We start from the raw sequence: 121896 nt of genomic DNA on the forward strand, positions 1-121896 counted from the left end.
AGTTTTTTTTTCCTAGTTGTGAGCTGCGCATTCTAGTGGAGATGCCCGTGGGCCAGGCCTTTGACGGAACCAGGAGCAGCGGAGGGGGTGACACTGACACACCAGAACTTCAGAGGTCTGTCAGTGTCTCAGGAAGTCGTGGAACCACCATCACCGCCATCACTGGAAGCGGAGGATCCTCTGAATGAGCTGATCAGCAGCATTCAAACCACTGGCAGATAAATCAGCTCCTTACAATAAAGGCATCATGTTCTGCTTCTGCTGCTCTGATGCTTTTTCTATTCGTTGTGGAGGCTTGTGCCAGCGTTACACAAAAAATCTCATCCTAATCCATATTTTAATGGAAGCCCAGAAAGAACTCCCATGCAAACATAATAATGATGTAAGAGCAACTGGATGTGTTCTAAATTATTTCAAAACCAAGAGATTGAAACAAATTGAGTATGGCTGAAGAATTTCAACTCTTTTCAAAAGTTCTAAAGGAAACAGGAGGAGAAAAGTGCTTTGACCTGCTCTGCCCACGACAGACCAAGGAGGACCAGGCCGGTCAGCCGCTGCTCCACCACACGGAGCCGAGCAGCAGCCGTCGCAGTGGGCAGGATGAAAAATGAGCCATTTAAATCTGAGCGTTACCTCTAATGGTGACAGTATATGAACTGCCCTCATTATACATGTAACATTAATGAAGGTGAACCTAAATGACGCCGTCTGCCACATCCATCAGCATCAGCGCTCGGCCTACACCTGCTCCGCTCCAAACTACGGTGCCGCTGATGCACACGTGCAGTCGCAGCAAGAACCGGTCCCCTTCATCCAGAGGTTAGTTAAAAGGTTAGGCTAAACCGAGTTAGCATCAAACGTGCTAATCTGTAGCTAAACTGTAGCAGAGCAATCGCCGCCATGTTCTCGTCCTCGTCTCCAACTGTCAGACTCGAAGCAGGCGGCGGACCCACATGCACAGCACAGAGGCGCGATGATAGTAGAACACGGGTTTATTTGATAAGGCAGAGTCAGGCGGTCCAGGTCATACACAAAAGGGCTCGGCAAAAGTACAGGCAGGGATAAGGCAAACTCACGGTCAGATAGTTAGTCCAGGTCCTTTTACAGGCGGCGGTACAAACGAGGATCAGGCAGGATACACGGTCAAGACAATACAGGAACAAAACATGAGGATCACGGAACACGGAACACGAAAAACGGGAATTCGGGAACTCGGGAACTCAGGAACTCAGGAAACTCGGAGACACAAGAAACTCGAAACTCATGAAACTTGACAATCTGGCAAGGGACTATGGGAACAGGAGCTGACTAAATACACAGGTGAGTGATTAACTGATTACAGACAGGTGTGGGTAATGAGCTAGGGAGAACAACAGAACTGATAACAGGAAGTCAACAAAATAAAACAGGACATGGCGTGACGACAGGAAACAACTAGAAACAAAACCCAAATCATGACACCAACAGCTTCAGCAGCAGGAGTCAAATTCATGTGAAACACTTCAAGAAAGTGAAAGACAATCCAGATGTTGACATGACAATATTATTTTAAGTCCAACTTCAAAATTGCCCAACCTGTGAAAAGGCTCAGCGTAACCCAGATGTTCGACATCATGAGGACTGGATAATATAATGCACGTATTTCCCTTTCAGGTCAGGTTCCAGCAAGCGCACCTTTGGCAGCAATCACAACACGGAGCCCGTGTGGATGGGTCTCAATCAGCTTCGCACATCTGGACACCTCATATTTTTCCATTCTTCTTTGTGAAACCGCCCGAGCTCTGTCAGACGGCATATGGATCATGAGCCACCAGCCGCTTTCAAGTCCGGCCACAAATTATGCATTAGACTGAGGACTTTTTTCTTTATGATGATGAGACTTTAGCCAGAATACTGATTTGTCCGTAACTGTATATGTTTCAGATATAGGTTTGATCATACAAGAACCCTGAACACACGGTCGTTGTTCACCCAGATGTTTGACCTCTAAAACCAGCTGCCTTTACTTTAGTTTAGACGTACTGGATAGATCAATTGATGCTAATTCAATGATGAAAATGTGTGTTGCATTTCTGCACATTTAATTATAGACAAAGATCACAGGTTGGATTTAAACAGTGTCTTTTCAACATACGGTGATTTTCTATGTCGATTGCACAGTAGTTCAATGTGTTTTACGCCAGTCATCACATGTCGTCTGTCACTAATACAGTCTGAGCCTCGGTATGTGATTCAAAGACACATCTCCTGTTATATTGTGTTATTACTCCTGATCGTGGAGCGACTGCGGTTCAGCGACGTGTCTGTGATAGTTTGACTTTTTTGTACTCTTGAGGTAAAAGCAATTAGACTCAAGATGACGTGTGACTGTGCTGTTATTCAGGATTGGGGTTTGTGACAGCCGATAAGGAAGGCGACAGACAACGGCGGCGACGAATCATAATCCGCCAAACATTTTTGGGCACAAGTGGAAAAAAAGGGGTCTGAGGTTCTGTAACAGTTCATCTGATGCGTTTGGAAAATCTCTCGGAGCACTCAGAGCTGACACCGTGAACTCCTAACATCACAGCCATTGTCTCATTTCACAGTACAAAGAGAATCAGGAGTGTGTGTGTGTGTGTGTGTGTGTGTGTGTGTGTGTGTGTGTGTGTGTGTGTGTGTGTGTGTGTGTGTGTGTGTGTGTGTGTGTGTGTGTGTGTGTGTGTCGGCTTTTCAACCTCAAGTGTAGAACAGAAAACAGGGCCGCGCTCGTGTCAAACAGTCGCCTCCCGTCAATAAGATCTGCGTCGCTTGTTCCTTTTTTCGAGTTGCGCTCAAGGACAGAACGCGACGCCGCGTTTGTTAGCGGGGCTCTACGCGTGATTGGACCTATTGTTGCTCTGCCCGCGAGCGCGAGGCGGCGTGGGGGCTTCTGTCGCAGGCGAGCTGCAGAGCTCCAGGTGCCAGCAGGAATTAATACAGGCGCAGAGATGAACTCTGCTGTTTACACAACATTTGCTACTTAATGTGCAGCCTTGTCTGCTCATGCATCTTCCCAGGAATGGGACCAGGAGCATCATATACTACACCTAACTATATTATGCAGAGGTGCTTCTTAGATTTGGTTGAGAGCGGATGTAGTCGTGTAGTGGCTTTGTGGTAATTGATTATTTCATTATGAATTTGATTTGGCTGTTCATTCATTTTGATATAAAACACACTAAGTGCTACACTACTTTCAGCAGTACATCATCTCCTCATCCACATAATTAGTGTCATCTGAGGATTAGACTGTATATCAGCTCTCACAGACAGAGGAGAGTGCGATTGATCTTGGACGACGGCCAGCCGACGTGTATAATCTATGGATCATTCCTCTTTATCCCGCGCCATCACGAGCGCCCGCTTCCTGCCGGCGCCGCTCTCGGCCGCCCGCCCCCCGGGGGGTGGGGGTGGGGGGGATTTGAGCAGAGAACAGCGCCGCCCTCTGAATCGCCGCGTGTAAACTGCTCGGCGGACGCTCGCGGCTGCGGCCGCGTCGAGTGGCGGCGTCTGGCCCTCAGTCACGCGGATGACGGCGCTCTCCTCCGAGAGCTGTGCGCTGGAGACGCCTACGTTTTTCCTCTTTGCCGACACAGACAAAACAGCCACGCAGTGGAAACGTTAGGAAGATGAAATAAAGTGACATCTTGACGCAATAAGGCCTGACCTGCAACCTGCTCTAATCCATTACCTCACCAATAACGTGGACAGAAACTCCTGTTGCTGCTTTCAGTCTACGCATTTCGCTCCGCGGTCGCACTAATCTCCCCACGAGCGATCGCAAGAACTAACACGGACCTCGGCTTCATCCTTTCCCGCCCGCGATCCTCCATTTTCCCCCTCGTGAACAGCGGGAGCACAGGGCCGAACACCAAACTAATCATGACAGCGGATGCTGCACTTCAGGCCGCGGTGGAGGGATGGATCGGGTGATGGATGGAAGCGCTGGAAACACTTCAGCGGCTGAATCTCGTCTCGTCCAAATGATGCGAACCTTAAAATCTGTGATCGCCGGTGAAACTGTGACGACCCGGTGAAACGCATGTAATTCAGCTTCGTCCAGTGCATTTTTAAACCTACAGTTGCGTCTCCAATTATAATTCCACCACTCGCTTTGTGTGATAAAGTGTTAAAAGACATGGCACTCGCCCCCAGGCATTTGAACAAAAAGTTGTCTTTCTTCATGGAGAGCGAGCGAGAGAGAGAGAGAGAGAGAGAGAGAGAATCAAATGCACATTAATAATGCATTGTTTTGAGTTGTTGCAGAGCACTCAGCAAGAGGGGAGAAAAGCAAACGCGACACTCCAGAACCAGTCCGGTTTGCTCTCGCTGCCGCTCGCCTCGTCCGACACCGCGGCTCCGTTTGCACATCCGCCGCCGCAGGAGACGCTTCCGTCAGCGGTTACGTCGTCCCCGAGGCTCCGAGTCCAGAGGTTCTGCTCAGCAGTTGCACCACGTCCACGTGTGGAGCTGGAGGGGGAACAAGAAAACCATTTCCCTGGACCCCTTCGGTGGTAATAACGTGCATTTATATGTAAAACATTCATTCATTGGGCCACTTACTGTCTTTTTCAGTGTACATGGCAACAAATCTGCAACAAACACTGGAAACCGGAGTGTGAGATGGTGCCTGATCACCTGTCGGTCGCCATCTGGCGCTGTTCTTTAGCTTCTGGGTTTATTTCCAGTGGTTCCACAGACGTTATTCAGACAGTTATTTCATGCGGTCACTTGGAGGCTTTTACTGCGGGACGTCAGCTTCTTGCTACGATTGTGTCGGCATCGTGTACAGTATGAATGTGAAGTTGTGGGAGGGGATCAAGGTCACAACGCGGAGCCAGGTTGCCTCTCATTCATCCTCCCTGCTCGGATGATGGAGAACTGAACGCCGCGGTAACGAAGGGTTAATGTGATTCAAACTGCACTTTATACTATTCATTAAACCGACATTTTATTAGTGTTGCTGCTCAGCACAGTAGTCAGCAACTGTAAATGGGTTGTCCACCATAATAAACACTGTTTGTTCTGTTTCCAAAAAATTGATTTTTATAATATAACAATTATTTCAGATAGTGTTTTGCTTCAAACAGAACTCCCCCCGTTGTGAGCGGAGCGTTTAAACATTTGTAGCTTCTACAATGAATGTGAACTCATCCACACTCGCTGCTTTATTGCAGCGTTTGTCGCTTTCTCGAAGCGGGTGTCGACCGAAGGAACGCTCCGTGTGAGTTAGATTTGCTCAGTGACCCTTTTCATAATACTAATGTTCATTACTGGCTAATGTGAAACTTTGAAGTTCCCCAGATGGTGCTGGTTGTTATTATTCATGCTCCGTGTTTAGGCTCCGTGACCTGTAAATAATGCTCTAAAGTGTGTTGTTTCCAAAGCTGAAAGGACAAATGGGGCTCGCGCTTTATTTTTTTTTTAAACGTCGTCTCTAACTACACGAGCTCATTGCTGAGCTGTGGCGTGCGTCTCCTTTTTTATTATTATTATTATTCCAAATTGCGTTCATTTCACACGCTCATTTCTTTTCGGCTGGTGACAATGAGTGAAGTCTGATTGCATGTCGGATCACGACGGAGATTCGCAGTCACAAAACATTTATGCATTAATAAGCATAAGAACAGCAGGTAAGTCAAGAATTAATAATAAACATCAAAAAAGTACACAAGTGCTGTAAATATAAATACAAGGTGACTTTCAAGCAGAGTTGTAGCCTAACTAGAAGGTAAATTCATCATAATTGCATGGTGGCATGGTCATGTTTGACTGCTGCAGATGGTTATTAGCAGCTAATTCATTAATCAATATAAGGCCGACCTGATTGTCATTATTACTCATTATACGGGAGCTACAGGCTTCACCAACAACACGGTGGAGCTCTGCAAAAACAAGATTAGCGTGGAGCAGCACGGGGAGGGCCGTTTCTTTATTTGCCTAATAGAAGTAGGATCTGGACCGAGTGCGAGACCTCCCTGTTTAAAATTCCCCTCAAATTCAAATCCACTGCATATTTGGATTTTCCTTGAGAGAATAAAGCGTGAGACTCAGCGCTTATTTCTCGTTGGTCATGCTACGCGGTGCCGCCTCGCCGCTCGTCCGGCTCGCTGAGCGGATTACTGATGAATCAGCCGTGTTTTAGGTGTATTTAGCGTCGAACTCAAGTTAAATTTGCCCAGTGTCAGTGATATTTTCTGGCGTCCTTTGGATGAACGAGGGGCTCTCCTTAGTATGCAGGCGCGGCCACGGTGGCTATTAGGGGAGTTTTACACCTCAGGAATCCCAAAGAGAGCCGCTGATCCTGACTGATCCCGCGCTCCGGGTGAGGCCTCCGCCACGGCGGCGATTCATCCATTCATAAGCTGTATTTATGTAAAGGATAATATCGGAAGGTATAAAAACACCTTTACGCGTCTTCCAGGTGGTTTTACAAATGTGCAGCGTCACAGGTGAAACATACAGACGTCTAAAAGCAGCTGCTCCCACTCAGCCTCATACAAATAAAAGCAATTATCCTATTAGTTGTATGATGCAGGTATCAATAAACGTTATTTGCATCCTAGGGTAAAAACAAAGAATGGCATCAGAAATCCAGTAAAAGGCAGATTTGGATTCATAGGTGCTGCTGTGTGATTGTAGTGCTTCTCCGCTCATGCTCCAGGCGCCGTCAGACAAATCTCACACAGGTAAGACAATGTGAAAATGCGGTGCTCAAGTGTGTTAAAGCCTGTTCTTTGGAGCCGCGCCGCTGAGCTGGTGAGTCGCTCCATTGTAAACTAAATGAAACTGTTTGCTTTCCAGCTCACAGACTTTTCATTCATTATGTGCGGCCATCTGCCACATGAAACGTGGTTGATTCCAATCTCTCTAGGTTCAGAACACCAAAAATGAGTGGCTCCCGCTCCTCCCTCTCTCTGTTCATCCATCCTTCCACCCATACTGTATGTCCGCCTGTACCCGCTGGCCGCAGCATTTCCCAGCATGCACCGCGCTGCAGACGGAGACACACCTGGGACGGGTCGGCGCCGCTCGCAGACCGGCACACTTTCACACTCGCGTTCACACGCGGAGGTCTGCGGTCGGAGTGCCCTGCGTGACTCTGGGCTGCAGGAGGCCACAGGAGCACCCAGAGGAGACGCCTTGTGAAGTCAAGTCCAGTCCAGTTTATTTGTACAAGCCCAAATCACATAAAATGTCTCAGTGGGCTTTGCAGGCTTACAGTTAGCAACAGTACTTGACCCGGGCTCAGCGCTCGGAGAGGACAAGAAAAAGTCGTCGGGAAAAAAAAACGAGGAGAAAAAGCTGTGAAATCTCATGAGAATCCTTTCAGCCTGACATATGCGTGCGCGAGAGAAGCCGTGCAGCAGGTGAGAAAATGGCAAAGCTAAAAAAGAAGGAGCAGAGAACAGTGAGAGGCGCACGTCGAACCAGGATCCTGGGAACAGCAGCCCTGCTGCTCCCAGTCTCAATGAGCAATGAGGCCGACCCACCTACTGGACCCGCTGTGGGCAAAGACTGTAAGTATGAAGTCCACTGACCCCCACTGTCCTCATCTGCACGACTGCGACTGCTTGTAAGCTGATTTTTAAGGTTTTGGTTTTCCAAGAATCCGATTTCGGAAAAACCAAACGTCTCGAACGGGATATCGGGAAAAGCTGCATAGAGCGCGATGAAGAGGTTTTACTTTAAATGCCATCATCTCAGCAGGTGATTTCTCCAGTTGTCACTTTGAAACCTAAAAGAATGATTTATTTGTAAGTTTGCATTGTTCACATAAGAGCTGCAATAAATTCATTATTAATAAATCCTAATGCAATGCTGAACGCCGGACTGAACCCGGGCTGCCTTTCTACCTGTTGTTCCAGCCAAAATAGGACAAATTACAAGTCTGAGATCAACATACATCCATCTGGAAGCAGCAGAGTGATAATTAACTTTAATGTCCTCATCGCACCTCCGATACACTTGTCTGATTGAAGAAATATCTGCAGCCGCACAAAAGAAACCTTTCCTGACTCGCCTTTATCGGCGACTCGGCGACTGTGAGACCCGCGGGAGTCCTGCAATTAGGACGCCTGTCAGCCACAACTCGGGGCCACGTGGGGACACGCGCCTGAGGTGATTGACGTGGTCGTAATATACCTTTAGAATGCATCCAGCTGCATTTGCACGGTGAGCCCATGCAAACTGGGCCGAGTGGTGCATCCTGCTCATGATAAAGAGACGGAGTGGACGTGAAGGGGTTAGTGCGACTGGAACGACGTCTCCAGATGCTGTTTGTGTTTATCTATTTAGAATGAGGAAGAATGGGACGTGGTCCATCTGCATCACAACGCAGGGTTGAGCGGGGTTGTTCTATCGGCGAGAACACCTAGAGCCTCCGCGTCTCCTCCGACGAAGACAATGCTCCGACAAAGCGTGTCTAATTTGCAGAAGAACGCGGGGGAGCGAGGACGGGGCGGGGCGGGGTTCAATGAGCCAGGAAAATACAATGCGTCCGCCCGCCGGCCTCGATGGGACTCTATCAACTTCAATATTAATACGAGGATTTGTGCGTCCATTCGTGTGTTGTACTCTCCAGCTGAGAGGGAATGCGCTTGTTCTATTACATGGGTTGGCACTCCGGCAGAGATCACCTGAGACCTCGCCGGGCCCTCACCCCCCCCCCACATTGTGTCGGCAGCGCCAGCGAAAGCAAATAAAAGCCCCCGACATGCAGATGAGACAGACCTCAAAATGGCCAATACCACTGTTTGTTATTTGAGTCACTTAAGAGCCTCCGCGTTGTCATCAAGAGGCAAATTATGGAGCTCTTTCATGGCCGGTGAATGCGAGGCTGATTTGTAGACATGGAAACAGCACCGAGGTTGATTTCACCCCAAAAAAAAAAGTGTGTTTTTTTTTATAATATTTTCTAGCTCGTAGCGCAGCAATAAAATGGAGCAAATGAATGGGATTTCAGACTTTCTTCAAAATCACAGCGTATTGAAGAATTTGAAGCGGAAACAGTCGGTGCACGGATTTTACATTTGTTTGAATTTCATTAAACGGGCTGAGAAATGTATTCGGCTTTATTTGCTGAGAGCTGGATGAGAATATTAGCACCGTTTTCCCGTTCGAGGCCCGACGACCTCAGCAGCCGTAATACAAATCTCAGATTAATTTCTCCTCCACATCATTTCCTACGGTGCTACAGGTAAATAATGCAGATTTCAGCTGCTTTTATGAAATAATGCCTGTTATCTGCGGGGAAGAGCAGGACCTGGGATGAAGCGGGCGCCCAGTCGTCTGAATGTCAGCGGGGGTCTGGGTGCAGTGCTGGACGGACGGAGCTCCTCAAACGGGCCGCGGTGCCGCTCACCAGCGGTGGGAAATAGAGGACATCTTGCCAGGGTTATGACTTCAAACATGTAACAGCCTCAGCAGCTCCAGGCCAAGGGAACAGATTGCTCCAATTACAGCAGGCCTCACGCACCAGAGTCCCCTCGACACATGCAACGGTCTATTGGAGTGGACTTGGGGCAGTGGCATGTTGCTCTGGAGTGCCGGGGACCCGCACATCCCACTGCCAATCTGTATTCCGCTTGAACCCGCAGACGTCTCCTTTTAGCCCCGCTTTCATTCCAGATTCCGTTCAGACTCGGCGTTTTTGGCCGCCAACGCAGGTGATTGGCACCTTCTCTCTGAATTTATAACAAAATCAATTCTCTAACAGCATCCCTGAGCACATCAATCTAAGAGAGATGCTTTCTATCCCCTCATTTTTCAGCTCCACAAGCGCCGAGTGGTTATAGATGAATTCCTCATTATACTTGCCCGTATCGGCTGCGGTGGAGCACTGCTTTAATTGGCAGTATCAAGTAATGCACAACATGTTAGGAGCCAGCAACATTGGGAATCACCTTGTTAATTGAGGGCTGCAGTTGAGAGATTGACTAATTGATCAAGGCCTTTACAGAAGGAGATAACTCAAAGCAGCAACACCGGGGGGGAAGGAGCCTTGTCAGCGATGATTCATGTGTGCCTTGGAGGAGAGTCGGTCTCCGCGGCCTCTTTTGTTCATCACATCCACTGTGGAGAGAATCGTATCATCAGCACCTCCACCCCGAACGCTCACCTCTCTCCCTTTAAATCAGAATTAAAAAGGTGACGCCGGAGTGGCTGTGTTGCCACCAGTGATCCAGCGCCGGGCGTCCGTACGCGTCCCCAGATGGTCGGCGCCCTCCCCCTGAACGCCATCAGGCTGCGGGGGGGGAGATGTACGACCATGTTGGGCTGACAGCGGGACCCCCAGGCACGGAGGGAGGTGCAGGTGGAGGGGCCAAGCACGCCCCTGCGTGCCGTACGGCGGAGGCAGAGGATGAGAAGTGTGGCAACAGGGCAAAGCTGATGAATGGGAGAGGCCGAGGACGCTCGGATCGGATCGTGGAGTTTGTTTTGTTTTTTTTCTTGGTGACTCGGGAGCAGGGGGTGACGCGGCCGCGGCGAGGGAAATGCAGGATAATCACATGGTTTTGGGAGCGTCGGACGTGAAATGAACACACCAAAAGCAAAGTGAGGAATAAAAGCAGACGCTTTACAGCTGAAATTACACGCGGTACTGTATGCAAACAGAGATTAGAGGAGGGAGCCGTTTTTTTGTCAACAAAGCCCATTAAACAGCCAGCGTGATTTACAGTATATTCCTATGAGCAATAGACTCAATTCATGAAGACAGAAATAGATGTGGAGCTAAAGAGCAGGACAACAAAGCTGAACAAAGCACCGAGCTCCACTGAAGGCAGGGTGTTTTATTCTGTACGCGCTTCCTTCTTCTTCTTCCTTCAGGCTGATTCATAGGCTTGAAAACTTCCACAAAACTACACAGAGCAACATCCTCAAACTTCTCTGACTTATATATTTGATTCTGAGCGTGTTGGAGCCAACTTTTCTTGTGTGTGTCCGTTTTTTTAGTTTTATGTGTTCTTTCCTTCTTTGGGGGGGGGTTATTGAGTCCGGTGGCGAGTTGGCACCGAGTCTGGTCTCGCTGCAGGTCTCCTTCCAGTGCTTCTCTCCACCTGCCTCTTCAGGGACGCTGCTGCAGCCTGTTGATGCCGTCGTCCAGGCAGCGACGCTCCACAATCCCCTCGACGTTTCCTACAGGCGCCGATCAGCGACGACACGAGACTCCAGTGGCTGCATCGCACCCCATCACTGACATATAAGATGCTGACGAACACGCCACACAGTTTTCCAGATGAGGCCCAGATGTTTCAGGGCGTTACTGAGCTGCGTGACAATGGAACGACACAGACACTTTGAGACGTTTGGGCTTAATTGCGAAGCAGCAATCGCAAATGATGCAATAAACACAAAACGTTGTCTGTGATCTGTGATTAATGCGCTCACTAATTTGTGTTTGATGAGTGCCAGGCTATGAACACAGACTAATAATTGTAAATAACTGCAAACATTCAACATAACTGCCCAGTTAGTGACTGACTGAATGAATGAATGAATGAATGAATGAATGAATGAATGAATGAATGAATGAATGAATGAATGAATGAATGAATGAATGAATGAATGATTTTTCAAAAGGTACAACCTTTATGTGAAGCAATAATACAGCTCAGTTTCAATAACTGCTAAAACAAATATCTCTGCATCTGTTATAACATTTATTGTGGGATTTGGTTAAAAGGTTTATATCAAAGGTTTATTTAATAAATGAGGGGATGATTTTTTTTATAAGACATGAAGTCTGGTTCGCAGTGGAGTAACCTTTGCTGCTACTGTTTATAATTTTACTATTTTCATTCATACTTATCCTCAGGGATGTGTATTTCTAGGGAGCACGCGTGCAGCCTCGACATATATTTACGTATTTTTGGTGGGATTTCACATCAGGCTGTGTGATGCATCCAAGTCCATACAAAAACAAATAAGCGTAATGATTGGAATAACAAGGATGATGCCAGTGTCCTCATAGCACAAAATAAGAGTCTTGGTGGCAAAATATGATGAAAATAAAATTTCCTGTTAACATATTTTTATAAAAAATTCTAAATATTTTAAAGAATTTGTTCAATGACTGTTCAGGAACACACGTCACCGAACGGAGGTAAAAAGCTCCAAGTCGCTCAGCTACAGTATTACCATAATGACTCCCAACAGTTCTATGTTTTATTTAGCAGAAGCGTCGAGATTAGAGGGGCAGGGGGAGAGGATTGTGCCTGAGACTCCAGTCTATCCCAGCTAAAATACAAACTGTTGAGGCTTGCCAAGTTTGCCTGGAGTCAGTGAACTGCTAAATCTTTCACATCCTACAAGCAAAGGATTCATCACAGCGTTGCCGCTGCAGAAAATGTGGCGACTAGGATTGTTTTCCGTGGCCAGACAGAGAATCAAAGCGTCTTCCCACTCACTTTTTTAGCAGTTTTTCATGGATTAAGTCCACAAAGTGCATTATTGATTACTGCAGAACTTCTCACACTAGTCTTTCAATTACCAGTGTCAAAAATACAGTGAAGCTAACATGAAACAAACTGCTAGGACCACAGGCAAGGCAGGACAAATCTCCCCTAAGGCAAATCTTCTCAGACAGAGCGGGCTAATGAATTGGTTGGGTTCTGATTTCAAAGGAAATATAAGCAGCTTATGGAGGACAGCAGTCCTTCAGCCAGACTTTTATATTAATTCCCCCTTTGATAGAGAATACATTCATGAAACTGAAGAATTCAACTTTGCCATAAACATTTTATTAACAGCGTTCATGTTTTCTTAATCGGAACAAATGCGAAGTTGATTCTGTGCTTTTTTGTCGGTGATCAACATAAGACATGAAATCAAATTAGAGATCAATGCTGAAGCCAATTCGACAGTGCAGTTACCAAGGTTACGGTGAAAGCGTTTTTTTTTAGGTGGCAGGTAGCGGATCGCGGTTTGTGTTTGAGCGAACAAGAGGGGAAAGAGCTGAATGGAGGAGCGTGTGTGAATGCAACCAACAGTCGGGAGCTAAAGAACCGCTTTTGTTGTGTTTGGATTATGGAAATGTATTGTTGTAAAGTTCAGCCCTGACACAGCGATGAGTCGGCTCATTCAGACACGGTCAGGAGGTCAAAGTGTCAAACCGTGGACACAGAGGTCGGACAATGAAACAGCGCCAAATTGACAGCTGGACGTGATAAGCGCCTCTGGGCATGTTCAGGTGTCTGCGTGTTTGTTCATCGGACCGGACTGGGTTCACGCGGAATCATCTCAGATCCGGGTTAACCCTTACAGTGCAAGACGAACGTTGACATGTTGATGGGTGCATTTTCACATCAGATTGGAACAGTGAAAATATGGGATGGAGCGGAAGATTCCATCAGTCGGCGTCTCGAGTTCCCGTATCCCGATTCTACGTGACGGCGTTTTGACAGCGCTCCGCGTGCGCGTCTGCCCGGGACGAGGGAAGAAGCACGGCTCTGCCACGGAGCATCCTCCCCTGGCCCCCTTTTCATGCGCGGAGGCAGTTTGTTTGCGACAGAAGCGGTGGCGGGTCACAGGTGCCGCGTCTTCCTCCCTCCGCCGCAAACGAGTGCGAACGCTCGCTACCTCCCGCGAGCGCGCGCGCGGAGACGCGTCCACCTGCGGCATTCGATTGCAAATAAAGCGCAGGCTCCTGCTCAGGAGTCGGGTGAAGGGGGGGAGGAGGGGGAGGAGGGGAGGGGGACCGCTGACCCAGTTTGACGCCGGGAACGCGTGTCAAGGTCAGGCGCCGCGCAGCTCTTATTTGTTCTCAAGCTGCCAAAAGTCATCGCTGGGTCTGGTATACACAGTGTAACGCGGTTCCCGGGCCCGTCTCATTCCTGGACGCGCGTGCGTGTGACCCCCGTGACCCCATGCAGGGGAAAGACACTGCTAAAATGTATGAGTTACAGGTTTGACAGTCTTTTTTTATCTTGACACAGCAGAGAAGTTTAGACTGGAGTCTTTTTTCATTCACCGAGTTCCCAAACTGCCATTTATTTTTATAATACATATGTTTACTTACCCCAACAATCATATTTTGCGCACTAAAGGAAACTAAAGAGTTTTGTGGCGTACGTAGCTAATGATTATTTTGTCGTGTCTTGTCAGGGGGTTTGAAGTCTTAATCTCTCTTCTCCAGCCCCTCTTTGCGATGCTGGGGACGTCATTCATAAATCTGACCCGATGAAAAGCCTTTGGAGTCAAAACACTGTCAACAAAGAAAGGATGAGATACGCGACTATCTCCGTTCCCCTCTTTGCATACTAAATGACTTGGGCTGTGACGAGGGGGCACTTTGCTGCCACAACACTGCTCTCTGCTGGCAGAGGACCTCCTCGTGCCGGACGGACGAGGGGGACGTGAACGCACCCGGGCGCCTGTTGGCTTCCAATCGCTGGAAACGCCGCACTCGTGCACTCCACGCGCGTGTGGCCATTATTTCCGGACCCTGCGCCACAGCGGTGACGCGCACGTGCTCTGCGGAGATACGGCTTTCAAAAAAAAAAAAAGAAAGACAGGCTCCGTCTTCTCTTCATGCGGGATTACGATACGGATCTTCCGGCCTTGTGATTTACAGTGTGTAAGTCTTGTACGAGGGGGGGCCGCGCACGCGCGTCTGTGATGATTCACGGTCACGCTAGCTGCACGTGCCTCCCAGACATTTGGGATAATCACCGTGTTCGGATCCTGCAGCCTTTGTGCGCGAGCACCGCGCTCGTCTGGAGCTACGAATTTCCCACGGAGCCCCCGAAGCTGACCACCCACCTGCTTTTAGCTTTGTTAAAGAACCAAAGGGAAATCATATTTCTAGAGAGATACCCTCTCTCTTCATCTGCACTATGCTTATTACTGCATCCAAGAAAGATCAAAGCTACCTAAACTACCCTCGGAGCTCGCAGCCCCCTGAAGATTCTTCACAGTGCTAGAATAACAAGGTGAAGGCTCCCTCCACTTTTATCTCCACCTTGGTTTGCAAGTGAGTCATATTTGTCAGAAGTGAGGCTTTTTGGCCCTAAGTGCCACACGTCTCGCGTAAACGCACCCAGATACAGGTTCATTTTCAAGCAAGCAAATGCATTATGTGTCATTATTGCTATATCATTCCCCGGTAAAGCGTGATGATGCCCCCCCCCCCAACTATCAAGAAATCAGCATTAATCAAAACACGCAGGAATAATGAAATGTGACCAGCGTCGAGCGGAGCGCGAGGCAGCCGAGGAACCTGGGGATCCTCTGCCGTCCCCGTCTAGCCCGAAACAGCTGTTTGAGCTCTAATTACAGCGAAGTAGCAGGTGTCACCTGCGCCCCGACTGCGGGGGCACACCTGGTTGCATTAATTTGATCCAAAGTGGTTCTGACGGACTGCCTGCACTCCGGTGTCCCACATTAAACCGCTGGAACCGAAGCGCCGGCTCGGGGCGAGCGGGGCGAGAGAGCTCCACTAACCTGCCCCGCGGAGGTGAGCCAAGCCGACCCGAGGGACGGCTTTGTCACCGACCCCCCCCCCCGCCCCCCCCCCCCCCCCCCCCCCCCCCCCCCCCCCCCCAATCACCCCCCATCACCCCCCCGCCTCTGACTCCCAGAGCTGAGGGCCCGAGATAATTGTGTGCGGAATCCTCCTAGAGGCAGTAAAAGCAGCTTGTTTCAGATCTCCTAATGATTTCACAGGACATTTAACTTTACGCCTCTCATTTGTTACCTCTTCAGGGTATTTACAAGTATCCATTACCGGGGGTTCCGAGCACCGCAGCAACCTTTAACCCCCGCCCGCTTTTACGCGTGCATAAATCACCTTGAGGACGAACGCGGCGCCTAATTCGCTCGATGAGCTTAAACGAGCAGGTGACCTTCAAAAAGCGACGCCGCGATTGCCTGGTGAAATCTACACGACGACCCGGGAGCGACGCCGCGGCGGCCCGAACGCGCCCCTGCCTCGGGTCGCGCCGCGCCGCACTCTCCGCCGCAACAGTGTCTTTGTGCCACGACAATGCATTAATTTCATGAGTCAACAGGCTACGACTGGCAGTTTGTGTCGAGCTAAACAGTGTTTAATTGGATTCTGATCCATGGCAACAGCACCCGAGGCTTGTTTCCATCTTTTATTTCTGCAGCACCTGGAGCGTAATGGTGATGATTACATCCCCCCCGCCGTGTCCCAGCGGTGCGGCCCCTCGCGGGCCCCTGGGAGTTTGCTGCTGACAGTCACGGTCCACGCTGCCCTGCCGCCATGTTTGGCTGCTGCCGGCGGCTGCTGTTGTTGCTGCTGCTGCCGAGAGTTTCGTTTCAGCACAGCTGAGACTATACCCCAGGTTCAAAGGGATTTATGATAATACAAACCAAATTAATTGTTTACTGCACAAACTCAGGCACGTTTGAGATTCCAAACAACACATCAAGAAAGGCTCCTATTTGTAGAAGCATAAAATTAAACGGTTTACTTCAAAGTGAAATTAAATCAAGCGAAGTATACGCGAGAACTTTTCTGAAACACAGTTGATTCACCTTTGATAAGTGACAAAAGGTGAAGAACGTTTTGCTCCGAAAAGATATGACACCTTCTATGTTGTCTGCCTTATGATGGACTGGAAGGAAAATGTTGATTCCCACTACATACAGTACAGTGAACAGCCCCTGCTGCTACATATTGTCTGAGCGAATGCAGCTAACAAGGCCCTGGGAGGAACACACTCTCTTTCCATGTAAACTTGGGAAAAGGTCACTGACCTCTGACCTCTGCCTGGATGTGAAGCAAGCACTGACAGCACAGACCGGAACGCCTTTGCTTTGCCCCTAACCTTCATCGCTGCCCCTCGCCATCTTACAACCACCGAGTCAGATAGAGCTGAATAATGCATCGTCCTGCTGGGATCGCTCACATGAGCACAGGTGCACAAGCAGATCATTCAGATCATGGTCTGTGGTCTGTCCCCCTCAGCACTCCATACAGTAACAAACGGATGCAGATCATTGTGCAATAGCAGATCTAGATCTAGTGAGTTAATAGCATTAATATTCATTGTCAAAAATGAAAAAGTAAGTCAACAACTTACCTAAAACAAAATTACAAATACATGGCATTTGATTTAAATTATTATTAATATTATTATTATAGTGAAATTAATATTAATTAATTAATAACAAAAGTTGACAATTTGCCAAAATGTGCCAATACAAAAGTCACCAACACTGATTTGATATAGTTCTAATTTGTTGGGGTATGTCTGTGGTCAGTCTGACTAGCAGTTGCCGACCATAGGTTACAAGCTCAGTCGTGAGTGCAGGGACAGCATCTAAATGTAAGTATGTGAATAATACATCAAGTCCTGAGAATTCTGCTGTTTACACAGTGAGAATGAACAGAAATGCATGAAACATTTTAAAATCCCCTGTGATTTCTGGGAAAGCAGGCCATCTCTCTTTTGTTTCCATCTGCTTTACATACAGGAGCTGCTTCGCGGTTTACACAGAGATTATTTGAATTTCATAGAGTGTTTGACATTTGATAATAGTGCGATGTGCTTATAAATTCTAGACTTTCCCCGCAGACGATTTCCTATCGTGTTTGCTCAGGCTTTCCTGCACCCCCCAACTTCCAAACAAGTGTCTGAATACAGAAAACTCCAATATCTGTGTGTGACATCAAAAAGACAAAGCCCATTATTGTTTTAGCTCTGCATGAACAGATACATATCAATCAGCACCGTCGGAATATCTGTATTTACATACAAATGTTTGTGTATCATCATCATTTGCTGATGATGATGCTGAAAACTTTGATTTAGCGCGATGTAATGATTGAAAACTATAATGTGTTTGCTTATGTTTCCAACAATTGGCTGACAACCTGAAGAGAAAGGCCACAGAAAGACAAGCAGATTTATTTAGATGCAGCTTCGAGCCTGAGAGTCTGTGCAGTTTTTGTACGTGTAAAATATGAATGTAATGCCTTATGCGCATTCTTGTCATTTTTATCTTGTAGCCGCAAAAAAAAAATCATTAAAGATTTGTTAAAAAAGGACAGATGCGACTGTGTGGGAGTGGAGCGGAGGAGGGTGTCCTGTATACACAGAAGGAAACTGGCAACACATGACAAACGTGTGTGTGTGTTTATGTGTGTGTGCTGTGAGATGGCTTTTCTATACAGTCCAATCTCAAACAAAATGTCATTCAATTCAATTCAATTCAGCTGCCAACTTGGCTGTACAGAATATTTCACAGGTTGGAGCCTGCATATGTTACTACCCCCTACTGGACTACAGAGTGAATCTATTATAAATTGTGACTTGGAGAAAAAACGTTGACTTTCTATACATTGTTAAAGATTTAGTGAAAACTAATTGGCATAGTTGAAAAGCCATTTTTGTTTTTTGGGGTTTTTTTGCAACGTTAACTTAGCGCGGAACTACGTTTCCCGGTGCCACGTTGCTTTCCGGTTTGTTTTTGTTGTCACACCGGAAGCAGACTTGTGGCTGATCAAGTTGCCTTTCTTATTTATAGCACGTGTAACGCTTTCGTCTTGCTTAGATAATGTTGAATTAACCGACTAAATTCAGTACAAATTTAATCTGTACTGAACTGCGCTGTCGCAGTGTTTACAAATGCGTCGCTCGATGGGTGCGTAGAAGCTCACTAACCAGGGCGAGTCACACGCAGACCGTCCTGCATTTTGTTAAACATATTTAAATGCATTATTATTCTGAAATTATTGGGGTACAACTTTGCAATAATACAACTGACACCAGGTCAGTGAGTGCATCTCATTGTGTTACTTCTTTACCAGTAAAGGTGGATGAGGAGCACTCTGGCACTCTTTTTTTAAATGTCTGTAGTCACTTCAGGTGCGATGACCTCGTACATGTAGCGATGAATGAGGTGTTTGAAGTTGGCAGCATCACAGTCTATTCAGAGCATTCTAAGGTGAATGAGTCACATGGAGGCAGAGTGTCGTCGTCGTTGTGCCAGTGTCACACCAGCAGTTCTGGCTCAGGAAGCTCTCACCGCTGTTTTGTGTTTTGCCAGGTTATAATGAGGCGCATGCAGCTGTTTCGCTGGAGCAAAGAGGCTGTAGTTGATGAAAGAGTGGTGCACAACGTGGGCAAACTGTGACACCGGCGAGCACTGACCGGACGAACGCAGAACATGTGATTATAGGTTGAAATGAAAAGTGATTTCATCATCTCAGGTTTACCCTGAAAGCCTAATTCACCGCCACTCTCTGTTTATCAGCATAAAGCAAGACCTGTCATCCATGGCTCCATTGTGGTCCAAAATCTCTGCCGTCCTGCCTCCTAACGAGGAAGACTTTCCCCTGCAGTTCGGTGACAAAGTGTGTCCCAGCGTGGTGGACATGTTGAAGCGCTCCAGGCGTCAGCTGTACAGTGATGCCACGGGTGCCGAGCGCCTGCTCTACGCTCAGATCATCCTGGACGTCTCGTGGGAGAAGCTCAACACGGGCACGTGGCGCCACGTGGACAAGGAGTGGAGACGGGTGTATTCTTACGGCTGCCTGTTCAAAGCGGCCGCGCTGTGTCATTCAGATCCATCTAGTGATGAGATCCTGCAGGCCGTGAGGGCCTGCGACATGGGCTTGCTCATGGGCGCAGCCATTATGGACAATATACTGCAGGTGATTGTTGGAATTCTGCAGCTTGAAGTCAAGAAACCTTCTGAAGAAGATGACGAAACCGAAGTGAAAGTGAGTATTTTGTCTGTTAAAAGCATAGGGAACTTGGTTTACCACACACACACACACACACAGACACACACACACACACACACACACACAAACACACACACACACACACACACAGGGGGGGAAAAAATGTACAGTCGTCATGTTCAATAATTGGAGATAAGTTAAATATGTCCCACAGGTAAATGTTAGATAGTAATGCAGGATTTCCACACTTTTAGGACACATGACAAACTAAATAGATCTGAGAGAAAGAGTTGCTCTTGAATCTTTAACAGAGAATCAAGGTGGACGACTCACATACTCCTGTGATCAGGGACGAGTTGGCGGTTCCAAGGGTAAGATGTCCGTCACTGGAGAGCTTCAACACAAACTACCTGCTCCCCCTCAAACCGGTGATTCTGGAGGGGATCATTGACCACTGGCCCGCTCTCAACAAGCACTCCTGGAGGTTTGAGTTCCTCATAATGTTTTTTCTCTTCAGTTTGAAGTTGCTATTTGCATGATGTTACACAGGATCATCCATCAGTGTTGTTCTGCGTACCTTTGTCCGTGCTACATCGGTGTGCCTGTTGTGTTTCCTGGTATGAGGCCATTTATCTTTATTAATGTATTAAACTCATTCAGTCAGAGCTCATTTCAGCTGTCGCTATAAAATTGCAGATTAGTTTAAATCACAGTAACACGGTGTGGAAGTAAATTTATATTTCAACACTACTCGTGTTCGATCGAGCCGTGTAATCAGGCTGATTTACACTTGTGAATCGTGCTGAGTGCACTTATCCCTGAGAGCGCAGAAGATCTGAATGTGCTGCTGAGGAAGCGCTGGAGTGTGTAACATAGAGTTTGAAAACAAGCACTGCGTTGCATTAGTGGAAGTTTTAACCTGAACTTGTAAAAATGCAGGTTAGTGGGACCCTGAACTGAGCTCAGGTCAGTTCAGTTTAATTACTTGACTACCTAGCAGCAGCTCTTCCCGCCTCTCCGTGCCGACTCCTGACAGCTGGCTGTTCACCCTGACATCCGACATATAGCTCACCACTCTGACACTGGAGGAGCTCATCCACAAGTGCACACTTGTCATGTTGCGGTGCAGCGGCAGAATCCAGAATGAGCAGGGTTTTTATAACGAGCCACGCTGTGGTATTATAGTTAGCTTCAATTCACTCATTGTCTTCCCCTACAAAGCATAGAATACCTGAGATGTGTGTCTGGCTGCCGGACTGTTCCCGTGGAGGTGGGATCCAGGTACACGGATGAGTCATGGTCGCAGTCTCTGCTTACGGTCAATGAATTCATTGATCGATACATTTTGAATAAAGTAAGTGCATGCTTGTCCTGCTTCGTTGTTTCCTTGTTAACATATACTGTACCAAGGACAGGCTGCATGAAGCTCCCTGCCTCCTGGCTCTCATTTATTTTTCTGTGTGGATTAAAATCTTCCAGGATGGAGTGAAAGATTTGGGTTATCTGGCTCAGCATCAGCTGTTTGATCAGGTATGTTTGGGTTTTTTAAACAAAGTGATTCTCTTTGTTTCTTTGTTTAGATTTCTTATTGATTATTTAGATATTTTCAGCACGATGAAAAATAAGATTTGTGTTTTTTTCCAGCTGTCAACGTCACAGCACGATGCTTTGAACGCTATTGACGTTTATATCTAGTTTTACTGAGAGTCGATACGTTGTCTGTCTTGAACTTTATGAAAAAAGGTCACCCTGTCAGGTTAAACATTGTTATTTGGGGGGTATAAATCTGAATGAGGTCAAACGAGGAGTCATCAGACGTCTGAATAATATCGCTGTAGATACCAGAACTGAAGGAAGACATCTGCCTCCCTGATTATTGCTGCCTTGGTGAAGGAGACGAAGATGACATTACTGTAAATGCATGGTTTGGTCCTGGAGGAACAGTATCGCCTCTCCACCAAGACCCTCAACAGAACTTTCTGGCTCAGGTATCGTAATAGTGCTGATTGTAGTTTGTGGCAGAGGTCTGTGACGTGACGGCGCGCTTTTAACACAGTGTATACATCAGGTCGTGGGAAGCAAATACATTCGCCTATATTCCCCGAAGGACGCAGACAAGCTGTACCCTCATCAATCACAGCTGCTTCACAATACCAGTCAGGTGGGATTGACAGCTCATAATGGTGGGATATGTTGAACTTGCAAATATATGCAGTATTTCCAATTTCACGCTCCTTCTATTCAGGTGGAGGTGGAGAATCCAGACACGGAGCGGTTCCCGGAGTTTGCCAAGGCGCCCTATCTCGAATGTGTGTTGCAGCCCGGAGACGTGCTGTTTATTCCTGTTCAGCACTGGCATTATGTCAGGTCCTTGGAACTCAGCTTCTCCGTCAGCTTCTGGTGGACATGACGCCGCATGTAGAATAAAGATAATTATTTTTCTAGTCAAATCTGAGTTCGGCTTGTTACTGCTGAGAAGGGGAAACGATCCCTTTGTTGCCGACGTGAGGCTAATTCTCATAAATGTTAGGACAACTGCAGATTACACAAACCTTTGATCCGTAAACAATGAACACACGGTGATAAATGATTAGCTTAATTGTTCTGCTGATTATTGCAACAACGTGTACTGTGTGGGAAGCAGCAACAAATGAGCAGCAAAAACTGTTTGTGCTCTCTTCAACCTCTAGATAATTTACAAAGGGTTGTTGTCTAATTCCACTGGATATGTTTCTCTTTTCAATTTGGCTTTTTTTAATTGTGTTCTCAACTCTGTTCCAACAAATACCCTCTCGGATGTGTGATTCCCAGAATTCATGGAAATTAGGTTTCAAATTACTGACTGAGATCCGCGTGCTAATAACCATGGCTCTGTGTTTAACTGACGGTGTGAGACAATCATGCAGGTCATAGATGGAAATTAATAAGTTGAATGAATAAATCTCTAGGGCTCAGACAGACTTTGAAATGACGCGTGTTGTTGGTTAGGACTGTGACAGTACGACTGTGTAGCACCACAAACAGGACACCTGACGGCAAAAAAACAGCAGCGATTCATTTCAGCGTTCAGACCTCTGACAGGCCTCAGCCCGTCCCGTAGGTCCATTTCAATCAAGCCCGGCTAATTAGATCCAAGGAATATGTGAGCCTGAAATATCGGAGCGCTGATGTACACGAGATAAACTTTCCAGCCAAATTCACTGCCGCCCAAAGTAGCGTTTTGGGAAATCAAGGCTGTGTAAGACTGAATATTCCCGATTAACGTGCAAGAAAAGAGGGAAGCAAATGGGCTGTTTCTCCTGATTTAAAAAAAGATTAGTGAAAAGTTGAGTGCGAATAAAGAAATTAAAAACCCGAAGCGTCCCACATAAAAATAATTATGTTGAAAATGTGCAATAATGAAACCACGAGGGAAGAAACCACTAAGAATCCATGAAGCAGCTCTGCATGACGGCAGCAAAGCTAGTCCTGGCTTTATATCTAACACTGACAGCTCCCTGGAAAACACTGCAGCTACGCTTTAAACAGGACTGCCATGATCCCCAAAACGTTACAAGAGCTGATGCAATACACATGACAGCGTTTAGGTAATAGACTTATCCAAACCTGGTTACTGGCCTTACAAGGTTATCGCTCTAAAGCAATAACGTGGGCCCCACCAGGCTTTAATTCTGTTAGCAAGTGCTGTAGTCTTCACTTTGCTCATCAGTGGTTTGTTGTTGTCAGGAAAGTGGCACAATTGACTTAAGATCACACAAAACTGCTTACTCTCATTAATGTAATCAATACTCAATTACCAGTGAAGTAATGTGGGACCTCTGGGCCTATAACACTTTCTCTTCCACCTAGACCTCTCTCCTCCAGCTCCTCTTTTGATTAATGGCCGTATGGATTTTCAAATAAATCTGGCAATTTAGGATTAAACCCATTAGATTTATCTTGTTTTGTGAAGTGACTTCTGGATGTACTTGCTAAGTTTGAACAGGAAGAACACAGGAGCCCGGCGATGCTGAGACACGGGCTCTGTTCAGGGAGATTATATTTAGATAAGTCATTGAACCTGTGCTTTGAACCAGGCTGCTGCTTCAGAAATGCCAAGAATCCACTTGGTGTTTAGTTGAAAAATTAGACTATTGATTGAAATATTGAAGATAAGACATCTATAACCATAATGAGTGAGTCGAGACTCACACATTATGGTTATGGACTAACAACAACAAATAACATTTCTTCTCATAATGTTCTTCTTCTAAAAATGCAAAATGCACAAAACTTTATTATCAAACATTACAATTTCCAGAAATTGAAATGGGTTAATTCCTTTTGACACACAATCACAGGAACATTTTCATTTATTTTTTCTACCAAAACCACAGTATCACTGTAGGCAAACGATGAACAGCATAAGAAAACCTGAGCGCGATAAGCTACAACACAAGCACAGAATACTGTTAAAATGCTTCTTTAAAGGGATTCAGTGTGAATCCTATCTCAACGGAAGAAAAGACGTAGGAGTTCCTCCTGTTATTCCTGAAAGTCGACGGAGATGTTCTGTATTCTCTCCACCGCGAAGAAGCAAAGCGTCCCGGCGAAGCCCAGGACGACCATCAGCAGCAGCTGCCACATCAGCATGAGGTAGCCGCTGTAGAAGAACGCCACGGCTGCAAACACAGACTGACGGTGGGGAAAAAAAAAGGAGACGCATTTTAATTTGTTTTATTGTCGTAGCGCCAAACAACTGTCTCTGCATCTGCTCGTAGGAGGCAGGCGCATGTTTCATTCTCACCGCTCCATCACATTTAGATGGAGATGCTAGGACACGAGAACAAGCAGTGAGAGCTGCTGCTGTTTGCTTGGGGAAATTCTCCTCCAGTTACTTGCCTTAGATACTCAAATTCTAATTTTAATACGCTCCCAAATTGTGCAGGTTTTATAAATATTAAAACGTGTAAAGACAAACCAGAACCTCTGGGCTGCCGACCAATTTTTCCAGCAAAGAAAGGAGAGATTAAGAGGCGCACGCGGGTCTTGTGCTCCTCCGTTTTAATGGGCCGTCAGGTGAATTTATTTCACACTCCGCGAGACAACATTTTAACTCGGCTCCGCTAACAATGTCTGGAAATTGGCAATGCCGGATTACCTGGATGAATTTAAAGATGGCAAAGGCAGGCGCGCTTTGTTCGGCGTGAACGCGGCCTAATATGCTGTAGAGCTGCGTGTTGAAGCAGCTGTCCCCGAGTCCGAGCAGGAAGCTGCACAGCAGGGCCACGGAGGCGCTGAGGAACACAACGCGGGTCTTATTAGAGCGGAACCCAGTCACGCCTCACGTGCGCAGCAGGCAGGGAGGCAGGTACCTCGGAGTCAGATATGGGCTCGTCTGCGTGCTGGTTCTGAGGACTACGGGAGCATCAGCGGGGACGTTGAGGAAGATCAAGTAGAAGGCGATGAAATGGACGACCATGCCCAGAAACACCACCGACGTCCGCCTGAAGCAGTTGTTCCTGCACAGCAGCCCGAACAGGCCCCCGCCTGATGGGGAGAGGAGGAACGAGACCCCAGACGTCACCCGAATGGCGTTAATCGACCAAGAAAGATCAGAGGAATCAAAGCTTACCTACGATTTCTCCAACGCCCACGACGATCCCAGAAATCCCAATCAAACCTTTAGCCGCTGCTCCGAACTGCGCGGTGGCCCCGATGCACGTCCCGTAGACGCCGCTGTAGAAGGCCAGCTCCAGCCCTGGGGGGGGGGGGGGGGGGGGGGGGAACACAAGCAGAGGGTCCCGTAGCTGCCGGCGGCCACCGTGCTCATTAGGCGAGGTCGCTTACCGCTGTACGCCATGCATGGGCCCAGCAGCACCATGGTTTTATCCCCCGCCAGGCGCAGGATGGTCCCTGAGCAGGAGCACACACAGCACGCGCGTCTGAATTGCTAGTAGACGAGTGATTTCCACGGCTAACGCGGCGCAATTGCCTCTGATTTTTAAAAAAAAGGCGCAGGCGTTAAGGCCTCATTTTCAGGTGCAATATGTTAAATAAATTAAGTGTCAATACGCTAAAAAGCCACATTTAAATGCAGGCGGAAAATAACCTGAGAGAGAATTTCACTCGGGCACTTTGGGAAATTCCGCTTTCATAAGACCAAATCCCAGCAGGTTTGTTTGTATGCGCCCGGATGCCTTCTCTTGACATAAATCAGCATGCATCTTTGATAAACCCCCGATAGCTTTAAGGCGTGTAGGTGCACGCGCGCCAGATACACACCAAGACAAAGAGCACTCTGATCAGCCAAACAACTCCGGGGCTGCACCCACGGCAGGTGCAAGTGCAGCACTTTCCAGCTGACGAACAGCGATATAATCTGGAATAAATTCCCCGTTTCGGTGTACTCTGTCTGCGAGCAGATCCTTATCCGCGCGAAAAGCAATTTTCGCTGGGAGAAAAACAAAAAGCGCCCGCGACCGCCCGCTCGTTTGGGGCTGGAGAGCGCCGAGGCGTGGAGGAGTGCAGGTCAGAGGGCCTCCGATGGATCCTCTGGTGTCTGTGGCCTGACTAGAGGTGTGGATTCAGTAGATTTAGGAAACTACTCATCAGTGTTGGGACTGCTGGGGAATTTGATTGCTACTAACAGTCATACATGAACCTTATGCAGGACTTACGCTGCCTGGATGGACGTCCCATAGTGTTGAAGTGTATAAGAGATGTTTGCATATTGAACATATGTGATACTGAGCCACGTAATGTTTTTTTAAATTATTATGTTTTCATTTCTGCACCATAAAAGCTAAGTGCACATAAACAAGGCAGGGATGAATTAATGGATGAACAGATGCAATGAAAAACTTACTGAATTCCGACTTGGCATCTTGTACGGCGGCGTGTGCTCTGTGTTTGTACCTAAACATCAGAAGAAAAGGCTTAATTGAGAGCCGTAAATAGAAAAAGCGGGTGAAACGAATGGCATTGACACAAATGACGATTTACCGTCCCGAAAGCGAAGAACAGGTGAAGTGCTTTTGGAAAAAAGAAACTTCAGATGCACTCAGATCACAAAACTTCCTCAAAATCCCCAAAGAGGGGGGAGCGGCCCCTTTTCACAGAAAATAATGGCTCCCGTAGGATTCGCTCGTTACGCTGGCGGCGCCGCGCGCACACTCAAGCTCAGCCAATGAGCGAGGATCAAATGCAGCATCTATCAGAGACCCGGAGCGCTTCCAAACACGAGCTGCCGCCAAAGACAGAGCCCAAGCACGGTCCCAGCATCCGTCCTGCAGCCTAGGATCATTTCAGTTCAGTCTCATTGTGCAGGTTGGTGTTTTTCTGACTGTCCAGTGATTAAATGACGATGTGGACGCGCGGCCGATGACGTGTTTAACCACGCTCGCCCTCCGTCCCGGCTGACCCCGAATCTGCCTGATTGCGCCCCACTTGCCTGAAGTGCCGTGATTGGACTCGACTGTCAAGATTGCAACAATCGCAGCACAAAATGGCCAGTTTGGTTGTGAGTAAAAGGACAAGAGGGGTTGGAGGATTCCAGCTGTAAGGTCTTAAAACCTCCTGAGCGGTGGGGCGTTTTTCAAAAATAAAGCCAGTTTTTCAGCAACAAGGCCAAAAGTAAACATTTCTTACAATGTTCTCATACATAATTGAGTGAATTTGAATGAGACATGGCAGAAAACACTTTACGCCTCCCTTTAAGGTCACACGTTTGTCCCTTTGGAGTCATTTTTAAATATTCTAAGTGAGTGATTGAGCCAAACTGCGGCGGAAACCAGGCAATTATCTGGAGTGTATTCATTTACATCAGGCGTGTGGAGAGCAGCGACTGGCCTTCCTCTTCAGAGAGCATCTCCTCATCACGCCGGCTCTTTCCCAGCACCAGGAAGCTGAGCGTGCCGAGCGCAGAGGTGACGAACAGGGACAGGAAGATGGTTCTCCTGCCGCTGTCTGAGAGAGGAGCGTTAAAACGGAGCACTTCACCAGTAGGACGACGTTCACAACAGTCAAGGACCCTTTGTATTCGATTGTCATTACATTTTTAGATTGTGGTCGTTGAAGAACTTGATGAGTTTTAACCCTACCTGAGATTTCTGTTCTTCCATTCCAGTCAAAATAAATGTAAAGGTTTCCAAACAACATGCTGCAAAAGGACAGATACAACAGAGTTACACATTTGCTCCGTTGCCACGTGCTCCGCAGCCCGTTACATATTAGCCGTGGTCACGTTACAATCAATTAGGAGCTGCCAAAAGCAGAAACCCGTGACGTTCTGTGATTCGTTTGAACCTCAGATCATCACATGATCACATACTACATGGACCTTAGAAACCGTAAAATTTGATCATTTTGGTGTAAATGAATGAGTCTGTGGAATCCAACATGTACTATTTGGACCTGGTGGCTCCTCTGTGGCCCCCAAAGGGTTAAATACGTCACAACGTCCAAACATGCTAACGTTTCAATTCCATAGAACTGATGGTCTAAAGCACAACAATCTGCATTTGTGCCTCAGTGTGTGTGTGTGTGTGTGTGTGTGTGTGTGTGTGTGTGTGTGTGTCTGCAGAGACCTGATTCATAAGTTTACTGTGGCAGGCATCGTGGCTGTGGAGTCAGATTAGCATTGCCCTATTGTGAGCTTTGGCGCAGGTGACAGGCAATGCAATTATTATACTAATTCAATTAGCATATTTTAACAAACACAAATGAGTTGTCTGAGCCGCGCGAAGGCCAGAACTCTCACCTGCGCAGCTCTGTGTTCAGGAGAAACGAGCGCATGTATTAAAACACAGCGGAGGGTAATATCGTGTCAAATAAAAACGCCGACAGGCCGTAAAAGACGACATGGAGATGAATTACTAGAGTCATATGAGGACAGAATAATAAAACACAGCTTATTTAGTACCACCCTTGTTTTAAAAACCATGTAGGAGGGTATTTACATTTCCAGTTTAAACATAAATATTTAATTCACCAGAGGCTGTGGTTCCATCTTTTCAAAGAGGACCATTTAATCCGCGTATTAGAGAAGCTGTGTAGCATAAATGAAGCTATGAAACTTTAAACACTAACGCATGGAGTCGGTGGCGGCGAGAGCGGGTCTATTAGCGCCTAATGAGGCGGAGTGGCGCATGCGTACTGCACCTGCACTGTAGGAGCGCCCAGAACACGGCGGTGTTCCTGTTGATGGTGGAGGCCTCCGAGTTGTCCACCAGGAAGTGTCCCTGCGCCGTCCACAGCACTGCGGGAGAAGGAGGCGAGCCGTCAGCTGATTGCGCGCCCCGCGTTGGTGAGCGGCGCGTCCTGCCACGCGGTAGCTCGAGGACATGATGAAAATTCATCGCGCTGCAGCGATTTCAGGCCGCATTAAAAACATTTTTTTCTCCTCCCCAGTAAAAGCTGATCTCTCATCTGCATTTTGCACCACTCAAGGTGCCGGGCGCTGTTTGCAGAAGCGGCCTCTAACCCATTTGTGGTCTAATTTGGCGTTTAGCGTTTGTGCTCGTCATCACATCGCAGCCATAATAATCCCGCAGCGCACGATTAAACGCTGCTTCGATTCTTAAGACAAAAAAAACAAAAAGCACCAGCTTACTCTACCTGGAGCTTCATTACGATCAAATATTTTGAGTAGGTTTACAGAAAGGTCGGCAACAGCAACAATGATTAAAATTAATTATAGAAAATAACAAATCCATTAATAATGAACAATTATTAATGAGTTGAGTTTTTGCTGTAAGCAGCTCCAGATGTCCTGTTAAATAAGAGTAAATGTAGCTAGTGTTTAATATTTATATACATACATTAATATTTCATTGAATATATTTAATAATTCTTGATGTTATAACGGAGGCTTCAGGCTGCTGCATAAAAAGCGATGGGAGAGCAATGGAAACCAAAAGCGAGTAGTTTTAAATTAAACAATTTGCATTTATTTAGAGAATTTGCCCGGGTAAAAAAAAAACGATCTTCAACTCTTCACCTCCCCACCGATCTCAAAGTGTATTATAAATGTATGAAGCGCTGCATTAAATATAATGTGCGTGCAGTAGCAAACGCATTGACCGTCGGTGGTGGAGGTACTTACTGGCTGCTCCCACGCCGACGAGCACCGAGGTCAGGTAGAAGGACCACGTTGAGGGGGCGATGAACACGGCCACGTACCCGCTGGACGCAGTAATGAACAACACGCTTCAGCGTCATCATCTCTGTCAACGCTCCTCAGGTAATGTGCCGTAAGTATGAAAAAGTCCACCTGTAAAGCAGCCCACTTATAAACATCGTGATTCTGGGTCCAACCACCGCGACGACCGCTGGAGCCAGGAGGTTTGAGAAGGAGAAAACTCCATAGATGATTCCAAGGCTGTGAAGGAGGCAGAGTCGATTGTTAGTGTTTGAGTCCAACCCCAGTGTTTGTGAATGTGTCGGAGCTGAGTTGACCCACCTGTGGTACCCGCTGCCCGAGAAGGTGTCGTTCGCCAGGCTTTTCACCACGGTTTGCTCAAGAGAAGAAGCAGCACAGGGTAAAAACTAAGCAAAGTCTGTCCTCGTGTCCTTCATCCTTCATAACTTTCCTGCCACTGAGGAAAATGAACTACACGTGATGCACCTGACATATAATACAGATGGAGCAGCCTAGAACTATAGAGACAGAGGGAAGAGCACAGATGGAGGACGGTAAACGGGGGAATTAAATGACAGAGCACACATTCACTGGCTTCCTGTTTGCACTGTACGATGAATTGTTCCCGACATCAGGCTAATTGACAGCATGTGCTTTTGACCACATACTATATCCTCTACGGTCCTTTTGTGATCACATACTATACGGCCCATGATTTAACCTTCAGACATCACATAATATACTATGACCATTTTTTCGGTTATAGAAATGTATGGAGGCTTTTTAAAATCCTCCACGTGAGTTGTTTTCATAAATTCAGGGGTTTGAGGGTTCACATAAGTTGGAGGGTCAATTTTGAGTTAAAAGTTGTTGTTTGAAGGAAATGTGAATGCCCCCTGTCAATGTGTGTCCTCCCATCGACCCACATGTGCTGAATAAACCTAACATCTGGAGAATCCCACTATAACACAGGAGTTGACACATAATAACAGCCAGGATTCAGGAAGTTGGGAAATATGTGGCAGTGTTTAATTAAAGCAAATCAGATCAGATCGATCTGAAAATAAGCTTTGAAGCCACGTTTAGGTTGCATAAAAACTAAGGTTTGGTGACTTACTTCAATGTTCCCACACGTGGTGAAGGCAGTGAAGATAAACAGAAAGCCCACACCTAAAACCACAACGTTGAAAGTCCGTGCGTCTGCCATGGTGCCGTCCTACAAACACATCCTAGGTGTAGTAGTACGTGACTGTCATCCGGATAAATCCATGTAAAGACGCTCTTAAACTGGCGCTGCTAAAGTTGACTTCCCTGGCTGTTTAGTTACAGTTCAAAGTGCGCACGGCGGCGGCTAAGGAGGAGAGAGTATGCAGACAAACAGTGTGGTTCTGTTATAAGAGAAGTTCCCTCCTGTCATGCAGAGTACGCATGACAACTTGTGACTTCCATTAAAAGTTTTTTTTTTTTTTTGCAGTTTTCCTTTTTCGTCTGGGACCTTTTGCTCATGCTTTTTTTGTTCTGCGCCCACTCACTTCCTCATCTGCGCTCTGTGGTAACTCTGCTGCCTTCCAGAGGCGAGCAGCAGGAATATTCATGCATCCACTGGAGACAGACTGCAGCTTTTACACCCTGTTTTGTCTTTTTCATACAAAATTATCAGGTTCAGGTCTCTGAAATAAAGAAACCCGTGAACAGTAATTCTGGTTGTGAGCCTTGTGGTGTTTTTATATACTATGCTATTTTGCTTTTCAGTCTGGATTCACAGATGTGTCTGATGGAATTAATGTTTTATAAACGATTAAGAATAATATACAAACATGTGCAGGATGGAAGTAGCAAGAAAATGTTTTTATACTATTGAGCGTAAATGAGGCGCATATTTTATTAGCTTTGTTTAAATGCATGTACAGTTTGAGTTGATTTTGTTGTAGATGATATTAGGCTCCATTAGTTGGCGATAATCCGCCTTTAAATTACCAAACTTCGCTAATATAAAAGGCGAAGAAGAAAGAAAGAACGCTCGACCAATAGCCGTTGAGATAAGTGCCACCTCTCGGCGCTGCCTCTACGAACCACAACAACAAAGAGTTCTGAAAAGGTGAGATAGATTAGTTCCTCTCACTTCCTAGTTTGCCAAAAAATGTTGCTGCACCGCACAATTTGTGTTGTCTGTAGCTTTATTAAAAATCTCAGTTATGTTTTATATTTGTTTCACAAAATAAATGGAAAATAGTTTACGGTTATTTTATTTTTAAGTCACATTGTCAATAACAACTTTACAGATATTTTATATGGCGTATGCGAGTCCCTTTGTGTATTTTTTGTCCACCTGTTTCAGTTAGCTGAAACTACAGCTATTTAAACTAAGCGTCTCCAAGCATAGCAGCATTTGGTATGACGTTTTGAATTAGGTTTAGATTTTTTTTGTTTTGACGTGTAGTGGTTCGCTTTTGCCCGAGTTCAGCTATGGTGAACTTGTGGGTAGTTTCCTGAATATCGGATACATCCTGGTCGTTGTTACCTCTTTGCCACAACCTACAAGAGATTGTACACAATCATCATGGCGACGCAGGATGGTGGGTATTGAAAACATACAGCTGTATTTCTGTGGCAGTTTTACATCGAAGCTGATCGTGGTTTATGAAAGAGCGCTTGTTTTTAGTTGTGACGGTATTAGATTGTGATTTTAATGTGGTTGAATGCCCGGTTATGCCTTAGTGTGTGGTTATTTCTAAGTGTCCACTAGCTAGCTAACGTTACTGATTGCTAACATCACTCAAAATTAGCTGGATTTTAAAAGGCTGGTGATACTGTCAGAAGGTTAAACAGTTCTAAGACTTAGTTGGTAAACTTTAGCTGTTATGGTTCTTCTTCGAGATGTTGTAGGTTTAGAAGTTGGGAATGGTAAAGACGGAGTAGCAACACATCGAGCTCTACGTTCCGATAACGATACCAGTTTTATAACCAACCAGGCAATGACCGAGTTACTGGTTCTGGATTTGTACCAGAACGCATTTGGTTGAAAAGCCAGAACCTTGTGTGGTTCGGTTAAGGCGTGGTTCGCTCTCATTTATCCCGTCGCCCAACATAGAGGGAGAACATGCACCCAGATAAAGAAATGAGCGGTGGAAGGAGCTAGAAAGACCACGAGAGAGAAAGTGGCTGAGCAGAGAATCGAAACCAGACGCTTTTAATGTCTGATCTTACAGTAGTAATAGTAGTAGTCATTATATACTTGTGCTTCTTCTGGTAACTATTCAGTGTGAGGAACTTTATACAAGTGCAAGCGAAACAACAATGCTTTTAAATTTTATAAAAGACACAAGACTGTTAATAAACCATTTATTAACAATAAGCTGAAGCCATAGACGCAAACCTGATGAGCTGTCAATTTTAAAATGGTATAAATCAGCATAAAGTCTTTGTTCAATTAATTATAACCATTAATGAGAGTTGTTAAATTTACAGACTTATAATGAAAGAAATGTAATCAACAGAAAACTAAACATGAGCTGATGTTCCTACTGGAATGTCTTTAACAAGGGTATTGTTTTTATTTAATTTGCATTGTAGACACAAACATTATGTCCGTTATTTACTCTTGTAGTTTATCCTATGCATTTATATCATCATTTATTCATAAAATAGTCTATTGTGTTTGTGTGAAGTCTGTAGTATCACCAACCTTAAGTAGTGCAACTAAAGGGGATTTTCTTCTTCAAATATCAAAGGTCAAATGTATCAGCTGTTTTTCAGGTTGAGTTTCTTTTTGTGATGACATAGTCCTAAGGAACTATTTCTTGCTTGGTCATAATAATTACTCAGGGGGGCTTTGAGAAGAATAATACATTTTGATAATAAGTACATTTTAACATGGCCAATACTTAGTACTCTTTCTAGGTTAATTGCCTACAACAGGTTTCGACCATTTCCTGACATCTATCCTGTCTAGCATCTGTGCCTGCCTCTCAGGTAACACCAGCCGGTGTTTTGGGTGCAAAAACAGAGGTTTTGGGTGCCACTTGGATAGAAAACCCTTTGTAAGAGCGGACAACTTATTATTTTACTCCCATAGTGCTATTGTGTTAAAAAACTGAATTAGATACCCATGATACTATTAACAACTAAAATAAGAATGTTAATGCGTAGGGAAATAACATTACACGAGTATACACTTTCCTAGTGATTATAGCTTAATTGCTTAGATATCTAACTATTAGGATGTTAGAATGAGTTGCATCTATGTACTGGCTCGTTATTTAACAATTGCAGTGAGGACCCGACAATGTAGCGCGTTGTAAGTAGCTCATTGGAAGTTTAAACATATAGCTATGAACATATAAACATATGGTTTAAACCCATTGTAAAATAACTGTAGTCAGTCAACAGTCTTGAGAAAACAGCGTATACGTATGTAATGTGGTTAAAACAAGTAAGGTACAATTTGCATTTCTTTTATTAGTGGGAGAGCTGAACAACTCTCACTATTGATATCTTCGGTCTTTATTTTAGTATGAATTGGTCATGCAGTGGAATCTGAGTCACGATCTTTGATGTTATTGAACACATCCAGTGGAAAATTAAGTAGTGAAACAGTTTTTTGTAACTGGTAAAACCACCTTTTATGTGATTAACCTATTATATAGGTTTGTGTGGCTGTGAATTAGATCTTCATAATATTTATTCAGCTCAGCAGGTCAGCTTTAGCAAATTCTCAGCACTGTCTTGAGTTAATTCCATAGCGTCTCTCTCACAGTGACATCTTTACAAAATCGATTTTGCTTCCATGAAGCACCGTCTGTATTGGATTCACTTAAGTGATGATTGTACTGCTGCGTCACTCAGCTCCTTTTGAGCTGCAGCTTGCACACAGTCACGCTGACATTATTTTGCGGGATACCTTGATACACTTGGGATTTCATTATTCCCTCCATGGTGGCAAGGCGTCTAGGTCCTGATGTAGCAAATCAGCCCAGCAGCATCATCATCTGTTGGGAAGAGGTTTTTATGCTGATTTCACAGTTCTCTTTTTACACCATATGTTGCAATGCACATTCTCTCCCAAAACACTGCAGCAGGCCTGAAACTTGCCACGGAGCCCACTGATACTTCACAGTAATACTGAAAGGATATGCAGATTAAAAGTGATTTTATTCACAGCACTATGCTTGGTGCAAGAAGGAAGCAGAAAACCAACACGAGGCTATCATCAGGGAACTATCAAAGTTAAATCAGCAGCGTTTGTGTTTTGTGTGATCGATTTAACTCACTGTTTTCATGCTCCTGCAGGAAGTGAAGAGGTCATAATGGAAACTGTGGACCAGCCTAAAGTAGCAGAACCACTAGTTGAAGATGCTGAGAAAAGCGACGAAGGGAGTACGTCTCACACAGATGCAGGAAACGCCACAACTCAGGACTCTAGTATTAGCAATGGGGATGATGCGGATGATCAGCAGGAGAAGGTGGACGTGAAAATTATTTGGAACAAGAATAAATATGACCTGAAAATTCCTGTCGATAGCACCGGAGCCACGCTAAAAGAGAGGATTCATTCGCTCACTGGTAAGAGGTCACCATTGTCGGCACTATGTGAAATGTCCTAGGAGGTGTGAAATCTGAATGACCGTTACCATTTGCTCTCCTAGGTCTTCCCCCAGCAATGCAGAAAGTGATGTATAAAGGACTGCTTCCAGAGGACAAGACGCTACGCGAAATAAAGATAACAAATGGTGCAAAAATAATGGTGGTAGGATCTACAATAAATGATGTATTAGCTGTGAACACACCCAAAGAGGTCGTTCAACAGGAAGTTAAAGCTGATGAAAACAAGAAGGAGCCTTTATGCAGGCAAAAGGTAAGGTAATGACAGAAGAAAGTAAATTCTCTCTGAAAGTTTCGTTGAGTTTTCTTTTTAACCTACATTATTACTTCAGCAACACAGGAAGGTTTTGGATAAAGGTAAACCAGACGACATAATGACAGCTATTAAAGGAGCAAAGGTAGGAGATGACAGTGGTTTTTGTTTCTCCTTCAATGCTATAACAGTCCAGATATGTGTTAAAAACTAAATACATGCAGGCATTTTGTGGTGATGGAGTGCTTTTTTCTGCACACAGGAACGATTACCAACAGTGCCTTTATCTGGGATGTTTAACAAGTCTGGGGGAAAAGTTAGACTGACATTTAAACTGGAGCAAGATCAGTTGTGGATCGGAACAAAAGGTGAGATCACGCGTGGCTTCATGTACCGAAATTCACTGCAACACAAATACAGTTGTTTAAATGTCCTCGTTTTTGTGTCTTCATCTCTCCAGAAAGAACAGAGAAAGTCCCAATGGGCTCCATTAAAAACGTATTGTCTGAACCCATCGAAGGCCACGACGACTATCACATGATGGTAACTGTTCTTGCTGTTACCTGCACGTCTGATTGAATCAGGTTTATGACGCATACAGAGACCAACCCAGTGTAGCTGTGGGTAATGTCAATGAGCAAAGGCTTGTGTGGAGGAAAGTGAAGCAGCAGTCTCCGTCGCCGTGCAGGCTGAGTGTAGCATGTGTTCATCACAGTGATGGGGTCATCATTTCACTGTTTTGCTCTGTGCAGCGAAGTGGGAAATGTCAGAGCTTTTTGTAGATTAACCTTTATGTCTAGCGCCACTTCAGTTCTTCATTGTCATAGGAATAAAAGTCTTCAGGGAAGTAACTTTATTTTATCAGGTCAAGAAGATAAAAAATGCCTTTCTTAGAAGAACAAAACATATTATTTTATTACATCCTCCATGAAGCAAGGACTAGTCCTCTCTCCTTCTGGGATGCTTTACTTTAGGTAGTGATATAACTGTTTATCACTTGTGATCATAAAATCTAAATTCTAAGTTGGTGTATCAAAGGAAATTCTTTGGCTTTAACAATCACATCCAGCTTGTAAAACATATCTGCATAGGCTATAAAAATGTGTAGCGAGTAAGCAGATTTTTTCATCTAAGTGTGTGTGTTGCTGTGTGCAGCTACTGAACAGTATAATCACAGTGAAATTGCAGCATGGCTTTAAGTGAAAGGAGTTTTTGAATTGCTTTGCCATTTAATGTACACACTGCTCTTTCCCATTTCTTCCCTAGGCTTTTCAGCTGGGTCCGACAGAAGCTTCTCAGTATTGGGTCTACTGGGTGCCTGCACAGTTTGTTGATGCAATCAAAGACACAATCCTTGGAAAATGGCAGTATTTCTAATGTGCCTATTTTTGACAATGGTGAACTGGGATTGAGATGAAGAACCTGAAGGAAGGCGGAGTCAACATCAGGAATTAAGGAACTCATTGGAATATATTTGAAGGAAACAGACAGATGCCTGTGGACTAATCATATTCTTTGTAGGTTGAAGGTGTGGCAGCATAACATTTCTCAGCCCTGTTGATCATTCAAGATTTACAGCAAAATCCAAGGGAAAATAATAAAACAATTGTACAGAAATTGTTAACACTTTTCTTCAGTTATTCTTAAAGAAATAAAACTTATTTAATGAAATAAATCACGGGGCCATTGCTCTTGGTTCTGTCTGTGTTCAATGTTAAATCTGATCGCACTTCGTTCCGCTTTAGATGTTATAGTTTAAATCTTGACTCGATGCTTTTATTTCGAAAATATTTGAAATGAACCGAGTATGTTGTCCGGAAAAGTCACTCACTTCCGGTGACGTCACGCGTGGCGGGCTCGTTCAAGAGGCGGCGAGCTAAGCTTCGGCGTGTGTAGCACGCGCGGTAATGTCCGGGCAGGAGAAGCGTCCCCCGCCGCTGAAGGCGCTGTCCGGCCAGCTGAGGCCGGCCGACGGCGGCGGCTTCGTGGTCAAAGCGGGCCGGGGTCGCGCTCTGGCGGCGTCGCTGGTGTGGATGCAGGGGACGGTGCTGGACGTGCAGCTCGACAGAGACGCGGTGCAGCTGCTGGACGACAGCGGCACGTTCGCTGTGCGCGGCGTCAACAGCGTCCCCAAAGGGAGACCGTGTCTGTGCCGAGGTAACCGACGCGGGTCTGGTGACGTCACGTCATGCATGGTTTCTATACCGCGGTTCAAGCTAAACTGAATATTGCTGTGAAACGATGCTTCAGTAGCTTTAAAGCTTTATGAAATCATAGTACTTGTCAACATTCTTAGCAAAGAATGATTATGAAAAAATAAGGCACAACAAAATTAGATTGGTTTAAAATCTGTACCGCTTTACAAACCTCAAAGTCAGACACTACAACCTGTCGTTTAGTCATGACGTCACTAACCGTTTAGGGCTTTCTATGTTGTATGTTTGTTGAGCTAAAGCAGTCCCACAGTAGATCAAAAGCTGTTCTATTTGCCTGTAGCACTGGACAAGGCCTAAAAAAGTCTAGGTTGTTCTTCACATTCACATTGTTCTTATCACGTGTGAAAAAATATGTAATGTTTGATGTGACTTAAAGTTTGCTAAATCTTTTAGGCTGCGTAGCATTACAGGCCTAAAAATATGGATTGATTAATTGAGAATGAATCACCACCACCGTTATTTGAGCCAGTCTTGCATTTTAGCTGTTACTTAGGCTCAGGACTCAGGCAGTCATTCCCAGAGTCACTGCATGTTCAGCTGCTTCTGCTGTTGCAGGTAAATATGTCATGGTGATGGGCGTCATCCAGGCCGCGTCGCCGGAGCCAGCCATCCGTGCGGTGAAGATGGCCGACCTCTCGGATCTCTCTGCACTCCACAGACGCATGTGGAAGCTGGAGGTGGACGACCTGCAGCAGGTGATGGCCTGAAAGCGGAGCTGCAGGTGGGAACGCTGTCGCAGCAGCTGGACGCGCAGTATCGAGCGGAAAAAAAAACCTGCTCACAGGACGAAACAGGAGCTCATCCCAGATGTTCAGAAATTTGAAAAAACAAAAAGACACAAGTGTCTATTTATGTTTTATATGTTGCAGCATCCCTCTGCTTGTTTGACGAGGTTAGGTGGCCTAAGAAATGTTTTGTAATTATTTATTTATAGCACATGTGTATGTTGAATAAATTTGGACATGACAGAATTAAATATTTATGCGCACTGCACCAGGCTTAAACATTAGATTGCAAAAATTGTTTCATTTCATTCAGCTTACTTGGTAGAGCGTCGGCCTTGGAAGTCAAAGGTCTGCGGTTCAGTTCCTACCTCGGCATCAGGCGTGTTTTTGAGCAAGACACTTCACCGTAGCTTCCCGGCACTACACCCTGGTCCCCACATCAAATCGGTTAAAATGCAGAAATTACATTCCCCAATGTTGGATCAACAAAGTTATATTATTACATTTTTTCAAGATCAACCGGAAATGGTGGTAAAAATAGAATTTGAATAAAATGTACTCTTTAATCTCAATTAAACAAAATGTTACCCATTATTAAAAAGTAAACAGTCTGACATGTATAACAGAGCTGAAAATTTGAGCACAGATTTAAAAAAAAGAAGCTTTATTTAGCGTGTTTCCCGTTACAGAGGTAACACTATTAGATAACTGGAAAATGACCTAAGTTGACAGATTAAAACAAAAGTGTCAACAGAACTCTGAATTAAGTATTACATACTTAAATTATTGAGTAAAGGTCGTTAACATAAAAACTGCTTATGAAAAGATTTTTTTTTTTTAAGGTCAATAGTAAGTATCCGAACATGTCTCATCAACATTTACACATGCTGCCTACCACCACTTTCAGAAGATCTACTGAAAGGTGCACAGCAGAGCTTCATTTATGTCACACTCCTGTAATTCTGCTCAGAGGGCCGGGCCTTCAAGCTGTCACCAGTCTTCTGTGCACCTCAGAGGCCCTCGAGAATTCCCTGACTCAAGACTGTCCGATATCCCATTGCTCGTACATAAACGTAAATATTGTCAACACATCATTATTTAATGTCTTTAAGCAGAAAACTGTATTTCCCAAAGTCATTGTCATTTGGTGCTATAAGATGGTCTTTCCTGGCTTTTGCCAGCTTCATCAAAAGGAATTCCCTCCGTTCCATCCATTCTTTTAGCTCCTGGTCCCCGTGTGCCAGCCTACACAAATCGTCCTCTGTGCACGTGCCCTTAAGGAACCTGTGAAAGAACAACGTTTCAAACCGTCAACCACCAGACTTACTAGGACGTGAGCAGGAACCAGAAACACATGTTGGAGCAGATTGACTCACCTCTCACAAACTTTGAAAGTGCCCGTGGGAAATCGATACTGCCAGCAGTTCTGATCATCCTCAGAGTTGAAAACCCGGTCTTTGTGTTTTTCTGAGGTGATATGTTGCTGCCACTGCTTCTCACTGTTGCAGTTTTTACCACACAGCCAACAGTGATTACCAGCCTGTGGAAAACAGCAATTAGTTGGGCGTTTTATTATGTTGTTCTAATATTTTCCACTTGAAATCAAATTATATATATTTTAAGTCAGATCCCTTAAACGAATTTTGCAGCATTTTCGCCAAACGCATTATTTAAATTAAACCTAGTCCTACCACTTCTTCAGCGTAGTCCGTCGGCATGTGGATCTGTTTGCCGTTCTCCCTGATGGAGTTACCGGAGGTGTCGTCACCCCATCCAGGCTTCTGAGACTGAACCCATTGCTCATAAAGCTGATCCATGTCTGGAACTAATGTTGGGGAGAAAACCAGTGATTACTTGTGGCGCACCTCTTCTAGATTTTGCCGAGAATGGAGTCGATGATTGTGACCAAACTTACTGTTGTTTTCCTTCATGTAGGTCCAAAGGTCTCGCTCTTCTGTGCTGTGAGCAAATGTGCAGTTCCCGATGTATTGACACTTCTTGCCAGCATTCACGTGCATACAAATCTGATGAGAAAAATCAATTCATCATCAGACACAAAGCAATGACCCTGGCATGGAGGATGTGAATGTGTTGAATGCGTTTGTACCTCAAACTGGGATGGGATTGGCTTTTTGGTTGGAAGTGGTCTGACTGTTGTCCACTTTTTCCTTTCAATAGAACTTACAATCACCACTCTCTTGTCTTTTGCCCACCTGAGAAAATAAAAGGGAGCAGTTAGTAATGTATTTGATCGGGTTTATCCTTCATACAACAAAAATGACTTGTACTCACGTGTGCCTTGCCTTGGCTGTGCAATACTTCTTGTTTCTGTCAGCTTCACTTAGTTGACCATTTCTCCAGCACTGGCCACATACGAACATCATCTTCAGATTTGGAGGCCCAAACCTCCTCTGTACACTGGAAAGCTGCAGAGATTTGGGGTGGAGCAACAGTGATATAGTTACTAGAGAATACGCTGAAGAGGTCAAATTCTAGGCGTGGCAAGCAAACAAACACACTGACTATACAAATATATATCCAAGAGTCAACATGTAAAGCAATGTAAACTAAAAAAATTGTAGGTTTACCTGGGTTCCCTGCAGTGACGCTGTTGCATTCCAAAACTTTTTTGCCTCTTGAACAATACTATCAGGAGTAATACCTATATGATAAAAAATAAAAATAGAGACAAGCATCAAGCACCGTATCATGTGATGTTGACTTGCAGGAAATAAAACATGACTACTGGTCTTACCAAGCTCATGCTGCATCATCCAGACCTTCAGCTCGATGAGGCTGTGAGCATAGAAGCAGTCGTCCTCCCTCACGCAGCCGTATCGGACTTCATGGCGACAGAGATCCAGCTGGCAAGGCGTACTCAGCGGTCGGATTTTAGAGTAACGCACTGTGTTCTCCTTCAAAATGTGGACCAGGCACCTAAATAATAACAAGACAAAGTCTTACCCTGTTCCCTAAAATTCCCCATAGTCTTATTGTTCAAGCTTTAAATGAACGTATAAAGTTAAACATTAATAGCTCATAAACGAGTGTTTTAGAGTATCTGTAAAATGACTTACTTGTGCTCCTCAAAGTCATGCTTTGTCACCGGATGGGAGCAAAGTGAGGGGTCATCTTTGTTTGTTTTGCTGATTATTCTGGGTTTGTGATCAAAGCACACCTGGAGATCAAATAAATAAAAGCAATGCTAATTTAAACCCTCTGATGTACTATAACAAATCTCTACTGACAAAACAGATAAATATTACAGTGGCAGCATTACAATAGCTCAAGCAATGTACTAATGAACACAAATGGGGCAGGGTAAAACAGCAACAACTGCAAAGAACATTTCTCATGCTCCACTCATCACATCAAACGTCTTAAGTTTAATTGTCTTTTTTTTCGGCTGCGCAAGTGCTAAAAAATAAGAGGGCTCATTTCGAACAATCCTCTCGTCTTGACAGCAGACGCCTGTTTTCCTGTAAGAACCATCTCTGGGAGGAAAATCCATTTTTACTGAGACAAGGATATTTTTCCCCTCCCACAGTGAGATGAAAAAGTACACTGCCAACAGGCATCTGTGACAACATCAGGTTCCAGCAGGGCTACAGTTACTGTTCATCACTCTGATGTTCTGCTGGGTTTTGATGAAGAACCCAAGCATATTCTTACCCCACAGAGGAACATGAATATCCCATGATGCTCCTGTAAGATCTTGGGCACAGTCAACCTGACATTCGAATTGGGCCCAAAAGGATCGAAAAGCAGCTCTCTGGAGATGAATCCTTTCCGCTCCAAAGTCCAAACATCAATCTCTTCCTGGCAGTATGCAAATGTACAGTGGCCAGGATACAGGCAGTCTTTTCCTACAGCAACCTCTGAAACAAAGGCAACAAAGAAGTGAAGGACGATCCAAAACACGCATTAGTAAAAATAGTCATTTGCATACAGTGTACAGCTTAAGAAATCTCTCTCTCAGTGTTACCTTTGCAAATGTAATAAGGTCCAACATATTGGGTTTTTGTGGGCCTGGGCCGGATGAGCTTCCATGTTTTGTCTGGTGAATGTTTGATTCTTCCAAGTAAAGCGTCCTTTTTGCATTTATGCTCCTCTGTATGAAGTGTGTAATCCAACACTCCGGGCCCTGGGGGAAATGAACATTTAAAATTAAACCAAAAAAACAATTCCCAATCTCGCGCCGACATAGACACACAAATGTGAGTTCTCACCGGTTTTGACGTAGCAAATTGAACAGGCTTGTTTGAACTCATGTGTTTCAGCTAAAGGGTTCTTGGCTAAATCAACCGCAGCTGGTAGCCCTTTCACTTCAGGCATCCCCACAGCCATTCCCATCGGTGTTTCATGATTATTCATCTGTATTTGAAAAATATGTAAAATGATTATTACAATGCATGTAACAATATACAGATTGAAAAAGCCCAACATCTGGGTCTTTTTTAACAATTACCTGTGGAATGAATGGACCTGGAGCATAATCTGGAAGATTAATGAAGGTGGTCAGATTAAAAACTGCAATAATAATATAGCATTAAATATATGTATCTTAAAGTAACACACCTGTCATGTTGAGACTGTCCAAGGAGTCTAGTGCTGGTGGGAGTGTGTCAAATGTATCCATACCAAAATAGCCACTTGACCCTGACTTGTGATACAGCGGAGGCAAAGTTACAGTATACTGCTGGGTCCCAGTGTGAAGAAATGGGCTTATGTGAGACGGCATTAGAAAATGACTTGATATGGGACTACCCGAGGCAATACTAGGTGGTAAAGGAAGAGGCCCCTTCATTGTTGGAATAACCTGAAAGGCATAAAAATATATATGGCATGTGTTAAAATATTAATTAATAGATGTAATGAACCGTGAAACCTCATGGTTGTGTCTGCTCACTAACCATGTCTGATTCAGAGCCAGCCTGGTCTAGTAGATCATCGAGATCATCTCCAATGATATCAGCATCAAAATCTTGACTGGTTTCAAGCACTGGGCAAGGTTTGCTGGTTCTGCAACCGTTTACAAATGTGAGGGAAGAAAGAGTGTCTGATGTGGGGACAGATACAGGCAAGGGAACAGACTCAAAGCCGGGAGGCTCAGACGGAGTCACAGAGGAGATACTGTTGTTGGGGTGTTTATCCAGCACTGCTTCGCTTAGAGGCGGGTGAAGTGCCACCGGAGCTGGGACTGGAGCCATAACACTGCTATCCTGGGCCAAGTGAGGCACTTCTGAAAGACAAGAAGGGAAATCGGATTAGTGACTTTTTTTCTGGTCCTGACATTAATAAGCATGTGAATGGTCCTGAAAGAATAGAACTTACTGATTTCTATGTCTTCGACTGAAGGTGAGCCAGGAGAAAACTGGATCAATACAGAAGAAATTCAATTAAGCAAACATAAAACGTTATTTGTCACGTCATGGAATAAGTTAAAGTAGTATATCATGTAGTTTACCTTGTCAGATGATGCATCTTGATAACTTGGTCCTCGCAAAGCATTCAAGGCAGGCTGGTAAAGGGGAAATTACAAAGTCATCACACAGCAGAGCACTCAAAACTGAATAGGCGTTTCAGGCCATAAAGCAGAAAACTATATTTTATGTTCGTGTTGGCTCAGAGGAACTCGTACCTTACTCCTCACATATGCTTTACGGATTTTTAATCCTAAAAGTTTGGCAAGGTCCTGAGTCAGTTGTATTACACTGCAATCCTGGAGAAACAAAACAGGGCCTGGTCATGATCACACTCACCAACTTTATCCCTTACTCACATTTAAAGCCTCACAGTGTACCATGTTTCTTTGAGTTTTTTAGCAGAACTACCAGAGGCACTGATGCTACAGATTACCTGAGGCACTGCTAGAGAGCATTTGGCAACAGCCTCGTAGGCCTCTTTGTGTCTCCCCATCTCCTTTAAGGATTTAGCTTTTCTGTACAGTGCTCTGTAGTTCCCCTCGTTCAGCTGCAGAGCCTTTTCACAGTCTTCTAGTGCTTGATCATACAGACCCTGTGGAAATAAACACCAGTAAGCAGAAGTAAGACACTGCTGTGCTTGTGTGTTGAATCAGGTATGGGTGTGGTGGGTCACCTCCCTCGTGTTTAACACACTGTAACGTCACACAGGAAAGACAGATGCCAACAATAACAAGAGGGTGAGTGTTTTCATTGCACAGCTTATAGCTTCCACAGGTTAAATTTGGTTTAGTGTGTCTTAATTTAAGCATCGTACAACTTGTGCTTAAAAAAAATGCTTTACATCACTAATTTGCAACTGTGTCTTTACATAATGTATGCAAAGATCAAAATATAGGTCATCCCCACGCATGCATGTAAGTGTCACCATCTTAGGTTTCGTTATCAACTTATTATAACAGTGGGTACATAATCGTAACCACCTGGTTTGGCGCATGATGCAATGGAAGAGTTTCAGTTCACACATAAGTGCTCGCACAGTGACTCATTCTTATGGTGAGGACACAACACAGAATAACATTAAAAAAGGGAAGGACGTGATATTTTACATAGAATAACAATAAACAAATCTTTTAAATAATAACAGATGAGATGATACGAGACTGTAGCCAAAGCTACACTCAGACAAGAAACATGTGCCCGACCATGGTATAAAAACAGCTCAGGTGTAAGTAATAATGGTTCTGATTAGATGTGCCAATGAGCCGGGTCATTTGTTTTACGCAATGCAAACTAGAAATCTCACCACAAAGTCACTCCTACGACTTTTGTCTAGCAAATTCTGGTGGAATCTGATTTGAATCACTTATGAGAGAGAGACAATATCAGCTCTCAAGATATTTTGAAAAAGGGGCATAAAAAGTAGAGCAAAGCTGTTTTTAAACACGAGTCGGCACAAAGTGTTTACCGTTTATATTTGCAGGTAAAATTTAGGAGAAATAAAACTAAAATAAAACAAAAAAAATGCGCTCATTTTCTACAAAGCTGGAAAGTTTTCACCATCTGAAAATAATCTCATTAAAAATAGCTGTGATCAGGGAAGTCAGTGTTTTCATGACTAAAAACATAATAGATGCTTCAGCACCAAGGTAACTGATGATTCCAAGCCAACACTGTAATGCTTACTGTGGACAAGTCTTAATTACATTTCTCCATCGAACCGAAAAATGCATTGTTTATTAATTTGTATCTCTTTAGGAACAAATGCATGAGGAACGCTTCCTGGGTATGAATTACTTGTTGCATTTTGCACTCATCTATTTAATTTGTTAACTAATTGTAAATGTAAATAAAGTGACTGGCACTGAAACTAAAGTGAGACTTACTTACCGGAACAATATTTAAATACGCCGCGGCCCGATTTGCATACAGCTTTTCCAGTAAACCTGCTGGAATGCTGATGTCTTCTGAGTCGGCATAATCTGCTACACTCAAGGCTTCTGTGTACATCTCAATTGATTTTGTCCATTCTCCCTCCTTAAATACGTCATTTCCTTCACCAAAAAGATTCCATACAAGTTCCTTAATGAACACCTGCAAATGAAAGACAAACAAATTAAACATACAGCATTATGAGTACGTACCTTCCTGTAGGCATGCTTTTAATTTGGAAAAAGCCATCGTGCTCTCATGTGACCCAATGACTGTGATTAAGTTGAGTGTAAAGAAACAGCAGCTGCACAAGCCACATTAAAATTTGCATTGCTTACCTCATACTGCTCTTGACTTCCAGGAAAGGGAAGAGTGGATCTGGAGGCAAAGCACAAATATGTCACATTACAAACCTGTGTTGATTATTTGGCTGCAGTAAATCGTATTGATTAGAAATCAGCAGAAAACAAAGCTCAAAGTTTCATTATGAACCAATGCTCTTACTCTTGTAGGATGCGACAAACAAAAGTATTAGTGCTAATATTTTATTGGTACTGATCAAAACGTGAATATAGAAAGAAATCAGTGGTGGAGAGGAAACCCCGTGGTGCCGTTTAAAACCACCAGAGAAACAGGGACATCGTGGCAGGAAGGTGGGTGGAAGTTTGTGTGTAGGTGCTCGCTGCATTGACTGCCAGATGCAAACAAGTCAGCAGAAACAACGTTCTGTAAACAGGCCTTCACCATCCAAAAACCAGACACAGCTTGGCACCAAGCACATTTGTGTTTTTTAACGGTTGTTATTCATATTTACATAGTTATTGTGCCAATTTATACTAAATTATAGTATGATCCCTATAGTATGATAATGATGATGATGATTGCTTTGGAAACTAACCGAACCGAAGTAACCGTTATTCTTTTGGTGCCGTAGCAATAATGATTAAATGTCACCATGAAAGCTTAGTACAGTCAAAGTGAAGCCACTGGTTTCTATGTAGTTGCAGTCTGGCATTTAAAGCCGTAGTTCATCTTTTGCGGAAGGGACAATGGAGGTGGAAGTTTAGAGTATCACTCTTGCACTAAGGAATGCAGAGCTCCTCCAAATTTAGGAAATTCAAGATTCGGGAGGGGAAGAACAAACAGTTGCAACATAAAGGGCTTCTAGACTTAGGACTCAGTCATTAGTTAGTGTGACTTAGCAGTATACACTAAAATAATAAAATGTTGCCTTGTATGAATCCAGCTTAGAAAACATCTCTCATTGTGACATCAATTTCAGGTTGACTGCACAGCAGTAACATGCAATGTAGTATTTTAAGTATCACTCTAGTTCCGAGAAGAAAGGCCCTGTCATGTTGGATTAAATGCAGCATTGATGCCTGGCACAGCTCTAGAACAAGTGGCCCCGCTAAGAGTACATTGCTCATGTCCTGACATCATAGACCTAATGAGTTACTTCACTGTCACATAGAAAGAGTCTATGCATCATGCACAGCTGGCATGATTTGCCCTATACAGGTTATAGAAATGATCCACAAACACAGAGACATGTACTTAGGGTTGATAAAAGACTAACTTAAAACCCTGTGGGTTATACTTTTATCATTTAAACTTTGTGTTGAAAATTAAAACCAATATTTGGTAACACATGAAGGACTGGAGATGTGTCACTGTGGGATGACACATCAAACATATGACACACTTACACTGAAAAATGCCCTTATTGATGTGAACACTTTACTGGAACACACGTCAACATTAAGATTTGTGTAGATCTCACACACAACATTTGAGATCAAGTAAAATGTTGAGAACATGAGGACTTTCAGTGCAACCCTTAACCACTGACAGTTCTCATCTAGAAAAACAAACGTTTGTGTACTTTACATGTACATCAATGCAAATGTATTGGGGGTAACCTGAACAGGACACTTACTGGATGAACTGGAGGCCTTTTTGAATCTCCTGCCAGCGACTTCGTCTGTCCTGACATGCTCCAGACATGTCTGTGTGTTTTAATGGCCTCTCTTCAAGTGCCTGAAACAACAGCAACATACATTTTAACTGGCAGTTCCCACGTCGAAACTCCCTCTATATTTTTTTATTGAGCAAAACCGGGTTGTTCATCAGTTTAACTGAGATTTGATTACTTCAGAGTCAACAGGCTGTTATGTTAAGTCATCAATCGGCTGCCCTTAAATCTTACAGCATTACATAGCAATACATTTATCATTGACGTCTGTCACGCGGTTCCGTTCTAGGACTGGTCCTCTGGGTTATTTGTGCCAACCAAAAACATAAGTGTGAGACATTAAAGGTTCGACATAACACTACAAACAACAAACCTGACACTGGCCTTAGGAAACAGAGCATCTGGAGGCTAGACACCCAATATCGGACATCAGTATGAATGGGTAACATTTATTAAAAGGATTCCGGATATTTCGTTTCCGATACATACGAGATCGCAAGCATTACACATTTACTACGTTGTAGTTATAAACTATTAAAATCCGGTCGTATTCGCCATCCTGTCAAACTATGTAATATATAATATTACATGATAAAATCTGTTTGTTAATGAGATTGGCATCTGTGCCGATGTCAAGGCACGGAAATGTTCAATGTACAAAAGGTTCCGGCAACTACTTATTAACGCAACTACGATCGGCGCGCGTGTCATCCTATGTCATCAGCTTCTGGGAAGAATTTGTGTTTAGAGGCTTCCAAACGCTTATTGAATGCGCCTTCTTCAACGCGGTGGCGTGGGGCCACAATGAAACATGATTTAAGTGAAGTTTATAGCAAAGGAAGTGTTGTCCGATAACGGACGCATGACCATTAGCGCACGTGTGTTACAAACGGCCGGGGACCACTGAGCAAGTCCCCTTGTTAGCATTCACTTGCTAGCAGCGGTTAGCAATTCGCAGCTCAAACTGTTTAACGGTGGCGAGGACGTAAAGAAGCGCCACTAATAAAACACAGCCGCTTCATCTGGCGCCTCTCACACGCGTATTTACCCAACCAGCTTCACGGCGTGACCCGAGTAAGTTTCTAGGAAGTAGACAGAACCCAACAAAGCGTAGGCATGTCTAAGTTTAACTTGTTCCCCAACGCAAACAAAAGCTGGATAAAGGTCCTGGCACACCCGACAAATATCACGCCTGGGAATCAACCGTGGCTGTTGTACATACTTACATTTACCGATCTTTCTTCCACACAAATCAGACGTTTACACGAATGAAGGGAACGCGATTTTTCCTTTTAGCTAGAATAACTCAGCTAGATATGTAGCGCTGCAGGCCGCCCTTTGCTTTTCTTCTTCCTTGATTCCATCCAGATCCAACAGCGACTCCAGCACTCGCGCCCTCTACAGGCCGTAGAGGGCAACTGCAAGACTTCGCATACAAGCAGTGCTCAGGAAAAGAATAATACTGTACACATTTTACGACGGATACGTGGAACTGTGAATAAACACATATTTATTATTGCATGTGCAAATCTCAGAGTTAGGTTAGAAGTGCCTCAACAAAGATCTCTGCAGCTGTGACCATTCAGTGCAAACTATGAACTTTATTCATTACAGTGATGTGATCAGCTATGCTAGGATTGAAGAACACATCTTCCAATGCTGCACAGTCACTGGCAGCCGCAATAACTACCAAAAGAACGTTTTTATCTCAAATTGTGCAGAACCATCGCAAAGAAGCAGGTCGCAAAAAATGTCATCAAAACCCCAAACCATGTGTCTGTGAAGATTTAGCTGCCCTGACACGCCACATTATGGATGGCAATAGAGTCCAGTGCTGCAGAGCTGAAAATAGACTTTCATGAAATATAATAGAAAGATGAAATGCAAAGATTGATGCCACTTGTGCAATTTGTCAAATAAATAACCTCAGCCGTTAAACTTAGACACTTGAGTGCTGCTCAGTAAATCACTCTGACAATAATGATAGCTGCAGCAACAGAGAAGTCTGTTCTCTTCATCCCACTGACATGTATATTTAGCATGGCAGAAGACAGATGGTAAGCGAGACTGGGTCCATGTATGATTATGAAGAAAAGTACACATTATTAGAGTATAATTATCATAATTACCAGTTGGTTTTATTTGTAGTGTGAAAACCGGCACTGCACGTTGGAAGGGCAACTAAAATATCAAGCATGAGTAAACATGATCTCTGAAATTGGCTGAAAGCTGACAAATATTTGAGTTCTAAATTTAAAGTGATCATAACATAAGTCCACTCACTAATGTTAAAGCCACAGTATTTAATCGGTTTTATGTCTTCCTGTCGGGGAGGAACACCCAGTTTAATTGCGTGATCTGTGCCAGATCTGCTAATCAGGGCATTAAAATACGAAAAAAGAAGAGGCTCCCAAAGTAAAATGATATAAAAACGTTTTCATTGCTACACTACTGGGTCTTCATAAAAACATCAAATGCTACACGCAAACACAAACTGGCTTTTAAAGCTGAGAGATATAGGATCCACCTCCAGGCTGTTTCCTCCAGGGGGCGCAGGGTTTTACAAACACTGGATTAGCCTCTGGCCAATGGATTATTCAGACAGCTACTAAAAAAAGCTCCCCACTCAGAGCTCCACTCGCACAGTGAAAGTGAACCACCCTCGGTGTGGAGCTCAGCTGCCTGTTGCTTGCCATGGCTGCCTTTCATCGACTCCTTCTCCTGCTGTCTGGTGAGTTGCTCATTTTCTTGAAGTGGAGTGAGAGCAGCACAGACAAACAATTTGAAGTGATTTTTGTGTTTGTCAGCATCTTAGCTCTGAGTCAGGTTGACGTGTTTACACAGAGTTTACTGTCACCACCTCCTCCCTGTCAGTTCAGCAGGAGAGAGGGGCGCCTTCCTCCACTTTTACTGTTCGTTGCTCTTTGCAGTGGCCGTGGCCTCCGGCGCGGCACGCAGGTCCCAGCGGACAAAGCGAGGGTTACTGGAGCTGGCAGGAGCCATCAAATGCAGCACGGGCAGGTCCGCCCTGGCTTACATGGTGTATGGATGCTACTGCGGGCTGGGTGGACAGGGCTGGCCCCGAGACCGGGCCGACTGGTGAGGCAGCACTCCTTTAGAGACAGAAAACACAGCTGTAATGCAGCTCAGCGCCTCAGCTGACACTCTGTGTGTGACCCACCTATACATTATATGATGCAAGGGATATAATTCATCCTCAGTGTTGTTTAGCCCCAGCGTGCATGCAGGTTGTTTCCTCTGGAGCCTCCCTCCCGGAGGCTTCTGGTTCCTCTCCTCATGCGCACACACGCTTTTCCGTTTGGGAATGAGTCGAGCGAACCACAGGGCGGAAGCAGGCAATGGTGCCCAAATCCGGCCCATCCGATGGTTGGGTTGAAAACATTTCTAATTGCCGCCTCCTTTTTTTAACGCGTCCACCACAGGACGCAGAACCCCCCACAAACCGGTGACCTGCTAACGATCTGTTGTGAAAACTGGTGGTGATGCTGCTCGGCCTTTAAAATAGTGGTGGTGCGATGGTAACCACAGGGCTGCGACGTCCCGCCCACTGCTTACTTGGTTCCGTAGTCTAGACTGACTTCATTAACGTGTCTTTACGTAGGTGTTGCCACAGACACGACTGCTGCTACGGAGACGCGGAGTATTTGGGCTGTCAAACCAAAACCGGCCGCTACCAGTGGACGTGTGAGGACAGGACGGCCGAATGCGGTACTGACTGTTCAGTAGCTGTCCATATGCAACATATGTACACTGTGTAATGAACATGCTGCACTCAAACCTTTATCCTTAATCGAGTATCAGACTGTGTGTAATGTGCAGACAAGGAGACGTATTTAAGATATTCTAGTTTAGTGATATCACACCCACAAGACCCACAAACCACAGTGATTCATGAGCCTGTATTTACAACATGAGAGGAGGTTTGATACTTTTATAGAGAAGTCAGTATAAAATAAAAATGTATTATAATCTGTTTTCTCTCATTTTTGGATAATTGCACCTCTTTTACTATCAAAACAAGCTAACGCAAACGTCACAGTGTCACTGAGAGCAGCTTTGTACTGTGGCTACTTAGGGTAAATCTGTTTTCCTGCTTGTCACTCAACGGAGTCTTGACGTTCATGTTTTCCATTGCAGACGATTTGAAGGACAGGTGTGAAAAACTGCTGTGCAAGTGTGACCGAGAGGCTGCCAAGTGCTTGAGAAAAGCCCCTTTCATCCAGAAGTATGCCCTGTGGCCAGACTTCCTGTGTGGCTATGATCATCCCACATGTAACATATACTGACACCGCGTCCACATGTTCTGCGTGTCTATTGTAAATACACTTTTATACAGGAAGTTGGTAATTAATAAATTCACATTAAAAGCTTTGATGGTAAATGAGCATTATTTTTAAATAAACCTCCCACTTCTGACTGGAAAAGCGTGTTGGTTAAAGTTGCAGTTTCACATAATAAAGAGGCAACTCGAGCATCCTGTCAGTGAAACTGGGTCAAAGCTCGGCCCGAAGGTCAAATGTTAATCAGCGAGGGAACGATCAGATAGCCGGCGATCACAAGGGCCCTTTTCTCTGCGGCAGCACGGCGCAGGGCAGTGGCTGCCTCTCACCCTGAAGCCAACTCCGCTTGGCTTGTAGATATTTGGAAATATCGTGAGCTAATAGGCAAAGTGAGGTTTTTCTTTTTCTATTTAAAGGCACATGTTCTCATTCCCCTCTAGAGCCAAGAATATACATCAGCTGCCAATATTGTTCCATCAACACTGTTTGCACAGAAAGTCTGACTGAATCTAAGTTACTGAAAGCAAATTAATGCTTAAATGTTCCCTGAAGTCCACAATACAAGTTACTAACGTCACTAAATAGGTATTTAATGAGCTCATTGACTCTTAATGTTTGAACCACGGTGAGAGAAAACCTGACAAGGCCACGATCTCACTGGCTGTTTTCTTTACAGAACTAAAAACAAGACCTAGAACTTTTAAATATCTGACCACACTTGGCTTCGGGTTTGTCCTGAGGATTCACTCCAGCTCCATCAAACTGGCGAACGGAAGTTCTACAATCACAGTCTGATGCTTTTTCTAGAAATTTTATTTTAACATTTGTGTAATTTCAGACCTCGTGGAGTCACTAGAGCGGTTCCTGCTACCAGATTGTGAGGAATCTCCACACAGCCCTCATCTGTTCAGCTTCAATCCAAAGCGTCAAAGCACACACTGCACCTTCTGCTGCAACAATGTTGTGACTGGTAACGTCTCAAAAGTAACTAAACTTTTCCTGCAAGTGCAAGTGCAACCTAGTGCACGTGGATGCGTGTTCTGCCATACATCTTGTTTGAGTACAGTGAGATTATCTACATGCAAGGCTGAGTAAATCGCACAAGCTCAGCTCAGTATTCATGTATTCATTTCCCCACTGCGGGACTATTAAAGGTTTTCTTATTCTTAGTCTTTCTTATGTAGATAAATTCAACAATAATAATAATAATGTGTTTATCGTAAGCACACAGACCAGAAACTCAGCCTCACTGTAACGCCGATGGGCAGAGACAGGGTGAAATAAGAACAGAGGACACTTATTCTGAAGCTGGTTTATTTTACTTTTTCTCTGAAAAGAACAAGCAAAGTTAAACAAATAACAAGAAATAAACAAAACATCTTCAATGTGTTGGCAAGGTACAGTATTACTTTAATGCCTTTTTGGATACATGTTTTTTTTAATCACTGAGAATGAAATCTAACACGTTACCATGGAAACAGACTCCTGGCTGCAATAGCTTAGCTTACTGCTGGATCACAATGGACTAGACAATATGACCTGTTTCACTGATGGGGTAAAGATAATCAAAAAATTTATCTAAAACTAAATAAATCATACAAAATAATATTTAGTCAGAGTCTAAACACAGATTTGTGCAATGTTTGTGTGTGTAATGTTTAAAGCTACTCATTGTTGCACTAAATGTATCATCTTACACCCATTACATCTGCTGCTCCACTGCTCATGTACTGTGGATGTTGCTGACAGAGGTTTTCCCACGCCACTGCAGCAGCTTCCAATTGTTGCCTTCCATTCATCATGTGTGGGTTTTACAAAGGGAAACTTCAGCAGATGGAACCTGTTGATGCGATGGAAGCAAGAACCAGACATGAATAACTGATCGTGCAACATGAAGTGTAACCGTGGAAACTGCTGTTCTGACAAAGTTCTTAGGTGTTATTGGGTAATTGTGTGAGATAAAACATAACAAAACACAGGTTTGTTTACCTTTAGTCTGCTGGTCTTCAAATTAAAAGATAAAGATACACAGATACAAAAACAATAAACACACTAGTTCATTGCTTAGATTGCATTTACATTCTGCTCTTGCTGATCGTATTCACTGTAAATTGCAAGATTTTACATTTACCATAAAGCTGTAACATTAAGCAGTAGTCTCATTATGTGCTGAATCCACAAATAAAGAATAAATGTTTATTGAAAGGCCCAACAACCCAAACAATTGCCAGCAAAAGGCACGGACGGGGTTCGAACCCGCGATCTTCGGTTTACGAGACCGACGCCTTACCACTTGGCCACCGCGCCTGCGCTGAACGCGTCGCGTTTACCTGTTTTGGAGACATAACATAAAAGATTTGCGTCTGTTATATTGCTTTCTGTTACGGTAAGCTTTCGTCCTATATATCCGATGTTCAACCTAGTCCTAACAATGACGCATAGACCGTTGTGGCTGTTCAATAACCGGGTAGCTACTGTTTTGTATTGTTGTAAATTGTCCACAAGAGGGAGCTGTTTACTACCACGTAAGGACAACGTGGCTCCAATGTGTTTAGCCTGCCAGCTACATAGACTCGCTGGTAAAGCAGGTGAGATGACGTTTTTTTTATCGGTTTTAGTTGGTTAGATTTCAACGTTGACACCACCAGCAAGTTCTCAACTATTTAATTTTCAAGTGGCACGAATGAAGCAGATTAAACAACAGGTGGCGCTACTGTACCTACAGACTATGGAAGCCTAATAATGACGCACGCAATACGCAAGGAGACAGTAGAAAGTATGAAAGTAATTTAAGTATTATGTAAGTATTTATCATCCACGTATAATTTGTACATAATATAATGCATTAACCCGTCTTGAACTTTAAGAGTTTATTTAGTAGTCGTGTACTAATAAAACATTATGCGTCCTTTATACAGTGACCAGCGTTTCTCTTATCAATGTTAATGGTTATAAATAGAGGGTAATAAAGGGAAAGGAGCCATTCTGGAGAATAATATGCTCAGCAGGTTGCATCAGCGTACAGAGATGAAAACTCACAATGCTGCGATTATTCCGCACATTATCCCATTACTGAGGTATGATTTGTTTTCCTGGGACCAACTCACACACACTGCTTTCAGGCTCATTTTAATCCTATTTAGACACCTTATTAATCACTAAGAATTTAGGGATTTATATTTTAAATATCAAGACCAGATCACATCGTATCAATCATTATGTTGGTAGCGTAACTTTATTTTTGTCCTGAACGAGTGCTGAACAGACTGAGCTTGCATGGCTAATAACGCTGAGATCCAGCGTGCTGCTTGTAATTCTCTTCTCAGCAATACAATATGCATGAAGCCAGACTGCAGCTTTTCTCTGTCTGTCTTTCTTTTCCAAACATCAAAGATGGATGCTCGCCTGAGGGGCTTTTTTTCCCTTTTTTTGTTGGATCAGATATCCTAGAGGCTGTTTGAAAAATGAATAAGACTCATTTCCGTTGGGAATGAGTTAGCAGTGCAAATCACAGATGTGAAGTGCTCACCTTGACCTGCTTATGGCACACTGTCGGCTCGCAGAGCGGCAGAGCAGCTTTTCTAGGATGTCTCACATCGCTAGACTTAATGCAGAGCGCTTTGCAATGTGAAAGGCAAACCTTAACGAGAAATAACAACATTATGTCACAAGAAATACTGTGTGTGAATGTATATCTCAGTGATGGAGGACGTATCCGACAGTTCATCTGGTAAATGTAAATGCTGCAGGAGCTGCTGGTGTATTTTATAGTGATTGATTTTTTTTTTTTTTTTGCAGCTCTGCTTTTTTAAACCCAAGCCCCCAAAATATCATCACCTGAAAACTACAGTATGTTCCAGTGGATCCACAGATCACATGGATCTGGGGCATTCTTGTTCAGCTCACTCCCTGAGAGAATAAAAAGTATTACTGCAGAAATCTGATTAATTATTTATTGTTTTCTTGCTTTGAAAAAGCATCTAACTTTGTTTTGCTGCTTGTATGAGAATACTCCTGTGCCCCGAGTCTGTGAAAACATTGTCTTCTTCTGTCGAACAGACGCCTGTCGTCTCTACAGCTGCATCTCGTCGTATGTAAACAAGAGTTAGGCTTCGGAACCATTTCCATGTCTGAGTCCCGATGTGTGACCATAAAAATGAAATATGGCCCTGATCACGGAGCCTTGTAGCTTGTTCCTACAACTAGTAGTAGTAAAATGACACACAACTGTCTACGAATGCATCAAGGATTCAAAGAATTATTACGATGAAGGAAATTGACCAGTACTTTTTAAACTGGAACACACACACTCACCAGCCACACCCAGTACCAACGTAGGGCAATGGTTTCGATGGTTTTTAGGCCTTAACCATGGATTTGTATTACTTACTTTTATTACTTACTTATTATTATATGTTTTTCTTACTAGCGTTTATCAATTACTTGTTTCTCTTCAAGCAAAGACTGATACTGATATGAATCACCAAGAAATACTGAAACCTCCAAATTGCAAATTTGTGGATTTCACTGTTTTGTTTTCGCAATTGTTTGCAAAGGAAACTTTGGCGTGAGCTCATGGGTCAGAGGCGATAGAGAGAAATGGGAGCAGACTGGGAGTGATCTTAATTTTAAGACACCAGTGACATGAACATTCCAACTGAAACATTTGAAACATTAGAGGCAAAAGATGAGCAGCTGATGTTAAACATAATGGATAATTTCAGTAGACTGGGATTCTTTGTTACAGTATCAACCACTGCTACACTGACTGGCTGTGTGTCTTCTCTATGTAGCATTAGCGATGTTCCCTATGATTCAGCCCAACACAGACTGGGTTTAAGTGCGGGTAGTGGGCGACACGGCAGGTTTCATTGTGGGACGGCTGAGCTGAACCTGACCCCGGCCACAACCAGAAACGCCAGTGTGAAATCCAGTTGAAAGGCAAAGCAGCTGATAAAGCGACATAACAAAGGCAATATCATTTCTCCCCCTCTCCTCAAAACGCGCGTTCATCTGTCTCCCTGCTCCTTTTGTTTGCATGCATCTCATCACCGACCGGCCCGATTTCCCAACTTTACTCACCAGCGGATGAATAAAAGTTTGAACCAAATGTCACTTTGCGGTTGAAGTGCAACGTGGGAGCAACCACTGTTTCATTTATGATGAGTGTGTAGTTCATTGCTTGATGCGCGCGGACCAATTAGGTGCACATCATTCACGCCTGTTGGGTCCGTTACCATAGCTACAACATGACTGTGCAGACCATCATCTGGTCCTTGTTTCCTCCAATAGGGGTGCACGGCTGAGGCTGTAATATAAAGTAAAGATGCTCGTCATTCAACTACTATGGTAGGAATCAGAGCCAGGTCTGTCAGCAGGCGAAGGCACTGCAGGGCGGCAGGCGGGGGACTGCGCCCAGTCATGGCGGACCAGAGCAACGCGATCCGACGAGCCACGCAGCGGGAGACGGAGGTGAGAGCGGCTACCATTTTGAAATTCAACTCCCCTCATTGTGCGTTGAAAGAGTTGGAGCGAACAAAGCGGCGCCTGATGATAAACAAGATACGCCCCAGCTTTCAGGCTTTGAACGCAACGAGGGACCAGGAGGACCAAAAGAAAGGAAGTGTCACTTTAAATGAAATGCACTCGTTGGACGAAAGCTGAGTCCGCTTGTTCTTAGTTCGAACGGAGTCTGACGCTGCTCGGGGTCAGTTCTGTTTTAGTTGGCGCCATCAAATACATTCCGGTTGAGCCCCGCTTCAAAGGAATAAAAATATGTTTGCTGGAACAGCCGGAAGTAGAGACATGCGTCAAAGGAGTCTTTTAGATTAAATGACAGGGCTTTAGTGTAAATGAATGTACAAATGTGTAAGAAGCTGCACAGATGTGGCCCCAATCAAAGCGAGCTCCCAAATCCCATTAGCCAGAACATCTGAGGAGAAGATGCGTTCAGGGGCCGTCATGGAGGAGCTTTGAGGCCGGGCTTGTTCAAATCAAAGGCCTGAGAGATGATTTTTTTTTCCTCTTTTTTATGTGCGATACTCGTGTCATTCAGAAAAAATAAAATAAACGCGCTCGGCTAATCTGCGGCTTGGAAAGGACAACAGCCAATGCTCCGTGTTCAAGCTTCCCCCCTACCGGGCGGCCCAAGAGTCTGTCGATACGGAGGTTTGATGTTGGATGGAAAATAAGAACCCCCCCCCCCCCCCACCCCCACCCCCCACCACCAAAACACACAACAAACAGCGAGGGCTGGAACACAGAGACTGGAACAGAGGAAGAGGGGCTAGAAAGGGAAGAACCATCGACAGATGGACTGTGCGGTGATTAAAGATGGCGGCGGTCTTTACTGCAGACTACGAAGGACTATTGTGGATCCATAGAGAAGCGGTGGGAGTAGCCTGCGGTCCGGCACCACCAGCCCAAGAAGCTCCCAGTAAGGTAATCCAGAAGTCTGCTTTGAGGATGAGACCCGTGCTTTTAGCAGTAACACACTGTTTGTCGTTGTGTTGTGCGGCGTTTTTTCATGTCAGTGCCACGGCGCCTTTCGTCGCGTCCTCCCTCTCATCAAACGTAGAAGCACATCATTTGATTTGACCGCCGAATGTGAATCCCACGGCCAGACTACTGAAGACCCCCGAAGATCAAACGCCTTCATTATTGCGAATATCTCCTAGCCGTCACGCGTCTGATGGACGGACTTTCTCGCCATTTGGCGGCGGACGCGCGCCTTTTCGGAATTATGTCACCGTGGGAAATATCGGCCTCGTAATAAGATTTCTCCCATCTTGTGGCGACATGGCGTTTCTGTGATCTGGACCGTCCACGGTATAAATCTAGTCCGGGCAAATTGCTCAATGCTCTGTGGCTAATCCAGTCCAAGGCTCGTTAGTCATGATGCATTCAGCCAGGACAAAGGACGTCAGCAGGACTCCTGAATACATTCTCTGACAGCTTTTTCATATTACTCACCATTCATCACAAACGCTGAGTATTTGCGAAGTGTTTTGAACCCCGTAGAGCACATTTGATCCATGAGCTAGCTCCTCACGAGGGATCGGGCTTTTGGCTCGTTTTTGATGTCGTTTCCCTTATTTTTCCCAAACTTTTAGTGAATTCTTTGATGAAAAAGACAGTTTGCAGGGTGGAAGCCTCCATTGTTGGGCTCAGAATGGGCGTCTTGATTTAAACGTCTTAATGGGCTTTTGTTCATCAGCAGAGATAAGCCCGTTTCAGCCGAGGGCCTACAACAGGCTCTAAATCCACAGTGACAGGTGGAACAAAAGACGAGTGAAAAGGCTGAATTGGGGAACGTGAAGTTGTCCTTCGGTGACACTTAACTGCAGCAGAGCGTTGGAGAGGCTAAAACTACACTGAGGGACATTGAACAGCATTTATCAGAGGTTTGTGTTAATGATGAGTGGAAACGTGTGACACGCTGAAGGTTTCTCTGTTCTGACCCAGCTAAGCTTTCGATGGATCACCAGTTCAGAGCATTAAACCTGCTTCTATGGTTCTGGCGGCTCAGTTGCTCAAGGGCTACGGGTTTGTGGGATCATGAGGAACCCTCCGTCCATCCAGCTGTTTCTACAGCTGTTCATCTGATTCACTTTGGCAACCTTTCGGTCATTTTAAGATGAACTGGACGTGAGATGCATTATCGTGTCACATGCCGGTAGCAGAGGTCACAAGTTCTCCCCTGGTGGAGTCAGGGAAGCACTGGGAAGCACAGACATCCAGCTGGGAAAGACTCCAGCGGATCAGTCTGGGATCCTGGATGGGACAGAATGCTGGAAAAGAACAGGGCCTTCATTCATTCTGAGTTGCTGTTGCTAAGATACGCTGTGTGTAAATTTCAATTGTGTAATTACCTGGTAATTACATGAGTGTTGCTGGCGTCACGTCATAAACTAGTGGCGATAACTCTGTCTCTGTTGTGCTTTAAGCAAACTAACCGCATATTTCTTTCTTTTAGGTCCATGCGGATTGCAAACGCAATCTAGTTTCCCATTTCATAGCAACGAGGGGGATGATACCGTCACCGCACACGAGCATGTTTAAAAAGCGCACAATGGAGTGGTCAGTCAGCGGCCGTTTCGCTGGAGGACCTGCGAGGAGCACAATCAGACTGAAGGTACAACACGTAAATCACGCTTTACTCCATCATGGTCATTTGAGAGATTCAAAATATGAGGCAGCAAGTTTGCCAGTGGAGGTAATGTGACTTTTAGGGTTTGCGCCGACAGAGACATGGAGGCCTGAGAAGACGGAACATTACCTCACGAGCGAGTGTGTGTGGCAGTTTAAATGTTAAAATGGCGGTCAACTATCTATCCACTGCCTGAGATTATCATCCATCCATCCATCCATCCATCCATCCATCCATCCATCCATCCATCCATCCATCCATCCATCCATCCATCCATCCATCCATCCAAAGCAAAACCTCATCTAAAAAACAATCAAATAGAAAGAGCTGAAAAGGTGAAAGTACAGTAGAGCTATTACACTGGGAATGATTCAATAACCCACCTCTTGGTGAGGATGGGTGCATGGTTTTTGACTGGTGGTCTAATTAAGGATGCCAGTCAGATGCGTTATAGGACACTGGGAAAGCGGAGCTTCTGCTGCTTAGCCGTCCGTCACCGAATCCCGCAAAACCCCGGAGTCCACGCGTAGATGTGACACCGATGACAAACACGGAAGCTGTCATGTCTAAGCACGCGCCCATCCTCGCCCCGCATTTCACCGGTGTTACTACTTGAGCCGGAGAGGGAGGGGAGGAGACGCCGGCAGTTTGTGTAATGAACGGGCGAGGCGCTGTGCATCACCATCCCCTCAGCCGCTCCGCACACAGGGACAGACAGCCATGGAGCGGCGGAGAGCGGACTCGCCTCTTTGTTATTTCTGAAGTCCGGGGCACTTCGCAAGCGCGACACCGATGGCGGCGGCTCGCGTCGGTCCCGACGGCCAGCGCACGGGAGAGCAGCGAGGACACGCGCACCGGTGAAGTATGTGCCACTTTCCGCCCCCCCCCCCCCCCCCTCTCCCCCTCCCTTCCTCCCTCCCTCCGCGGCGCACAGATTGGGATTGCGGTAGTCGGGTGATCCGTGATCGCTTCGCAGGTTCGAAGTGTGTTTCGCGGATTGACGTGGGGTTCCCCGCGCGTGCCGTGACGGCGGGGAGACGCGCGCGGGGGACGCGCTCCGCGTTCGGCCGCGGGAGCTGTCGGCGGATATAGCGCAGATATTAATAGGTGAATAGTGGGACAAAGTTGTGCACTTGTCGGTCGCCTTCTGAAAGGCCTGCGTGTGTGTATGTGTGTGTGTGTGTGTGCGGAGTTTGTTTCTGGCCTCCCCTCCCCCACCCGCCGCCGCTGATCCGCTGGTTGTGGAGAGGCCAAGACACGAATGTGATGAGAGGCTCACTTCAAAGGAACACGACGGCGATTCTGAAATAGACAGAGAAAAAGCGCGTCTCCGGAATGAAGCTGCCTGCGGCTGAAATCACGCCTAACCCTAAAGGTTCCGGTCCGGTCCGGTCCGGCCGCACACCTGTGACCGCGGGACCGCTCGTTTCACTTGCGTCTCCGAACGTCTCCGGTGCCGACGTGTCCTTACGCACAGGTGGAGGAACCAGATGTCGTATTCCGTAGAAATGACCACATTTGTAGAATTTTTTGGTTCGGTCCACCCGCCGCCGGTGCGCAGTGCACGTGCAGCTCGCACTTAAGGGTCGTGGGGAGAATATCGCTGTTGCCTTCACAGTCTTTGTTTAGTGAGGTAATTGACAGCATCTGCATCAGACGAGACCGGGAGTGGGTGGGACCTAAAGGGAACGGTGATGGAAACCATTACAATCTTTATTTTAAGATTGAACAATGAACCAGGCTTTACTTTGAAATAATCATTGTGTCGTTCGTGTTGGAAGATTGTGTCGCTGTAAAAGGGGCTGCGGTTGAAGAGCAGCAAAGCTCAGGGACAGTAAATAAAGAGAAGGATGTGCCCTTGAACACATCCCTTCGATCATGACCCAGGAATCAAGAACGTATCATTTACAGTTCAAACCTTCCAGGTTTCTACAAATGTTGAACATTTTAATCGTGTATAATGTCAGAGCGATGAGTTTTTTCATTCAAATCAGATGAAAATGCAGCAATAAAAACTGTAATAACTTGAATAATAGAGCAGAATTCTACAAATTCCTCATGAGCTATTGGTCGTCTGATAGGCAAACGACACGTAATTAATAAAGTTTGCACAGACTTCACTTAAACTGGGCATCAGTAAATTAAATATTATTGGAGTAATTCACATACAGTATTAATGTTTCATATAATAGTGCTGCTCTGTGCATTTGGCCCTAGTCCATCTTTCAGTCATGTAATAAAAGCATGTCTCATTTAACATCTTTCCTTTTTGCAGGTTTTTCTTTGTGGCGCAGGCGGACTTCTGGGTCTTGTAGTCGTGCTGCTCTACAGAAGTGTGATTCGCGGCCGCCGGGACTATGAGCGTCAGCGACCAAAGGGGCTTCCTAGCAGACCTGGGAGGCACCTTCACTGAGGATGCTCCCAGACCTCCAGTCCCAGGAGAAGAGGGGGATCTGGTGGGCGGCGATGGACGCCAGCACAGCAGCCTTGGCTGCTGCTCAAAGAACGAAAGCCTCAAATGCGAGGCGTCTGTGGCTACACCCAGGCGACCCGACTTGGATCTGGGTTACGAGCCAGAGGGCAGTGCCTCTCCCACACCACCCTACTTAAAGTGGGCAGAATCTCTCCATTCCCTCCTGGACGACCAGGATGGCATCCATCTCTTTAGGACTTTCCTCAAGCAGGAGGAGTGTGCAGATATTCTGGACTTCTGGTTCGCATGCAGCGGATTTCGCAAACTTGAAGCCAACGAGGGTAACGAGGAGAAGAAGGTGAAACTGGCAAAGGCTATTTACAAGAAGTACATCTTGGACAACAATGGGATTGTTTCCAGACAGATTAAACCAGCAACCAAGTCCTTCATCAAAGACTGTCTGTCGAAGCTCCATATTGATCCTGCAATGTTTGACCAGGCTCAGACTGAGATACAGACGATGATGGAGGAAAACACCTACCCTCTATTTCTCAAATCTGACATTTATTTGGAATATACCCGGACAGGAGGAGAGAGCCCCAAGCTGTACAGCGATCAGAGCTCGGCGTCTGGGAACGGGAAGGCGCTGTCGAGTTACCTGCCGACCCTGAACGAAGACGAGGAGTGGCGATGCGACCAGGAGGCGGACGAGCAGCCTGAGCGCGAGCCCTCGCCGAGCAAGCGGCTCACGCAGAAGCTGCTGATGGAGACGGCGCCGCATCGGGCCGGAGCCGGCGCGAGGTTCCAGGACACTCACGAGTACAGGTACAAGCTCCCACTCTCCAGCAGCCGTCACTTCAGCGCCGACTGCACAGCGTTTCTCTGCAAACTGCTGAATTAGGAATAAACAGGAGCCTCCCACACCGGCATGAGGGCCGCCTCAAGTTTGAAAGGAAAGTCTGAGTGCAGCACAGCAGAGGGCTGAGATCAGAGGCGAGTGTTGCGCTGATGTGTTTTTGCACCTGTAGCAGGGAGTGTTAGAGGCGGCAACAGAAGCTTGAAAAATAGCTGTTAGAGTTTTTTTTCTGCAGGCTGGATCCATGGTCTCGTCCATCAGAGTCAGATGAAACATCATTTATTTGTCACTTTAATGTGCCTGTAAATGCGTAATTCGTGGGCTGTTCTGTTAAAGGACTAACTTCCACACAACTGCTTGACTGTTTGTTGTTAGAAAACTGAAATGTCCTTTTTGTGGACGTAATTTCCATCTTTGCCAACCTTGGTATGAGAAACTATGTAAAGTGATAAAGTATCACTTGTTTGAAACTATTTTACTCTTAATATAATCTGCATTACACACAGGTGCCACTGGTTTATCCCATAGTGTAAACATACAGTAAATTAGTTTTCAGTAGAATTAAATGACTGCAGTTGTTCAGTGGGTGGGTTGGTTTTCACTTTAATGTATTTTCAGTAAATGGAAAGCTGAAAGTCAGACTTTTATTAATCTGTTGATTACACTTTGACTGATTCCACTGAATTAGAGGTATTCAGTATTTGTCACTAAGCATCTGTTTCCAGGCTGAAGGACAGTTCACGTCACCACAGGAGAAGCACCGATATGAACTGTAAAGTGTTTGAATTGCTTTTAGCTACTTTACAGTAGTTTCATGCTCTGCGGTTGATTTACAGCTCGATGTACTGACAGCTGGCGGGTTTTGAAAGGAATGAATGGTTGAATGTGCTTTGACTGTGCAGCTAATTACTGTTCGTGCTCAATATCGTCTGAGATAAGATCTTGTACAAATGTTGAACAAGTTGAAAGTAGCTTATCATTAGCATCTCAGTTAAATGTTTTCACAAGGGGACAAAGAAGGTCAAATCAACTGATAGTAACAACTATTACAACATGTTTGTCTTCCTTTATCCTTTATTTATTCATTGTCTGTCTGGTAGCTTTTGTCTGGACTGATCCAGATATACAGAACACTAACACAATGCTATGTAGTTTGTAGGACTACAGGCCTCTTCTGTAGGACAGAATTAAATGACATTAAATGATGTCTGTTGTGAATTGACCTTCAGGGAAGCTGTAGGGGTGTAAGAAGTGTGTGTATGTGTGTGTGGGGGGTATCTTTGAAATTTACAGAATATGAAACTAAGCAAACACATTCTCTGGATGAACAGGGTTGTGTGGAAACCGCAGCCAAAGGCGATTTTGTTTGACGTCCATGTTTTCTACAAAACATCTAATAGGAAAGAAGCAGCTGTTTCCCAGGCGTTTAGGTTCATTTTCACATCATTTTTTCAGGCATTTGGGCTGGAATCACAGAAAGACACGCTCCATTTTTCAGTAGCCTTTTAGCATCAGCCACTGGGTTTCGGCGGCAGTAAATTTTACATCGCTCGCGTCTGATCTCTTCGGAGACGAGCAACAAAAGACATTAAACCCTCTTTGGGTTCGGCTTTAAGGACGCCGATGACATGAAAGAGAATGGCCCGTACGTTCATTAATACTTGGAGAGAGTTTGAGTTCGGAGACGCGAACCGCTCGGTTTTGTTTTTATTCAAGATAGACTCGCACTTCAAAGAGAAGCCTTCTTTGTTTTTCTTTATAAAAAGTTGTTTTTGCCTTTGACTGATCTTTTGAGGCATAAATCTGCATTCTAAACTCAGACTGAGATATGCATGGAATAACAATGGTATTTCTCCTGTTCGGCTTTTGGAGTCATACAGTGACTTAATTATGTTGGGATCGCGGTGGGATCTCTGGTGAAAGGAAAGAATCTCCTTTCGCTCTCATTTAGAGGCTTTGTTGACTTTATTAATAACTAAGGTCAAGCAAAGCAGATGGGAACCGAACCCTCCATCGACAATAGAGCAACAAGCAGCCACGTGTCCAACGCCACGGTGCCTTCGAGCGCCCTGTGTAATGTGTGATAAATGCTCCGAGGACTATGAGCAGTTATGCACAAACCCATTTCCCATCTCATCTATGTTGCATTTCTACTACAGACTTCCCACTGTCTCTTGTCATTTCCTTTCATGTCTCCTTCTGAGACGCTGCCAAGTAGCATTACAACTCGAAAAAGTCAATTTGGACCGACTCCACTTTATATTTGCTCCAACCCTCCGCAGTAATTATTCATTGTTGCTTAGTGTAAATGCTAATGAAATCAGTTGGTCACAGAGGTTTGGGCTTGAACCGCGGGTGAGGGGAAGGAAGCTTGGGATAAATGCTTCAGGGAATTCCAATTTGAATAAAAAGAGATGATGTCGACTATCTATTATTCATGTGTGTAGAGCCATGTGAGAAATGTGTTGTTCAGCAAAGTCGATGGCTGCAGATATAACTGGTGTCAAATGGAGCCTCACTGTCTTCCTGCAGATCGGATGCAGTAGCCTAGTATGGAATTACATGTGTTTGGCATATTCCTTCATTACTGTGCATCAGAATGTGAGTGATGATTTAGGTTACAGATGGTTCTGTAGATTCTTTGGGAAGAATCAGATCATTATTAACTTATTATTTAGACTTTTAAAAAGACAAACACTGGGATTTGCACATATGAACTATTCCGACATTAATAATTCATTTGAACTAGCGTATGGATTTCTTCAAGCCAGGCATTTTCTTGATTGTGTGCCCTTTCTTTCCCAGACACACGCCGTGCCGGGAGCCCACAAACCCGTATTACGTCAACACCGGCTACGCTGTGGCACCGGCCACCAGCGCCAACGACAGCGAGCAGCAGAGCTTGTCCAGCGACGCAGACAGCATTTCTCTGACCGACAGCAGCGTGTACGTCATTAACTTCACATTAATATTGCAGTGTGCTTGGTTCTGCTTCTGTCGTCAAAGCAAACAGCGGGTCGAGGTGTGTCGGAATTTGTCTCTGAGAAAACAAAGTTGTGACGTAAGAGGCCTCAGCGGCTCATTAACAAACCAGACGAAGGTTTTATCTCAAGCTGGTTCAAATCTGAAAAACCCACTAGGTGTCTTTTGTTATCAAAAGGTAAAGTTTTTATTGTAGAAAAAAAAGTAAAAGTACATTTGTTGTTCTTTCAGAGAATCTAGTCCACACACGAGACAGCGCGCTTTCACCGCATGGGATCAGTTGCAAGCTCATATTCCAACTTTCGGCGTGAAACCAGGCGCGAGCTGTTGAAAGAAGATTTGAAGAATAATGTTTTTAGGTGCAGAGATGGCGCTGGGGAAATAAGCTCCTGCAAAAAAAAAAAAAAAAAAAAAACTTCAACGCCTGCACAACTGGACCAAAATGGGTTGAATCGGAATGGATTAGAGGCCGTTATCAGCTAATTGGTGCAGGGCTTCCAGCGCGAGAGAGTGTAAAACCCAGCATGGCCAGTGCCGCGTGGCATCGGACCGGTGGATGTGTTAACATGTAACTGGAATCTGCCAGACCGCTCGCGGTGCGGGCGGGAACACAATGAGCGCGGGAGAATTACCTGTCCCGCTGCACTGGAGGCTCACTGGGTGCCCGTTCGAGGCGGAAATGCAGCGGAAAAAGCTGCCGACTTCAAAGCGGCTTGTGTTGTTTATTCATGAGAGGGTTTTAAAAAATGTCTTTGTTGTTAATTCCAGCGATGGAGTTCCACCCTACAGATACCGCAAACAGCATCGCCGAGAGATGCATGAAAGTGCCAAAGCAAATGGGCGAGTGCCACTACCTCACATCCCAGTGAGTTATTCATGGGTTATTTCCTTCCTGCTCACTTTCTGCCACTACACCTCCCTCCCTCTCTCTCTGACGGTCTGTCTCTGCCTCATTTTTTCTGTTTCCACCATTGGAGATGTGCATATTTAAGCGCCGCTGTGTCGCAGGGCCTGTGATGGAGTATAAGAATAGCTGATGGTGTAAGAGAAGGCTGTCTAAATGCGGCTTGATGCTCTGCTAAGCTGCTGCGCGCTGAAGCCTAGCAGACATGAAGCCTCCCCCGTGACAGCCCCGGCGCGTCCCGCTGCAGCTTAGGCTGTCTTTTGGAGACCCGCGGCCCTAATTAGGCCTCAGAGTAAAGAGTCAAATTAAAACTCAACACCCAGGGTCCTATTAGGATGCGTGAGTTGACTGTAGCGCTGCCATTTCCCTGCACCAAAACAAGTAATCACAGATTTACTTCACTGGTGAAAAGATGACGGATGGGGGTTATAGGTTGTGTTTTTATTAATGCCGGTTTGATTTTCACGCTTTTATTTTGATAGGCTTCTTAGTCTGGCTTTGAAATGCGACTGTCCAACATTATGTCACATTTAATATTCTTCCGTTATACTTTAACGCCTGCCGCTGATTCACGTACGACCTGCCTTTCACCAGCGCACCCACCGCATTCCAAAGGACATTCACGTGGAGCCGGGGAGGTTCGCCGCGGAGCTGATCGGCCGGCTGGAGGGCGTGCTGAGGGAGCGCGAGGCTCAGGAGAAGCTGGAGGAGCGACTGAAGCGAGTACGAATGGTATGCGGACTCCGCTTTGCGCCGCTCCAAGCACAACCGGGACCGCTGTCTTGGTCATTTTGGTGGAGATGTGAGTGAGCAGCATTTTTCAGCGAGGTTAACAGTGGAGGTCTGACCTGCAGAGGAACGTTAACAAGGAGCAGCGTTTCCTGGAATTTCATTACTCTTTACTCTGGAAAGTTAAACAGTGAACTCGTGCAGCTCAGTGTGTGCGTCCTGAATCATTCAATGTTAATATCAGAGGGCACTTTTTTCACTTGGCGTGACTCTAAAGTCATTAAGTTGAATGAATAGTTGGGATGGTGAATAGCTGTTGGTGGAGGAGTATCAGCAGATAACAGGGAAGCGCTTCCCGGCACACGGGGCTTAAAATTTCCCGTAACAAAGGAGACTTAAATCCGTCTGGCCTTAATGAAATAATGAGGCCGGCTTTCTGAACGGGGAATAAAAAACGCATTATGAATCATTTGGAGAATTCCGCACTTGGCCTGTCAGCGTTCTGGCTCTGTCCATCAGTCGGATGGAGCACCTGGACGCTCGGCCACTTGTCAGCTTGGAACAGCGTGCCGCCTGTTTGATGTCACTGGAGCGGCTGCCACAGACGAAGCCCCCCTCAGAACGCCGAGCCAGGAATTAAGTCTCAAGGCAGAGCGTCTACGCGGCTTTGGCGCCGGGAGGGGGGACGCTGGCATCACGCGGCTCAAGGTTTGCTTTATTAAAACCTAGAGCATGAAATAAGTGATGCTCCGCGCCTCCGTTCAAGCAACCGCTTCAGCTCTTTAGGGTTCGAAATGACACCAATTTAAAAAACTGTCCGCTTACGACTACCTGCTTCTTTGCTTCAGCTCTGTCACATCAGCTGCTGAAAGCGAAATGACATCTTCTCTTGATGCGATTGTCTTGGAACAATGAGCCCAGTGGGGTTTTTTTTGCGCTGTGCACCGGATCTTTAACGCACAAAAGCAGCAGTGTGCGGTTCCAAATTGCGAGCACAACGGCAATTGCTTAATTGAATTGGATTTTGATTCGGAGGTAACGTGACAACGGAGCGTAGGACCGTCAATGAGCTAGATTGTCGTGAGTGAAGGACAAGAGGGAGACTCGGATGAAGATGCCGGAGTGGGTCGAGGAGGTTCTAGCAGGCTCAGCCCAGATGGACCCATTAACTTAAACCCATTTCAGAAGATCCTTTACATTATTGTAGAATGTGAAACAGTACTGGGCGCAGGGATGTTCAGAGCCAGCTCTTTGATACGGACTTAGAAATGACGATCAATAGAATGAGAACAGAGTTTCTGGCATGTTCACCAGTAAAGTTTTTACAGCTTATTCACAGAACTGCCATGAAAGGTCCGGGCACAAATACAAGTGAAGCCCCGGCCCACCGTCGTCTCTTTGTTCTCGCCTCTCAGAGGCAGAGTGTTTCTAACTTTACACAGGAAGCAGAACAAATGAAAGCTCTGCTCCTTTCCCAGCATTTAGTGTAGTTCAGCCCATGATAGATACGATACACGAGCCTGCAGTCTGCACTTGCAGCGTATAATATTCCTGTGTTGTGTGTGTGTGTGTGTGTGTGTGTGTGTGTGTGTGTGTGTGTGTGTGATCCCTTTGAGAGCCTCTGTGGCTGCACAGCCCCCCCCCCCCAGATTCTGTCCCACTGCCATCTTATCCCAGCCGCTCAGAGCTGGAACTGCTCAGTTACACTTGTCATTACATGAAGTAACAGAAATGTGCTCACCGTTCTGACTGAAGCTGCCCTTTGCCTGCAAAGCTGCACTAATATGTGGTTAAAACCCGCCCCCAACAAGCAAGATTTCAAACCTGCTACGATAAAATGTGAATATATAATATTCAGAGCATGCAGATTATTTTCTCAACATGCTCTGTTTCTTTGTTTCTGCTTCTGGACCAAAGGAAGAAGAAGGCGATGAAGTCGTCATGTCCACAGCCACTTCATTATCCAGTCACAGGTTCCCCCCTGGTGCTTATCTGCAGAACTACAACTCCCGCTACGCCGACGTCGCCTACAGTGGTCCAATACTGAGGGACGCTCACGAGGAGAACCCCGAGAGCATCCTGGACGACCATGTCCAGCGGGTGATGAAGACTCCCGGCTGCCAGTCACCGGGGACGGGCCGCCACTCTCCCAAGGCCCACTCCCCGGACGGCTTCCCAGCTGCCAAAGGCCCGGGATTCGCTACGGCGTCGGCTCAGGGCAAGAATCCCTCCAGGCACGGGTTCAAGGGCGACGCCAGCCACCTTTACCACCACAAACACGTGCACCATGCTCACCATGCGGGCGTGGGGAGGCCCAGGGAGCCGGCGGAGGCCGAGGCGGCCGTGCGCGTGTACGGCACCTTTCCCTGGAGTGTGGAGACAAGTCATTACGAACCCAAGCCTCGCAGCTATGCAGACGGCGTGGGGTTCAACCCCACGGAGCATTCAGGCTACAGGTACGCACCCAACTCTGACCTCCCTAAAATAACACAATGCTATTGTCTTTGCTTCTTACTTACTCGATCCTTCCACTTCTTTTGGGGTTCAGTAGCAAAAGTGGCGCACAGTGTAAACGAGTGTTGAAGAAAGGTGAGGATGGGCGGACCCATGACATGGTGGGGCCCACAGAGGAGATGGAGAAAAACCAGAAGATCCTGTTGTGGCTCATGGAAGGACAGAAGGAGATGGTTCAGCATAAGAGGAGCCCGTACGGGTCAGTAGCTTTAGCTAGGTTAGTTTGAAGTACCTGTGTGTGTAAAGTTACCTTGAGTGTACTTTTCTTTGTCTGCTTCTTAGGAGCACCACCGGATCCAAACGAGCCCCGGGTCTCACAGCAGCCGAGTGGTCGGGGACGGTGCAGCCGTCTCACCCCTTCATCCAGGATCCCACCATGCCCCCCAATCCAGCCCCCAGTCCGCTCATCCAGCTGGAGGAGGTCCGGCGGCGGCTGGAGGAGGAGAAGATCAAGTCCGGAACGGTCCAACCCAAACAAAGGTTGGTGATCGGCTCTGTCCAGGTAGTTAATCGACATTCTTCTGACAGAGTCGTTTAACGTGAGGGAGTAGTAGATCTGCTGTGTTAGTCTTGGCACCGGTCTGTTTCTAACCACTGGGGTTGTTCGGTCCTCAGGTATGTGATGGAGGTGATCCAGAGGGGCCGCACAACAGTCAGGCCTGCTCTGTTCCCTCCACTCAGTGTGGTGCCGGCCGTGTCCGACAGCAAGCTCTCCCAGCCCGAGTACGTCCACTGCCTTTAGATTCCTCCCAGCAGCTCACATCCTTTAGCGTTATACCTAAAAGCTTAGTTACCCAGAGCTGTTTGTGATGTTTACGTGTTAGTGCTATCCTTAATTCCCTCCTCTGTGTTTTGTGCTTAAATCAGTGCCAGCCTGCATTTTCACGCCTATGTGATGGCAACATCACATCTCTTTCATGTTATTCCCCCGCAAAGAGCAAAAAGAAGCTCACAGTGTATGTTGGAGGACTGGGAAGAAGGTCTGGTTTGATGTTTTGTAAGAAGCGCGACTGTTTGATGTCTGACCGCCCTGTCAGAGGAGTGCTTAACAGACGGAGCGGGGCAGGAGAGCTGAGGAGGAGGCAGATGAAAGGCAGATTATGTGGCATCTCCAGTCGGCGAAGCTGCCGGACAGGTCCGCGAGTAGCAGGGTTCAGAACTCTGTGTGTTCCTGGATCGCGGCTGACTGAACCTTTTATCGCCTCTGAACTTCAAAATGTCTGAAAGATTAGAACTTGGATAAGATGAAAGAATATATGAGTTGCTCTTACTAAAATATATATGGGACTCAACAAACATATTAGAGTAGCAGTAAGTTATACTCACCTATTCAGATTCACATGAAACACCAGGAGGTTAGCTACTCATTACTGGTCTTTCCACTGCTTCTTGTAATTGGTCATATTGATTTGAAGGTTCAGCCCTGATGTAGAAGCTCCTAATGAAGTGTTGCTCAGTTCCTGTGAGCTTTTGTAACTTTGTTTACCTTAACCTTAGCACTCACTCATCCATATATTGAGCGTTTTGTTCTTCACTGCAAAATCTCTGAATTAACTCTTAACTTAAAAGCTGGATTTCGTCAGTTTGTAAATCTTAAAAATTATTTTCAGTTTTTCTTTGTTTGCAGGCACAAGGTCGCAAAGAAGCAGCCGTGCGAAAACACGACCGTGGCGTATTACTTTTGCGAGGAGCAGATCCCGTACAGGACATTTGTCAAAGGGAAGGTTGTCACTCTGGGCCAGTTCAAGGAGCTGCTGACAAAGAAAGGAAATTACAGGTCAGGTTTGAGGAAACAGTCATAGCGACACATTTGAATATGTGAGCATATGCATTGAATATGTGATAAATCACAAAAAAGTCACAAAATGTGTCAGACGCCTTCTAAAAACTGGCATTTTCTGATATTTTTTCCCCTTTTTGTCTTGTTCTTTCTTTTTTCCTTTTTTATTTTTTTCCTTTTTCTTTCTACTTTTCCCTTTTTAATAATGATACATTTTATAATCACACTGACGCAAGTGTGTCATTGGTTGATTTTGAAAAGTTGCAGCTCACGTTCAAAATGTCTGACAATGAAAACTGACAGTGAATGCAACAATTCTGTTATACACAGTATATTGTGATGTACTAATTCGAAATAAGGGCCCTATGAGATTACTTATGTGTTGTCAAAGTCTGTCTGCCTTTGTTGTTTGCCCCTTCAGGTATTATTTCAAGAAGGTAAGCGACGAGTTCGACTGCGGGGTGGTGTTTGAAGAGGTGCGGGACGATGACGCTATCTTGCCCATCTTTGAGGAGAAGATCATTGGGAAAGTTGAAAAAATTGATTGACGTGGATTTGGTAAAGTGGACAGAGTTGAAAAGACGTGTGATGAAGAGGAAGTGTTCTTAGTGAGGAGCAGAAAATGAAATGATGCATTAATAGACCCGAAGAGAAAAAGCCAACGATGGCTACGGCAAATAAGGGTTGGACAAGACAGAAATTGACATTAATTTACTTCTTAGGGGTGTAACGTAGCATTGTAAAGTTTACTAGACATATGAAGTGCTGTTAAAGCGACATATTTTTGATATGATGCATCGACTTCTAAGTAACCGCACTCATTTTTATATGTATTGGTACCAGATGTGTACAGTTTGTTAAAAGACAACGTTTTGTACTTATGGAATCATTTAAAAAGCTAATTTTCCATCCCAACAAAGCTGAAGCATCATCCCTGTTGAAAACTTTTAAAATAGGGCTGATTTTTCTTTTACTTTTCGTTATCGTAAGAGCCGTTTGGACTGTTTCAGTATTTTACTTAGCAGTACAGTACTTAATTTTGTTAAGCTGCACTTTAATTGAGTTCTACTGTGTGGTCAAAATGTATTTATGTATTTGTAGCCTGTGGTGGCTGTGGTCTCTTTTAAAAAAGCACAATCGTAATCATAATGTAGCCAACGGATATGTTTATTTACATTTATCCAAAAACCCATTAGCAGTTAAGAAATGGCCTTGTAACAGCACGGCACACGCCAAGCTGATTAGTGATCAGTTCAATATCTATGCAAGTTACTTAAAATTGTGGTACCTAATCAAAAATACAACAGTGCAGTGTACAGTGCAACGTCTGTATTCATAAAGGCCACGCGTACTGTAGTATTAGTAACAAAACATTTCAAATCAAGTAGTAGAGGATTGTGTTAATGTAGCCTTTTGTGAGATACTTGATGCAGGTTGTCGATGAGTCATTTGACCTTTTTACGAACAGGAATAGAGAGTCTGAGAGTTTTGTGCAATGAAGATCATCAGAGTTACAGTCAGCGTTTTGTAGTAGAGCTGATGAGGGCTAACAGATACAAATGTTACACATGTTTACGTTTTTTTTTCAGCTTCTTTGCATGCGTGCGTCTCTGATTTCCACGACTTCAGCCTTTCATCGAGCTTGTTTCAGGACTAGTCTCTTCTCTGTAGCCTGGTTCATGACACGTGCGTCTTGTGCGCGTCTCACGAATGTACACAATGCAAGTTCACATCACATTACACCAAAGACAAAAGAGTAGACGATAGACGCCGCCTTGGATTCCTCTGACACGTGTATGGATTTCTTTATGTAGGAACGCTGAAGGACATTTTCAATGAGCTTTCTGATGCGCCCTCAACTCCATCAGAAACATTCAGCAGAAGCCTTCATGAGGCTCATTCAGAATGTGTTATTACTGTGATTCAGAAGATGTCCCAGACGAAATAATTGAGCCGTCCCGCTCTTCGGTAACACAGATGATGCTTTAGCACTGGACAAAAACAGAATTATGGGTCGGCCACCTTGTGTTGAGAGTATTTTTATTTTTTTTTTGTAATACATTATGGTGCTGGAGTCCACAGTGAGGAATGTGCTACACAAGCCTTTTTTATAATGAAGTAATGGACATGGAGGCGATTGGACGTTTCATAGAAACCCAATGCACGATTTTAATTTTATTGTATTTTATTTTGCAATGGCTGGTTTTGATGATGTCCTTTTTGAGATTCCTAACTTAAAATCAAATTAATATATTTAGTGCATTTGCCTGCTGTAGTTCAAATTATATGTTTTTACACATGATGAAGTTAAATTCATTGTGTCATCTCTAATTTTCTTGTTTCTTCTTGTTTACTGTGAAATACGTTATGTGTATATATTAAACCGTTGTGCCTTTACTGTTACCATGGTAATGACATGTACAGTGTGTTTCGGTCAAATGTGCTAGCTCTTTAGTGCTTTGTAACCTTTTCCATGTAAATATGGGTTTCAACAGACTCCTACCAGCAGCCCAGACAGCACATTCACAACCCTGGACCTGTTCCTGCTAACTAGAGTGATTAAAAGGTGCCTGGACAATAAAAAATGACTACATGCAATAAATCAGCTGCTGATGTCAGCGTGGAGTTTCTACTAAATATCTAAAAAGGGGCTAGAAATTTGTTGATTTGTCGGAGAGTGGCGAGCTATAATGTATTATGAGCACCGCTGCAGTAACTTGCGGCAAACGGCAGAGGGCGCTCTTAGTCAGATAATCGTGGATGTGGAGGAACCCCACATCGATCCATCTTCCAAAAACAAGAACAAACATGTAGTGTAGGATGACATCTTGAAATGAATTATGTCTACTGATCAGAAAGTAGAAAACCGTCTGTGAATCTGCTCATAAAACCTTATAACAAGTAACTGTCATGATCAGAAACAGATGACACAAACCCTACATGCACTGATGAAATCCTATAGTAACCACCACTTGTAACTAATTTGGTGGCTCTCCTGTAATGGCAGCCAAATGCGCTAGTACAATAACAGAACTGTAAACAAATACAATAAATAATTACAATCAATTTTCCCGCGGATGTTATCGCAATTTGTGCTGCTTTTACCTTGATTCATAGCAGTTAATCAACGCTTCATACCAGAGAGCTGCTTAAATGGACCACACACACACACACACACACACACACACACACACACACACACACACACACACACACACACACACACACACACACACACACAGCTGCTTCTGGCATATTGCGTTAGCTCTGCTCCATCATTTTCACGCCAGTCTCATCCCACGGGAATGGACTCACGATTTATCACCACAGTGTAAAAATAAAAAAATAATAATCATCTCTTAGGGAGACGGCAGCAGGATGTTTAGCCAGCGGCTAAAGCCATGTTTAGGAGTTAAATGGCGGAATACGACCACTAATTGGATGATTGGATGTTTTTAATTAAAAGTGCTCAAGTCTTTACAGCAGCGGAGTCTCATGAACACATCTGTACAGCTGGAGAGCAGGTGTTTGGGCACGATTATTTGACACGTTGTCATCTTTGTACCTGTTAATGCTATCAGACGTGTCCTTCCTGTCAACATCATTTGTTTCTTGAGGACTGTGTGTCTGTTTCTTTGAGACATGAGTCAGCACACAAGCACTTACTGCTCTGGTGTGAACATAATGGTTTCTACATTATGGAGTTATTAAGTCAACTACTGATTTTTGTCCTTGTGCAGAGTTGCTCATAGCAAGTATCTCAGTTTCTTGCATACTTGTTGCTCACTATCCTGAATATATATTGATGCGCAGTCAGTCATGAGGTTATCTGCAAGTCTTGCATTGTTTGCTGCAGTGCAATCACAGCTGCACTAGACCGTCCTTGAAGGTAGATGCAATCTTTCTTTAATTGCTTTCGGAGCATTGTTTTGGCCTTTGTCTCTGGGCCGCTGTGACTCACGGACGCCACAAATGCGTTTTTTCTCCAACAAAGGATTCGGCTCTGATAGAGGAAATCCTGTGGTACCTGAAGTATTGTCTTTTAAATTGTCAAACCTCAAGAGCTCCACTCAGACATTCCACCTCCCTCCTCTGATCCACTAGAGAAATCAATCATCACATTATTAGTGGATGAGCTGAGGTCCACTCAGGTGGATTCTGCCTGCACGGCCCAAAAGAAGGTGCATCAATGACATCTTTCCTGCTCTGCAAAAACAAAAAGCTAAAAGGACACGAGGCCTCACTGCATCTCTAGGACGATTGGCAGCGTGGTTTCCAGAGCAACAAGCACCAACACAAACTCTGTCAAGGTTAGTGATGTAAGAACTCATTTCCTACAATCATCCCCAACTTAATGTGTCTGTTTTTCACAGCTAGTGCCATAAAAAGCAACAGATACCCTCTCAACTTATAGTCACTGAAACATAGGATGCACACGTACTTCAATGAAGGGCTGTGTTCCCTCGGCTCTAGCATCAAACGTGCCTGATGCAGAAGAAGTCAGTGATGACAGGTTATAATTATGTCAACCCTCAAATCACGGCTGGTACTGAACTGAGTGATTAGTGATTACTAATCCTATTTTTGTGCTACACTATTAATTCAAATGATAAAAATAAGACAGTGGATTTTCTACAGGGTTCTTCCAAGGTTCTTACAGTGTGTGTGTGTGTGTGTGTGTGTGCGTGCGTGCGTGCGCATGCGTGTGTGTGGCTATTATCCACAGGTTCCTGTTGCACGTCCTCGCTCCAGCCCATCACGCTGCTTTTACTCCCACTAAGGCTAATTACGCGTCCGCCCGTTCATTTGCATTTGCGCAGCTCGCTCGCTGACGTCTGCCTCGCACAGTCGCCGGTGGAAGCTGATTGATTCCCTCTTAGCTTCGCCCCGCACCACTGACAGAAATGCCATTTGAAAATGAACAATGCTGTTTGAACATAATTACACAATGTAACGTGCCGTGTGCCTCCTTTATGGCGAGGGGAGCTTAATTCGTTCATTAGTGTCTCTTTAAAGGGCGCCTTGGTCTTAAATGCCTCTGGCTCTGCTTTCAAATCCCACGGACGCAGCGATCTCCTGGGGATCTTCTCTGTTGTGCTGCATACGCTCATTAATAAGCATCACTCGCTCCTGCGGCAAAGAACAGCAGCAGCATAACGCAGCACATACTGTACACGCACAGTGAAGATCAACGACTGATGGGAACAATAGCAATACATCAGGTCAATACTTTGCATTATGAATATTCGTGAGTTTACTGTTTTTGTTCTTTTGTTTACTTCAGGGAATGCATCTCGCATAGCATCATTTATTCAATTTGACACATATACGTTATATTGATTTCATAATTATATTTTTTCTGTTGATCTAAAACATACTATTGATGTTAAGTGGTTCCTTAGTGCTTCACTACCTGGGCAGGAGCTGTGCTTTAATGAATAATTTGATCTATTTTTCTTTCATAATTCATACTTTGCCTGCTACAAATAAAACACCCCCCACTGACATATCGCTGCAGAAAATATTTAATTTGATCACTAAAGTGTGTACACCGTGTCCTAAACATCTGAATAGTGTCTATATTTTGTGAAAATATACAGGCTGTTACAGATGTAAGGTTGGAACAGAGACTTCAGTTTGCACAGAGCAGAAAGGGCAAAATCACAGGAGTGAACACTTTAGTGCAGAGAAGACTGTTCGACGGTTCCGTTTAAGGATTCGTTTCTTCTGAGGAAAATTGCATCTCACAAAAGAGAGGAGGAGGAGAACGCGGCTGAGAGGTGAGATTTGTTCTTCTTTTCTTTGATCTGACGGCTCTGAGGTAGGACACAAGCTCACAGCTGGACAGATGCTGAGGATCCACCCGCTCTGATCTGGAGAGGAACTCACAACGGCCCACACAAGTCACGAGAATCATTTCACGTGTTTAAATGCGTAAAATACTCCGGACACAAAAGCACAGTCAGGTAAATCTATGTGACACCAAAGAGAAACATGCCATGAACACAATCATCACAGGTGAAGCAAGAGTGGGGTTCAAAAGGTCTGTTTAGAATATTCATAAAGAATTCATAAACCTATTCTTTAACTAAATTTATCTGACGTTGTTGAAACCATTTTCTAACCATGTGATGTAAATGTGTAATAATAAACATCCTGACAGAACAGAGCAGCGTCTTCATGCACGACACAAACGGAGCCGAGGACGTGCTGGACACGCGCCCCGACGTTGGAAGATCACAACTGCAGCTGAGCTCGTGCGGGCGAAAAGCGACCACGCGAGCGCCCGAAGCACCGGGACAGCACAGAACACGCACGGCGGGGAAAGGCTGTGGGCGTGGCGATGACATCACGGAGGAGGGAGGGGCTCCACTTCTGATCGGAACCTCTAAATTGTCCGTCTTTGAAAGTCTTTTCGGATTATGTGGGGCGGAAAAGGTGACGTAGAGGCACGAGACACTGCTCTTCAAAGTGCAGGGACGACAGGGATTCCATGGATGGAAACACCACGGTGCAAAGCCACAGTTAAGGCAGAAGGCAACACTTAGAAACGTCCGCTCCCAGTAAAACCCCTGACTCGCACCTACAAACCAGCGTAAGCAGCTTTTTGGTGGTGACTGTGAAACAGTTTTTCACGGCCACTCCTCACGCGCTCGCTGTCAGCCGTCACGTCCGCCTCTGGAAGTGGCTCAGCGCCACCGTGGCCTCTCTGGGCTCCGCGCGCCGCCGGTTCGTCATCTCGCACTCGTTCTGCCGCCCGTTCTCCTCGTTCACCTGCGACACCTCCGTGGAGCCCGCCTCGAAGCCCGGCACCGTGTTGGCCACGTGCACCACGTGCACCTTGTTCCTGCCGCGCTTGCTGAGGATGCAGCTGAACACCTTCTTGAAGCCCTTGCGGAAGTGCTTGGACACCAGCGCGTAGACGATGGGGTTGACGCACGAGTTGGCGTAGGCCATGCAGTGGGAGAGCAGCCGGAAGGCGTAGGTGGTCTGGTTGAAGGGGAAGTCCCCGTACAGGTAGCACAGGATCACCACGTGGTACGGCAGCCAGCAGATGCAGAACAGCACCGTGACGATGATGATCATCTTCGTCACCTTGCGTTTGGCCCGCTTGGACTCCGACATGCCGTCCAGCGGGTTGACGGCCGTCCACAGGTACTTGATGGTGCGCGTGTACGACAGGCTGACGATCAGCACGGGGACGACGTAGCCGAACGCGAAGGTGCACGTGTCCAGCACCTTGCGGTCCCGCTCCTCCCAGCCGGGGATGCACACGGTGCTGTTGGCCCAGTCGATCAGGTCGTAGTAGCTGAGATACGGACCGGCGAAGACCAGGGAGAGACCCCAGATGATCACCATGGCAACCACTGCGTTGCAAGGGGTGCGCAGCTCCCTGGAGCGCAGCGGGTAGCGAATGGCCAGATACCTACAGAGATGTGGAGGTCACAGTCGTGATTGTAGTTTGCAGTTTCCAAAAGTGAACTCACATATTTCTGCGGTTCATTTAGCGAATTATGAATTTATGTTGACAAAGAAATACATCATAGCGTGACTGAAGCTTATGCAAACTTTACACGGGGAACAATTATGTTAAGGACGATTAACCGGGACTTCAGCCACCTGTTTATTGTTGTGGCTGTGACCGGTGCTCAGTCACAGCGCAGCCATTTGTAAGTTTAATTGAATAAAAACACCGCCGGGGAAATATGTCAAAGCTGCCGCATTATTCACAGACAGGCTGTTTCCCGGCTGTTTAATTGGATCTCTGTAGAACCGCGGCCGTGGCAGAGGACTGTGCCCTGAGCCGCTGAGCCGGTGGGCGACGAAGCCACAAATCCTCCCGAACCGCAGCTGCGATCATAAAATAAGAGCGCCTCATTCGGCGCCCGTCTCCTCCTCCGGGTTCTGTTCTCTTCTCGTTGTCAGAGTCACTGTCCTGTGCAAAACATGTTGGACGAAAACGGACTCACCAGGTGAAACACGAGTCAATTGCAAAGTCTCTACTTCGGGTATTTGATTAACAACAGACGCTGTTTTATTTCCCAAATGCAGTGTTTATTCGAAATAATCTCTAGTCATTATGGATTTTCCCTAAATGCGTGACACATTATGAACCGCAGCCTCCGCACTGAGCTCTGGGTCGCGCACTGCGTTAACAACCGCTCTCCATTAAATCCAGCACGCGCGCGCGTGTCCTGCTGTTCGCTTGGGCCGCGCCGTAATTAAATACTGCCGCCGGGGGATTCCTGCTGTGATCCGGCGCTTCCCGACTCTGGAACCGGCGAGGAAGAGCAGAACGTGGGTTTACCTGCCACCTGAGAGGCGGCTGCTCTTTTCCACATGAGAGGAGACGTCTGGCTGGTAACTCGGGAAAGAGACAGCGATCCGTCCAACCCTCCGCGGTGTAAACAGAGGGCGTCTGCCGCGGATCGGCCCGGTTCTCACTGATAACGCGGCCCAAAACCCGCTAATGATGGCCGATGATGTCATCTTGAGCCACGGATAAAACGGGATCCTCTCGTAAGATATTCCTTCACAGAGCGGCGTTAAGGTCTTATGGGGCATTAACTAATTCCATTAGTGTGTTCCTGTGGGGGCGAGCTCTGCTTTGAGTTCCCCGGCTTGTTTTTATCATCAGGTGGGAGAAAACACGCACGGGTTTGAGGTGTTTTTGACGCTATACGCAAATGGCGCTAATATTCGGGAGGCTAAAGGGTAAAAACACATTTGTGACGCATTACAAAAAAATCTATTCAGTTGCAGCCCAGTGTCTCGTTTTGAATTTTTTTTACGCGTTCTATGAATTTCATTTATACAATATAGTTTAACAAAGCCTACATCTGCATAAAGGCCTCATAAAAGTACTTTATCCCCACTCACCATTGGGCGTTTGAATAGTTTTTGTTTACACACACATGCTGACAAACTTTTGCTGAGAATATTTTTATAATACTGCTGATTTTGAAGGAATGATTGAAAATAGTTCTAACTGTTTTCACACACAGTCATTCTAATGCTGTTTCATGGAGCGGCTTCTGACGTTTTCACGCCATTCAATGGTCATTATCAGTGGTTATCAGCCCATACGTATGAGCCGGTAGGTGCCCATCTACCGGCTGGCACCGGTGAATAGGTGCAGTAGGTCGCCGTCATTGACCCGTAAGGTTGATCACGGCTCGGATGATTTAACCAGCAGGGTCAGTAGGGGCGCTGTTGAGCGGTTGTTGTTCAGACGGGAGGATCGAAGTTTTTGATTTTGATTTATTAGCGAGCATAACTTAGCAAGTAGCTAGCTGTATTGTGTTAGCTAACTATAACCTGAACCCCCCACCCGTTATCTAAACCCAACCCTAACCACAATAACCTCTGAAGCTGCTAAACGTAGCAACTTAGCTAGCTGCTAGCTGTTAGCGAGTAGGCAGAGCAGGCACCTACTGGCCCGTACGAATGCGCTGATAAGTTCTGACCAGCCCATTCGTTATGGCTGATAACATCCGAAGCGGGTGTTTCATGGGTCTTTATATGTCACCTACCAAGCGGGGCGAGACACGTGTTTTGTTTCGTTCGATTGAACGTGTTGCCTTTGACCCTGAAGGGGCGGTTACCTGTCCACGGAGACGGCGGCCAGCGTGAAGCTGCTGGCGTACATGGTGAGGTTGATGAAGAAGTGCACCGCCTTGCACATGAAGGAGCCGAACACCCAGCCCTCCAGCGAGTAGATGGTGGCTTGGAACGGCACGCAGAAGATGATGAAGAAGAAGTCGGCCACGCTCAGGTTGAGGATGAACAGGTTGGTGGTGTTGTAGCCCACCTGGCCGCTGCGCAGCAGCACGGCCAGCACCAGGCTGTTGCCCACGGTGCCCAGCAGGAAGATGAGGGAGAAGACCACGGACACGATCACGCTGGTGGGGTTCAGCTGGTGGCTCTCGGACGCGTTGGCCGCCGCCGCCGTCTTGCCCAGGTCCTCGAGGTCGGACATGTTTGCCGGTCTGCAACGCGAGGGCCGGGGGAATTAGCGTTCGTGCTCGGCGGGTTGCTATGGCGACCCTGTTGTCATACGGCAGCAAGTCGTCACTGTGTTTGGGCCGATGCACTGCTGGACAGTGTAAACAAAACAAGATAAAAGTTAACAAGCCTGCATGCATTATAAAATTAATTCCCAGCTGAGTGATGCCACATATTAATAAGACTCTAATAAGCAGGAGGCTGTGTTTAATTGGCTGGCCAAGCTTTGTCAGACGCGTCCTGGGAATATCTTCACTGTTTAATTGCACGCTTGCGACGCCGTGGCTCTGTTGTTTAGGCGCAAGTTGAATGATGCTGCTCAATTATTACTTCACATATTACTTTGATTGAGCTCAACTGTGTTCATCGGCGTTGCCCCCTCGGAGGTCACTTTAAAGTGAAGCCGCTGAGTCATAAACTTTAATGCGTGCGCTGTAAAAGGGTTGTTAGGACGACGGCGAGTGCGGCAGACGACCCCGCTACTCACTGTGATCTCAGCGAACGCGTCTCAAGCCCAGAGCTGTGTAAAGTGCCGCCACCGCCATCGATCGGCAGCTTGAGAAAAGAACCGCAGGTTCATGAAGTCCGTGCTGATGTCACGCTGCCCGTGCGAGACCCACGACGCAGAGCGAAATGACACAGAGGCTTGAAAGTAAAGAGCTGCACTCCACGGTGAAGCTGATGAGGCGCCGCGATGAGTTCAGGGCGCCTGTGAATCACACAAACACTCAGGTGTTTAGGTGAGACCTTCTCACGTCCCGCTACATGGAGTTTTGTCATCTTTCTGCATCAGCACGTCTGTCTGACACTTCAGACAATACTGGGATCGAAGCAAGAGAGGCTTCGTGCTTTCATCCAGTCTAATAGGCAGAGCTTCCTGCATTGATTATACAGTTAGAGGAGGTTTGATGGTTATGATTATTGTTATTTCCATAAAATTGACAAACATTCAAGGTTAGGAATTTAGAAGGTGTTATCATCATATGTTGGGTTTTGACAGCAAAGCCAATGCAAATAGCAGCATTGGGAGGTGGGGTCACAGGTCAGCATTCGAGCAGGCGGCAGCAGATGCACTTTACATTCTAATCAGCTCCTCTCCATAAAAGTGTAATATTCACATTTTAATATTCATGGATCACAGGCTGCGGGTCCTTGAAACAGTTGGCTGCACGGTCACGGCCTTTTTAGTGTAGAAACAAGAAACCTGAGAGCCTGAGAGTGTATGATCTGAACCGAGTGTTTTCATCTGTAACTGTTATTATCCTGATTATCGTGGTTTTACGGCGCGTTCGTAATTACGAGCCATAAGAAGAAACAACTCATATCCTTGATGACACCATGCTACGTGAAGCAAAACAAGCCGTTTAATGGTGTCAGGCTCAAATGATAAGAGGCGTGAATTACACTGAAGACGGGAGGAGACTCTGCAGTATCTAAACAGACCAGAGACCAGTGATACTGTGGCAGGTGAAGGTCTGTAAACTGTCAAAATACCACTCAACTGTCTCAGGTCTCGCCCAGTAAACGATGCAGGAGTCAATCACAGAGACAGAAACCCTGCGAACTGTGAAATGCTGCAACAGCCCTTTAAACCTCACCCCGTCCCTCAAACCTCAGCACTAACCAGCCTTAAATCAATTATTCACCGTTATTAAACTTTGAATATCCCTGACTGTGAACTCCGCTCCCAATCTATCTGCATGATCGGAATCGTGCCCGGGAGCTAAATGAAGCACGCTGATCACGGTCACTGGTAAATTATTGACCCTCTCATACAGATGATGAGCTCAAGGCTGCGTATTTATTATCATCTATCATCTTCTACACAGGCAGGGTTTAACAGCTGGGGAGCGTTCCCTCTCTGTTCTTTTGGGGGTTCAGACAAGGATGCAGAAGCTTAGAGCTGGCATGAGAGCGCGTTTACAGACTTTGGCTGAGCTTCGTAATCATATAAGCATCACAATTTCTGGAAACAGCGAGGGATGGAGGAAGCAGAGGGTGATGGGGATGCAGCTCAATGCAAATCAGACATGTGCCGTCTGACGGGGGAGAAGCCTCGCGGCTAGAGATAAACAAACATTTTCAAACAGGTTTCGCACCGTCACCAAGCACCAGAGCTCATGCTAAGACCCCACATCTGCACACGGCGACGCTCAGATTGACAAACTTCAGCCAGAAGGAGATTCTGACACCGAAAAAACATCTAACAGACGCATTGAGTTCTGCGCAAACAGCAGGATCAGCAGGCAGATGCTGCAGATGTGGTGTGATAGACCTACCGGGCTGGCGACGGCTGGACGGCATCCACCGCCTCGGCGCTGCCCCGGTTCTGCCCCGGTTCTGCCCCGGTTCTGCCCCGGTTCTGCCCCGGTTCTGCCCCGGTTCTGCGCGGCACTCCCCTCAGAGCCGCTGGCTGCAGACGCTCACGCTCCCGACGCCTCTCCTCCTCCTCCTCCTCCTCCTCCGCTCTGGTTATGAGGCTGCGTTGCTGGTATCTCAGTCGCTCTCCTCCTCCAGCCCCCGCCCCTCCGTTCCCAGGGAGGACTCCTCCTCCACATGCACTTTAATGTTCACACTTCACTGCAGCAGCGCGAGGTACGGGCGGAGGGCTGCCTCCAAATGAGAACAGCACAGGCTGCGAGGAGTCTGCTCACACGCAGGAGCCAGACTTTAAACCTGGAAGTGGACTTTTGTTGTTTCCATTAATACTTGTAATGAGTGGAACCTGGCAACGTGATTCGTTTTAGACAGTGGGTAAAAAAGAGGTTTCTCAGAATGGGAACAAACAACTCAAAGTCGAGTAGAAGAAGTGTAACAGCTCAACAAGACTTTGTTTGCTGTGTGTAATTGTGTTGTCACTTCATCACCAGTGTTTTCTCTGCAGTCTGTGGTTGTGTTTGCTCCCTGGGAGCAGCGGGGCAGTGGCGAGGGATCCGAACCGGCAGACGAATAAACAACAACAGATGTCGCGCCGCGTCATGTGAGAGATGAATTACAGCGACAGGTCGCGTTTGTTGTATCGTCCCTCGAGGCGCTGGAGTGGACGGAGGCGACGGCGGGTCCAGGGAACGGGCTGTTTATGGGCTGTGATTCATCCAGTCATGACCGACGCAACTGGCAAATAAACAGCCTTTTGCTGGCAATTCATAGGTCAGCGAGACGAATGCATGAAACAGTGAGATGCGTCTATGGGGTTGTTATTTTAATCACTAACATACTGCTTTGTTTTGAAAATATATAGTGATGCAGTAAAGTCTGGTCAGTGGAGAATCTATCAGACAGTCAGAGCGCACGACACAGTACGTCCAGTTCAGGCTGCAGTGAGTCCCTTATGACGCGGTGCTGTTGAGTAAAGGACAGAGTGGTTTAGTTTATGTGCTCAAGGGTCTCAGGTGGGTCATTGAGTTCGGGGGGGCGTCTCCTCCTTTTCCAGCCTGCGTGAGAGACCATCGCTGCTCCGTCTGAATTTTCAACCGGAGTGAGATCACGACGCAGCCCAGCGAGCGCTGATCTGACGCTTCTCCTCCTTCATGTCTGTCACTGTCATCACATGCTTTTACATTCCCAGGCACCATAGCAGGCAGATTCCAGTTGAGATGAATGTCTTGAGATGAATGTGTGACCCCACAACCCCCCCCCCCCCAGTCTGAAAACAGCTGGATGAAAAATCTGAGGTGGACGCAAACACATTAGCTCGGACAATGACAGATTCTGGCCTCGGTGTCAGGCAAATTGCCATTCAGGAATACCTCTGGGTGTTGTTTCGTGTGAACGTTTCCACGGCAACCGCAGACGGATCGCTTCGGAAGCGCGGCAAAAGCGCGGGATTGATTTCCACGCGGAACGGAGGGAGCGGCGTGACATTTCAGAGAGGGGTCCGCGTAGAAACGCCGCGGTTTCCTGCATTTTTGATGGCCGTGATTGTTTTCCCTCATCACAGACTTGCAGGTTATTGAAACGCAGGGGGATGGTGATTGCATATTTAGCATGTGTTTATAAACTTCTGGGTTAACATGAATCTCTCTCAGGCAGATCTATTACTGTGGAGCCTGACTCTCCACAGCCAAGCTGCATTTAATAGGTATGAGATGCACTTTGTTTCCAACGTCTGGTTTTGTCTTGTGATTTTTATTTTGTAGTTTTCAGCTTCACCTGCTTGTTGAAATGCTTCAGTAGATTCTGCAGAAGAGGCAGAAATAAAAAAGTAACAATGTTAATGTGCCAAACAATCAATAGCACCTATCAGCGAACAGCAATTACTGAATCCTATGATAAATACTGATCGATCTCCTTATTTCAATATGCCAAAAAAAATCCCTCCACACATTCTGAACTCGCTCACCTTTGGCAGATTAATAACTAGTCTTCACAGGTGTAAAAGCAAGCCTTCAATACTCCAATCAACAGTGAACGCTGCCGGCTTTATTGATTGTCCTTTAACGGTTTCCTCTCACTGCAGGAGATTAGTTATAGCTCCAGCCTCAGAGGAAATGAGAGGTGTATCAGAGGTTAAGTGTGACGCTCGTATGTTCACCTTGGCCTGTGATCACTGGTGCGTTTACATCAGTGGGACCTGCTATGTGGATGGAGACGTGAGCCGGCTTAAAGCGGCAGCAGATCTCTATTCTGCACAAATATGTCGGCCTCAGGCCCAAACGCAGCCCTTAAACTCTGTAAACTGGACTCCGTGTCAGTTATGTCCCGTCTGTCTCTTCACCTCAAGCACAAGGCCACAGTCCTGGATCAGTTTATCTACAACGGCGGCCTGATTAGGCCTTAAGTGACTGCCTCCGTGCTGCGTTAGCGTCTACAGCCCTGCGGAACCACGTGTAACTCTGTTATTTCTGATAAAGCTTCACTCCAGTGAGACACATATAAACGGGAGGTTAAAGAACTATATTCACACCTTATTCACGTTAGTATATAAAGCGTGGGAAGCACTCCGAGCTTCTTGAATTGCTCGATTTATGACTCACTCGTGCTACAACTCTTACTGGAGATGGGGAAGAAGAGAGAAATGACAGATTCTTACTGTGGCAGGAGACAATGTTGAAAAGTTGACAGGCTTAAAGGCGAATGGGAGGGAGGCGCGCAGATACGACCACAGACCAGCTGTTTTTAACAATGCCTCCAGATTCAATTCAACTCAATTCAATTCAATTTTATTTTTATGGCGCCAAATCACAACAATTATCTCAAGGCACTTTACAAAGTAAGGTTTGAGACGTTACACAACTAAACCCAACAGATCCCACACACAGCAAGTGAGAGAGAGAGAGAGAGAGAGAGAGAGAGAGAGAGAGAGAGAGAGAGAGAAAAGCAACAGCAACAACAGGCAGGATGGTTGATCAGCAGCTGCCCATCACAGACACAAAGGTCTGAGTCCAATGATACCAGAGAGGACAGAGTGGAAGAGGGAGAGAGAGAGTGGGGGAGAGAAAGAGACAAGGTTAGTTGAACATGGAACAATGATGGGAGGTTATTGGACAGAAGAGGTAGAAGGAAACAGAGGAGCTCAGTGTATAAATGAAGTCCCACAGCAGTCTATGTCTACTGCAGCTTAACTAAGAGATGGTTCCTGTGACTAACAATCATTGCCAGTGACCTGAACCATCTCTAACTATAAGCTTTATCAAAAAGGAAGCTTTTAAGCCTGATCTTCCCCAGATGGGAAAGCGCTGAATTAGTACTAATTCTGCAATATGTCGCTCGAACAGCAAAGACTCTGCAGCACCTGGTACCGTTTGCGTTTCAGCTTTTCTGAAAACCGACACGCCCACTAAGTACTAAGAGGAGAAATGCCAGAACTGATCTGACGTCAGCAGCGCCGGGTCAGATTCGCTGTGTGTGTGAGTGACGCAGGACCGGGGTCCCATTGGGTAAATTCCTGCTAGAAGCATTTTCTTCACACAGTAAACACATTTACTGTTATTGCCTCAAGCATCACGCTTTTGATCACACTCCACTAGTCATGATTGTATGGATTTAGGCAATAACGCTCTTTGGACAGGCTCTTATTAGAACACGGTCGCTCCTGCTGCATTTACCAGAACAATAACATTTCTTTTGATGCCCAGTGCCTCATAAACACTGAGAGAAAATCCATTTGCAAGTCAATATTTCTATTTTGTTGCACCGCTCCAGATTTTGATGTATTCTGTGTTCATGGTTTCCAGAGGATAACCCATGATAGCATTGGTGTTCTCCTTGCCTTTCTCTTTGCCTCCAGCACACCTGTGATTTGCAATGGAACATTCATTCGAACAACACTGCCAGAGTTGCCATGGAATCACCAGAAAGTTCCCCCCGTTCATGCCCTCCTCAGGATGAATTTCAGTCAGCTCCATGAAACCTTTTTCACATTCGCGCGTCCATCACTCTGGACATTCACTGAGCTGCATCTGTGCCTGCTGTTCAGAGGCAGCTGGATGAAACAGTCGCCGTGCGTGAGCGGGAGTCCCGACGCTCGGCTGCACCATCCGTGGACGGTTGACAGGCTTCGCCCTGAGGTGCCGCACCGCTGCTTCAACAAATGCGAGGTGATGAAATCAGCGCGAGGCTGAACAGAGCAAAGGGACGACTGTGTCATCATATGCAAAAGCTCTTTCATTTCATAACCTGCTCACAGCGACCTACTCTGTCAAAAAATGGGCCCCAGACAACAAGGAGCCTCATGCATGACTGAACCTGGCTGATCTAAAGCCTTATTGATCGCGTGGAAGGAGATGCTGCCTTTGTCCGTATTGTACAATAGGAATCTGGTGAAACGACGAGCACAGACGATCGAGTATAAAAGAATGACAATTCAATTAGTGGAAGTTGAAGTGGAAGAACAGACACAGCATAGAAATGAGCTGCGGTGTTCTGCGGCCACTCATGCACGTCCTCAGAATGGAGGAGAGAGACCCCATGGAAAAATCAGTAACACTTGTTTCTTAAGTAACAAATGTTTGAAAGAATAAAACACATTCGCGTGAACAGGGCGAATTGTTAGAGCAATAATTTCTGTTTATTTTAAGGCATTATCACTTAGTGGTTGTATTATATGTAATATTTCAAACTAAATTTTGTCTCCCAATTCCATAATAAAGTGCACTTAACACTAACTGTATTCATTATGGACTGTAGTAGTCGTAGTATTGTTTTTGCAATTATAATATTATTAAATTATTAAATCAAACATTTTCACTCAACTTAGCGTTCCTATTATTATAAATATGGACTGTGTGGTGGCGTTAGTAGAACATTACCAGCTACAAGGAGGTTTGGTTCTGATTTTGCCAAACCAGTTGTCCTGGTGCTGGTGCTGACAGAACCAGATGGGCCCATCATCCGAGTGTGCAAGCTGATGACTTCACCATCATGTTGCCAAAAGTGATGACCACCCTTCATTAAGTATTCTCTCTCTCTCTCTGTCTCTCTCTGTCTCTCTGTCTCTGTCTCTCTCTCTCTCTCTCTCTCTCTCTCTCTCTCTCTCTCTCTCGCTTTCACACACACACACACACACACACACACACACACACACACACACACACACACACACACACACACACACACACACACACACACACACACACACACACACCTTATTTCCATTGCAATCAATTATGCAAAAACATCCCAGAAGCTACTTATGAAATAATAGGACTATGTGCTGCAGCTGCGTACATGGAGTAAAATTCCAACCTAAGTCATCCTGTTTAGGCAGAATGTTTCTCACGTCTACAAACTCTCTCCCATCAACTCCGGCGCATGGATGCATTCTGGTTTGCTCTCCCGTTCGCCTGTGGTGCTGCTAAATGACTCTTGTGCTACCAGGAAATTGGAGCAGGGTTAAAGCACCATGCTGTCAGTAATCTCCAGCTGTGAAACATGTGTCTGTGCCCAAAACTAACACAACACACTTTGTCTTGTAGTATTTAGTATTTGTCTTGTAGTATTTTATACATATAATAATATATTATTATATATATATATATATTTATATATATATACACACACACACACACACACACACACACACACACACACACACACACACACACACACACACACTGTATATAATGGAGCACACAGACACGCGACCAAGATGATGAAGTTCAGGCTTTAGAACTGTCAGTAAAGGGTCAAACGTTGATCAAGTGAAAGCATTCAGTGGACTCATGGCCACGTTTCAAAGCCAGCAGGACTAAATCATTTTCTCCTCAAATAGAGAATCATTCCCGTTTATTCAGAAAACACGTCCTCAGTTGACCAGGCAGTCGTCTGCCACAAAGCCTTAAAGTGTCAGGGACCAGGTGCCTCGCTAAGCTCCTCGCAACCTGGAACGACATTCAGGGCGACAAGCGGCAAGAGGGGTGAAAACCCAGTGTCTCAAAAATGCCAGAGGCTGAAGCTTTTCTACACCTGGAGCAGCGACCTTTTCACCAGTGACAGTGAGGTTTCCTATTTTTAAAAGCGCTTTTCTAGTCTCATCGTCTGTCTTTAAATAGCGTTTTTCACACTCAGTGTAGCACCTGTTTGCCAGGCAACAAATACTTAAAGGGCTGCTAGCAGTGGGACTAACGCGAGGGCACTGCAGGAACACACTGGATATAGCTTTTCCAACATAGATAGTTACCCACCAGTGCATTTCTTACCCTCTGTGCTGCTGGAGGTGATAGATTCCTTTCTTTTGATAATGGTGAAAACTGCTCTCTTATTAAAGAAACACACTCATGTTTCTTAGTTACTAAAAAATGACTAGTGATGCTAAATAATGAGCTACTCCTCTTTAGATATCAACAATAATACTAGAGAATAATGAGATTATTGAGAGAGCCTATGATGTTGATGTATATGAGACTGATTCATGTGGAATCATGAAATTAACAACTTGGAGGCAAAAACAAAAATATTCACAAAACCACTCTCGTCATAAATATATACATTTCCCCACAGATCAGATCACACTTTTACTATCAAGGTGTGTTTGACAGCAATGCAGCAGCAAATGTCACACACTTGACATACTGTAAACTGACTAAGTGTGGAATGATTACCTACATCACAGGCGCCGTATGAAACCCATTTGTTGTTTTGTGACACCCACTAATTGCAGCAGGTTAAGGAGGCCTTGTCCGGCAGCTTCATGCCCTTCAGTTCTGCTTATGCAATAGTATTATATAAATGCATTGGATCAGCTAATGTCACAACAGGCTCTTTTCTGAATCAGTTGTCTAATTGATGGCATTGTTGGTTGCATCAAACAGCCCAGTAGAGCAACAGTATAAAACTACATGAAATCAAAAAAAGCTTTTACCGCCTTCATCAAAACTATTGAAACCTTTTAAGATTAACAGTGAATAGCTGATGTTTTACCAGCAGATCACCGTGAAGCAAACATCCAGCCTGCGCCATCAGTTGCATTTTACTGCCCTCTGCTGCACACACTATAAAAGACATGTACTACAACGCCTGATTACTAATGTAGTGGCCAAGCACTGCAGCCAGTCAATACTGCAGCAAAACAGCCCAAGTTTAAAGTAAATGGTGAAACCAGCTTGTAGTTAATTATTTAAATTGGAACTTACATAGGACACCTAAGCATGATAGTACTTAAATAAATGAGCAAAACAAAATTCTTGATGCATTTCTAAATAATTTATTCAATTTTTATACATGGTAATATAATGCATTTATCATCAGCATATAAAATATGTACAGAGCATGTCAGAATTAAAAATGACAGATCCCGCTGAGAAAGTATGTGCTTATATTGATAAAAAGTGGTAATAAGAGTTTCTCTTAATGTGACAATCATTGATCCTGTATGCTGATGTGCACTTTCTAGTAAGTAATTAGCACAGCTTGAAGAGTAATGGTGGTTGGACATTAAGAAAGGCTGCAGTTGGACTGTTTGGACTCTCTCCCCTAAACAAAAGAGAAAACATGATTAGGAACAAAGTCATGTCTCCCACACATATTTTCTAAAGTAATTAAACATGTACGAAAGGCAAATTAGTCTTTTACAGTCTGCCAACAAGAAAGTTCAAAGAGGATGGGTTGTCATGACAACAGTGTACCTACACTGGTTCCTGTTAGCAAGCTACTGATGGCTAAGCTTTCCTGGGTACCTGTTGTCTCTGCTGCTGGCGTCTGTACTCTTCTTCACTGGCAGCGAGAGCCTGAGCTAGAGCCAGATCCTCCTGCTCCTGAGGACTGACACACACAAAAAAAAAAAAAAAACATGAAACTTTCACTTGTTGAAATTTAATATTTAACAGAAAATACAAAATTACTCAAACAATAGTTTTAACTGCAGGCTCAATCTGTAGACCTGAACTTCTTTTGTGAAAAAGATCAGTGTTGTACATGACATTTTCCTCTCAGACAACTACGAATGTGAAGCAGGATCGCTATTGCAGGACATGCTCTACATATGGTGGTTACACATGCATATCTCAGCTGAACGATTTAAAGCTGACAACCATGGAAAAACAGTGTAAAACTAATTTAAGGTAATAACAAACGCACCATTTCTGTCATTATGTGGTGTAATTGTTAGTGCTTACCTGAGGGTCGGCTGAACAGTCTGCCTCGAATCAGCCAATGACATCTCCAGAGCCCGTTGTAAAGCCTGCTCCTCCGTCTGCAATTATTACAGCAGAGCACGGCGCTTAACAAACATTATAATAAAATCAAGAAAAATGTGTCGAGTTCATGTCAAGTAAATAAAAACATACCATGCCAGCTTGAAATGAGGCTGAGGGTGGAATTACATTATGTGCTGACACAGAAGCAGAGATCCGCTGGGTAGAACTGGAAAATGAAAAAGAGTAAGACAGGAGTAAAATTGTTTGAATTTATTCTCAATTCACACAAAAACATGGTCACTTTTAAAATAATTAAAATTAAATTAATAAAACATTAAAAATCATTACTGAGCTTACCCACTGCTTTGGCCTCTATTATTTGCACCCACACCATTTGAAATAGGTCTAGAGTTGCTGGACGCAGATTCACTAGAAGTAGAAGCTGAGGTAGACGAGGCCCCTTGTGCCCGCATTACAGCAGCATGTCTGAAATGAACAATAGAAGACAAATTATTCTGTCACGTTAGGGGGTAAGTGAAGTCATTTAATAAGAACGTAAGGAAATTGTACCCACCCTGACTTGGACAGAGGTTTGTCGTTGGTGTTACAATCATGATCTAGTGGGTGCCGATGTTTAAGACAATAATTTAAATGGCACTGGTCACAGGTCACTCGTATCATTTCCTTCTGTTTACAACCTCCTTTAGAACATCTATTTGTGAAAATCTGTAAATACGAAAGAACAGTCCTTTTTAGTATTTTAATTATATTCAAAAAACTTGAGGTAAAGACAAAGTCCAACCCATTCACTTCATGTTTAAGTATTATACACACACCTTTCTCTTTCTTTGTGCAGGGTCTGATTTACAATCTCGATCAATGTGTTCACCAACTTTAATGTCAGGCATTTCTCCTCTCTTGATGGGAATGGGAGTGTTGCACAATGGACACACTGGGACCTGGACATCCTATAAATCAGGCATTAAACATTTAAAAGATTATTTTTTGACCATTGAGGGGTTATTATAACAACCCATTAAGACACCTGTCACATGATGTCACATGTGATTTGAATGTTCTCATAATCCATCTCTGAAACATAATTTATCAGCACTCCACAGTCAAAAGGTTAACTAATGCAGTTTTTCTTTAAACACTAGTTTCATTAATTCCGGTCAACAATGTGTAAAAAGTTTGATAAGTGGTTAATTACCTTTCTGTAGGATGATGTGCATTTGTGATTTGCATATGTGATGTGGTCCTTACAAAATATCTCCTGGCAGGCGTCACATTTCATAGGAAGGAAATCTGCAACGCCAAGTATGGGTTTTAGCCTCAGGGTCAATCAAGCATATATTAGTATAAACAAGCAGGACACTATAATCTTCATCAAACCCTATTTACCTAAACGTTTGCAGGTCTTCTCAGAGCAGTGCTCTCCTAAATCTGGAAACTCCATTGCAGAAAAACCTCGACAGCTGCCAGTAGTAGAAAACTGGAGGGAAAGAATAAATATTTGTTTCAGATCCACTGCTGAGCTGAAGCGATGACTGTAAACACTGACTCACTCTACGCTAGCCAACACTACGTTGGCTATAAAATACAGCTTTGTCATTCGGAAGTTGCTGACAACCAGTGTTTGTGTAAGATGCCTATTTTAAAGCAAAACAACTTTACGTTGAATGAGAACTAGTATCTGGCAAGTGATGCTTTAAACGCTCTTCGTGCAAAAACTATAGTAAAACTGGAGTTTTCGAAAACTTCATGAAGCTGTTCTTTATTATTGCTGTCATTAGCTAGCTAGGCCAGGCTAGCATGAGATTACATAACTAAAAACCCGCATTGGTGAAGTTTTTATTATAAGAGTTATGTATAACCAACCCAGGCACGCGACAGTGTTCCGTGTAAGAAAATTATTGAAATAAAACACATTTATATGGGCAAAAACCACCTAACGGTCGTCGTGTATTATTCACACAAATGCTAACTGCTAGCTCGTGTGTTGCTAAGCGATGTAGCTACATATCGAGAAATTAATGTTTAACTGCGCGGAAAAGAAACGTACACAATCTACTTTCTATTTAACGAGATTAAAAACCCAGAAGAAACACAGCCATCACTCTTGTGTTTGTCAACGCTGAAACCATCAGCTGAGGTATTGGCTAGCTAGCTCAATGTGACAGCGAACCGTGGCTTTCGTCTAATTGTACTCACCGAATCCGACTTTTACGTTCGAGCTCGTGTTTTGTAGCAGGAGCCTGACGCTGTTACGCTGGAACACGGAGGTGATGCCGGATTTTACCGTGCCTTGTTGACGAGTAGCGCGGCGCGAGAGATCCCTGAGATCCAGTGTCTGAGCTGCTCCGAGCTGTTGTCATCAAGTTTTGATGTGTCACGGACGCTCCTCCTACGTCGATGACGTAGCCAGGCGTCCTTCTCTGCTACGTCACTGCGCCTGCGGAAACGTCAGGAGAAGCCTGGAAGAATCTTAAGCCAACTCATGGTTAGTCATGAATTTACTGACATTTTTATTATTATGCTAAAACATTTTATCGTTCTTTAATTTGTTTATACTTTAAAAACACTCTCAAACGGCAGCAAAAATGTTTCTCAAATCAAAGCTCACTCATGAGTTGATAAAGTAAAGTTAATAGACATGTCATTTAAAGTCATTGGGTAAAATCAGTGGTTTTACAGTCAGGAGTTTTAACCATTAGCCCTTTAGCTCACGTGATCAGTGACCAGTTTACTTAGGACACTGGGACACATCTATATAACCTGTTGTCTAATGTACTTTAATATTTAATGTCTTTCAGATATATTTCCAAGTCATAATGTCATGGAGTCATGGCCAAAATGACAATGAAAGGGAAATGGAGGAAAGGTTCATTATGTAAAATACCTGAAAAACATTAATAGGCTGTTTTAATCTTAATCTTAATGACTTAAATACAATGCTTAGTTTAGTTTTTTCATTCCAGAGGCTGAGTTCGGTGAATGAATAAACTGAAAAGAGTCAAAGCAGGCAGCAGGGGGCGACACAGCACTGCTTCAGTGCCAGCAGAGAGGAGTCTTCAGCTTAAAGTGGAACTAAAATCTGAAAGAAATGCTAAAAGGATGAGACTGTACAGGTGGAGCTAATATAGTAGTGGCATATATATACTGTATATATAGGTACTGGCTATTATTCATAAGCTCATGTTCTGTGTAAATGTCTACGTACAAATATCACATTTTATGAGGTTTAAATCCAACAAATGATTCTCTTGTGTGCTTTTCCTGATCGTCGAACAAGTGATACCTCGAATTTTTCCATCCTTCTCCTTTTAAATTCAAATAAGCTTTAATCTAACTGAATCTGACTGAACATTTAATCAAGACGACTCTTCGTGAAGTGCGATCCTAAGCGTGCCTTACAAACCTCTCCATCGTCTGATTGTCCCGCTGAAACATGATTGTATCTTAAGCCGAGGCTCATCCTGTGTCGTCCCTCTCCAGGAAAAACTTGATGCATTTCCATAGCGCTTCCAGGCTTTCAGCTTGATTTGCAAGGTGTCTAAGCGCTTCAGATGGGTTTGTAGGTACATTTAGCTGAGAAGGCCAGGAGCCCTCCTGTTCACAGCTTTACATGTAGTCTTAGGTTTTATGCCTCTGCTGGTTTCTTCACTGCATGTTTTAGGAGGTGAATTAGAAGTCATCATAAATAAGCCTGGAAATATAACGCTCTTTCTAGTGAATCGACAGCAGCTCTGAGAAAATGATCGTTAAATGTTTGACACGCCACTTAAAAAAGTTGTGATGTGCCCTCTATCATTTTAAATATTTCTCTCCAAAAGAGTCTTTGAAAGTAATATTAAGTATTTGTAAAAGTGTGTGTAACTCAATTTTATTAAAAAGTGAGATAGAACCACATAATTCCAGTATCTCAATTTGACATGCATTATTTAAACTCAAGTCCAATCATCCAATCTTTTGACAATTTACCAAGAACAGATCTTAGATAGTGTGCTTGAATTTAAGTTGAGGCTCTTAGATGAGTGAGTGTAATGCAGGGAAATTGAGCTCAACATCGTTTTAGATGGTAACTGGGCTAAATCTCTAGCAAACTAATGGCTTATAATGTTAATTTATCAGAGCAGAGAACTTCTCAGTCTAATGCCTCCGGGCTAAGTGGTGCCTTTACGGGTTTTACCAGCTGATGGCAGCAGGATTCTTCTGCCTGAATGTGGATGGATGTGGAGCGTGTGACCACAGAGCAAACAGAGCCCGTTTAGTTAAATGATGGCTCTCCTCGTCCCTCACAGGTCATCGCAAACGGCACATAGGTACTGAGAGGAGATCAGCAAAGTAACTGATTGAAACATCCTGTGAGATCGAATTATAACATGAAGGTGCATCGTCAGGAACCGGCGGAGGTGGTTTACAGACAACATAAATTCCTCTCCTGCTCTGAAACACCTGCCTTGTAGGCAGTAAACGTTGCAGCCAGATGGCACGAATCTGAAAACACCTGGCGCTCCACATACACATCCCTCAACCTTCCTCTGCCGACCCAGGCCTCTTATTGATTCAATTTGTGGATGTAATTTCAGATTATCAGTGATGTTAGTGGATAATAGGAGATGGCACCAGTGAGGTTGATTCATAATACAATCATTCAGTATTCTTATAATGAATAGAGGCATCATTAATTGTTAATTGCACGGGAAAGTTAAAAAAAATCTTGAAATTGTATCTTTTAAACATAACTTCTAACAACTGAGCAATTTACAGACATCTGTTAAAATTGGGAGGTCAGAATACTTTTTCTACCATAATATAACAAAACACAGCGGGGAAATCAAAAGGTCGAAGGTCAGCGGCAGAGGTAAGAGCTCAGCATCGTTTTATCAGTAACCGGTTTTGCTCGTGCTCGCTGACACATGCTTTGGGGCCTGACGTTATAAAACCTCAGAACATTTACTACCTTTGTGTGTCTGTCAAAGCTGTAGCTGGTGGCAGATCCGCTAGAATAAACAAGGGAAGGCAAGCAGCCACTAGAGGGCACAACGTGTCCTTTTATCCAGCTAAAGGAGGTCTTGGGATACTGTGGTTTAATAGAGCCCTACTGCAAGGTCAAGAAGGCCCAAAGGTCTGCAGGTTACTGCTCTATGGGCCGTGAGCTGCTTCATAGCCTGAGAACCGCCATGCAGGACGTCTGAATGAACTCCGGAGGTGATCAGACATGCGGTGGCTAAAAACAATGGGTACAAGCCTCAAGTTTGTTAATGATGCAGGGTAGTCCCACATCTCTGGGGTTTTATTGAGACTTTCTTGGTACGGCAGCAGATGGCCGGGCTACAGAGTACAGTACACTCGCTTTCTCTACCAGCCACCAGTAATGTGAGGAACCAGCGAGGGATTGCTGGCTATCCTGCCACCACGTCCAACTGGGCTACAACCAAAATAAAACAAGCCTAGCAACCCTCCGCTGATAATAAATAGCTGCTTTTGTTCATGTCTCAACTTTATGCCTGTTTGGACGCTTTGTACCTGGAATAGTCACTGAAGTTAAGGTAACTCCAGGCTGATATATAGATGCTTTATTTGTTACAGGTGCATCATACAGTTAAGTAAAACTGCATAGAGGTAAACTGAAGGGCAGGGTGGTGGTTGTGGTGGTGGAGGTGGGGGGGGGGGGGGGGGGGGGTGTATTTACAGTAGAGACATCATTCTCAGGAGTCTGTGATGTTGTTGCAGAGACTTTTGGGATGTTTGCTGCTGTCCTTGGTGCTGAAACCCACACACACTGACAGGCAGACTAGTCACCTATCCAGTCTTTTTTTCTCATCCGTCCAAACCTATTTGGGATTACGCAGAGGATATGGCTTAAATTCTGGATACACTACGCTTTTTTTCCACATTCCCGTTGAGTTGAATTATTAGATTGAAGTTGAATAATAAGCACCGAGTTAAACAGCACACCCTTCATCTGCGGAGCTGTAATTAACGGGGGCAAAATGCAGGCGGTAGCGAAGGAAGAAAAAAAATGCAAATTATTCTCCACAAAGGCTCCTCACAAATTGGCGTCACCATTTCTCAAATTATATCATTACTATATTTTGAAAATGTTAATCTGTTGAGCGGATTTCCCGGGGGAGTTGAGTAAATTAGTTCTATTTCCGAGACTGCCTCTCTGCAAAGGCACGGCAGCGACAAGCACCTCTGATTTGCTGATTACAATTAGACTCCCCAGTTTGGGCTCCTTCAAGCATTGATAATTTTCGGCATATTAAGCACGTTTTAGCAAAGGTGATAAGTCAGTTTTAATTGAAATGAAATTATTATTCTAATGGAAGTTTGGTTATTATTATTAGGAGGCACTAGTCATTCTAGCTTCATTTTTAATATATAAATGCTGGGGAGTAAAAAAAAGATTTTGAAGGGCATTAGGGTGTCAGGATTGAATGAGGTAATTTGAAGGGAATTACTTTCTCTTCTATCAGAAATGAACTGAATTAAAAGTCCAAATCAATCGCTTTCACTTCTCCATTCTACTTTGACAGCGGCACAATTACAGATAATTAGATGGGAGGAAACTTTTAATTGTGGGATTAGAGGCAGAGAGAATTTGTAGGATCAGAGGAAAAATTTCGAGGCAGAGTTTCTTCCTTAAAATCGAATCAAAGGATTTGCGAGCTTAAAATGGCAACCAGCCTTTTTTTCCTCCTACTGTTTAATTGGAATTGCATCTAGTTCATCCAAATCATCCAAAACAATTAATTTAGATTTAATTCTATAATTATCATCAAATCGAATAATGTGCAACCTAATTTAGATAGTTAAAAATTAACGTGCGTGAAGTTAATTGAGTAATTAAACTCCTAAACTGCTGCCTATTAATTTGCCTGCCTAATTAAAAATGAATTTGATTCTGTGCTGCTAAAGTAGGCATAAGTGTTGGATGGGCGTGTTGATAAGGCCTCGGGTGCAGCAGTGAGCACCTATATCAAGTTGCCTCTCATGGGTTTCACTTAACTGGTCATCTGGAGTCAGGAGAACGCGCGAGCTGCAGAGTCAGCAGCAGCCAAACAGGCCAGCGGCACAAAAAGTTGTTGGTTGCGAAGCTGAAGCGCATGCGGTTGTGGTTGTAGCTTGTTTGGATACATCACAATCCAGAAAAGACGGAGGAAAAGCTGCGTGTTTGGACGTTCGAATCGCCATCAACTCAACATGAAAGCGGATGCGCGCGCGTGAGCGTCAGAGCGACTCAGCCATGTGCTCCATCAGCCTCTGCTGTTTCTCTGCACCTCATTCATCACTGTGGTGAATTGCAGGCAGCTTAAGGGCGCCTCTAAGTGATTAGAGCGACATTTATTACTTTAAAACACCAAAGAAGAACACAACAATGTCTTTTAGTATATGCGCACTTTAGGAGGGACGACGTCGCCTAATCACTACTACTAACACACTCTCCAGGCTTCTGCGTGTGTTCGTGGCCAAGTTATCTTTGAGCCACTCTTAAGAATGAGTTTAAGTGTATCTCCAATGGGAAACGAGGCTGTTTGATCTTATAAACTGTGCTTGAGGTGAAGGGTTAGAGCTGCCTTCAGGTAATAAACAGCCCCATGCTGAGGAATATCAAACAGCACCGTTATTACTGTTCAGTTGTTTTGGAAAGTTGTTTGCTTGGGAATCCCACACTTTTTTGCTCTAGGTTGTATTCAAATAGAATCTTTGCGTGCCCCTGTGCGCGTGACGCGTCACGTTCGCGTTTTACCAAGGACGCAAATACTAGAACGCGTTGAGGCGCATCTGTCAGCATCTGCCACTTATTTGTTTGGGTTGAAAGTTAATCAGTTAGTCTATAGGTCCTGTGCTCTTATTGATTCCGATCAGCAATGCAACGGTGGCATAAAGACATCGCGTCCTGCTGCAACACAAGGCAAAAACATGCAGTGTTATTATGATTGTTATTATTATTTTCCCTTTGAGCAGCTGCCAAAGGGCCAGTTATAAAAAGGTAACAAGGCAGGGCAGCCGCGCACTGAATGCTGGCCGTGTTCGCCTTATTATCAGGTTAATTAAAGCTAGAATCTGACAATGTCACCCGGTTGTAGAAAAACGGATTTAAATGCAGTGTCTCTGGAGACTGTGTCAAAGGCTGCTTTTCACTGAGCTCCTGCTGCCCGCGTTGGGGACACGCACATACGCTCGGAGTCGTCGAAAAGCAATTATTGAATTTTTAGATGTTCAAAAAGGAAATGAATGGGGAGGAATTATTCATAAGATCTTGTCCATGTGTGTTAAAATTAAAGTTAAAATACAAAGAGGGGAGCGCTTCAAAGGCGTGCCCGCCGCTGCTAAAAGCGGAGATGGATAAATAGGCGAGATCATTTCTGAGGAGTTCATTAAAATGTAAGGCTACACACTGAAATACAGAGGGTTGTTATTTGGGCTCGGGGGTCAAGTGACGAGCGGATTATATACTTCCTCATAATAATATTAATTAAACAATTTGCATGCTAATAGGGTAACAATTATCGCAGCTTCTGTTGAGAGATTCAGGTTATTACAACATGCCAATCCGGGTGCCAAGGGTCAGGGAATGAGTGGGGTGCGAAATTTCAACTCTGATTAACATTATGACAGCGCCAGACTTGGGATAAATAAAGTCGAATTAATTATTTGAAAACCTAATGAGCAGATAGGATTTAGGCTGGTCACACACTGAGTGCAGGGGTTGCACAAGTGGAGGAGCTTCCCAATGTGCTCCCCTGGCTCGCATGCACATGTTTTTGTGCTTTATTCTGCGTTATGTTGCTCTTTTCTTTGGAGCAAAACCCCCTTTATTTGCTCGTATATTTTGTTCATGACACAGCACCGGTCGTAACCGACGCGTTCGCCTTGTAACAGTAAAATATCCCACTTCCATCCTCGCTTTGTGCGCTCAGTAATATTTTAGCTCCGCTTTAAATACAGCCATATTTCATCAGTCGCTCTATTTGCTTTACGCCCTGGACGTGAACATGTCTGACTATGAATGTATTTAAATGATGATCCATAACTAACTTGGGGGATTTATCATTTTTCCCCAAAGTGGGACTCCGGCACGAATAAAGGTCTCATAGTCTACAAAAGAACCCATCGGTGACTAAAAACTACACATATGTATAAATATTATCTTTATTATCTCCTCTGCGACCTCGTTGAGGGATGTGCCAGTATGAGGAAAACACGCCAACATAACAACGACAAAAGCTTAAACTCTAACCTGCATAAACTATAATGTATTTTGTTGTCGTGTAATTTAATATTCATCTTTTTGCCGATCATGCAGCGAACAAAAAAGTCCGGGAGCCTCTGGCCTAACCGATCCGCCTGTAGCCTTTTTTCCGGGATGCAGGGAGCCCTTCCTCCCGGCGGGTCCCCCGTGTAGTTGCGATGTAGTTCTTATCAAAGCCCTCCTGTCTTGTTGTGACAGCTCTGATATTGTTTATTGAGGTGGATGTCAGCTTTAATTAGCAATCGATACGGGGAGCGTTTGCAGAGCGCGTCTCTGACGTCAGAGTCCATTACCGCTTCTCATTGGGTCTCATATTCCCAGAGCCAGGGCTAATTATTGGGAGGTTCATGTGGATAAAGTACAGCTCATCCCTCCCTTCACATCATGTCCCCTACTCGTTGGCCACACTCACTGCATGCTTTTTAAATTCCCATCACCGGCCTCCAGACGTCGTTTCCTTTTGCCTGCGGGATGATGGACAGCAGGATACTGGATCCACCTCACGCCCAGTTCGGAGGCTCTCTCGGCGGGATGGTGGGCTTCCCGTACCATCTGAGCCACCATCACGTTTACGAATTAGCCGGGCATCAACTTCAATCTGCGTCCGCGGTTCCCTTCTCAATAGACGGATTACTTAATGGCTCCTGCACGGCGTCGGTGGGCAATTCCAACCCCCTCTTGTCTTCGGGCTGCGGGATGAATGGAGATAATCAGCAGTACAAACTGACAGGTAAGCCACATTACGGGCGGCACAATAGGCAGAGCTCTCCTCAAGGTTGGTCGCTCGCACCGAGGCAAACAGAAAGAAACAAAGACAGGATGTTGCGATACAAGTTGTCGTCTTGGTGGTGCGTTTAAAGGGCAAGCCGAGCCGCGCGCACACACACGCACACACGCGCGAGCGCACGTTCACAAAGGCAGAGGCTATTATTCGCCTCCCACTTTATTTCCATCGCGTGGAGACTGAAGATGCACCCGATGGAAAAAAAAAATGTTCCTGTCAGTCAGTAAACGCGAGAGCGGCGAAATGCTGGCGTTTCCATGTGCAGCGTGAAGGCGACAGCGGCGCCAGGAGCCGCGGAGCTGCACGCGCGTAGCAGCCTGCGACGTCTCACATCCAGTCGCCTCGTTTCTGCTGTGAAGTTAGAAAAAAAAAAAACTGTAGCCATGCAAAAAACAATGCTCATGTGTGATTTCTTAGGCAGGAACGGCACAAGCGTTTGGTTACATGTGTTCTCGTTCTGCTGCCAGACTCGGGGGATCCAGACAAAGATAGTCCTGGTTGCAAGAGACGACGAACTCGCACAAATTTCACTGGTTGGCAGCTGGAGGAATTAGAAAAGGCTTTTAACGAGAGTCACTACCCCGACGTGTTCATGAGGGAGGCTCTGGCTCTTCGGCTGGACCTGATAGAATCGAGAGTTCAGGTAAATATTTCATTTGCTCTTTTGACTGCACGTAACATATTTCCACGCCGTCTGTGTGAATCCATCATCCATTTGCCCCGTTGTATTCCTTTAAAATGTTGTCTTTATGCTCAGAATTTTGTCATGGTCAAAAATGTTGAAAACTTTACAAAAAAGTGTCATAGGTCAATTGTGGGTCGTCAAGTATTTCTCGTAATATTTTTTTAAATGGCCCAATAAAAGGGCTGACTTCATATATGTGCACTGGTTGACCTTTAAGCTTCACGTTAGTCAAATAAATCATTCAATCACACGTTTTATTTAGAAAATGCTGGTATTTATTTTTTATTGTTTATTTTTATTTATTTGTAGAATTAATTTCGCCATTAGACCTTAACAGACAGTGTTTTGTGTTTTTTTAAATGGAGAAATATTCTTTGTTTTGATTTGCTTAATATATAAACAAATTTATTATATTTATTATAACAACATTTTGACGTTGAAATGACCGACAGGACGGTTTACTCCAGTTATAATGCTGTTAATTATCAAGACTTTAAAACCAACTGACCTTTATGCCATTTATCATTTTAAGGCAAAGCGTAGCTTGTTGGGTGATTTCCCAGCGTTGAACCTGTGCTGATGCACATATGGGAATTTAATGAAAGGCCTAATTAAAGGCCTGCTTGGAAAACAACAAGACCAAGTTGTATCACGACTATTTCTTTAATTACCATCTTATTAAGACACAGACATATTTTAGTCTAATTAATTTCCCCCCTCGCAGTGACAGACGTGCAATTACACACGTTTTCGCTTTCCCCCCGCTGCAGGTATGGTTTCAGAACCGCAGAGCCAAATGGAGGAAAAAAGAGAACACAAAGAAAGGTCCGGGTCGACCCGCTCACAACGCCCACCCCACCACCTGCAGCGGGGAGCCCATGGACCCGGAGGAGATCGCCCGGAGAGAGTTGGACCGGCTGGAGAAGAAGAAGCGAAAGCAGGAGCGCAGACTGCTCAAGTCCCAGAACAAGGCGCTTTCTGGGGATTTATTTCACACCCCGGGATCAGACAGCGACAGCGGGGTGTCGCACGTGACCGACAGCGACCACAACACGGGTCCGCCTTTTGACTCTGTGGGGGGAAACCAAACGCCATCGAGCTGCGACCAAACACCTCACCCTCTGCAGACCCAGAACCAGAACCAAAGACACTTGGACCGGGATGCTGGCGGTTCCGAGCTGGACTCGCCCGACGCCAGCCACCGGTCAAGCATATGCTCCAGTAACAACAGAGCCTCCAGCCTACAGAAACTCAATCCTTTCAGCGTCGAAAGCCTGCTTTCGGACTCCAGACCGAGACGCACCCCCGCGGCCTTACCCTCCTCACGGCCTTTGATAGGAAAAGGACACTTCCTGCTCTATCCCATCACGCAGCCGCTTGGATTCATTGTTCCTCAAACTGCTCTGAAGACGCCGGCGTCGGCGGCGGCGTCGGTAAACGCTGACAGCGACACGCCGGTGGAGAGAAACCAGTCCGCCGTCCGCTGCGGCGTCTCTGCGGGATGTAGGAGCAGCTCGCCGGACTCCGCGGACGCCACGCAAAAGGGACAGGCGGGGTCAGAGGAAAAGGCCAGTTCACCGCACACCAGCCCGTCCAGGGCCGCTTTCCCCCCTGGCAAAAGTACTCACGCCTCTGTTATTTGCGGCGATTCGACTTTTACGCACGAACACAGTCCGCCGCTCGCCCTCAAAGCTGTGGATGCGGACAGAAAGGAGCATTTAGAGAACAGGGGCCACCCCGACAACCCCGAGTCCGTCCTCAGTGACGGTCCGGCAGACACAAAGGCAGACTCTAAAGAAGATGTCGACATGGAATAAAACACTGGTGGTAACGAGCTAAAAGCAAAACAAAACAGCGCAGACACATACTGATATAGCCTCGATTCTCATTAGGCCAAAGTTCACCCACAAACCACGTCTTTGCATCTAATCTCTAGGTTTTCTCCACTCTGCTGATGTTTTGACATCAATGTGAGACAATGATGTGCTCTCTCTCTTTCTCTCTCTCTCTATCTCTGTTTCTCATCCCTCTTCCTCCCTATCGCTCTCTCTTTTTCTCTCTCTCTCCCTCTTTGCGAGCGCGCGCGTGTGTGTGTGTGTGTGTGTGTGTCAGGAGTGTCTAGATATCCTTTAATGTGTGATAACTTGTCAAGAAAACAAGACCACGAGACCAACAAAAATCCTCAAGAGCTGTAAAAAGGTATTATACTATTTATATATGTAAGGTTTTTCTTAAATAAATCTATTGTATACAAGCACCTCAAACCGTGTGAGACCTTAAATAGCAGCACATGCAGTGCAGGACTACAGTACAGTAGGAAGGGCTTTCTTAAGAAATCTCATGTTGTACTTTGTATATTGCCTTAACAAATTTATTCATCTATAAGCCCCCACTGAAATGAGGTTACGAGCCTGAGGCGAAAAGGACCCGCTCGACTCCTGCAGAGTTTTGATATGAAAGTAATTATTTTCCCGGTGGCTACTGCAGGGGGATTCAGTTTATTTTAGCTCAAAGGGGGTTATAATACATTACCGATTTCTAGTGATATGAAATCACATAAACTTCCAAGAATAATAGAATTAGCATGAAAAGGCCTGGGTGTCAAATTGAAATAGGAAAATAATAGCCCCGGCAGCTGGGAGTGTGTGTGTTTGTGCATATTGGATAGGAGATGGGGATTCGTGGGGAGGCATTTTCATGAGCTTTTTTTCCTCCTCCCACCTCCTCTTCTTCTTCTGCTGCCTCTCTCTCCACTTTGCCGGGGCCCCTTGTAGCAGGGCTATATTAAGATAGATGTTCGATGATATCCCTCATTGTTCTGTCGCTTTACATTGATGTTTCTGTGTTATCAGCCTATTGATCATGCGTCGGCTGTAATAGGACGGGCTGAGGCAAACGTGCCTATTTACAATAGCTGAACACATTTGTTCTAATAGGGCTGCGGGTCCCCGGGGAAGCCGCGCGGGATCTGGGACATCTGCTCCCCTTTGCAATATTAGCGGGGTTGACCACAATATCAAGTCGACCCAGGGAGGAAATGCCGAGGCTGCCGCGCGGCGGATAATAACACAAACATAAATCTGCAGACAAAAAAAAAAAAACATGTAGTCCAGCTATGCGTTAGAGCTGCTCACACGCTCGCCCACGAGCCCTTCAGTGCTCTTCTCTTTGGGTCTTGATTTGCAAATAAATTGAAAATAATCAGAAGGGGCGAGCTTTATGTCTGAGCCGGCGCAAATGAATTCCTGAGCCAGTGTCCCTTTCAAAATATTTACATAAATTTCAAGCCATGCAGCTGTTTGCTCTGGGAAGCAATGTCTTATTAGGCCGGTTGCGGCGGGGGGCTGGCGCGGGCGCAGCCGCCGTGGCACGCGCGCACACGCACCACGCGCACAGGCTTAGGCCTGCGCGGGCTGCGGGTCAAAGGTGCGCTGCTCACGGCGCCGAGACGACGGAGCCCTCGCGCTGTTTATTCGCGTATTTTACGCCACGCGTCACGTGCGCGTGTCCACGCGCTGCCTCCATCTCCTAATAAGTCGTGTCAAAAGACTGACGTGTTGCCTCTACGATTTGTTACCAAACCACAATATTTTTTCAGGACTGTTTTCATCCCATTCAAGGTGAAATTTGCTAAATTAATAGGTTGTCAATTCTTTAGAAATTCACAGATACTGGGTTTATTTACTGCTGAATTGTGGGATAACCCCTAGGAGTCTTCGGTGTATTTTCCATGCTACTCTTAGGCTATTTGGGACGTATGCCCAGTTCATCCATAATTCATTAGCGCGCTGAATAGGAGTATCGCTGGCTGCACATTGGTGGCCTTAAGGTGAAATTAGCGATTTGCTTAAGTAGTTAAGCTTTTCTTGCCTGAGAGCTGCACGCTGCATGATTCAAGACAAACTATCAATCGATATGCCCAGGCAGCCTCCAGGAGATGTGTCGTCCATGAATCATACTTTATGAATTCAATTTATACCCGGAGAAATTTTCAATTTGAACGCTGGATCATTATGGGAGAGTGTAAATTGTTTTTGCTCTATTATGCATCGGACGCCATCATTTTTCTTTCTAATTACGGAGGTGTCAGGTCGGGCTGTCATGCAGACGCTGATTTTCAATTTAACTGATCATCATGCATTCATTTTCCCATTTGATAAATCTGCTATCTCGAAGCTTCTCCATGCCCGGAATGCTAAAAGAGAGGCACAGATTGGCAAAGTAATAGGGGCCTGTATGTGGCAATAAGTGCAGATCAGGCAGCTAATTTAGCACCTCCTGGTATTTCCATTTCCATTTCTCATTTCCAACTCTCAAAGGAGGAAAAGCAGCCCAAAGGCAGAAAGCTGGTATTGCCTTTTCACTATCGGAGAAAGGCAGGGAGAAAAAAAATCCACCAAAACGGCTTGTTTTCAACCACACATTCGCTAAATTAGGATATCAAGCTTAATTAAGGCTAATGGAGTTTTCTCAGTATGTGTTAGTTTTAGTTAATAGAAACAAATTTGCGCAATTAATTATGGCCACGATATTAAGAGTCTCATTTGCAGATTGCGAGCTGCAGCTCGAACCGGCGTCTTCGGAAATAAGCTTCTCATTTCCAAAGCCAAATGACTAACTGTTTTTATAACAGCTTCCATCTCAGACCGCGTGTGCGTTCATTTTCCATATGATATCCAAGAAAACCAAGTCAGATTAGACATATTGATTTACTGCTCAACGCCGGATGGGCTGAATTAAGTCTAGACTTGTTGTGAGAATTGCCCATTTTGAACAGACTGATCTAATTTTATCCCATCACACTGTTTCAGTCATTGTTCTGTACGTTGGCTGAATTGAATTTCCAAACGTCTGTGAGTGGGGAGGATTTTTTCAAGTTTAACATCATATCCACTTAAATTTACAGCGTTCTCTGCGCAGGCTGCTCCACGTGCGCTTTGTGTTGCTGCGCGAACTCGTGGAGACTGTGAACGCTCAGTTTGGATAAGAAAGAACCGTGTCCCTTGAAAAGGGATCCTCCATAAAATAAAATGGCACTTGACATTTGGCTTCTCCTGCAGCATCTCCGCCATGCCTTTTAGGATTATTTTACATCTCATGCTCATTAATGCGCCGGTGGATTTAATCATTCTTATCTTTCCTGTGCATACCTGGGATAAGTCTGAAATTACCATCTGCATTGATTTCTGGGCGATTCTTAAAATAATTTTAATTATATCGCAGCATTTCGCCAAAGAAATCCCTCTAATCAAATTTCGGTCTGGCACCCGCAGCTCAGGTTTCAGTGTCCTGCTTAAGGAAAACAAGGCGGATTGAAAAATTCAATAAAACTGCACGCGACATTTGCTAAACTGGCCATGACGTCTGCCCGTTGATTTGTTGGATTATTTATCAAGATGCTTCTTGAATAGGAAAATAATAACGCTGATAGACATTTGCTTTGTCCACCGCCTTATGGACAACAAGTTTTAAAAGCGGCGTCAAAAGTCAGTCAAACTATCACACGTTGGTGTTGTAAACCTCTCTGGTCGCGCTAAAGCATTACATCCTCGTTATTCAAGTGAAGGTCTGTGATCTTTGCTCAATCTCCAATAATAATGCAAAGTTTAGAAACCTAAGGAATTAATAATAATTATGATATATTTTCTCTTGGAGTAAGGGCACTATTTTGCTTGTTTTTAGTTTTATTTGATATGATTTGCAAATTATCATGGCTCCAAATTAAAACACTTTTTTCGAATTATTTAAACTTCAATAACTACGTTTTACATTAACTTTCATATATACACAAAATTGTATTCATACATTGTGAATAAAAACTAATATAGTGATACTATATTAGTGAGTAAACAACTGATTATAGCGTCATCTAAAGTTTTAAGAGCTCCACCTACAATCAGTGGCTTCAGAAGCTGCAAATCTGCAAATTTGACCTTTCTTCTTTTGAGGCTTTGTTTCTCTTAGGGCACATTTGAGGTACAGGACAAACCATAAACGTTACTGCACACTGCACCACAGTAATAGTGCACTAGTGCCCGTAGTGGAAAATCAAAGCAGTGTTACCTTTACACACTGCAGCAATGAGAAGGTGCCATCAGTTTTCTTAAGTGCAATAAGTGCAAGAATACATCATCACCATCTCCCTTTTTAAAACGTCTCTCTCAGTGAATATTGCACTTTTCTGCCTTTTGCTGGCTCCATATTGTCTTGGAATTGCTGTAGGGGAGGATTAGATATTAGACTGCTCTTCACAGTGAGAGCACTTGCATTCTCGCATGATGATGTGAGAGGTGACTGAAGTCTTTCCAACATGATCGCACCTGTTGCTATCAGTAAAGGATTTAACACCTCTACAGCTGCCTCTATTGTGTGCGTATGGATTACACAATAAAAAATGTGATCTCATTTGCATCTACAATAAAAGAGTTAAACTGGACTTCTAGTCCATAAACCAAGTTGTCATAATGGGGGTGTCACCTGCTCTGACAGGTAACATTGTCTTCAAAATAAATCTTTCCTTCTTAATGGCACCTGTCAAACCTAATAGTGACTGAGGTCAACAAGTTAAAAGCCACCAGGACATGTCTTTACGAAAAAAATAGAAAAGAAAATCAACCTAAAATGAAAATCCTTCCAGTGTGTGTTTGAATTCTTTCTGTGCACTATATTTCCCCTGGGCATTATTACATATATGCATATTACAATATTTGAACATATTTAAGTCCCTATACTGTATATATATGTTAGGAAACCTACATACCAATTAACACATTGTACAATGAAATCCTTGGCGTCTGTTTCATATATGTGTAGGCTAATTGGCAGACTACTCCTTTAAAGCCTTCAGAGATTCAGTCACAGTGTGAACCATTATGGATTTAATTCTGTGTATTGATTGGGCACACTTTACTGACTGTAACATACAGAATAACATGTATTTCAGTATATTCATCATGGATGAATCTAGTTGTCCTCCTAAGCCCTTAGCTATAGGAGTTTGGCAGTTGTTGAATGGTTGTAAAAAAACGTATTTATTATGAATTGTGACATTTTATCACCTGACAATCTAAAAGTCTTTTAACAGGTCATTATGTGATTTTTCAGCTTCCCGTGGTCTTTTCACTCTCACTGCTTTAATGCTGTTGTTGCTCAGCACCAAGCAGCTGGCAGTGACACTTTCAGCAGCCGAAGGAGCATCTTCAAGAATTGGTGGAGACCAAAACTGAACTAAAAGTGAGTGCGTATTTGAAAAGGCAAAGAGACATTTGGCACCAGATTAATAAAAATGATTTTTCTGTTGACCCTACTGTTACTAAAAACCTATTCCACTTTAAGCAGCACTGGTTAAAGTTACAAAATGTGCACTCACTTTACTCCAGTATTCTTTCTATGTCTCCACCCCTACGTCCACTTCCTGAGTTTTGTAAATGTATGTATAAAGTCTGTATACAGTATAGTTGCAGAACCACATAACTATTCCAACTGGGGAAAAAGCCATGGTGGTGTCAAAACCAAGTTCCTGGTGAAGGACGAATCAGAGAAAAACAAACAACAGTGGGATCCAGGACCTTCCAGATTGTGAGGCTGATCCAGATCCTCCATGCAGCATTGTTTAAGCCAGTACAAGATGTAGGAAGCATTAGACTGTCACTTAGGGGTGGATCTAGTTTAAGTAGAATCTGAAAGCAATTCAGAATCCAAGGTAAGTGTGACAGGGAGAAAAAGTCCAAGCAAAAATAACCGCTGGGCTTTGAAATGGTTTGGGTTCGAGCCAAGGTTCTGTTCAAAGTGAGAGAGGGAAAGTTGGGGAATGATACAGGTTTATTTTATGATGAAGATAAATCTTTCTGGCAAAAAGTCAAGGAGTAAAAAAACACAGGAAACAGTTTAGTAAAGCAACATGTGCATGAAAACCAACCTAGACCGTTACATCCTCTGAGGCTCAGCAAGCACCTGTTGAATGGAAAGGAAAAAAAACAACACCCTATGACAAATGCATAGACATGAAACTGTTTTTAAGTGAAAATCCGCTCTTTATTGTTTAGATTCTCCAGTTGTAGTTCATCATCCAAATAAAGAAGAAGCACCATTTGTGCTCGGTTCAGCGTGACGCTCATATATAATTCCCAAACATGATCGTCTGACGTTTTGTTTCAGTAATTACTTAAACTTCTACTCAAACTAAAATCTGTTCAACTCAAAAAGATCATGGCTTTATGCAGTGAGAAGGCAGAAATAGAACTGGTTGATTCTCATGGCAGTGGGCAAATTAGTGCAGCCAGGTAACCTCGTTTCTTAAGGTCTCAGTATAGAATTTTATAGTTCAATAAGCCCATAATTTCTCTGAATCTCTCTTGCTGGATCAATGTGAACCACCAACAGCAGCAGCCTGTAGCTTAGAAGAGGAGGAGGAACACGGTCAGCTGTTGGGAGAGCAAAGCCGTCTCCTGCTCAATAGCCACGTCCCGCAGGCCTGAGGAGGAGCATCAGAAGACAAGACCTCGGGGTGAACCAAGACCGGGGAGGACTCACGAGTCAAAGCAGCTCAGCAGTTGAATTTCAATGACGAGACGCTCGCCAATAGCGTGGGGCAGAAATGTCTGACATGGAAGCTGTATGTTACACACTGGTCCCCGCAGAGGTAATGGAGTTCTGTGTTCATGAATGCACCACTGCCACCACAATAGAGACATAACTTAGGCAGCTCGGATCAGGCAGCACTGAAACGTGAGCACAGAACTGAACAGCAAAAATTCATTTATTTCATATATATATATATATATATATATATATATATATATATATATATATATATATATATATACTTTTGTGTTTATGATGTGATGACTACAGTACCACAACCCTGCCAAGGGAAGCTACAGTAGAAAAATATAAAGGTCTTCACAAGATGTTCACTTTGTCACCTGTGGGGCATGACACATACAAGACTGTGTCTAATGAATGCAAACCTACCTACGATAGCGTCCAAACACTCTCCACGTAGGGGAGCTCACAGCTTTTGACAGTAAAAGACACAAACTCAAAAGTTTATTCTCAAACGTGATGTGTTTCCACTGCTCAATTTATGCCTGTGAGCAGACTGGAGAACTGCATCCCTGTATCAGACTGATGGACCCAGCGGTGATACTCAAAGGATATGATACCACAGCGTTTGTATGTACAAGGAGATGCTCCCCATCCTTTACCTCAATGTCTCCAAAAGTGATGGAGTGATGGAAAACGTTGGTTAGTCATTTTTATGAATGCCCCATTTTGCCCAAAATGCATTAAACATTACAAAAAAAAGACTCGTGAATTAACACACACAAGCTTTTGTTGGTTCTCGTGATTAAATATTTCAACCTTCCATGTCTGGATGTCTGATCTCTTCTTTTAATTATCACCCCCATAAAAAGTAATTAAGCCTTTCTGCTATTCCCACCACAGGATGACAAACCTAAAAGCAATAAATCCAAATTCAAATATTATTAGTGGAGATATAATATGAATCTTACTGAATATTGTTTCGCACAGTGTTAGTTAATGAAAGTAAAAGCCATATAGGTATATGATGACAAACTCTAATCTCATTTAATTCGGGTTAAAGTCACAATATAGGCCATAAAAACTCAGTTCTATATCTCATCCATGTGTTTCAGTGAACCAGCATGAAAATACATTTAGTGGGATGCATGTTGGACTAGGATGCATGTTTAACACCTGTATGTGAATTGAATCTGAGACTAAACTTTGCTTTACCCCAATTATTCTCATTTTCAACGATTAGTGCAAGCTTTGCTTTTAATACCAGGGTCTGGAACGCCGCCTTCATGCACGCGGGCACGGATATTTGAGCCGGAGATGCGAACGTGCATTTAAACAGCTCCTACAGCACCAAATCGCACCTTAAGCGGAATATCGGCCATTATCTGGAATGCCGGGCACATGTAAATGTTGTCATCGGGGGCTCAGTGTTCGCTGGTGATTTATGTGAAAAAGACAAGCATTTCTCTTCCCTGACTTCCCAGGGAATCCGTGCCCTAGAGGTTAATGAAGTGTGAAGTGTGAAAACTTCCCGAGATGGGATGAGTTAAATAGTTGTTCTCAGATGTTAAGGCAACACTGTCCAAATTTATTTGTGTGTGTCAGTTCTTTATAAATCTCAAATCTGGCAAACATGCCCCGTGGGCCATCTGCTCCCACCGCTGGGGCTAATGCCGCGTTCTGTGTTCCAGTCAGTTCACACAAATGGGTGTAATAACAAGATCTAAGTCAGAATTTGAGTGCAATTCATGGAGTTTACTGACACTTGTTTTACTGTTCAGGCCTTATAAAATTTCACATATTGAGAAATTTCACATGCAAAAGTGAAACTAACTCATATAGTGGATTTAAGACAAAGACTGAATTTGGGTTTGATCAAGTTATAAATGCTACATATATATATGGCTACATATATATAAATATGGTGGCTGTGCTGGTAAGACGTAGGGTGTACATTAAGCTAATACATTATACACTGTATATATATATTTATAAAACAAATTCTTCTCCGGCCTCTTCCTTGGAGTGGTTCCTACAAGCTTGGGTCCTCAGAGCTTGAGGGTCTTATTTTTTCTTTTATTGCAGTATCTTTGCTGTTCCTTCTTCTGGACAGAGATCTCGGATGTTGTTCCTGGGATCTGTTGGAGCCTCTCTCCCCCAGTTTGGGGGTTACAACCCCCAGTGTTCCTATCACCACAGGTACTACTTGTGCCCTCACCCTCCACGTCTTTTCTCTTTTCCCCCCTCTCGCTCTTGCTGTGTATATATACATGTGTGTATGTAACTAAACAGTACATATACAGATATATATATGCACAAACTATGAAATCACATTCAAGATTCTCTCGTTTTAAAATCTGTATTTAGCAACAGAAATAATAATAATTGTAATCATAATAAATATAAACAATAAGACTAATTTTACCCGTTTGAATAATGAAAACCACATCTTCAAGAGAGAGTTCACTAATAGACATTTTTTGTTGCAATTAAAAGGTTTCCATGAAAGGCCTGACACGTCCTCTAAGGCAAAGCTTCAGACTCTTTCCCTTTCGTCATTAAAGTGGTATTGCAAATGTTCTTAGCACATCAAGGCCAAGACCTCAGACCTCACTATTACATGCACATTATTTAATCCTTGGGCTCTGTGGTAGTACTGACATGTACAATTTCTGTCATTAACGTGCCCGTAAGCTCAGGGATGGACCCGACTCACAGATCCACTTGAGGTCCAGTTCTTTATTTAATGGCCCAGGGGAAGTAGGATTCAACTGGGCCTGAAATGTTACTGTAGAAGTGCTCTGTAGAGGATCATGTTATGGCTCTGTAGCTGTCCAAATCGATCACATTAGGGCTAAGGAGGTGGCGAGATGTGACAGCCCAGAAACATTTCAATACTGACACCGCGCGTCTGAGAGCTTCAGGCGCACTCCAGAAAATAAAAAATGTCTTGTATGGCTCCTGTAAACGTGTGTGATTAGTCATAAAGCAGCTTATTGTGCCGAGGCTGGAAGCAAATTAGAGGTGGCGGTGGGACAGAATCAATGCTGTTTACCTCTCGGAGGTGTGAGCATATCCATCAGGACGGCCGCGGATCCCTCCTTCCCAACTGGTTATTGACAGGTTGGAGGAGGACCTGAGGAAAGGACATTTTAAGACATAACATTCACTTCTCTGCTATCGACGGACGGTCCAGGTTTTCCAAACAGGCGATTAGGGGAGAGGAGGAAAAAGCGAAGCACCGCCTTCAGTCTCACAGCGGAGGCTGCAGTGACAGTGACACCAATGAGCAAAGCTGTAATGATGACATTTTATGTTTGACCAGTTTATGGAATTAAGCCGTGCTAATAAAACACCATCAGCTCCACTGTTACATTAACACAAGGAGATGAACCATACAAAATACTGTTCTGGCTAATATGCTGCTTGTACTTATTGTGTTCATCCTTCACTTCTTGCCTTCTGAGACTGCGTGTGAGAGCAAACACATGCTGCACGTTGTCCGTCGGCGGCACCTGCGGTGCCTGAATGCACCACAGATGTTTGCTTTCCTTGGCAGCGGTGGCTGGAGTTTGCACCAAAACAAGTCAGCCACGCAGGAGGCCACACGCCGGGAGCCGGGCGGCATTAGGGAAATAATAGCGTAACTTCCAGCAAAGAGGTGAGGTGACCTAGTTCAGGAGACTCACAAACCACAGCGCGTCCCCCAGGACTCGCTTCTCCTCCAGAGGAAGGTGACTGCGTCCTTGACGGTTCCCAGTCCGTGGCCTTTGCAGCGCCACACAGGCTCTTCCCTCCCACACGTTAGCATCAGGCTAACCGGCAGCTTGTTTAAGCTATGGGGGTGATGGGACTGTAGTTAGACTGAGAATGCACGACTTTATACGACTATAAAACATCTAGCAGCCAGCGAGGTTCTTAGACGCTTGCTGGGCAATGATAACTTTTATTTTGGCGGGTAATTGGTGGGTGTGTTTCTCAGAGGGGATCTAACTTGACATTCAGCGACTGTCAAACGTTGGATAATGCACTCGTCTCGATGACCCACCCACTGCGTCTGCTCTAAACAAGTTAAATCGCTCTTCAAATCAAATGTATACATATGGTTGAAAGCAGCTTTTTTTGATAAAAGTAATAAATAACTGAGCAGACAACATAGTTTCTGACAAAAGCCCATTCTGTCATCAATATTATAGCATGTCTGCAAATTCAAGATATCCCCCACTACAGAAGCGCTTTCCCCATTAATGAATGGAGCAGCAGCTGAGGAAATTATTCCTTGAATTCTCTGGGCAGATAATGATTCTCATCTTTATCAGTGGTTTATCTTCTAAGGTCAAGATTAAAGTGAAAAGTGATGTGAACCCCCCGTGTCTCCAATTAAGAGCAGGAAGAGAGGAAGAAGAAGAAGAAGAAAAAAAAAAGGGAGAGAGAGACGATGTGGACTCTGCGGCATCGCTCTGCTCCACGGTCCCTCAGCTGTTCCTGAGGAAGGGAAAACAACACAATTAAATTATGACACCTGACACCAAGACCCCACATCAGTGTGAATCATAATGGACTAACCGCTGGAAGTGAGATCTTGTCAGACGATTAATGCGATCGCACACATTAGCACCTTTCCAACTTGACATCTTTTGGATGTTTTTCTTTCCCCTGTTCCTCCTAAGGACCTCGCGACCAGTATCTATAGAAACTGTGCGTCGCTGAAGCTGCTCACGCTGACGTTCCTGCATGTGTCGTTCTCTACGTACAGGAAACAGATAAGAAACAATAGAGGACCGGTGGAAATAAAATTTTTGGAAACAAGAGAAGACGAGAAGCTGCACGATACAACTGTTATCCCTCAAACATCCGTTGGCTGCTAATCATTTCTCTTACCTACACGTTGAGTCAAAGGAGCTTCCAGGGTTTTACAAACACTAGAAACGCTTCCCCGCTTCACGAGATGTGACACCGGGAAACACCCCCAGCTTGTTAAGGAGGGCGCATCACCTCCACCAGCCGCCTCCACCTCAGCGTTCCATTAAGCACATTTTCACCACGCCGCCGCCTGAAAATAAGAGACTTCCAGCACTAATGAAAATAGCGGCCTACAGCGACGCCTCCCCGCTGAGAGGCTGAAGGAGCTCTCAATCAAGCGATGGGGGATGCGGTGACACTGTATATTTTAATGTGTAACCAGACCAGCCTCCAATAAGTAACGACACTGCGCTCGCTAATAGATTAACAGTGGGCTTCATTTGCCGAGCTTCATTATGTGTCACATCCTGTTTGATGGTTCGAATCTCACCTCAATCTTTATTTATGTACAATATGATTCAGCCATAAAATGATATTATTATATTACTTATAATAATAGTAACGATAGCTGATGGATTTGTAAGTCAACTGGTAAGAGTGAAGGTGTACCTGTGGAAAACATGCTGAGCACGGGCTCCCCCTGCATGTGAAGTAGCTGTTAATCTCCTTGTTCTCTACAAGTGTTTGAGTTTGGGGTGAGAAAGTCCCTCATGTTTGCGTACAAACCCACTTTGTCCGTTGTAGCGGCCATTCGTTCTTTCTTTCGTCTCGCACAACTCGGATCCTGCAAAAACCTCACTCACGTTTATGGTCATTGGTCTGAAGATTTTTACCCAAAGTGATGTACAAAAGCAGCAATTCAAAGTTGGGGGTGGGTAAGAGAACTGCATCATCACTTTAAGGCGTCTGCAAGTCAGGGAATAGGTTTCATGACAAAATTATGTACAAAAACCTTCTTCCCTAATACAAAGTCCAAGATCTTTTGTTAATTGATGTGAGCAAGAGAAAACGAGGCTGAGGTGACTATGTTATGGATTAAAGGATCATCAACGCAAACCACAGGCAGCTTCTTCACAGCAAAGCGCAAGCACGTCCAACGCCGACTGGCTGAATGTGAGCTGAGCCTGCGGTGAGACAGGTGATCCCCCCCCCAACCACCGCCGCTCATGTGTTGCTCCAACAGCCGTCCAAACGGTGAACCATGAGCCGCCGTCCGGCAAATGTAGCACGAACCACACAAGCGCGTGACACCTACACACCGAGCCCACATCTCAACAGTGGGCGCTTTGCTATGAGCACCGGGCCCGATTTGAGCAGCACGTCCAAGTTCCTCGGCGGCGACGCAAAACAAGTGCAACACATTTAATTTTGCGGTGCAGGAAGGTATAGTGTCACCATAAGAAGAAAACACGGCACGTTACACAACACAAGGACGTGGTTCTTTGTATAATAATATAAATGTACAATAAGTTCATACTTTGCCACTGGACAAAATAGACAAAACATTTACTCTACGTTTGGTGACCAATCAATATCACAACTTACAATATGACTCGTTCACTGTGACATAATCAATTAGGCACTTTAATGGACTAAAGGCTCTGATTTTGCTTTTTACCGAACAACAGAGGAGACAAGGTTACGCGGGGAAACAAAAGCAATCCTTTTGCTCCAGCGGCTCACGGCAGATAGATGATTCCTTCAGGTAGACTTTCACCTCAGCTGCGCTGCATTGATTTGGCAGCATCGGGTGGATGTCACACATGCGCTGAACAATGCTCAATGACTTTGCTATCCTATTCCCATTTAAATTGCTTCTACGTTTCCTTTCTGACACCTGTTTAAATCAATGCCTTCCTCTGCAGGTCATGGGCTGAATGTACTGAGGCGAACACCAGCCGCCTCTCAAATCCACTAAAATCAACACAATAATTGAAATATTTTCAAGCTGATTACACCGAAGCCTGGGGCTTGGCTGGTTGCTAAGAGTACGCTCCCTAGTTGCTAGGGGGAGTAAATCATCTTGCATTATTTGATTTTTGTTACTGATATGAAACTGCTAGTCCCTCGATTAAATGTCTCACAGTCAAACACCTAGGGGATGGACAGAGGAGAAAAATAAAATAGTCAGTGCGAACCTGCAAAATAGCATCTCTAACTTCTCTTTTCCGTGGGGCTTCAACACAAATCTATCCGCTTGTTTATGTTTGTTCCTGCTGAAATAAACAAAGCTTTGGGTTTCTTTTCATTGAGGAAAAACAGAAAAGACAGCAAAATATCCAGAAATCCCACATCACTCTCAGGTTCGGGTACAATCAGTTATATATCTGTCTTTTTTATCAAAACAGATTGCAGAGCGCAGCCACTCTTTTATTCTAGAGGAAAGCTCAATATGCTTTGGGCAGTAACAGCCTTATAATAATAGTCAGTCAAATACAACAAGGGAAACATTGACTAAATAATAACACTGTCAACAAGGATTCAAAGATAAATCATTTTGACTTGCACGGGAGTTTCTACCAATGTGGCAATTTGTGGCCTGGCAGCTCAGTAGGTGGAGCATCAGCCCGGGCAGGAGAAGGTCCCTGGTTTGAATCCTGCTCAAGGCACTCGGTGTGTCCTTGAGCAAAACGCCTCACACTAGCTTATCTTATTATTTTTGGACCCTGAGACAATTAGCAGACATGACAGTCACATTTCCCCCCAGTGGCCTATTGTTTACCAGGTAAGTCAGAGTCAACACCTTACAAACTCACAAGCTCACTCCTTCAACACCACGGTCCCGAATCAGACGCCTGCTGATTACGACTGGACCCTCACTCTGGTTCCATTTAATATTAAAACCGCATTGAGGAGGATTTTCTCCAAAGACTTGTCAGACATTGAGGGCTGCTTCACCCAGCCTTGTCAAATGAGATCAGTGCTCGCCATAATGGTGAGGTCAAGTGGAGGGGCAGCCTCTCGACTCCATAACAGCCTGACAGCGGGCATTATATTCTTCTGTGCAGGACTGGAGCACGCGGACGCCCTCCATCCTCCACGTTACCGGCTACACGCGCACTTGATGCGCAGCCAAGGTGCGGCGTATCATTAAAAACAGCGTCAACGTAATCCTCCAAACGGGTGTCAGTCGAATTAACTAATCTACTTATGCAATATTAGATCGTATCTCTCCAAGGGCTAAACTCCCGTGAAGAGAATACAAGCCATTTAACAGTATTCCTTGACCCCGGCTATGAGCTGGCTGGTTTTGTCATTCTGTGTGTGTGTGTGTGGGGGGGGGGTCGCTGGCTGACAGCTACACTGAAGGGAGGTAGAGCAGTGATCAGGGCCTGGCTGCTAAGTAAAACACCCCAGCACGGAGCAGAGTCCCTCCATTAGCCGTCCATCAGCTCTGGCTCACGCTAGTTGGATCGATGAAGCGGCCCCTCTGTTTTTTTTTTTTTTTTTTATTTAACAACTAGAGCATTTCTTGTCGCCGACTTGTCTTTTAAACTGTGCCGCTGTTTAACTGCTTTATTCAGGCTCTGTATGAGGCCATCTGGTCCCCTGTCCTGTAAGTCTCTTCTAAAGCCCAGGCCTGACAAGCAAGAGATATGTCAATGCAGTCCTCAGCACAAAGCAACATCTGCCATGCCTGACGCCCACCATTGTGTGGCCATTTAATCTGTCCCCCTCCTCCCCTTAACGGCGCACAACAGTTCCTGGTATTATGTTTTGCCACTCAATTAGCATTATCATCCCGCTGAAATAGAAGCCAATTTACCTTTAATGACGTGATTGTTAGATGAGTGACAGCAGTCGGCGCCGCCGCCATCGCTAGATAAACGGAGACCTGCCCCTTGTTTTCCTGACTGGTTGCGCCGAGGGCCGGCGTGTCGCAGGCAGCCAATCGCGATGGCCCGGCTTCACCCCTTCGCCACCAACATTGTTTCCTCCGGTTCACAGAGGCAGTGTGCTGGAAAATTGAGTCCAGATTCATTAGGTTTTCAGTGTGCCGCTCGAGTCAGTTAAATTGATACATTTCCTAACAAAATTGAAGTGCTTTTGTGGTGCCTGCGGATGGCTGGTGACCCCACTCGGCCCACTGAGCAGCCGAAGCAAGCTGATGGATCCATTAGACCGCTTAGACTGCTTATTCCTCTCCCTCCATCTCTGACTGACACTGTAAATCTGAACCAATTTCAGACTCTAATCACCATTACAAACCCCTTCCACTGTCCATTTGTTACTCCGCAATTCGAATACACTGCCTAGATTGGTTCAGAAATGCCAGTTTAGAGGGGCCCTCCTTGCTTTCCCATGGTTAAATGGCTCATGACTTGGTCCCGTTTCTCAGGCGAAGCGGAAAAAGCGGCCGCAAACCGGAAGGAGGGGAAGAACAAACAGTGAAACAAAAGGGGGGGGGGGGGGGGGGGGGGGGGGGCTTGAACAATTCCCAAAGGATAAACGGGGAATTAAGAGAAATGATGGATAAATGAATAAATACGAGGACAAAATAGGGGGAGTGTGAAATTCTGTGAGATGACAGACGGGCCTCAAGGCCTCACCGCTGGCTGTGGCAGGAGGGTGTCCCTTGAATAACAATCAGTGTTACACCTCCAAAACATTTCCTCATCCACTAGCCATTTTTACTCAAGCTTTTATCTGTTCAGTCAACCGCACAGCACTAGCGAAGCGGCTGG

The 121896-nt window shown here is 44.9% G+C and overlaps 10 protein-coding genes, 2 long non-coding RNA genes and 1 other non-coding gene across 31 annotated transcripts; 7 read left to right on the plus strand and 6 right to left on the minus strand.

The window, feature by feature from the left end:
• Positions 1–18452: 18452 nt before the first annotated feature.
• On the plus strand, positions 18453–22128 carry kdm8 (lysine (K)-specific demethylase 8). Of its 6 annotated transcripts, none has more exons than XM_055510859.1 (9): positions 18453–18936; positions 19039–19170; positions 19246–19714; positions 19990–20162; positions 20900–21032; positions 21158–21208; positions 21517–21666; positions 21747–21839; positions 21924–22128. In XM_055510859.1, the coding sequence occupies exons 3-9, from the start codon at positions 19268–19270 to the stop codon at positions 22086–22088; spliced, it is 1212 nt and encodes a 403-aa protein (XP_055366834.1). In that variant the 5' UTR covers positions 18453–18936; positions 19039–19170; positions 19246–19267; the 3' UTR covers positions 22089–22128. The 6 variants fall into 6 exon arrangements, with proteins under 6 accessions (XP_055366834.1, XP_055366833.1, XP_029015784.1 ...); XM_055510858.1 differs by having other exon boundaries at positions 18453–18633; XM_029159950.3 differs by having other exon boundaries at positions 18454–18936; positions 19039–19160.
• A 1791-nt stretch (positions 22129–23919) lies between these two features.
• On the minus strand, positions 23920–31307 carry LOC114860950 (UNC93-like protein MFSD11). The gene is made up of 13 exons (XM_029159863.3): positions 30916–31307; positions 30120–30175; positions 29931–30038; positions 29763–29842; positions 28820–28916; positions 27760–27818; positions 27481–27625; positions 26526–26575; positions 25508–25573; positions 25293–25418; positions 25033–25207; positions 24819–24954; positions 23920–24352 (listed from the first exon to the last, which is right to left on the minus strand). Exons 1-13 carry the CDS (start codon positions 31003–31005, stop codon positions 24203–24205), a joined length of 1338 nt encoding a protein of 445 aa, XP_029015696.1. The 5' UTR covers positions 31006–31307; the 3' UTR covers positions 23920–24202.
• Positions 31308–31873: 566 nt separating this feature from the next.
• Positions 31874–37341, plus strand: ubfd1 (ubiquitin family domain containing 1). Of its 3 annotated transcripts, none has more exons than XM_029159410.3 (7): positions 31874–31896; positions 35088–35360; positions 35444–35652; positions 35732–35797; positions 35915–36020; positions 36113–36195; positions 36919–37341. In XM_029159410.3, exons 2-7 carry the CDS (start codon positions 35105–35107, stop codon positions 37027–37029), a joined length of 831 nt encoding a protein of 276 aa, XP_029015243.1. In that variant the 5' UTR covers positions 31874–31896; positions 35088–35104; the 3' UTR covers positions 37030–37341. The 3 variants fall into 3 exon arrangements, with proteins under 3 accessions (XP_029015243.1, XP_029015242.1, XP_040927726.1); XM_029159409.3 differs by lacking the exon at positions 31874–31896 and adding an exon at positions 32161–32374; XM_041071792.2 differs by lacking the exon at positions 31874–31896 and adding an exon at positions 32382–32468.
• Positions 37342–37469: 128 nt separating this feature from the next.
• On the plus strand, positions 37470–38872 carry rmi2 (RecQ mediated genome instability 2). Its single transcript, XM_029159411.3, has 2 exons — positions 37470–37809; positions 38424–38872. The coding sequence occupies exons 1-2, from the start codon at positions 37560–37562 to the stop codon at positions 38573–38575; spliced, it is 402 nt and encodes a 133-aa protein (XP_029015244.1). The 5' UTR covers positions 37470–37559; the 3' UTR covers positions 38576–38872.
• A 368-nt stretch (positions 38873–39240) lies between these two features.
• On the minus strand, positions 39241–49306 carry zc3h7a (zinc finger CCCH-type containing 7A). The gene is made up of 23 exons (XM_029159408.3): positions 49150–49306; positions 47888–47988; positions 46287–46326; positions 45907–46110; positions 44453–44611; positions 44235–44315; positions 44061–44114; positions 43928–43967; positions 43507–43835; positions 43172–43412; positions 43062–43090; positions 42823–42967; positions 42579–42737; positions 42266–42471; positions 41671–41771; positions 41349–41530; positions 41182–41255; positions 40886–41019; positions 40701–40806; positions 40509–40617; positions 40285–40418; positions 39970–40133; positions 39241–39877 (listed from the first exon to the last, which is right to left on the minus strand). The coding sequence occupies exons 2-23, from the start codon at positions 47953–47955 to the stop codon at positions 39688–39690; spliced, it is 2949 nt and encodes a 982-aa protein (XP_029015241.1). The 5' UTR covers positions 47956–47988; positions 49150–49306; the 3' UTR covers positions 39241–39687.
• A 997-nt stretch (positions 49307–50303) lies between these two features.
• pla2g10 (phospholipase A2 group X) lies at positions 50304–54344 on the plus strand. Of its 3 annotated transcripts, XR_008695373.1 has the most exons (6): positions 50304–50654; positions 50854–51022; positions 51546–51652; positions 52082–52169; positions 53063–54151; positions 54204–54344. XR_008695373.1 is itself a non-coding variant. In XM_055510862.1 (5 exons), exons 1-5 carry the CDS (start codon positions 50618–50620, stop codon positions 53103–53105), a joined length of 444 nt encoding a protein of 147 aa, XP_055366837.1. In that variant the 5' UTR covers positions 50304–50617; the 3' UTR covers positions 53106–54178. The 3 variants fall into 3 exon arrangements, 2 of the variants coding, with proteins under 2 accessions (XP_055366837.1, XP_029015109.1); XM_055510862.1 differs by lacking the exon at positions 54204–54344 and having other exon boundaries at positions 53063–54178; XM_029159276.3 differs by lacking the exons at positions 53063–54151; positions 54204–54344 and having other exon boundaries at positions 50332–50654; positions 52082–52313.
• A 115-nt stretch (positions 54345–54459) lies between these two features.
• On the minus strand, positions 54460–54531 carry trnat-cgu (transfer RNA threonine (anticodon CGU)). The gene has a single exon. It is a non-coding gene; the product is annotated as a tRNA-Thr (tRNA).
• Positions 54532–57509: 2978 nt separating this feature from the next.
• axin1 (axin 1) lies at positions 57510–75156 on the plus strand. 6 transcript variants are annotated; one of them, XM_029158311.3, is made up of 12 exons: positions 57510–58665; positions 60200–60358; positions 62649–63611; positions 66448–66588; positions 67393–67489; positions 68123–68260; positions 70175–70713; positions 70806–70970; positions 71054–71251; positions 71387–71494; positions 72399–72548; positions 72973–75156. In XM_029158311.3, exons 3-12 carry the CDS (start codon positions 62731–62733, stop codon positions 73097–73099), a joined length of 2544 nt encoding a protein of 847 aa, XP_029014144.1. In that variant the 5' UTR covers positions 57510–58665; positions 60200–60358; positions 62649–62730; the 3' UTR covers positions 73100–75156. The 6 variants fall into 6 exon arrangements, with proteins under 6 accessions (XP_029014144.1, XP_029014146.1, XP_029014151.1 ...); XM_029158313.3 differs by having other exon boundaries at positions 57510–57696; XM_029158314.3 differs by lacking the exon at positions 57510–58665 and adding an exon at positions 59085–59627.
• A 3860-nt stretch (positions 75157–79016) lies between these two features.
• galr2b (galanin receptor 2b) lies at positions 79017–85022 on the minus strand. 4 transcript variants are annotated; one of them, XM_055510861.1, is made up of 4 exons: positions 84836–85022; positions 83044–83265; positions 82157–82644; positions 79017–79977 (listed from the first exon to the last, which is right to left on the minus strand). In XM_055510861.1, the coding sequence occupies exons 3-4, from the start codon at positions 82528–82530 to the stop codon at positions 79218–79220; spliced, it is 1134 nt and encodes a 377-aa protein (XP_055366836.1). In that variant the 5' UTR covers positions 82531–82644; positions 83044–83265; positions 84836–85022; the 3' UTR covers positions 79017–79217. The 4 variants fall into 4 exon arrangements, with proteins under 4 accessions (XP_055366836.1, XP_055366835.1, XP_029014155.1 ...); XM_055510860.1 differs by having other exon boundaries at positions 82157–82647; XM_029158322.3 differs by lacking the exon at positions 83044–83265.
• Positions 85023–92183: 7161 nt separating this feature from the next.
• Positions 92184–95503, minus strand: zfand2a (zinc finger, AN1-type domain 2A). Of its 2 annotated transcripts, none has more exons than XM_029160048.3 (10): positions 95345–95503; positions 94535–94625; positions 94344–94438; positions 93967–94098; positions 93705–93856; positions 93488–93616; positions 93281–93356; positions 93110–93186; positions 92625–92756; positions 92184–92468 (listed from the first exon to the last, which is right to left on the minus strand). In XM_029160048.3, exons 2-9 carry the CDS (start codon positions 94587–94589, stop codon positions 92654–92656), a joined length of 819 nt encoding a protein of 272 aa, XP_029015881.1. In that variant the 5' UTR covers positions 94590–94625; positions 95345–95503; the 3' UTR covers positions 92184–92468; positions 92625–92653. The 2 variants fall into 2 exon arrangements, with proteins under 2 accessions (XP_029015881.1, XP_029015880.1); XM_029160047.3 differs by having other exon boundaries at positions 92672–92756; positions 95345–95502.
• On the plus strand, positions 95493–97478 carry LOC114861062 (uncharacterized). Its single transcript, XR_003786705.3, has 3 exons — positions 95493–95633; positions 95947–96023; positions 96112–97478. It is a non-coding gene; the product is annotated as an uncharacterized LOC114861062 (long non-coding RNA).
• A 4804-nt stretch (positions 97479–102282) lies between these two features.
• uncx (UNC homeobox) lies at positions 102283–106121 on the plus strand. Its single transcript, XM_029160045.3, has 3 exons — positions 102283–103125; positions 103647–103822; positions 104635–106121. The coding sequence occupies exons 1-3, from the start codon at positions 102867–102869 to the stop codon at positions 105679–105681; spliced, it is 1482 nt and encodes a 493-aa protein (XP_029015878.1). The 5' UTR covers positions 102283–102866; the 3' UTR covers positions 105682–106121.
• Positions 106122–112789: 6668 nt separating this feature from the next.
• LOC114860555 (uncharacterized) lies at positions 112790–118309 on the minus strand. Its single transcript, XR_003786630.3, has 3 exons — positions 117290–118309; positions 116975–117154; positions 112790–116893 (listed from the first exon to the last, which is right to left on the minus strand). It is a non-coding gene; the product is annotated as an uncharacterized LOC114860555 (long non-coding RNA).
• Positions 118310–121896: the final 3587 nt, after the last annotated feature.

Source organism: Betta splendens, chromosome 8 (genome assembly GCF_900634795.4).
Source record: "Betta splendens chromosome 8, fBetSpl5.4, whole genome shotgun sequence".
In the NCBI taxonomy this organism is placed as follows: Eukaryota; Metazoa; Chordata; class Actinopteri; order Anabantiformes; family Osphronemidae; genus Betta; species Betta splendens.

Excerpts from the sequence above, each read along its gene's own strand:
- kdm8 (XM_029159951.3), top strand. The coding sequence starts at position 19,268 with ATGGCTCCATTGTGGTCCAAAATCTCTGCCGTCCTGCCTCCTAACGAG. Across the intron at positions 21,033-21,157 it reads ATCGATACATTTTGAATAAA|GATGGAGTGAAAGATTTGGG; the intron begins GTAAGTGCATGC and ends AAAATCTTCCAG. Across the intron at positions 21,209-21,516 it reads AGCATCAGCTGTTTGATCAG|ATACCAGAACTGAAGGAAGA; the intron begins GTATGTTTGGGT and ends ATATCGCTGTAG.
- LOC114860950 (XM_029159863.3), bottom strand. The coding sequence starts at position 31,005 with ATGGCAGACGCACGGACTTTCAACGTTGTGGTTTTAGGTGTGGGCTTT. Across the intron at positions 27,626-27,759 it reads TGGAAGAACAGAAATCTCAG|ACAGCGGCAGGAGAACCATC; the intron begins GTAGGGTTAAAA and ends CTCCTCTCTCAG. Across the intron at positions 24,353-24,818 it reads CCATCTTTAAATTCATCCAG|TCTGTGTTTGCAGCCGTGGC; the intron begins GTAATCCGGCAT and ends CCCCACCGTCAG.
- ubfd1 (XM_029159409.3), top strand. Across the intron at positions 35,653-35,731 it reads AGCCTTTATGCAGGCAAAAG|CAACACAGGAAGGTTTTGGA; the intron begins GTAAGGTAATGA and ends TTATTACTTCAG. Across the intron at positions 36,196-36,918 it reads ACGACGACTATCACATGATG|GCTTTTCAGCTGGGTCCGAC; the intron begins GTAACTGTTCTT and ends TTTCTTCCCTAG.
- rmi2 (XM_029159411.3), top strand. The coding sequence starts at position 37,560 with ATGTCCGGGCAGGAGAAGCGTCCCCCGCCGCTGAAGGCGCTGTCCGGC. Across the intron at positions 37,810-38,423 it reads GAGACCGTGTCTGTGCCGAG|GTAAATATGTCATGGTGATG; the intron begins GTAACCGACGCG and ends CTGCTGTTGCAG.
- zc3h7a (XM_029159408.3), bottom strand. The coding sequence starts at position 47,955 with ATGTCTGGAGCATGTCAGGACAGACGAAGTCGCTGGCAGGAGATTCAA. Across the intron at positions 40,807-40,885 it reads ACAGCCAAGGCAAGGCACAC|GTGGGCAAAAGACAAGAGAG; the intron begins GTGAGTACAAGT and ends TTATTTTCTCAG. Across the intron at positions 40,134-40,284 it reads CGGACTACGCTGAAGAAGTG|GCTGGTAATCACTGTTGGCT; the intron begins GTAGGACTAGGT and ends TGTTTTCCACAG.
- pla2g10 (XM_029159276.3), top strand. The coding sequence starts at position 50,618 with ATGGCTGCCTTTCATCGACTCCTTCTCCTGCTGTCTG. Across the intron at positions 50,655-50,853 it reads ACTCCTTCTCCTGCTGTCTG|TGGCCGTGGCCTCCGGCGCG; the intron begins GTGAGTTGCTCA and ends TGCTCTTTGCAG. Across the intron at positions 51,023-51,545 it reads CCCCGAGACCGGGCCGACTG|GTGTTGCCACAGACACGACT; the intron begins GTGAGGCAGCAC and ends GTCTTTACGTAG.
- axin1 (XM_029158311.3), top strand. The coding sequence starts at position 62,731 with ATGAGCGTCAGCGACCAAAGGGGCTTCCTAGCAGACCTGGGAGGCACC. Across the intron at positions 70,971-71,053 it reads CATAAGAGGAGCCCGTACGG|GAGCACCACCGGATCCAAAC; the intron begins GTCAGTAGCTTT and ends TCTGCTTCTTAG. Across the intron at positions 71,495-72,398 it reads AGCAAGCTCTCCCAGCCCGA|GCACAAGGTCGCAAAGAAGC; the intron begins GTACGTCCACTG and ends CTTTGTTTGCAG.
- galr2b (XM_029158322.3), bottom strand. The coding sequence starts at position 82,530 with ATGTCCGACCTCGAGGACCTGGGCAAGACGGCGGCGGCGGCCAACGCG. Across the intron at positions 79,978-82,156 it reads GCCGCCGTCTCCGTGGACAG|GTATCTGGCCATTCGCTACC; the intron begins GTAACCGCCCCT and ends ACATCTCTGTAG.
- zfand2a (XM_029160047.3), bottom strand. The coding sequence starts at position 94,589 with ATGGAGTTTCCAGATTTAGGAGAGCACTGCTCTGAGAAGACCTGCAAA. Across the intron at positions 93,187-93,280 it reads CCTCATTTCAAGCTGGCATG|ACGGAGGAGCAGGCTTTACA; the intron begins GTATGTTTTTAT and ends TAATAATTGCAG. Across the intron at positions 92,757-93,109 it reads ACTGTTCAGCCGACCCTCAG|TCCTCAGGAGCAGGAGGATC; the intron begins GTAAGCACTAAC and ends TGTGTGTGTCAG.
- uncx (XM_029160045.3), top strand. The coding sequence starts at position 102,867 with ATGATGGACAGCAGGATACTGGATCCACCTCACGCCCAGTTCGGAGGC. Across the intron at positions 103,126-103,646 it reads TCAGCAGTACAAACTGACAG|ACTCGGGGGATCCAGACAAA; the intron begins GTAAGCCACATT and ends TTCTGCTGCCAG. Across the intron at positions 103,823-104,634 it reads TGATAGAATCGAGAGTTCAG|GTATGGTTTCAGAACCGCAG; the intron begins GTAAATATTTCA and ends CCCCCGCTGCAG.